This window comes from Pipistrellus kuhlii, unplaced genomic scaffold (assembly GCF_014108245.1).
Source record: "Pipistrellus kuhlii isolate mPipKuh1 unplaced genomic scaffold, mPipKuh1.p scaffold_m20_p_91, whole genome shotgun sequence".
Lineage (NCBI taxonomy): Eukaryota > Metazoa > Chordata > Mammalia > Chiroptera > Vespertilionidae > Pipistrellus > Pipistrellus kuhlii.
Window position 1 is genome coordinate 176566 of NW_023425597.1, and position 134114 is coordinate 310679.

The window sequence follows — 134114 nt, forward strand, 5'->3', positions numbered from 1 at the left end:
CCAGTAACAACCTCCTTCAAAGACTTGAAAACTTAGGTCTAGCCTGGCCGGCGTGGCTCAGGGGTTGAGCGTCAGCCATGAACCAGGAGGTCAGGGTTGGATTCCCAGTAAGGGCACATGCCTGGGTTGTGGGCTCAATCCCCAGTGTGGGGTGTGCAGGAGGCAGTGGATTGACGATTCTCTCATCATTGATGTTTCTATCTCTTCCTCTCCCTTCCTTTCTGATATCTCCTTTCCTTTCTGCATTTTAAAAAAGAAAGGGGAGAAACCAAGATGGCGGCATAGGTAAACACCTGAACTTGCCGCCTCACACAACCACTTAAAAACTACAACTAAAAGACAAACGGACATCATCCAGAGCCACGGGAAGGCTGGCTGAGTGGAAATTCTACAGCTAGAAGGGAAGAGAAAAGCACACAGAGACTCAGGAGGTGCAGAAGTGCACAGGTATGGAGACACATGAGGAAAGATCTGGCAACTGAGTACATGGCTGGCTTTTTCAATCAGGAGGGAGACACAAGCTCCGGACTGCTCTGAACTCCAGTTCTGGGTGAGACTCTGGGGACTCAGACTCATGTGGGGAGAAACTGGACTATCTGGCAGAGGGCTAAACTCGAGGGCGGCTTTCTCTCAGAGGATACTGAGACCCAGGGGCTTCTTAGGGCAAGGCTGAGGATCACCCATAGCTGTTTGCTCTGCCCTGTTGATTCCCTGAGACCCTGCCCCACCCAATTTACAACCCCACCCCATCTGTGTGCAGAGGCTTTTGCATATGAGTGGCCTGGCCCTTTGCAATCTAAAATTACCTAACAAACTGCAGCTGAGTCAGAGAGCCCCAGAACTTCCAAAAGAAGGCTCAAGGCCCCATAACATCTTGCATTGCTTCACAGCTGGGCCTCATCTGGGCACCTCCAAACCCCAAACAAAGAAGAGGAATCTGCAGATCTCTTCATAGCTCCTGCTGAGTGGCCTTAGGCAGAGGCTAAATTAGCACCTCATTGGAGATCCAAGAGCCAGTGTACCCAGTGGTCAGAGAGAGAGACCATCAGATTACAACTCCTCAGATCCATAAGGAACACACTCAGGGGGGCAGACTCAGTGAGCACCAAAGCCCCACTTAAGCAAGACCTGCCCCATAAGGGTGTCTCCAGCACAGAAGTTGTCCCATTGTAGACACAACTGATCCTCACAGCCTGGAGGTCAACTCCTCCCAGTGATACCAACAACAATCAAGACCTAACTACAACAAGACTGTGCACACAGCCCACAAAGGGGTGCACCAAGAGTGTCCACCTCAGGTAGTTGGGAAGGCTCAGCTACTGGGCCCTATAGGACACCTAGCACACAAAGTTACTTTATCAACTCAGGGGAGCAACAAAAATGCAGAGACAAAGAAACAGGTCACAAATGAAAGAAATGGAGGAAAGCAAACTACTGGATATAGAGTTCAAAACCACAGTTATAAGATTTTTCAAGAATTTTCTAGAAATCATTGATAAATTTAGTGAGACCCTCGAGGATATGAAAAAGGACTAACTAGAAATTAAGCATACACTGACTGGAATAAAGAATAATATACAGAGGGATCTGTAGAATCCCAAGAATCAAGTCAAAGATTTGAAATATAAAGAAGCAAAATACACTCAACCAGAAAAGAAAAAAGAATAAAAAAATATGAAGATAGTGTAAGGAGCCTCTGGAACAACTTCAAGCATACCAACATCTGAATTATGGGGGTGCCAGAAAAAGAGAGAGAGCAGGATATTGAAAACTGATTTGAAGAATAGGTTAGGCATCAATCAGGCTGGCAGGAGAGTGGTTATCAGGTTGACAGGCAGAAACAGAGGCAATCACGAAGGCAGGCAGGCTAGCAGTTGGGAGCCAGCACTCCTGGATTGTGAGAGGGATCTGGCCAAAATGGGCAGTTGGGCATCCCTCTAGGGGTCCCAGATTGAGAGGGTGCAGGCTGGGCTGAGGGACACCCCTCCCCCATGCACCAGGCCTCTAGTATAAAATAAAAAAGAACCACAACCCATAAGAAGATGGACAACCCAGTGGAAAGGGAAGAGGAGGGAAGCCAGGCGCCAGCAGATATGGCCGTGTTGTCTTCATCGTCCTTAGGAACGTCCCGATGGCAGGTGGGAGCTGCCCGGCACACCCAGCAGGACGCTGTGTGCAAACACTGGGAAACCAAGTGGTGGGGAGGGAGCTATGGGAGTGAGCGGCCGGCTGAACGGCAAATTGGCACGCTGGTCCCGAGCTGCCCTAGGCCAGCGGCACCTCTTCGAGGGACAGACCCACAGTGAGGGTCCCCAGTCACAGATCAGGTGTGAGAAGGTGCACGCAGCAACACTGACAATAGCCCCCGACACAGCAGTGAGATGAATTGTACATCAGATTCACACCCTGGAGGTGACCGACTTTGAGAAGACACAAACCCCCAGCATGCACAGCGGAGCGGGGGCTGTGGCTGCTGGCCCTTCTCTCCCCTCTGTCCCCTTGTCGCTCAGGGAGGAGAGAAGGGGTCCTAGCTGGCGGGCAGTCTCTTCTCTGCCCTGGGCCCCTGCCCTGGGCCTGGGTGTCACCCGGAGGCCCCGAGACCCCCTGCAGCCCGGGAGGAGAGTGCTGGCCAGGCCCTCAGCTCTGGCTCTGAGCCTGTGGCTTCCTGAGGCCCGGGGAGAGGAGAGGAGGGGTCTGTGAGTGCAAGGGCTGGGCTGCGGGTGGCCTGGGCGGGGGCTGCTCTGGGTGCTGGGTGTGAAGTCGTTGTGATCGGTCCTCCCTGCAGGTGGGTGGGGGAAGGGCTAAGAAGCTGAGTCATGCCTGCTGGGCTGCCCTGCCCTCCAATTGGGCCTGAGTCACCCCACTTGCAGGCCCTCGGAGCCAGGAGGAAGTGGGGGTACAGCTCCCTGGGGCCCCAGCCACAGGCCCAGGGCATTAGTTCTGCGGGGGAGGAGGCCATTGAGGGAATTAGCGTTGGGTCAGCTGCCTTGGGCGGGGCCTGAGTTGGTGGGGGAGGCTGGGCTGAGAGTGGCTGGCACAGTTAGGGCAGGGGGAGGGTGACGGGCACGGGGGTGGGGCAGGGGGGAATGCCAGGCTCAGCTGGTCCAGGAGGGGCATTCTGGGTGCCCTGGGGGACAGGGACCTGGTGTGGCCTCGTGCCCTTCCGTTCTCCCCACGAGAGTTAGGCAACCTTCCCGCTGTCATTCAGGGCTTCCCATCCAGTCACGGCCCCTGTGCCTCAGCCCAGCCTGCACGCAGGGAGGCACAGTGTCCAGGGCCCGCAAGGGCTGGAGCCCAGTCCGTTGTCCTCTCCCCTGGGCCTTGGCTTCTCCCCTGAGCCCCAGCTGCCACCGTCCCCAGTTCTGTGCCTCGTGTGGGGCTGACTCCAGACCGGCAGGGCCTGGGGCAGGCCCGGCACTCTTGGGGCATCGGGAGGAGCCAGGTGCTGCAGGGACACTTGCTTTCTTCAGTCTGGTGGGTGGACCTGCTGACCTGTTAAGCCAGCACCCCCCCCCCCCCACACACACACACTGGTGGATGGCACTGAGATGGAGACAGAGCTCAGAGGCTTAGAGAACACAACCGTAGCTCGGGGCTTCAGTCTAGATGCGGATGAAGAGGAGACCAGGGTCCTCATGACTCTGGAGTAGGCACCCCAGGGCCAAGGATTGAGCTCAGTGCCATGGCCTTCCCCTTGGGAGGTGGTTTGGGAGTCTGGCAACCACATGGGGACCTTGGGGAACCCCAGGAATGCCTGGAGCAGACATGCACTTGGCCAGGCTGTGGGGGGCCCGGGAGGGCCTAGCTGCCTCTACCCCATTCACTGGGGAGACAAACCGGGCATGCAGGGAACCCCTCTTAGGGGTCCCACAAACCCTGACCAATTCAGGCAGGTTCAGGAAAGACTTCCTGTGAGAGGTGCTCTGGGGGGTTGCTCTGAAGCGTGGGGGGTGTTGGGGCCCAGGGGCATATGGATGTGGTGGTGGGTTTGAGGCTCATTGTGGTGAACTGCACAGAGCTCTGGGGGTGCAGCCAGGTCTCGCCCTTGGGGTCTGTGTCCCTGCGTTCTCTGCCACTTGGTGACAGACTCGGGGTGCGAGGACCGAGGCTGCCCTGCGCCGAATGGCAGAGAACAGAGATGCCAGGGGCGAGGGCAGGGGAGGGGAGGGTGGGGAGTCACGTGGTGGTAACCTGGCCGGTCGTGGTGCCCAGCTATTGGGTCAAACGTCGTTCTGGGCGTCTCGGTGAAGGTGACCTTCTCCTGTGATTGACATTCCAGACAGCAGGCTTGGACTGGAGCAGATGGCCATCCGTCACGTGATGGGCTCAGCCAGTCAGCTGCAGCCTTGAGAAAAGCCGAGGTCCATGAGGGCGAAAGAATTCCACTTCCAGGTGCCTTCTGGCTGGAGCTGCTACCTCAGCTTCTTGGGGGTCCAGCCTGCAGGACTCATGGTCACTGGAGCCAACCCTTCAAATAATCCCTCTAGATCACATGTGTCAAACACAAGGCCCTCGGGCCAAATCCGTCCCGCCAGGCCTTGCAATGTGGCCAGCACCTCGCTGTCATCACTGCACTCCGCTGCGTTTCCATCACAATGACAGTTTATGACTGTTCAGTAAACCATTCGGCCCACGATTTAGGCTGGATTTTAGATTTTTGCCCCTTCTCTGATTGAGCTCGACACCCCTACTCTAGATAGATGGATGATGGGTGGGTGGGCGGATAGAAGGGTGGGTGAATAGGTGGATGGAAGGATGAAAGGAAAAATGGGTGGATAGAAAATGTATAGATGGTGGGTGGGTGGGTAGGTGGGTGGGTGGAGAGATGGTGGAAGAATGAATAGGAGATGTATAAATGGATGATGGATAAATGGATGGATGATGGATGTGTGGGTGGATGATGGATGTAAAGAGGGATGGATAATGGATAGATGGATGGGTGGATGGAGGCAGGGAGGGAGGGAGTGGTTGGATGGATGATGGATGGATGGGTGGTTGGATGGGTAGATGGATGGATGGGTGGATGGGTGGATGGATAGATGGATGGATGGACAGACAGACAGATAAGCTCACCATCTCTGGACAACCCTGACCAATAGGCAGGCTCAGGAAAGGCTTCCTGAGAGGTGCTCTGGGGGGTTGTGAGCCGGGCAGACAGGGGTGTTGGTGACTGCTGGGGGTATGCAGGGAGGCGGGCTGGGTGAAGGCCTCTGGGGGTGGAGGGGCTGAGTTTGGAGTGCAGGCCCAGTGAGGGCTGAGTTACCACAGGGATGTGGATGGAAGGGAGGACAGAGGCCCAGATCCAAGCGTTCCCTCTCCTGCAGTGACACCTGGGAGGGGAGGGACCTGAGCCGGGATTATGACCTGAAGAATGGGACACGGCAGTGACAACATACTGGGAAGTGGTGGGCACGGGGAGGTGAGGAGAGGAGTGAGTCACTGAGAAAACAGCAGTGCCTGCCAGTGCCGGTGGCTGCGTGACAAAGGACCACAGGTGGAGCGGCTTAAAACAACACAGTCATCCTCTCGTGGCCTGGAGGCCGGGCATGGAGATCGGCCTCCCAGGCTGAGACCCAGGTGCTGCTGGCTGGTTTTTCTGGGGCTCCAGAGCAGACCCCCTCCCCGCCCTTCTCAGCTCTGGGGGATGCTGCATCCTGGGTGCATGGCCCTGCCCGTGCCTTCCCGACTCCCCTCCCCATCCCCCCCCCCCGCCTCTTTCCCGGAGTCCCCTGTGAGTCAATCGAGCCCCCCAGGTCACCCCGGGTCCACAGCCTGACCTGCAAAGCCCCCTTTGCCCTGTGAGGTCACATGGGCACAGGCTCGGGGGTCAGAATATGGGTGCCCTTTGTGGACACAGAGAACATGGGGATGAGGACAGGTCTTCGGTTGGGGGCCCAGAGCATGGGCGGTGCCAGTGGCTGGACTTCGGAGAGAGGTGTCCCCAAGGACGTGGTGCATCTGGGCAAAGTCAGGCCACGGCCCAGGGAGGGTGAGGGATGGAATCAGCTGGCCAGGGCCTGGCCTGGCACCTGTACAACCACCGGGGCAGGCGTCAGGAGCCCAGCCTTTGTCTGAGGGGCCTGTGACGGGGCTGGGGCTGGGACGGGCACCGGGGGCCGTGATGGGGTCCCTGGCAGACACGGGGGGGCTGAGTGGAGGGGCTGAGGTAAGATGGGTGGGGGCTGGACTTGGGGAGCTCGCAGGGCTGTGGGAGGGAGGTAGTGGGGCTGGTTGAGTGAGCTGGGCCCTGGGGAGTGGTGGGGGAGTGAGTTGCAGGGCTGCCTGGCCGTAGGGCCGAATTGCTCTGCCGTCACGCCCGGGCTGGCTGTGGCCGGTTCTGCGAGGAGCAGGCTCGGTGAGAGCGGGAATTGAGCAATGCTGGCCTTGCCCAAGTGCTCGCGTCCCACAGAACAAAGGCGCGGCTGGTGCCTCTGCAGCTGGAGGCCCGGGAGAGGAGGCGCAGCCCCTGCCTCTGCACTCACCTCACCGCTCTGCACACACGGCCACGGTGACCTTGCTCCACACCACACGCCAGGCCGGCCAGGCCGCCTCGCCTCCGTGTCCCGCCTCGACCCAGAGCGGTCTCTGCAGAGCCATGGGGCAGGCAGGGGTGCCCACATCGCTGGTGCCGGAGGGCAGGGCCCTGCGACCCTGTCCCAGCCTCTCGGAGGGGGTGCAGAGGTGGGCCGGGCAAGCCCAGGGGAGGCCTCCACTCCCGGGAGAACCTGCTCTGCCTCGGCTCCCGGAACTGACCTTATCAGCCTCCCTGCAGCTCTCCACCCTCTGCCCACGGCCACGGCCACCGGGCCTGTTCCTGGGGCGGGCCCAGGGCTGGCGGTCAGTGCCCGGCGCTCTCCGGGGTGCCAGCTCCCCAGGGCATCCAGCCCCTCCCGGGCAGCTGGATAAACGGGCTGGGGGCTGTGACGCCCCCTCTTTGGAGCAGTGACCAGGGGGGCAGGAGGAGGGGGGCTGTTAAGACCGGCCTTCCCCATGGGGAGGTGGGGGTGACCTCCCCTCAGCAGTCCACTTAGTGACTCAGTCTGTAGGCCCCTCTTTTGGCCAGTAAACCTTCACTTATAAAACATATATATGTTTTTATTGATTTCAGAGAGGAAGGGAGAGGGAGAGAGATAGAAACATCAGTGAAGAGAACCATCTATCGGCTGCCTCCTGCACGCCCCACACTGTGGATCGAGCCTTCAACCGGGCATGTGCCTTGACCAGGAATCAAACCATGACCTCCTGGTTCATAGGTCAACACTTAACCCCTGAGCCACGCTGGCCTGGCTGAATTCTCTCATTCATTTTTTGTAGGATCTGCAATGATCACTCCAATCTCATCCCTGATGTCAATGATTTGTATCTTCTCGCATTTCTTTCTGAATAAATCTGACGAGATAGTTTCATTGGTTTTCTGTCTTCCATGCCATAGGTTTCTACTCCTACATCTTCTCCCTCCCTCCTTCCTTCCCTCCCTCCCCTCCCTCCCTCTTCCCTCCTTCCCTCCCCTCCCTTTTCTCCCTCCCTCCCTCCTTCCCTCCTTCTTCCCCCTCTTCCCTCCCTCTTCTCTCCCTCCCTCCCTTCTTCCCTCCCTCCCCTCCCTCCCTTCCCTACCTCCTCCCTCCCCTCCCTTTCTCTCTACCTCCTTCCCTTCTTCCTCCTTCCTTCCCTCCCTCCCGCCTCTCCCTGTAGATTTGATTTGTGTTTCTCTTTTCTGATTTCCTAGGGTGGCAGCAGAAGCATTGACTTGAGAACTTTCTCCTGCTCAAATGTCAGTACCAGTGCAGCGTCCATCTCCCCCAGGTCTGGGGGGGTCCTGCCAGGTAAGGAACTCCAAACCTGCAGGGAGTTTCTGTGTGTTCATGAGAGTCAAACTGACGACAGTTGTCGGGGAGTGAAATCTCTGGGGGCTGAGAAAATGCTCCGGAAAAGTTGCAATTAGAATAAAAGCCGGAGGCGTGAGGAGGTCATGTGAAATCCGTGGTGGTGGGTTAAGGGGGCGGGAGAGAGCAAGGTGGGGGAAACTCTGGGATTGGATCAAGAGTAAACCTGAGCGCCTGGCCGATTTGGCTCAGAGGATAGAGTGTCGGCCTGTGGACTGAAGGATCCTGGGTTCGATTCTGGTCAAGGGCACATACTATGTGTACCGGTTAATAATTTGGATCTATTTTCAATGGATGGAGTTACACATATGTTGATATGTGTGTGTGTGTGTGTGTGTGTGTGTGTGTGTGCTATTTGATATGTATGCTATTTTGTTGTATTGACAACAAGCTTCAAAATTTCATATGTCAAATTTTAGGAAGGTGTTAACATCATAGATATTTTTACGCTTAAAAATGTTGAATTTCATTTAAAAAAGCATTTGTGGGAAGTTTTAATTCATTCTTTTATTTTGATGAAAAGTGCTGCTGAAAGTTATTGAATACTTCATGAAGCTTATGGTAAATATGCTCCATCTCCAGATACTTGTGAACGCTGGTTTAAACGCTTTAAAAGTGATTATTTTGATGTGAAAGACAAAGAACGTCCAGGTCAACCGAAAAGTTTGAAGATCAACAATGACAAGCATTATTGGATAAAGATGCGTGTCATACTCAAAAACAACTTGCAGAAAGATTAAACATTGCTCGGCAACAATTTCCAATTGTTTACAAGCAATGGGGAAGATTTTAAAGGAAGGAAAATGGGTGCCACATCAACTGAACGAAAGACAAATGGAAAACTGAAAAGTCATTAGTAAAATGTTGCTTCTAAGGCACGAAAGAAAGTCTTTTTTGCATCGAATTGTGACTGGCAATGAAAAGTGGATTTATTCTGAGAATCCCAAATGCACAAAATCTTGGGTTGATCCAGGTCAACCATCAACATCGACTGTAGGGCCAAGTCGCTTCGGAAAGAAGACAATGCTCTGCGTTTGGCAGGATCAGGAAGATGTAGTTTTATGAGCTTCTAAAACCAGGTGAAACCATTAATACTGATCGCTACTGACAACAAATAATCAATTTAAGCCATGTTTTGTTTATAAAAACACCAGAATGGGCCAGAAGACACGGCAAAGTAATTTTGCTTCATGATGATGCACCATCACATACTTCAATGCCATTTAAAAACATATTAAAAGTGTCTGGGAAATATAAACCCACCCGCTGTGTTCACCACCCCCTGCTCCTTCAGATGACCACTTGTTCCGATCCACTTTCTGAGCAGCACTTCAACACGGATGAAGAAGTGGGAAATTGGGTCTCTGAACAGTCTGCCTCATAACAAGAAAAGGTCTGTTGGGACGGTACCCACAAATTACCTGAAAGATGGGGGGAAATGTGTAGCTAGCGACGGACATCACTTTGAACAAAGCACTTTGGATGTTTCTCTTGATATTATCGTGTTTTCTTTGATTACAAAATGCACATTGTTAACTGGTAAAGGTCCAATCTGAATTATTAACCAGGACACCTAGTTCCTTGGTTACAGGCTCCTCCCCAGCCAGGGCCCTGGTCTGGTCTCCTGCGGGAGGCAACCAACTGATGTGTTTCTCTCACATCGATGCTTCTGTCTTTTCCACTCTCTTCCTCTCTCTTTAAGAGTCAAAGGAAAAGCCTCCTTGGGTGAGGAGTAACAACAGAAGGGCCAAACCTGGGAGGCACTTCTTCTCCGCGGTGGGCGCTCACTAATGTTTCCTGCATGTGGAGAAGGTGCTCAGGGAGCTAGGGAACAAGGAGGCGAAACCGCACAGCAGAGCTAGAAACATCCATGAGAGAGTACATCGGTCAGCTGCCTCCTGCACACCTCCCACTGGGGATGTGCCCGCAACCAAGGTACATGCCCTTGACCGGAATCGAACCTGGGACCCTTCAGTCTGCAGGCCACAACTCTATCCACTGAGCCACACCGGCCAGGGCCAGAGGTTGGCTCTTGTTGAGGAGACTGCAACCTCGAGTGCAAGACTTCCTCCCATGGGGTCATTAGTTCACACCTGCCTGTGTGGTTCCTTCTAGGCTCTGAATGGCAGCCCCCCATGCGGGCCTCCGGAGCCTGTGGGGGGTCAAGAGTGGCCCCTTTGGCATCCCCAGTTCCTGGTTGAGGCTCAAATGCCGGGAGCGGGGTGCTGCCCCTCCCCTGCACCCAGGCGGCTCCTTAGGGTGATGCTGTGGATGGAGAGTGTGTCCCAGCCTCCTGGGATTGGGGGGGGGGGGGTTCCCTAGCCCTGTGGGTGCGATCCTCTTCACTTCTGGCTCCAGGGTCCCTCCCTGGCTCCTCTGTCTCCGTGACCAAGCACCTCTTTCTTCAGTCTTTTTTAAAAAAATAAATTTTTATTGATGTCAGAGAGGAAGGGAAAGAGAAACATCAGTGACGAGAGAGAATCATGGACCGGCTGCCTCCTGCACACGCTGCACTGTGGATGGAGCCCGCCACCTGGGCCTGTGCCATGACCGGGATCGAACCCTGACCTTCTGGTTCACATGCCGGCCGGGCTGCATGCCTCTGGAGAGCCTTGTTAACAGAAGCAGCGTCTGGAGCCGATCTCTCCCTCCGGCGAGGCCAGGCCCTCCTGGGGACTCTGCCCAGGTTCCCACCCACTGGGTTGAGCACCAAGTGTGCCCGGTGCTGGGAGCTCTGAGGGCACTCCCTCAGCTCTGCCGGGCGGTCTTTCCCCATTGCAGGGCGGTTTCCCCGTGCATTCACCCATCCCAGCAGCTAGAAACTTGCGAGGGACCCTCCTGGTGCCTGGGGCTTTCCCAGCGGCTCTGCCCACCCTGGGTCCCACCATGTGACCTCCAGCGTGTGACCTCCACCATGTGACCTCCAGATTGTGACCTCCAGCGTGTGACCTCCAGTGTGTGACCTCCCTGGGGTCCCAGGTTGGCTTAGCTCAGCCGACTGTCAGGCGCCGCCTGCATCTGGAAACCCTCTCCAGGCAGATGGTGCACTCCCACCCTCTCATCACCCTCCCTCTCCCCGGACCCCTACCCGGCTGCCGCTGTCCACAGAACGTGTTTTATTTCCCACATGTTCCCGTTGTTTTCGGGGTAGAGGGAGGTCTGGTCCCAGCCCCTGGGGGTCAGGAAGCAGCCGTCTCCCAGATGTTCCTCTTCCTGCTCTCACTTCCTCAGGAGGTTTTGAAGTTTTGGCCACAACTCTTCTGAGAACAAAGACCCGGCATCTGCCGCTCTGCCTCCGGGCCTCGGAGATTTACGGGCAGCGAGCACGGGAGACAGGCTCTCACGGAGGAGGCGGCCGCGGCCCCGCAGGTGGACGGCACGTGTCGGAGCGGGAGGCACGCATCCCAGCGGGGCCTGGGCCCACCACCACCTCAGTGCATCCTGCGTGCCCCCTGCCCCCCAGGACCCCCTCAGCCTAAGGGAGGAGGCGTGCGGCAGCCATGGGCCTGGGTGAGTCCATCCCCTGGATGGAGCAGTGGCTCCCAGCAGCGGCCCTAGGAGAGGAGAGCGTGTGTCTGTGACATCACGCAGCACAGGCCAGACTTCCTGGGGGGCCATGACCCCAAATCGGCCTGAGAGGCCCATGGTAAGACCCTCTCCCCTCTCCCTGGACCCGGGCGGGGGGGGCGGGGGGCTCAGGGGATGGACAGCTCCTCATGGGAGCCAGCAGACTCTGGACGCATTTGCAGGGTTTATTTCGGTGTGTGTGTGTGCTTAATACATTTGTATTCACTTCAGAGAGGAAGGGAGAGAGAAACAGCCATGATGAGAGAGAATCATGGACAGGCTGCCTCCTGCATGCCTCCCACGGGATCGAGCCTGCAACTCGGGCCTGTGCCCTTGACCAGGAATCGAACTGTGGTCTTCTGGTTCATAGGTCGATGCTCAGCCACTGAGTCACACCAGCCAGCACATGGTGTTTCTAGTGAGAGCCTACCACACGTCCGCTAGCAAATTCGGTGTGGCTGAGAGGGGAGGGAGGGCCAGCGCTGCCCCTGGCAGAGGGGGCCATCGGCAGGCAGAGGGGCCCCTGTGAGGACAGAGCCGGCCGGTGGGCCGTCAGGATGTGGGAGCCCCTGTCTGCGGCATTCACAGCCACGGGAATAAACGGGTTCTCGGGGGCAGACTGGAAGAGCAAGGGGGCTGAGGGCAGGTGGTGTTCACCCCAGGGGGGGGGGGGAAAGGGGAGGAAGAAAATGGCAAATGAATTCACAGTTACCTCGTACCCCACGCGAAATCCCTCCGACAGACCCACGGTTTAACAACAGGAGGTGGGATTTGGAAGAATCGGCTCATGGTGGGGGTCAGGGCAGCGGACGGCTGAGAGGGAGGCTCTGAGCCAGAGGCCCGGCTCCCATGTGCCCATGGTTGCCTGTTGGGATAAGTACAGTCTGACCTGACCCGCCCTGTGGCGAAGCACCCCAAAGTTACCCAGCATCCTTTGGTGTGGTCGGCGCCTCTCACTCTCTTCTCACCAAGAGACCAGGGCAGCCGGCTGGCATGGCTCAGAGGCTGAGCATCCACCTAGGAACCAGGAGGTCACGGTTTGATTCTCGGTCAGGGCATGTGTCTGGGTTGCAGGCTTGATCCCCAGTGTGGGGTGTACAGGAGACAGAGCCATGATTCTCTCTCATCACTGATGTTTCTATCTCTCTCTCTCCCCCTCTCCCTTCTCCTCTGAAGTCAGTAAAAACTTAATTAAATAAATTAAATAAATTTAAAAAAAAGGAAGAAAGGAAGAAAGAAAAAGACGGAGGACAAAAAATGAAGGTCCCTCGTCTGGACGCGAGGAGTCCAGGAGGGCTTCCTGGTAGAGGTGATGTTCAGGCCGGCCCTTCTCTGCAGATGTCTGCTGTCCATCACCAGCTCCAGGGAGCAGCCAGCCAGGACTCTGCAGCTAACTGTGTGGAAATGGACTCGCCAGCGCCCTGCCTGACCCCTGCTGGGTGGGGCATCCCCACGAGGACCCCGCCCTGCTCTCCCCAGCTCGGCCCGGTGGCGGCCGAGGACCGGCTGAGTCACACCGGATGCTGGACGCTGAAATGCCTCCAGCCCCGGTCACTGCCGCACAGGAGTGAAAAGGCCCACACGCGGGGCTATATTTAGATAAATGCCTGAACTCACCAGCTCCTGATGAGCTGTATACGCGTGTGAGAGTCAGCATTTCCCCTTGTTCCGGATAATTCTTAGAAATAAATGCTGAGGAAAGGCCAGATTTGGGAAATTGTCGATTTGTAAGCCCTGGTGAACTGGGCTCCAGGACCGTGGTCTGGAGGGGGGAAGAGGGAGCGGTGGGGGGTGATTCTGTCTCGCAAGGTCAGACGGCAACATCTGGAGACATTTCTCTTTTTTTTAAGTTTCTTGATTTCAGAGAGGAAGAGACACGGAAACATTCATGATGAGAGAGAGTCGTGGATGGCGGCCTCCTGCATGCCCCCTACTGGGGTTCGAGCCTGCAACTCCGGCATATGCCTTGATCGGGAATCCAACCGTTGATGCTCAACCACTGAGCCACGCTGGCTGTGATGGGTGCTCCCCGCACTGGTACCTGGGGGCGGGGCTGCAGACAGATGCCCTACTAGGCCCAGGACGATCCCTGCCGGCAGGATGGGCTGTGGGGACGACCTAAGGTGACCCCGGGGCTCCCTCCCACACTCACCCATTTCTGGCACCCTCTCCATCCAGGGTGTGAGCCCCGCTCCTCACCCAGAGCCTGGGAGCTCCCTGTGCCAAGGGAACATCTTAGAAGAAGCAGGAGCCGCTCCCCCTGCTGGCTGCTGTGTGCCCTGCGGGTGGGGAGCCCCATGACAGGGACCATGGCCTGGAGGAGGGAAGGACCCCTCTCTGCAGCCAGGAGGAAGGAGTCCCACCCACAGCTCCCGTGAACTCGAAAGGCCCTGTCCCCAGTCCGGCTCAGCTGGACGCTCCGGGGACCTGGCCCCAGCCTGCAGGGCCCGCGGGCTGTTCCTGGACTGCCCACCCCGGGCCCAGAGGGTGATAGACGTGTGCTGCTTTACTCCACTAATCTGCCAGTTTGCCACACATAAAAGAAAACATACCCAGGCCCCAGGTGCCAGGTGTGCCTGGGAGAGAGCCAGAGGGCGGATGGTCTGGGCCTTGCAGGCTGTGCGGTCTCTGCCATGGCTCCTTGGCCCAGTGGGGCCCTGGTTTCTGTTCGTGGAACAGACGAGCCACAGGACACGTCAGGCCGCGGTGCCGAAGGACAGGGTCCGGGCAGGTCACTGCACCTTCCAGGCCGTGGGATTCAGTGTCTGTGGCTGCGGCACAGAGGCCATCTGCGCCCCCCACAGGGCCCTGCCGTCGGCCTCAGGGACACCCTCTCACCTCAGACGCTCACACCGAATCCCACCGAGGTCCTCCTCGGTGAGGAAGGAAGCTGCTTCCCAAGCCTCCCCACCCCGACTGTTACTTTATTTTTAAAAAATACATTTTTGGTGATTTCAGAGAGGAAGGGAGAGGGAGAGACCTCGGTGATGGTTCGCGCACAGTGAAAGGAAATTAATTAGAAGAAATATTTCCAAGGCCTCCTTGTCCAGTCCCAATCGGCTGGACCGCGGCAGCAAGCTAATCTATTGGTCAGAGCGTCTGCCCCCTGGTGGTCAGTATGCATCACAGTGACTGGTGGAACAGTTGAACGAATGGTCAGACAATTAGCAAATTAGGCTTTTGTTGTATAGGATTGATTTCTAAGAGGAAGGGAGAGGGAGAGACAGAGACCTCAATGATGACAGAAAATCATGGGTCAGCTGCCTCCTGCACGCCCCACACTGGGGATCGAGCCCATAACCTGGGCCTGTGCCTTGACCAGGAATCCAACCTCCTGGTTTGTAAGCTGATGCTCAACCGTGAGCCAACCTGCTCGGTGCTGCCTGGCTGCAGGGTAAGGGCACCCCAGTGTCTCCATGCACCAGCCGAGACCCACAGAAATGCCGTTGTTCCCTGCTGCCTGGAGCTCACATGTGCCACCCCACCTGCCACCTCTCTCTCCATCTCTCTTTCTCTCTCTCTCAGCCCCATCCCTGCTTTCCCAGGGCCATGGGGAGCTCCTGGCCTTGGACCCCCGTCCCCGCCTGTTCTGGGGCTGGGCACTGGGAGTGTCCTTGGGATTCTCTGTCTCACAGGGTGACCACTAGGCCTCCCTCAGGGCCTTTGATGCCCAGCAGCCAGGACTCCAGGGGGCCCTCTGGGGTGGGGTTGGGGCACATGTGAGGTCAGGAAGCTGTAGCTTTTCCCCGAGGACCCGCCCTGCCTCCTGGACAACTGAAGGTCTGAAGGGCTGAGGGGCTGAGGGGCCAGGGAGGTTACTGTGTGACCAGGAGCCAGGAGGGGCCCTCCATCCAGATAGGGGGTCAGTGTGGCGACTCCACTGAGGGGGCTTCGGTTGGTCGGAAAGGTCTGGAATCTGAGCTCAGGAGGAGGCGGCCAGGTCAGGGGCTGCGGAGGGGTCCCGGGGGTGTGTGTGTACAAAGGGGGGTACCCAGTGCCTGCCAGGGCCCCCGGGCTGGGCTGCAGGAGGCTGGGCAGGCGGGTGGAGCCGGGCAGGCTGGCAGGGAGGCACCGGGGTTGTGGGAGCAGGTCGAAGCCTCCAGCAGCAGCCGGAGGAGGCGGACAGCAGGGGGAGCTTGGAACCTGGCTGATGTGTCCTCCTCCCGCTCGGTCACCTGGCCACCTGAGCCGGGGCCCTGCCAAGCTAGCCTCCGAGGCCAAGGCATGCTGATGGGCTGGTCCCGGGTCCCAGGCCCCCGGCTGCCCTGGGCTGGCCACCGGGAGGTGAGAAAGGCCCAACAGAGGGACCATGGCGGGAACCGGGTCCCGGGCTCCCCCGCGCTCAGACCATCAACAGTACAGAGTGAGGGGCCCAGCCAGGGTCTGGGGAGACCAGGACATGGAGCCCTGAGCCTGATGGGAAGAGCTGCAGGCCTGGCAGAGGCACTCTCTCCGGAGCTTTGGGGACTCGGGGGGGATTGGGGTGGCCCTGGCTCATCCCTAGTTCTCTGTGGTGAGCTCCTCGGCGCTTGCTCGGGCCACACGTGTGGGGTCCTGTCCAATCCCTGTAGGCTCAGGGCACCCTCCCCCCATCCCTCCTTGATAGCAGGCCGCCTGCTACAAGGCTGGTCCTGGAAGTGGCCTCCAGACCCCCTCCAGGGCCTGTCCACACCCCAGCCCACGGTCCAGCCTGGTGCTGGGCCCAGGCTGTGTCCTCAGGCCAGGTCCAGCGCAGCCCACCCAGCCCACGGAGGGCAGGAGTGCCTCGGCAGCCCCACGGCCCTCACGCCGGCTTGCAGGGGCTCCTGTGTGTCCTGCACCGCCCTGGGGCCAGGAAGGGGCTGGCAGCGGGGTGCAGGGACAGGCTGGTGGCCAGGCCCCGAGCTCTACGTGTGGAGGAAGCCCAGGACCCCGAACGTGGGCAGTCCCGGGGCCAGTGAGAGCAAGCGGGGGGCAGGGATCCTCTCCCCTGTGGGGGACAGCGCCTCCAGAGAAAACACCCCAGTCCCTCCTCTCCCGAGAATCCTAGAGAGTGGGCCCTTGTCCTGGCTCACAGGGCAGCGCTGGGAGCTGGGACAACGGGTTCCCTGTCCCCCGGGCGGGGAGGGGCACAGGGGCACCCCACCACATCCTGGCAGAGGCGGGAGGCAGAGCTTGGCCACCCTGAAGAGGGCCCCACCGGGCAGCATGCTGGGGCCGGGGCCGGGACCTTCTCCCCGGGACCAGCTTTGGGCTGAGGTGGGGAGGGGGCAGCAGGGAGTGGGGTCCGTCTGTGGTCCCCAAAGTAGAAAACTCACCTCCCACCTCTGCCCCTTCCCCCCGCCTGGGCCCCAGGCCTGCCCAAGCTGAGGGGGAGCTGAGGGGGATGAGGCTTGCGGTCGGGAGGCCAGGGCTGGCGGAGGGGCCGCCTGGGCGGTGGAGGGTCTGGAATGTGCACGCAGCCCCTCCCGCCCGCAGCCAGCCCGTCCAGGACACGCTCCATGTAGGGAAGGCTTTGATCGCGCGTCCCACCCGGAGGGTCCCCCTCTCCCCTCTCCCCGCCACGTCCCCCCGCCCAGCCCCCTCGCGCTGCTATGCCAGCAAACGGGTTTGCGTTGGCGCCCGGCCAAACCCTGGAATGTGCCTGCCGGCTGCAGCGGCTGTTTCTGGAACAGGGACGACAAAGCGCGGCCTGTCTCGGGGTGGGGCGGACGGGCCGCGGCCTGCCCGGAGTCACGCAGGAGCCGGCGGGGGAGGGGTGACTGGGCTCTCACAGGCCGGGCCGGGGGGGGGGGGGCAGGCGCCGAGGGGACCCGCTGCACAGAGCACCCCAACACCTAGACTTCTGTGTGGTTCAGGCCCTGGGGAACGGTGCCACGTCCCGACCCCAGGCGTTTCGGGCAGCGTCTGCACGTGGGGTCACAGGCGTGTGGCCTGAACGTGGGCCCCGGGCACCAGGGTCAGCTCTTCAGTCACCCGTGGGGTCACGAGGCCCGGCACGCAGGGGCAAAGACCAGGTGGGGAGGTGAGCCCACCTGGCACGGCCATGATGGGCAGAGGCCCGGCTCACATGGGCGGGGGCACCCGTGAGAGGGCCCTGGGCACCCAAAGATGCAGTGGGACTCGGAATCGGCCCGGGGGCCTGAGAGGGGGCGTGGGCTGGTGTGAGAGGCAGGCGCGGGGGTGACGTGGCCCGGGACACTGAGGGGAGCGTGGCCCAGAGCAGCACAGGCGAGCAGAGCAATAGGGACGGGCAGGGCATCGAAGCTCAGGCCGTCAGAGGCCCTGGGAACGGGGAAGCTGTGTGTCTGTCAGGCTGGTGTTCAGAGGAGTGTGGTATGGGCTGCCCAGATACTCAGAAAGCTGTGGGTCAGGGTTCTGAGGCCCGGCGCCAAGGGTTCTGAGTCTGGAGCCGGGGTGAGGAGGCCAGCTGCCTTGGACCCAGAGGACAGAGCCGGGCGGGCCAGACCTGCTCTGGACCCAGGACTTCGGGGTGTCAGGAACCTGCCCCATCCGCTCAGGGGAGCCAGGCTACCCAACCCTCTCGGGATTCAGAAAGTGACTTCCAGGGGTGCCATGCGGGGTGATCATGTGCCCAGGCGTCCCGGGCCCTCAGTGTGGGGCCGTATTGCCTGTACTAATGGGGTCCCCAGTTTTGCAGTCTAACAGAACACCCATCATCCTGGCTACAGAAAGGCCCAGAGGACCGGGTGGCATAGAGGTTATCCCAGTTCTGCAGGGAATGGGGTTCAGGACCCAGAACCCCAAGAAAAGTCTGTGAGTGCTCAATGCCACAGGAGCATCTGGCTGTGGACCCCAACTCAGCGGAGTGGGGTGCGGTACTCTGACACTCGGACAAGGGGTTCAGAACTCCACACACACACACTAGTGGGTTTCAGGACCCCAGGTACTCCATGGAGTACAGGACCCCACAGTCTGACTAACGGGGTCCAGGCCAAGGCACGTCTGGGTGGGGAGGCCCCTCTGCAGACACCTGGGTGGCGGGCGGGCAGGCGCCCAGCACGAGGAGAACAGCACACAGAGCCGGAGACAGGGATGAATGGACCCACACAGGCAGAGAGGGGTGGAGGGGGGCGTCCAGACCGCAGCTGAGGCCACCGGCGGGCCTGGCACGGGGCGAGCGGACGTGTCGGCTGGGCCTCTGGCAGTTTGGGGCCAGCACGTGGGCCAGGCTGTCCGGGCCCCGGTGCCCACCCCGGGGGTTCACAGGAGTGGGGGAGCCGCTCTGACACGGATGCCCTGGATGAGTTGGACCCACCCAGAGCTACAGAGGGGCTCATAGGGTGAGCCCCAGTGACAGGGAGGGAGGGGTGCAGGCCCTGGGAGGGACCCCAGTCCCCAGGCCACTGAGAACCTCACGTCTTTGGCACGGGGGTTGGAGCTCCAGCATTTGGGAGGTGTTACATACTGCAGTGCAATCAGAGATGGGGTATGTCCCCTCCATTTCCAGGTGAATTGGTTATAATTCACCCTGAAACTCCAAAGAACGAGACTCATTCCCCAGAAACCCAGACTCACTGACAAAAGAGCACAGACTGGAAAGATAGTGGGGTGCAGGCCCTTAGAGGCTCAGAGAGTGGGGTACAGACTCCCAGAGGTTCAGATGGTGGGATGTAGGTTCCCCAGAGGCTCAGAGAGTGGGGTACAGACTCCCAGAGGTTCAGATGGTGGGATGTAGGTTCCCCAGAGGCTCAGAGAGTGGGGTACAGACTCCCAGAGGTTCAGATGGTGAGATGTAGGTTCCCTAGAGGCTCAGATGGTGGGATGTAGGTTCCCTAGAGGCTCAGATAGTGGGGTACAGACTCCCAGATGCTCAGATAGTGGGGTATAGGCCCCCCAGAGGCTCAGATAGGGGGTGCAGGCTCCCAGATGAAGAGGCTCAGACATTGAGGGAGACACAGGCTGGTCCTGGCAGAAGGCACAGGGCTCCTCCGCCCCAGGACGTAGCGAGCGGAGCCCGGTCCCTGCCGTCCTGGGTGCCGGTGGCCGGGCCCCTGCACGTCTCACGGTTCCTGCCAGCAGCTCCCCCTCCCCGAGCCAGCATCTGCCCTGAATTCCAACCTCAAACATCCCAGACCACCCCGGAGGCAGCCGGTCCAGAGCCCCCCTCCAGGTCCCCGCGAGGCGCTGCCAAGCCGCCAGCCCGGGGCACTGGCCCGGGGCTGCCGGCTCTGTTTGGTTTTCCCTTCCTGCCCCGGAGCCTCAGCCGCAGTCGCGCCACAGGGCGCCCCTTCCTGGGGAGGGGACCGCGCAGCGGCTGGCTCACGCGGGGCACACGTATGCGGCCGCATTCGAGGGCCTGCGTCCGGGGACTGGCACGGCGCCCGCCCACACGCCTCCCCCCGGAGCGGGGTGCCGGCTCCCGGCATGCCCCACTGCCCCACAGGCCTCCTGAGGGCCCGGAGCCCAGCCAACGCCCGGCCCCTCTGCCGTCAGGCGCCTCGTCCAAACCGCACCGCTGGGCGGGACTTGGAGGGCGGCCGGCCGCCCGGGGACGCCCACGCGCCACGTGCCGCGTGCCCCGAGCCGCCGTGACTGGCATGGCACCGGCACGCAATGCCACCTGCGGTGCCACAGAGCAGCCTCAGAGCCTGCCCAGCCCTGCCGGCGGCCTGCCGTGCCCGGGCCCTGGGGCACATTCGCGAGCCCTCATCTGGCCACTGGCCCCAAGTGGCTTCTGGGAGACGACCGGCCGGGAGGGTGCCCGGTGCTGGCCCTGGGGAGGGCCGCACCCAGAATCGCTGGACCAGGGAACTGGCCAGAGCCCGAGGCGGAACTGGGCCCAGGGACGTGCTGCTGGGAGCGGGGACGCCCCATGGGCTCAGGAGAACCCGGGGAACCTGGCAGCCCAGCCAGGGCGGAGGCCTCCAGAGTCTTCTCTGCTCCAGGAACCTGGGCACCCAGAGGCCCTGGGCACAGGGGAGGGTGCCGCCCTCAGCCCTGCCCGCTCACCGGGCGGCCTCCGCAAGCAGTGCCGTAGCTCACCTGCTGGCACCAGGTTCTGTGCCCGGTTCTAGTGGCACCAGAACGCCACTGTCCTTCCAACACGGGCGTCCTCATGACCAGGGACCCCTCACCACCCCTCTAGCAGGTCCTAAGGGAGGACTGGAGGTGCCCCTGGAGGGGGTGGGCCCAGGCGCCTGGTCCTGGGCTCGAGCGGTGCCCTCCTCCCAAGGGCGTTCCGGCTCCCGAGGGCCAGCAGCTCCGGTCTGAGGTGGGGCTCCCCAAGGCCCGGCCTCCAGGCCCTCTCACCCACCGAGACGCTTGTCGCTGAGGCAGAGAGCCAGGGCTCCAGCCGAGCCTCTGAGCCCCGCCCGCGAGTGCCCGGAGGCCGGAGGCCAGGCGGGCCGCAGAGTCAGCTTGAGGTGAGAGCACCCGACCCCGGGGGGCTGCCACTCTGACCTTTGGGGGAACCTCGCTCTTCCCAGGGAAGGCCTGTGGGAGCACGCTCCCATCAGGCAGAGTCCCCCCGGCTGGACAGTGACCAGGCTGAGGGGGAGTCCCCGGGGGCACCCACAGCCCCGTGCCGGGGGCCTGGGAGAGGACACGAGTGGAGTGCAGCACCCACGTCAGGCAGGCCCATGTGTGGGGGCCACTAGAGAGGGTTCCTGCGGGAGGGGGAGCTCAGGCAGCTGAGGGCCCGGGTGGCCTGGGGGGGAGTGTGGCAAGGGGCAGCAGGAGCGGACACACTGTGGGGTCCGGGAGGGGGTGGGTAGAAGGAAGATCAGGACGCTGTCTGCAGGGGCTTCAGGGAGCCTCCAGGGCGGCAGGAAAGGCTTTCCCGGCCCGGCCGGCCACAGGGAGCAGCGAGCAAGGTCTTCTGGCAGGGACGCCGCGAGGCGGCCCAGCATGAGGGCTGGGGGAGGGTGAGCCCGCAGACCCACCGCGCCCGGCCTGTGGGGGTCACGCTTCCCCCCAGAGGAGCCCCAGGACCAGAGGCAGGACCTTGGCCGCTAACCTGGCCCAAGGAGCAGACGGCGCCACCTGGTGGCCGTGGGCCGGCCTGAACCTTTACCACCAGGCGGACCCTGCGGTCCTGAGGGACCATAAGGCTCCCCAGGCCTCCGGGTGCCTCTGGGCTGGTGACCAGGGTCCTGAGGCCCCATGACCCCCTCGGGCCAGCTCCCAGGCTTCTCCTGTGGCCCCCAGGGGTGGCCTTCAGCAGGAGTCAGATCAGGAATCCTGGCCAGCAGCACAAACTCTGTGACTGTGCCCGTCCGGCCCTGCAGTGCCCTGCCCCTGCCCTAACCCCAGTGAGGATGCCCTCAAGACAGGGCAGGGGAAAGGCATGCACACACACACACACATGTGCATGCAGGCCTCGCAAACGCACATGCATGCATGTATGCACACACAGCGTGCTGACCACTGATGCCGAAGTCTCCACCTTAAGAACCCGGCAGGCAGCTAGCTGTCTCCATTCCAGAATACATGTGGCCATACACCATGGGCAGAGGCGCCAGAGGGAGCCGGCGCCTCTGCCTGTGGTGTCCACCTGTGGCTCCAGGGACCCCAAAGGACCCGGCAGGCTCTCGGGCCAGCCCCGGGCCCAAAGGGGCCATGGGCACTCGCCTTGGGGGGCCCGTATGGAAAACGTGCAGCCTCTTGCTCAGAAGGTGGTTGGAACCTCAAGGCTGCAAAGGCGGGAGTCGCACTGAGTGCCCTCCACGCCCCCTCTCTGTGCTGTGACCACGGGGACCAGCCCCGGGGGTGACCGAGCCCTGCCCCGGAGGCAGGACACAGCACTGGGCACCTCCCCTCTCGGCGTTGAGGGGCTTGGTGTCTCTGGGAGTGGGGCTGCCCCTGCCCAGCCCGTCGTGGGGGGACTAGGCATGGGTGAGCGTAAGTGGTGTCCTCTCAGGACCACCTGGGCTCCTGTCTGTCCCTCAGCAAGCTCGGTGCCGGGCCGGGTGGGGCGGCAGCAGGAGGGGATCTGGCCCACAGGCCTGGTTACTTCTGGAGGGGGTGGCAAGAGGGGTGCCAGGCTCTTGTGGGTATAAAGGGAGCCCCAGGTTGGAGGAAGGTGCCTCTTGGAGGCCAGGGCTCCCCAGAGGAGAGGAGCCAGGAGGGGCTGGGCCGAGCGTTGCTGTGGGCCTAGGTCAAGGTGCACCCGCTGTGGCAAAGGGCCCCAGCTGGAATCCGGCTGGGAGGGGCCGGCCCGGCCAGGTGTGCTGCCTCCCCAGGCCCCAGGCAGGTGGCGGAGCCGGCCCGCCCTCCTCCCCACCCCTTGCCTAAGGGTGGCAGATAGGCAGGCCCGGGCGGGAGGGCGGGCTGCTGAGTCAGTTTGCAAGGAATGTTCGGGCACTCCCGGACACACCCCGAGCCTGCCGGCCCCGCCGCGCCCTCCCAGGTGCCTTGGCCCTGCGCCCGCAGTGCCAGGAACGCACCTTCAGCCCGAGCTTGCTCAGACCGGCTCCCGCCGGCTGCAACCCCGCTCCTCAGCCCCCTGCTCCCCCCATGACCTCATTGAGCCCTGACCCTATGGAGCTCCCTTCGCTGTGCTCTCAAGGGCCCAGGGCTGGCCCACATGTGTGAACAGCTCCTCCTGTGTGACATGCAGACGGGAGGATAAGGGGTCCCCCAGGCAACCACAGCTGGGATCAAAGGGTTCCTGCAGGAGGAGGCCCTGCGATGAGAGGGTCTGCAGGGAGGCCCAGGGGGGCCCAGCCTACGTGGCCAGGTCTGGGGGCCGGGGAGGTGGCCAGGGACCAGGCCTGTGGCAGCTAAGCTGGCGCTTTGGCCAAAGCCCAGGACCTCCCCCGGTTGGCTCCACTCATAACCATGCCCCTGGCCACCCCGGGCTGCTTCCCTGCCCAGCACACCCAGACTGGCTGCTGCTGGAAGACAGGGCGGTGGGCAGAGGCCTGAAGGCCACCCCCACAGGTGACCCGGCCGCCCTGGCCATCTCCTCCAGGCCAGCAGGGATGGGCGATGGGGCATCCCGCAGGCCCCCACAGTGCCCCGGCCCCCACGGGCACCTCGGCTGCACCCGGGCTCATTCCAGACCTCGTTGCCAGGAGTCCCTGTGCGTTGTGGGGCCCAGGAGGGTCCTGGGGCCGGCCGGGCTGGGTGGGGGCAGTGCTGCCCACAGGGGCATTTCGGGCCCATCTCTGCGCCCACCCCAGGGCCCCGATGGGCACAGGTGGCCGTCGCTGTCGCCGCCGCCATCCTCGCTGCTTCCTGCCTCCTGTGCGTCGTCTGCTGCTGCCGTCGCCGAGCCCGCAGGAGGAAGCCCCGAGACAAAGAGGCCGTGGGCCTGGGCAGTGTCCCGGGCACCACCACCACCCACCTGGTGAAGGCGGGCACCGGCGCTCCCGTGCCCGGCACCTGGCCAGCTCAGTCCCAGATCTCAGCTCAACGTCTAGGTCAGGGGCTCAGGGGCTCAGGAGGAGCTCAGGCCCCCAGCGGCAGGTGTGCCCAGCAGAGGAGGCCAGAGGGCCTTCCTGGAGGGGGGAGGCAGGGAGGGGGGGAGGCAGGAACAAAGAGAGGTGGGAGTGCCAGCCCCAGCTGGGCCTGCACCAGGGCGGCCACAGCACGTTCTGAGGAGGCAGGGGTGCCAGGGACCGGCTGGGGCAGGGCCACCGTGCTGGCTGGTCAGCTGAGCTGTGGGTGGACCCTCTGGTGGCCTGGTCCAGGGTGGGCGGTCAGGGTTCTGAAGAGGGTTCGGTCCCAGCAGCTCCGGCCACCATCCCTGCCCACTCCAGGTGCAGCCGGAGGTGGACGACGTGGGGTCCGGCCCGGGGGGAGCCCCGCAGTGGGGGCGCCTGCAGCTCTCCCTGGAGTATGACTCTGGGAGCCAGGAGGTGAGGGCCCCGGAGGCTCTGCGGGCTAGGAGGGGGGCCGGGTGCGGGGCTGACCCCGGGCCCCCGGCTGAGTCACCCTTGGCTCCCAGATCTGGGTGGGCCTCAAGCAGGCGGCGGACCTGAGGGCCGGGAGCCCGGGGGGCAGGCGGACCCCTACGCCTGCGTCAGCCTGTCCCCCCAGCCCGGGCACAGACACGCGACCCGGGTGCACCGCGGCACACTCTGCCCGGTGTTTGAGGAGACCTGCCGCTTCCGCGTGAGCCTGGCTGCCGGCGAGGGGGCGGGCGGGCGGGGCCGGGCGGGCGCGGGCGCGACTCACACCCCGCCTGCAGGTGCCGCTGGCGGAGCTGCCCCGGACCACCCTGCGGGTGCAGGTGCTGGACTTCCGGCGCGCCTCCGGGCACCAGCCGCTAGGCGAGCTCCGCCTGCCGCTGGGCACCCTGGACCTGCAGCACGTCCTGGAAGTCTGGCGCACACTGGGGCCCCCGGGCACTGTCGAGGTAAGGGTGCTGACCCCCTGCTTTGGCCCGGGCCTGCCTGGGGTGCCAGCAGCCGAGAGACCCAGGCCCCTGTCGCGCCCGCAGGCTGAGCGGACGGGGGAGCTGTGCTGCTTGCTGCAGTACGCGCCCGGCTGGGGCCGGCTGACAGTGGTCGTGCTGGAGGCCCGGGGCCTGAGCCTGGGGCTGGCAGGTGAGAGCCCCCTCCGCATCCCCTGGGGGGGGCACAGGGCTCGGAGGTCAGGCCCGCGCCCCCCGCGCCCCCCTCCGCCCGCCCAGAGCCGTACGTGAAGGTCCAGCTCCTGCTGAACCGGAGGAAGTGGAAGACGAGAAGGACGTCCGTCTGGAAGGGCACGGCCGCCCCCTACTTCAACGAGGCCTTCACCTTTCTCGTGCCGCTGAGCCAGATCCAGGTGGGCTGCCTGGAGGAGGGGGCCCGTCCTCCCGGGGGCCATGCTGACCGCCTGTCTCCTCTGCTCAGAGCGTGGACCTGGTGCTGGCCGTCTGGGCCCAGGGCTCGCGGCTCTGGGCTGAGCCGGTGGGCAAGGTGGCGCTGGGAGCCCGGGCCTCGGGCCAGCCGCTGCAGCACCGGGCCGACATACTGGCCCACGCCCGGCGGCCCGGCGCCCGGTGGCACCGCCTGCGGCCCGCCGGGGAGGTGGACCAGGCCCTGGGCCTGAGGCCCCGCCGGCGCCTGCCCCTGCCCGGCTCCTGACAGCACCCTGAGCCTCCATGTCCCGCCCTGAGCTGTGGGCCCGTCCCGGCCACGGGGGGGCTGCAATAAACGTCGCTTCCACCACCTCCTGTGTCTTCCTGTGCCCGGGGCAACGTGGGGGGCACCTCCGAGGGCGAGAAGGAGAAGGCCCCCTCCAGACTCACCCAGCCCTGCGGCCTCCGGGGGCGATGAGGGGCCCCTCTACCCCAACGAGCACAACACCGGAGCGGGGAGCCCTCCTGCCTGGGGTTCAGCGTGAGGGACAGTGTGTGTGAGGCAGGAGGGCTGGAGGGGGCCACGGGGTGTGGTGGGCAGGAGGGGGCCTTTGAGGGCGCTGCGGGAAGGAAGGGACCCACCCCCGGGGCCCGGCCGGCTCCTCTCGCCCCTGAACCTCGGGGCGGCGGCTGCAGGGCTGCCCCAGGCGCGCGAGCAGCAGGGGGCAGTAGAAGCCTTCGGAAGCCTCGCAGGGTCTCTGGGGGCCCAGCCTGGCGGGAAAGAATGCAGCTCTAATCCCCCACATCTGGGACTTCGGCTCTGCCTGACCCTCCCCACGCCCCGAGCGGGGCCGCTCCCCCGGCTCAGAGGCAGCCAAGTCCGGGGCCTCCGGATGCCTGAGCTGGGTGGGGGCTGCCTGGGCCCCAGCCCGGAGGGGAGAGCGTTCCAGGCGGGGGCCCCCCGCCCCTCTGGCAGGGAGTGTTCGAGCTGTGGGAGCACAGCCCTGGGTGGGGCGCCCCTGCTTGGCTGCACGTCCAGGGCGACCCCGTGCCTGCTGCGGGCGGGAAGCCGGGTTCACGTCCCCGCCCGAGACCCCAGGAGCTGCTGCAGGCCCAGAGGCCCGTTTGGGGTCCGGGCCCGGCTTCGGAGCTGGGCTGGGGGAAGGGGGGCCTGGCCAGCGTGTGGCAGCCATGCCCTGGGCTGGAAGGGGAGCAGTGAGCTGCTGAGGAGGTGGCGGTGGGGGGGAGGGGACAGGGGACACTGTGCTGTGGACCCCCACGTAGGACGGGGGCCTGAGTCCCAGAGCCCCTCGGCTGACCCTGAGCCGTGATTCCCCCCTCCCCCCAGGCCTCACGCAGCTGCCCGCATGCTCCTTGCAAGAACAGGAGCTTCTCGGACTCGTCACTGATCCCTAAATAGAGCAACCCAACCTCGGCACCCCCCCCCAAGACTTCTTGGACTGGAGGGCAGCATGTGGCTGAGCCGGCCAGGCGGCCGGGCCGGTGGGGAGGGCCCTGCGCCCCCATTGGTCTGAGGAGGGCTCCATGTCCTTTCTGAGCGGGGGCCCAGCCTGGGGAGGACATTTATACCCCTCCCGTGCCCACCCGCCAGGCGACACCGCCAGCCGACCTGCTCCCCGCTCGCGCAGCCGAACGCTAGGTGAGGCCACGGGCGGCTCGGCCCGGCGGGCACAGGCACCCACACAGCCCGGCCGGCCTTCGGGATGCCCCTGGGTGGGGGGCCGGCCACCAGGGACCCCGCCGGCAGCCCTCTGCGGGGGGCTTGCTCGGGTCTGGGGGTGCGATGGAGACGCAGGGGGAGGTGGGCCTGGGCGGGAGGGGCAGGGGGCCTGGACAGGCCTCGAGGACTAGGCCTCGGTGTCAGGACGCGGTGGGAAGGGGTCTCTGTGCGTCAGGGGACCCCAGGCTGAACGGGGGAGCAGCCTCCCGCAGGCAGGCACTTGGGCCCAACGCCGAAGGAGCGGAGCTAAAATTAGCAGGAGCACCTGCCCGGTGCCCGCCCCGCCCCGCCCGCGGGGACAGCTGCCCGCCCGCCTGCCCGCCAGGGACTTTCTGGGACACTTTCTCCTCGCTCTGCTCCCAGGGAATTCCAAGATGATCTCTCCCCCCTGCCCCCCACCCCCAGGAGGCTGGAGTTGGGGGCGGGGCAGCAGGGGGCCCGGTGAAGGTGAGGTGCTGTCCCCCACAGTCCGAGGCCCTGACACCCCATCTTTCTCTCCCACAGGCTCTAAGCCCAGGACTTCAAGATGGGGGAGTAAGTGAAGTCCCCGACCCCAATGCCCCTGCCGCTCCCTCCTTCCACCCCCAGGCGGGGCCTCTGCCCGCCCGGCCATGCTGTTTTGTCCCCTGCCCCCCTACCCCCACCCCATCACAGACCCTAACCTCTCTCTTCTCTCCCCCCTCCCCACCCCCCCTCCACCCTCCTGGGACAGTGACGAGGTGAGTATCTCTTGAGGGTGAAATGCAGAGGGAATGGGAGCCCCCCCGCCCCCCCCGCCCCAACTGAGATAGGTCAGAGGTCAGAATTTCAAGGTCCAGGAAGAAGGCCCCCACCCGCACCCCCGTCCCCGCAGACAGCGACACACACAGGAAGTGGCAGCTGTTGCCTCACGGGAAGGGGAAATGGGCCTGCGGCCTGGTCACCCTGGAAATGGCTGCTTTTCTCGAATCACGACACCCCACGCTCGGCCCTGCAGGCCCCACCCCGAGGCCCAGCCTGGTCTCCACACCCCGACGGGCCACCCCCAGGCCCAGCTGTCCCCCGAGCAGGACCCCGGCCGGGTGGAGCGTGGGGAGGGATGAGGGTGGATGTGGAGAGCCCGGCCCTGACTCTGCTCCCTCTCCCCCGCCTTGCAGAAGCGAAACCGGGCCATGACGGCCCGCAGACAACACCTCAAGGTAGGTGCCCCCCCCCCGGGGAGGCCGCAGGGGGGTCCGCACCAGCCGGGCAGCCCCTCACTGCCCCCCCGCCCCTCCCCAGAGCGTGATGCTCCAGATCGCGGCCACGGAGCTGGAGAAGGAGGAGAGCCGCAAGGAGTCGGAGAAGCAGAACTACCTGTCGGAGCACTGCCCCCCGCTGCACCTCCCCGGCTCCACTGCCGAGCTGCAGGTACCCCAGCCCGCCCACCTCGGTTTCCCCAGGGTCCCACGTGGGGACGGCCACTCACTGCCCCCGCCGCCCGCAGGAGCTCTGCAAGCAGCTGCACGCCAAGGTGGACGCGGCCGAGGAGGAGAAGTACGACATGGAGGTGAAGGTGCAGAAGAGCAGCAAGGAGGTGAGCAGGCCGGGGCGCAGGCGCGGGCGCGGGCGCGGGGAGAGGGGCGAGGGCGAGGGCGAGGGGCACGGAGCGATGGGTGGCAGGCACAGCGCGGCCTGGCCCTGCGGCTCCCGCCCAGCCCCCCGCTCCCCCCGCAGCTGGAGGACATGAACCAGAAGCTGTTCGACCTCCGCGGCAAGTTCAAGCGGCCGCCGCTGAGGAGGGTGCGCATGTCGGCCGACGCCATGCTGAAGGCGCTGCTGGGCTCGAAGCACAAGGTGTGCATGGACCTGAGGGCCAACCTGAAGCAGGTCAAGAAGGAGGACACCGAGAAGGTAGGCGCCCCCGTCCCCCGTCCCCCGCCCCGTCCCTGCCCCGAGCCCCTTCCCTGCGGGGGAACGAGGCTGAGCCTCCTCCGCCCACCCCCAGGAGCGGGACCTGCGGGATGTGGGCGACTGGAGGAAGAACATCGAGGAGAAGTCCGGCATGGAGGGCCGCAAGAAGATGTTCGAGTCAGAGTCCTAGGCCGCCCCCGGACCCCCCACCCCCGGCCTCGCGCTGGCGGGCACCCCGGCTCCGGGCAGGGTGGCAGGGGGTGGGCCCCGGGAGCCGCCTGGAGTGCGGGCTCACCGCAGCTGTCAATAAAGGTCTCCAACCCTGTGACTGGTCTCTGCGGCCTCGTTGAGACCTCATCGCCCACCGGCCGCCCATGCCTCTGGGTGCTGCACCCCGGGAAGGCCCACTGGCTGGCCGGGAGCCAGTGCCCTCGACCAGGTGCTAGGGGAACGGGGGCGAGGGCACGAGGGAGCCATGCAGGGGCCTCAGGAATGTCGGGAAGGCCCTGAGAGCTGACTCCGTTGGCTGGCTGCACCCAGGGCTGGGGCTGTTGTGCTCACAGCCAGTCCCCAGGGCTCCCGCTGGCTCTGGGCGACTTGGTGGCTGATATGTCCCAGCCCTTGGTGGCTGATACGTCTGAGCAGTTCTCACAGGAGACCCTCGGCCAGTGTGCACGGCCATCACAGGGGTTCAGCTGCCCAGAGACCGTCTGAATCCGTCACCCCAAGTCTAGGCCGGGCCCTGTGGGCCACTCCCCATTCCTCCTGAGACCCCACAGCCTCCCCCGGGGGATGCCGTGCTGCAGCCCTGGGTCCGACGGCCCCCCAGATGGTTTATGCCAGGGGGTTCAGGCTCAGAGGGGCCGGGGTCCCAGCTCCCCACAAAGACAGGCCAAGCCAAGCCGGCCCCACGCGGGCCCAGCAGGCAGGCTGGGGCCCCTCTCTGCTCAGCCCCAGGTCCTGGCCCACCTCACACATCAAGGGGCCGTGTCCCTGAGGGCCGGATGAGGGCTGTCATGGCAAGGCCAAGGCTGTCAGCCTCCCGTGATGGATGGGGCGACAGCCCGCCCGCCAAGGTCCCTGCGCTCAGATCTCCGAGTGAGCCGGGGGGCCCCTCGGCCCATGATGGAGGGGCTGTCGGCAGCCCCTGCCCCCCGGAGGTCCTGGCGATTGATCTGCCGGGGCCGGAGATGGGGAGGGCGGCAGCCTTCAGCCTTGGCTGCCTCGTGGGATGGGGGCTGACGTCAGTGGCGCCCTGGCCTTCACCCGTCGTCCTCCCGCCTGCGCTGGGCGGCCTGGGCCCCGCCGTGTCCTCTGAGCGGCTCCCACGGGCCCTGCCACGGGTGACCTGCGGCTTCGGCCGGTTTATCATCCTGGGGCCCGCTGACTGGACAGCGACTCCAGCTACCGCAGGGGAAGGCCAGGCCTCGGCAGACAGCCCTCCCCCTCCCCAGGGCTGGGAAGCACGGTGACCGCAGCTTTCAGGCCTGGGAACCCAGGGAGATGCGTCCCCCAGGCCTCCGTCCCAGCACCATCTCCTCCTCAGAAAGGGCCTGGCTCCCAGACGGCTGGGAGCCGGACGGGGGCAGAAGTGCCCGGCCCGAGTGTCCTGGAGGCACCGAGTGGGCCACACGGCGAAAGTCAATCAAATAACTCGGATCCCACCGGCGGAGTCAGGGGCTGAGCATTGACTAGGAACTAGGAGGTCAGGGTTCGATTCCCAGGAGGTCAGGGCACAGGCCTGGGTTGAGGGCTCCCTCCCCAGTGCGGGGCGTGCAGGAGGCAGCCGATCGATGACTCTGTCATCATGGATGTTTCTCTCTCCCTCTCCCTTCCTCTCTGAAATCAATAAAAACATTTTTTTAAAAATAAATGAGAGCCGGTGACAAGGACATGGGGCAGGGCGTACAGAGCGGCTCCGTGGGAAAGGGGCACGGCGGGCACACCTGTGGCTCAGGTGCCAGAGACTCTCCTTTTAGCAAACACAACAGCCACCTGCCCGCCTGCTGCCTCGGCCCAGCACCAGCTCCGAGGGGGACCCCGGGCCAATGCCCTGGGGCCTCTCTGTCACCGGCTGCCCCGCTCCCTCCTGCCCGACCCCTCCAAGTCCCTCCCAGTGGACTCCTCAGGCCGCTGAGCCACAGGTCCTCTTCCTGGCTCAGGGGACGGGGGGCTGCCTGGTCTTGGGGGTAATGTCCCTGCCACGGCCCAGCTGCCGGGCTCAGCTGGATGGCACGCGGCCCCAGGCCCCCACTGAGGACTGCGGAGCCCCTAGTCTGGCCCCTCCCCAGAGAGGAGGGCAGAAAAGGGTGGAAACAGACTCGGCGGGTCCCCTCGATCCTGCTTGTGCCCCCAAGGGCCCCCCATGACCCAGAGTCTGGGGCACCATCTGTCCACGTGGTCCGTTCTGGGCTCCTGGGGCAGAGGCTGGGGCAGGGGAGTGGAGGGGACGGTGGAGGAGCCACAGGGAGCCATGAAGGGCTAAGGCAAGCAGAATGTGGGGCGCTGTGTGCAAGTCAGGGGTGCCAGCAGTAGCCTGGCATGGTGAGGAGGTGGGTCCAGCTCTGTGTGCACCCAGAAAATGTCTCTTTTAAAAATATATATATATATATATATATATATATATATATCCTATCTAATAAAAGAGTAATATGCAAATTGGCCATCACTCCAACACACAAGGTGGCTGCCCCCATGTGGTCAAAGATCTTGCCCCCATGTGAATATAAGATGGCTGCCACAAGATGGCCAGCAGGGGAGGGCAGTTAGGAGGGACCAGGCCTGCAAGAGAGGGCAGTTGGGGCAATCAAGCCTGCAGGGAAGGGCAGTTAGGGGCTACAAGGTCAGCAGAGGAGGGAAGTTGGGGGCGACCGGGCCTGCAGAAAAGGGTAGTTGGGGGTGACCCAGGCCTGCAGGAGAGAGCAGTTTGGGGGCCAGGCCTGCAGGGGATGGCAGTTAGGGGTGATCAGACCTGCAAGGGAGGGCAGTTAGGGGCAATCAGGCTGACAAGGGAGCAGTTTGGCATCAACCAGACTGGCAGGCAGAAGCGGTTAGGGGTAATCAGGAAGGCAGACAGGAGAGCAGTTGGGAGCCAGCAGTCCTAAATTGTGAGAGGGATGCCCGGTGGGATCGGGTCTAAATGGGGAGTTTAACATCCCTTCAGGGGTCCCAGATTGGAGAGGGTGCAGGCTGGGCTGAGGGACACCCTACCCACCCCATGCATGAATTTCGTGCACCAGGCCTCTAGTGTGTGTATATATACAGATGTCAGAGAGGGAGGGAGAGGGAGAGAGAGATAGAAACATCAGTGATGAGAGAGACATAGATCGGCTGCCTCCTGCACTCCCCACACTGGGGATTCAGCCCACAACCTGGGCTTGTGCCCTGACTGGGAATTGAACTGTGACCTCTTGGTTCCTAGGTCAACACTCAGCCCCTGAGCCGTGTGGCTGGGCCCATCCAGAAGATTTCACTGGGTGTTTAGGTGCTGAGTGTGGGGCGTGGACCAGAACTGCACCCGCCCTGGGGCTGGGACCAGGATGCACACAGGCCCTTCGGGGCCAGGGCTGCCCGGGAAGGGGGTTCTGGGAGGTGGGACTCCTTGGCAGGCCCTGGGACTCTGGAGCACGCCAGGGTGCCCCAGTCCCGCACCCTGTTTCCCCCCACCCCCCTGCCAGCTGCCTTCCTGGGCCTGTCCGCCAGGCCCCACGACTTGCTTCACTCTTCCTGGTGGCTGGTGGATCCCTCCTGTTGCAGCATCAGACTGAAAACAACACCCAACCCCAGCCAAACCTCAACCTGCAGGAAGGGGGAAGTGAAACCCGGGGCGGGGTTGGGGGGGGGGGGGGTCAGCCGCCGCCCCAGGAAGCGCCCAGAGCAGCGTACATAGCGGTCCCTGAGCACCAGCCATGGCGGAGGCGGCTGGCCAGCCCGGCTCCGAGGAGCAGGAGGAGCTGCTGGTGGAGGAAGAAGGCGCTGGGTAAGGGCATTGGGAGGTGTTTACATGGGGGTAACGCTCGATCCCGAGGCCAACGGCCCTTGGGGCATGGTCCTGGGACCCGCCTGGGCGGCTGGGCCTCCCGGGAGAGGCCGAGAGCGGGGCCGGGCCCAGGAGGGCTGGACGCTCACCCAGGCACAGGGACACAGACTGAGGCCGGGGCCCGCAGAGTTGGTGCTGGAGGGGGGAGGGGGGTGGCTGGGCCTGGTATGGCGGAGAGGGGCTGCTCACTGGGGACCCACCAAGCCCACGTGGGGCTCAGCGAGAGCCTCCTGGGGTGATGGAGGCCAGGGAGGCCGCAGTCCCCAGTGGATGCGGCAGGACTGTGGGTTGGGGTGCAGGGTGAGGGCATGGGCAGAGGCTGTGTGTGGGGTGCTGGCAGAAGGGCCATCTGTGCCATGGCTGCCCGCCACCCAGAGCTGGGCCAAGAATGTTCGCGGCCCCCCGGGAAGCACCTGTGGGGGTGGGAGGCACGGTCCAGGGCCTGTTGGGGTGGGGGGTGGGGGTAAGCACTTCAGTAGATCCATGCCTTGGGGTCCCATGGCCCTGGGTGAATGTCCCAGAAGAGATGGGAGTGGGTGAGCTTGGGGACAGCGGGGCGTCCAGGGGCAGGGGGGTGTCTGGTGGAGATGCAGAGGCCTGTGGGGGTGGAGACCAGCCCAGGAGGAGGCCAGTAGGGTGCTGCCCAGCCGAGCAGGAGGGAAGGAGCAGGGCCCCAGCTCAGAGGGATGCCCAGGCCTGCAGGAGGGAGGAGAGGGCAGCAGGGCAGGGCCCGGAACCTCAGAACGGGATCACTGACCACCATCCCCCTAGCCCCCCAACACACACACACACACACGCACACTCTCTCTCCCTGTCTCTCTCTCTCTCTCTCTCTCTCTCCTCTGCTGGAGGCAGCAGGACCTGATACTGTGCGGGCACCTTTGCTAATACCGTGTGCATGAGTGTATGAGTGTGCACACGTGCAGGTGTGTGTGCAGGTACCAGTGTGTGTGTGAGAGAGGGGCTGGTCTGTCGGGAGGTCCAGCCCCGGGTGAGGCGGGTGGGAGGCTGAGCAGCGGCCCCATGGGGTCTGGCTCAGGGCACACGTGCTCAGCGCCGGCCGGCGAACAGGGACAGCTGTGTCCTGCTCAGATCCGGCTCCTCACGTCAGCGCCATGCGAACCCTGGCCTCCTTGTGCTCCTTGGGCACCTCATGCCCATAGAAGGGCACGCCGGCGCGGCCTGGCTGGTCACTCCTGCCTCCTTCCTTAGCCCCTCCTTGGCCCCTCCTCTCAGCTGTCACTCAGGCTGCGGGAGGGTGGAGGGAAGGCCCAGGCAGCCTTGGCCCAGGCAGCAGCAGGGGGGCTGTGGCTGAGCCGGGGCGTCCCGGTGCCTGTCCTGGGGGCTTAGGCTGCACAGGTGAAATATTGGGCTGGAGAGCTGGCCCTCAGACCCTCGCCCCGAGCGGGTGGAACCACAGACACCTCCCTCCTCCCTCCCCAGCCCCGTGTGGTGCGTGTGCAGCCCTGACCTTTCAGAGTGAAACTGAGACTCAGGGTGTGTCGGGTTCTCCTTTCACAAGGTGACTTAGGACCTGGGGGTTTTTCTACGGGGGGTCCCCAAGCCCAGGAGAGGGTGTGCGGCCTGGGAAGCCCCTCTGGAGCCCCCACGGGCTGGGTCTGCTGGGATCTCCCTAACTTCCACACGCTGCCCACAAGACCTGCTGGGGCTCAGGGTGTCGCCCTGCACGCCCGTCCCACACAGACTATGCCCCCCCCAAGACTGCCTCAGGCGGGGCGTCCTCCCTCAGACTGCCCGGGGGGGGGGACCCCCATGCTGTCTTGGCCCTGGTGGCCTCTCACCCCCTTGCCATCCCAGCAGGGCCAGACACCACCTGATATAGGGCACACGGCGCGGAGCAGCGGGCAGTGCCGAGGCCACTGGGCAGGAGGGAGGGGCTGGGCAGTCACCCTGGCAGGGGATACTGGGCTGGAAGAATTGAGGGCCTGGGTCCAGGGGCTCGTCCCCAGACTGAGCTGGATCAGGCCTGGGGACCCCCCCCCCCCCGGTGGGCCGCCTCGCTCCTCCCCGGTCAGGCAGGAGGTGCAGCCCAGCGGGGCTCCGGGTGCCTCTCTCCCATGAGGCTGTGAGGTCCTGGCTCCCCCGCCCTCCATCTGGACCCTCCACATTCCCCCCGGGGTGGGCGAGGGAGGGGTGGCTCAACCCCGCCCCTGCCGATTCAGCAAGCTGATTCCTTCCCTGCACCCCACCTTTTCGTGGGGCCCATCTGCCTCCTTGTTCCACAGCCCTGGCCCGAGGCAGTGCCCGGAGGCTCTGGGGACCAGGCCGGGCAGACTTCTCCCGGCCCGGGGGGCACGAGGGCTGGCACAGTGCTGTCTTGTCCTCCGTGCTCGCCACCTGCCTCTGCCTGGTTTCCCTCCGAGGGAGCCAGAGCAATGAGCCAGTGGGTGGCAGTGGGAGAGGCCCTTAGGAGTCCCCGCCAGCAGGGTGGGGGGTCGAGCCCAGGGGCCCTGCTTTCTGGGCCCTGAGTGCCAAGTGCCCACGGGAGAAGGATGGGCAGAGTGCTGGGGGCAGGACTGGCTCACCGGCTGACCGCAGAGCCCCACACAGAGGCCTCTGTTTCCCCATCCGCACGGTGGGGTCCTGGCTGATGGGCCGGGAGTCCAGGCACATCTGGACTGCCCAGCACACAGGTGGGCCCACTGGCCTCGGGGCCACACAGCTGTCTGGGCAGCTGGGCAGCCTCGGACTCGGGACAGGCCCTGCCTTGCCCTGGCGTGGAGAGAGCCCCGGACTCCGCTGCCCTGTGGCCTCTTTGGGAAGCCTGCACCCTGTGTGGGCCCCCGGTCGGGATGCTGGGGACCCGGCAAGGCCTCGGGGGGACCCTGGAGTGGCTGGGCTGCCTCCTGCAGGTGTTGGGTAGCCCCACACAGCGCCACTGTGGCTCTGCACCTGCAGGTGCCCACGGGGGTGAGGGCAGCGCTTCGAGATGCACACGGACTAGGGCACAGGGTGCGGGCCCCCAGGGACCTGCCCAGAAAGCAGAAATGACACGGGCCTGGTCAGAACACAACTGACCCTCTCCAAGCCGCGCCCCTCCCTGTCCCCGCCCCGCCCACTGCATCAGGGGTGCTCTGCCCAGGGCTTCTGAAGGCATCCTCAAGGTCAGGTGCCACCCACCTGGTGGGGCCCAGCGGACAGAGCCTCATCCTGTGAACTGAAGGGTCCAGGTTTGATTCTGGTCAAGGGCATGTACCTTAGTTGCAGGTCCCCCCAGTTCTGGCAGGGGCACAGGCAGGAGGCAACCCATGGATGTGTCTCTCTCACATTGATGTTTCTCTCTGTCTCTCCCTCTCCTTTCCACTCTCTCTAAAAACCGATGGGGAAATATCCTTGGGTGAGGATTAACCAAAAAGAAAAGAAAGGAAATGGGGCTTGGGATAGAGGGATCTAGCCAGTTTATTCAGAAGAATCCAGAAAGAAGCCTTCAGCCTCTCCCAGTCCCAGCCCCAACCCGAACCCCAGCACCTCACCACCTCACCACCTCCACCACCTGCCTCTGCCCTCGCCCTCTGCTGGCCTGAGGCACACAGGAGACCGACTGTCTCCCCTGGAAGTCAGAGCATCTCTCTGCCCGGGTCCCCCAGGACCAGGGAGGCCACCAGCCCTGACCCTCTCCCCTCACCTGCCAAGGGCTCTCACTGCTGTGGTACCTTGCACTGCGTTACCGCTCTGTGAGTGAGCACATGTTTGTGAGAGGGTATGGCTGTGTGTGGCGATGAGACTGTCTAAATGAGAGGACACATCTTACTTCTCCAATCCCTGCTGAGGTTCTATCGTGGCACTTGGTCTGCTGGGCCTTAAGGGTCTGCTCTCTTATCATCTGGGGCCACAAGCTTATGAACCATGGCTCAGCCACAAAAGAAAGGAAAAAGGAAAATAAGAGACTCAGTGATGGATACAAGTATGAGTAGGTGGATGGGTGGATGAATGGATAGATGGGTATAAAAGGGGATGAATGATGAATGAGTGATTGATGGATAAGTGGATGGGTGGACACAGAATAAATGGAGGGATAGGAGAGCATATCTATGTATGTTTGGATGAATGAACGGATGGGTAGATGAATGGATACATCAATGGGTGAATGGCCAGTTGACTATATGGAAAAACAGATGATAAATTGATGGCAGAAAGTAGTGATAAAATACAATATATACGATTGGCTTATGAAAGGAATTAAAATGGATGTATAGTATGTGACTTTGAGTAGGTTACTTAACTCTCTGCACCTCAGTTTTCTCATTAAAATAATATACTGCCTACCCCATTGGGGTTTTATGAAGGCTATGTAATAAAGAAAAGCACTTAAAAAGTGTCTGGCACATATTCATCATAAATTTTAGCTAGTGGTGGTGGTGATGATGGTGGTAGTGGTGATGGTAGTGGTGGTGATGATGGTGATGGTGGTAGTGGTGGTGGTTGTAGTTTTAGTAGAAGTAGCAGTATTAGGCATATGGATAGATGTTTGGCCATATGAATGGATAAATGGAATGTTGGATGTATATATAAATAGACATAGACATGGATAGATGGATAAGTGGATAGATGGAAGGATAGATAGATAAGTACAGGCATAATATTTAACCATATATATGACACAAATGTTAGCCTATGAAATGGGAACTGTTTTGGACCTGTGCATATCAAGCTAATAATTAGCCCTGGATGTATGAATGAGCAGATATACCAAGAGATGGATGAATGGATGAATGAATTAGTAAATGGACAAATGAACTGGAAATAAATGGGAGATAAATGGAGGCTAGATAAGTGGGATAGATGGAGGATAAACAGATGAAATGTGAACAGATAAATAACTGGACAGATGAATAGAAGGTTATTGGGTGAGTTAGACATATAGATGGATATGAATGATAAATGGACTTTTAGATGGAGAGGTGGGCAAATACAGAAAGAGGGACAAATGGGGAGATAGTGAGTGAATGCACATATGGCTGATGCTGGGTAAACTATTGAAGAGAGAGGGTAATGGCCAGACACAGCTGAGTCAGGACTTCTGCACTCACCGTTCTCTCTTTTGCCCACCAACGGCAAAGTCTCTTTTCAAACAAGAAAAGGCCACTTCCTTCCCTGGAGGCTGTCTTTGACTCTCACATATAATACACCAGCCCCTTCCAGATCTCCTTGTCCTCAGACCCTGAACCACATTTTCTATGGCATTTACCATCATCTGATCGACTCCTGTAAATACCTACTTTTTTTGTTCCCACAAAAAATGCCAGCCTTGTGAGAGAACGGGGACTTAGTTAATGCTGAATTCCCAGCACCTGAACATGAACAGAGTTTAGTAGGTTTATTGAAAGATATATGGATAGATGGGCAGTAATATGGAGATAGATGGGTGAGATATGGATTAGTAGATGGATGGATAAAAACAATAGTAACATTTATTCAAGGTTTACTGTGTTTCAGCAACTGCTTTAAGTATTAGCTCTTTTGGGTGGCTTAATGGGTAAGATGATGGGCATATATGTATAAGAAGGACATACTTATATGTATTTATGCACAGTTGAGTGTATGACTTGCTAGCTGGAAAGAGGGGTGGACATATGGGTGGCTGAACAGACAGATATATGAATGGATGTAGGAATGGGATGGGTAAATACCAAAATATTTGGAGAGTTGAATAAAAGTAAGGATAGAAGAATACATGAAGAGACAGGAGGTATTTGAAGAGATAGAAAGATGTATTTAATAAAAAACAGATAATTCACTGGTTGGGTAGCTGGGCAAGTAGATACACAAAATGATGGATGAACATATAAATAAAATTGTCATAGATTGAGTGGTTATTATATTCCAAATAGACAGATGGCTAGCTGAATGCTTCTTCTAAGTGTTTTCTATGTATTAAGACATTTAGAGAGATGGTCGGATGTATGTATGAATGCATGTATGTGTATATGTATGTGTATATGAATGAATGGATAGTTGGATAGATAGATACTTGCTCAATAAAGACTTGTAAAGGGAGATGGATGAACATAGGTACATATGTATTGGTTGACACATGAATGAATAAATTGATGAAATGATATATTGTTTTTATATGAATAATTGTGTGTCTAGATAAAGTAGGAAATTGATGGATTGATAAATGATATATGAAAAGACAGATAGCTATAGATAGATGATGGGTGAATGGATGGATGATAGATGGATAGATAGATAAATGAATGGATAGATGGATTAATAGGTGGATAAATGATTGTTGAAGGATAAATGATGGGTGGAGGATAGATGAGAGAATTAATGAATAGATGTATAAATGGATGGACAGATGATGACGGGAGGATAGACGGATGAATAAATGGATTGATAATGGATGGACAGGTAGGTAGGTGGATAGATAAATGGATACATGGATGATGGATGAGTGGATGAATGGGTGGACAGACAAATGGATAGATGATGGATGAAGAATGAATAAAGAATGGATGGGAGGATAAGTGAATGAATGAATAATAAAAGGGGGATGGATGGAGGGGCGATGGATGAGTGAATGCATGGGAGGATGAGTTGATGGATGAGTAGATAGATAGATGGATGAATGAATGGATGGATAAATAGGTGGAAGGATGGAAGATGGAGGGGAAGATAATAAAGGATGGAAGATGGAGGGGAAGATAATAAATAATAAATAGATAGAAGGGTAGATGGAAGTGTATGGATGATGGATGGATGCATGGATGGGTGAACATGGGTATGTATGTATTAATGGATGCTTGAATAGATTGATAGAAGGGTATATTGTGTTTATATGAATAATTGAATAGACATGGTAATGGTGGTGGTGTGGTGACTTTGAGCAATTGGTGGATTGATAAATGATATATGGAAAGACAGATAGCTATAGAGGATGGATAAATGGATGGAGGATAGATGATGGATAGAGGATGGATGGGAGAATAAAGGGATAATGAATGAAAGGAAGGGTGGATGGATGATGGATGAATGATAGCTAGAGGATGGATGGGAGGATGAGTGGATTGATGGATGGACAAATAGTGGAGTTGAGGTCAAATCCTTGACCTTATTGTCCCTGTTAGGACACTCCCTGGCCGTAGAATGACCAGTCATGGCCAGGTCAGGTACAGTTCTGTCCTCAAGAATCTCCCTCACCAATATGTCTGATAGCTCTGTGACTCCATCTTAACTTCTCAATGTCAGGGGTTTCCCATAATCCCAAGGCAGCCTGCTCCCCTGTGAGAATATTTTTCCTGCTAAGAACCAAAATATGCCTTTTGGCAAATTCCATTCCTGGCAGCGACTGTGATTCCAGAACCAAGAGCAAGAGGCAAGGGGGTGGTGGGCCGGTGGAGATGGACATGAAGCCGAGTCCCCACCCTGTGACCTGCTGGGTCCTGGCCCTGCGGCCTTCCTTCTCCTCGTGCGCCCAAGTCCCCAGGTCTGTGGGTCTCCACACTCCGGCGGCTGGATGCAGGGCCAGCCGTGGTCATACGGTCTCCACGGCACTCCCCACATGCTTAGCTCCTCCTGGGCTATGCGGGGTGAGGGAAGATGCTTGGGCTCCCCTCCAGGACGGCCACGAGACCCAGCCTGCGTGTGGGCGCGGGGAGAGCTGGGGTACTTCCCGGATCCCACGGAGTCCCCCCAGCAGCCGCCACCTGAGTCACTGAGGACGGAGCGATGGGCCCGTGTGGAATGTTTCCGGCTGCTGCCGCCACCTAGACACAACTGCCTTCATGCCATGACCCGTTCGCCTTTCTTCCCGCTCGCCAGGGTGGCCATTCCCTTGCCCTCTGCCTGCTCACATATCCCCTCGAGTGGCTTTGGGCCTGGAGGGGCAGGCCTTGGGCACAGGATGGCTCTCTGGGCCATGCCTTGGTGGCCAACAGTCCACAGACCCAGCCTGTGGTCTGGCTCTGCCGGGCCCCGGCTCTGAGGCTGTGGTATCCAGTCTGAGCCTCTGTTTCCCCATCTGAGCCCGGGCAGGCGCAGAGGTGGCCACCTCTGGGCCCTCGGGGGAGCCCCGCGGGGGTGGGAGGCTGCTCCCTTGGAGCCTCCCTTGCGTGGGTCCAGTCCCCGCCTCGTCCGGCCACTAGCCTCCAGTGAGTCACGGTGACTCAGCCCAACCAGACGAACCGTGGGCTGGGCTGCTTCTCCGGGGCCTTGGCCAAAGAGCCAGGGGCCACGGCCGGCTGGCCAGGGCACCGCGCTGACCTTGTGCCCAGTGGCCACTTCTCAGGAGCGTGGACACCTACCCAGAGAGGCTGGCTGGTGGTGGCCCCTAGGGGTCTCACCATGCTGACCGCCCAGGGCAGGCTGGGGGTGGGGGCCGGGGAGGGCAGAGCCGTCCCATTTGGGGAGCAGAGCGGATCCCTGGGGTGCCCGGCCTCCCCCTTGAGGTGATAAAAGGAGCTGAGGGCTGGGAATAAACAAAGGAAAATGGAGCACCCAGAGGGAGGGAGAGGAGGGAGGGAGAGGGAGGGAGGGAGGAAGGGAGGGGAGAGGAAGGGAGGGGGAGGGAGAGAGGGAGGGAGGGAGGGAGACAGAGATAGGGACAGAGAGACACCACAGGGGAAAGAGGAGACAGGGGCTGCGTTTGGGACCAGGGAGACGGGGATGAGAGGGAAGGTGCCGAGGGCCCAGCAGTGGGCAGGGCAGGGGCGGGCGAGGCAGGGGGAGGGCAGGCAGGCAGGGGAGCTGGACCCAAAAGACAGACGCAGGAGGGAGAGAGAGGAGGCCAGAGCCCGGGCGAGGCGAGGCGAGGCGAGGCGAGGCGGAAGGCCCGAAGGGATGGGGGGCAGATGTGAGACCAGGCACCCCTGGAGCTAGGAGAGCAGAGTGAGGCAGGGGGGCAAGATGGCCGAGGGGGATGGAGAGGAGGGGGCAGGAGGCGGCCCTGCCCATCCCAGGCTGCCAGGTCCCACTGACCGGGCTGTGGCTGGGTGGGCTCCTCTCTGACATTTACTGGTTTGGGGAGGAAGAGGCCTGGAGGTGGAGGAGACCGGGGGGGGGGGGGGAGGGGGGTTGGGGGGAACAAAAAGGAAGCAGCTGCTGGGCCAGAAGGAGGAGGGGGCCCAGAGACCCACAGATCCAGAGGGCCCAGGACGGACCAGCAGACAGAGAGAAGCCAGGGCAGGGCCACCAGGGCCAGAGAGACCAGGCCAGCAGGGGAGGGACGGCGGGCAATGGAGGGGCAGGGGCAGAGGGTGTGAAGGAGGAGGAGGCCAGGCAGGCAAGGAGGGGAGAAGGAGACGGGGACAGCAGGGTCCCCACTGCAGGGCGAGGGCAGGAGGGGACCAGGGCCATCGGGCCTTTGAAGGAGGCGCACAGCGTCCCCAGGGCGGGGGTCAGGCCAGGTCAGCGGCCGGGCGGCGGCACCAGCAGCATCAGCAGCCCGGCGGTGCTGAGGAGGAGCCCTAGCCAACAGGGCCTGGACACCCTCCTGAGGTAGGTGCCTCCGGCCAGACCTGCACGGAGGGCAGGGCAGGGTGTCGGGCCGGCCGGCACCGCCCACGGACGCTGGCACCCGGAGCCCGGGCTGAGGTGGCGGTGCCAGGCCGGCCCCGGGCAGGGCTCGGCCAGTCCTTCCCAGGATCAGGCCCAGCCAGCAGGAGCTGCCCTGGTGCTGGGAGCCAGCTCTGGGTGCCTGGCTGGCCGGCTCCGGGTGCCCTGCCGACTGGCTGTGGGCAGGTGTGTGCCCCCGCAGGGCTCCTCCTCTCCCACCTGCGCCCGGGGCCTCAGGAGGCACTGCTGTGGGCACCCGGCCCCGTGGGCACCTCTTGGCACAGCTCTGAGGCCTTGTCTGCAGCCCGCCAGCCTGGGCACCCCCAGGCACCCTCACTTTACAGACGATGGAACCAGGCCCCCCAGCCGTGCACCTTCAGCACCCAGCTCCGCTCGGGCAGCGCCCTGGCCTCGGGGAGTGCTCGGGCCTCGAACTCAGCACTTCCCCAGACTCCAATCCCGACTCCTGCCAGCTCAGGCCAGTGCCCTGTCCTCTTTGGGCCTCGGTTTCCTCCTCTGTAAGGTCATGGCGAGGGGCCACCTGCCTCGCTGTGCAGCGAGGAAGAGCGGAGGCCGAGGCCAGAGACTCAGCAAGGCTGGGCGGGAGGCAGGCTGGGAGCCCGACAGCCACCTCCTCTGAGCTGTCCACAATGCCCTTCCTCCTCCGGAACCCTTCCAGGCACTGAGGCCCAGCTGAGAGGCTGCCTCCTCCAGGTGGATGCCTGCAGGATTTCTCCAAGCTGGGAGGACTGTCCTCCTGTGCCAGGCCGTGAGCTGGCCCCCTGCCTTCTGTGCTGCGTGCAGCACGCTAGCGAGCTCCTGGACGGGCACCTCTGGACATCCCCAGGCCCCCGGAGCCCGGGCTCTGAGCGGAGGAGGAAGGGACAGGGCTGAGTGTGGGCTCAGCAGCCCGGCTCACCAGGCCCTTGCAGACACCAGGTGACGGCTCTCTCCGGCCCCAGCCCCATTGCGGCATGGTGCGGAGACGGTCACCCAGGCGGGCCGGGCCCGGGTCCGAGGGGCCCTGCAGCCCCCCTGTGCTTGTTCCTCTGGAATCCTGAGCCCTTCGCAGGGTCTGTCCGGTGGAACGTGTCACCCTGCAGCCTTCCCGGGAGCTCCGAGGCCCAGCACCCGGCTGCTGCCTGGGTGGGAAGCGGGGGGCACACTTCCGGCTCCCCTGAGGGCGTGGGCATGGGGCAGGAGGGCCTGCGGAGGCTGGCCAGTGGGTTGGGGCACAGGAAGTGTCCCTGGGAACTCCCTGGAAACTCCCCCTGTGGGATGTGGGGGGCAGGAGAGTCCCTTATAAAGCGAAACAGACCCACGCCTGCCCATGACTGCGAGCAGACCCGCCGAGCGGCCGGAGGTGCCCACGGGCAGGCGCGGAGCCCACGCCCTCCAGGTCCCCAGCCCGGTGGACCCCTCGGGGACGCGTGACACCGTGCCAGGCCGGGACCCTCCTCGCTCGCCCTCCCGGTGGGCAGCACTGCTGACAGGTGAGAGCCGGGACCTGGGGCTGCCCTCGCCTGGGACCGCTGTGAGAGTGGGGAGTGCCACCCGGCCCACGGCATCACCCCGTCTTTCCCTGCGGGCTGCCTGGGCTCCCAGAACCCATGCCTGAGTGCCGGGCAGGGAGGGGATGCCGGGGGACTCAGCCTCCCTCTGGGACAAGCCAGGCACGGCAGCCATTTCTCGTCTCGGTCTGGCTTGCTGCTGGTGCTGCGGCCGGTTCTATGGCCGCCCAGACTCCGGCCCTCGCCATCTGCCAGGCTGGACGCCTCCACTGCCCCCGCCCCAGGAGTGCCCACGCTGGGATCTCCCTCTGCCCTCTGCCCCCTGAGGGACTCAAGGCTCCCCTCAAGCTCCCCTGGCTCCCCGGGGGCCAGGTCGGTGCTGAGGACGCCGAGAGGGAGGCAGGGGACCCCAGCCGCTCATTTCCCGAAGTCGCCCTAGCTCTGGGCTTCCTGCCTCGTCTTGCAGTCCGGGGGGCCTGGCTGTGTTAGGTGGGGGCTGGGCTGGCACCGAGCAGGAGGCTGGCGTTCGGATGGCATCCGGGCTGCGGTCCCCGGGGAGGCTCTGCGGGTGGAGGGAGCCCTGGCAGGGGGTTCTCTGCCGCCCCCAGGGCCTCCGTTCCCCACCAGCACCCGCTCTCCTCCACCGGCCACCCCGCTGAGGCCCCCGGGGAGCCTGTGTGGCCAGCAGGGCAAGGATGGGCCGGCCACCCGCCGGGCTGGCCCGAAGGGGCTGGGGGAGCCAGGCCTCCAAACCACAGTGTCCAGAGAGGCCCACCCAAGGCCCGGGTCCGGGGGTGGGGTGGCCCCGCGTTGGCAGGGCCGGGCGTGGGGGGGAGGCACTGCCTCGGCACCGGGGTCCGTCAGCCCGCGTGGGTGCTGCCCGGGAGCGGGCGAGCCAGTGCAGGGGGCATGGGGACCGGGTGGCCCAGCCCCCTGGGCAGGGCGTCAGGGCAGGATCCCAGCGGCGGAGGCTCAGGCCCGGCTCCAGCTGCAGCCCGGGAACGGGAGCGGGGCAGAGCAGCGAGCAGCGGCCAGGGTGCTCCGGGCACCTGAAGCTGACCCAGCCCCGGCCAGAGCGCCCGGAGGGTGCCCAGGGCTCCTGGCCCCCAGGAATGGCTGGGGGGGGCCAGCCCCCCGGAGGCCCTTACCCCCATCAGAGCCGCTCCGCTGAGGTTGGTGCCGGGCTCGGCCCACACAGGTGTCGGGGAGGCGGGCACCCGGTGGCAGGTGGGAGACGGCTCAGGGGCGAGAGGCCCGCGGCAGGCCCGGGGGTTGGGGGGAAGAGGGTCGGGGCCCCGGCATTGAGTGGGGTCAGACTCCGGGGCACCCCAGAAGGTGAGAGGGTGGCTGGAGGGAGGGCTGCTGCCTATGGGTGCTGAGGTGAGGGGGGGCAGGGGCCTGTGCCTGCGGGCTCTGCCAGGACCTGTCCAGGTGGTGGGAGGGGGGAAGAGGACAGGACGGAGGCCACCATGATGGCAGAAAGAGGGGTCCAGGTGGGGACAGGGACAGACTGTACCGGCTGGAATGACAGGGCCAGGACCAACCAAGACTGGCCAAGACAGGGCAGGAGGAGGGAGAGGCCAAGAGAAAGCAACAAGGAGAAGGGATGGATGGGACAGGAGATAGGGTGTGAGGGGCCACGGGTGCCCCCGATGTTGGCCACCCCTCCAAGTTGTCCCGACACCGCCGAGGAAGACCAGAGGGGCAGGCGGGGAGGCGGTGACCCCCGGAGGTGGGCGGCACCCTCTAGTGCCTGCTCCTGGGCCTCGGGGCAGGGGGAAGCCCCCGGAGGTGGAGGCAGGTGGGTCGGAGAGAGGGCAGGGGGCACAGTGTGGAGTCTCTGAGCCCCAAGTGGGGACCGGCTGCCTCTGCCCACTGCCCCCCACCTGCTCCTGGGGCTGTGGGCTTGAACTTCCCAGGAGGTGCTGCCCTCTAACCCTCAGTTTCCTCGTGGGTAACGGGGTGCTGGTCTCCAGCTCCTGGCCGGGGCCTCGGGGCAGGGGGTCCAGGCGTGCCAGCCTGACCTCAGCAGTGGGACGAGGGCCGCTGCCCTTCACCCCACGTCCTGTCTGCTCCCAGGAAGTGGGGCCCCAGGAGTCGGGGTCTTGCCCTCCTCTCTGGCTGGGGCTGGCAGCTGGGTTCGGCAGGAGGACCCACAGATAGGAGGTGGCAGGATGGAGACCTAACAAGGGCCAACCTGGTGGCCAAGCCCCACCACCCATTAGCTGAGGCGCCGGGAGCTAGGATGGCTTCGGAGGGAGGTGGGGGCCGGCGGGTGCTCAGGGCTCGGGGAGCAGATGCCACCGTGTGGGGGCGTCCAGCAGGGGGTCTGGCTGCTTCGTGCACTTGGGGGTCGAGGGCTCCCGGGAGGGCAGAGGCGGGACAGACAGACGGGCGGTCCGGTGCCAGGCAGGCGGCCAGGTCTGGGCCACGTGTGTGGACCCTGGGGCAGGACCCACATGGGGAGCGTTTGGCAGTGACTGTGGGCAGAGCCGCGCGAGGGGCCGCAGGGGGTGCGGTGGGTCCGGGCACCGGGCAGGCTGAACGGGGAGAGGGATGGAGAAGCTCCAGCCGGTGCCAGCCACCAGTCGCGTGTCAGGGAACATGCCAAGGCCTGGCCTCGTGAGCGCCCGAGAGCCGTGCCAGGCAGTCCCAGCCGGCTCCGCAGCCTGGCTCTCCTGGAGGCTGGGCCGGACGTGGAGGTGCGGCTGGGGCTTCCCAGCCGCCGGGGGGCCGTGCGGTCAGCCCCCGGCCCGGTCCCGGGAGGTCGGCCGAGCCGCGCTGGGTGTGGGTGTCAGGGGGCAGGGTGACGTCTGGTGCGCAGGATGCTGGGCGCAGGGGCGGGCGGGGCACCGGGGAGGTCTCGGGCAGCGTGGCACTTGGCCCCAGCCCTGCAGTGCGTGGTCAGTGACACGGAGGGGACGGAGAGACCTGGGCGCAGCGGGGAGAGCTGGATGCCGGGCTGACCCCGCAAGGCCCTGCCAGATCCTACAGGCCAGAGGACCCGAGGTGGGGAGGCCCTGACCTCCGACCCCAAGCCGGGCCAGGTGGCTGGTCAGGGCGGATGGGGGCCGAGGTGTGGAAGAGGCTGACCACGGAGCACGTCCGGAGAGGTAGGACCCTGCCGGGGCGAGGAGACCGGTGCTGGGCTGCACCCTGGACTCTGCTCTGGGCAGAGGTGGGAGGTCCCTGGCCCGGCCTCCGAGGCCCCCTCTGAGGGGGAGCTTGGGGTGGAGGGCAGGGAGGGAGGCCCGAGGGTCCATGTCCAGTTTCCCCGGGGTCTTCACAGGTTCAGAGCTCCCCTCGGGGACACACGTTGTAAAGAAAGCCCTTCGAGTGGGCAAAGTGCCTCTGAGGACGGTGAGGGGGTCACAGGCCCCTAAGGCTGGACCTGCTCACGGCCACCTGGGGGGCGGCTGCTCCGGGGAGGGACCTTCCTTCCGGACTGTTTGGGTAGATGGGGGGGGGGGGTGTCCGCAGGCCAGTGGGAGCCCTTTGGACAGCGATTTGGAGGTGAGGGGGGTTGGGCAGGCTCAGGCAGTGGTCACCCCAACAGGATTTCAGAGCCTGGTCCCCAGGACCCACATGGGTCCCAAGCAGGCCGCCCGCCACGGGTATGGGGGAAGGTTTCGGCAGGAACCAAAGGCCAGGTGCATTGTGGGGGCTCAGGGGACTGTCTCCTGGGAGGGACTCAGCACCCCGGAGTCCGGGATGAGGTCTTGTTTGTCCCTGAGGGTAGCTCAGGGGCGGCGGACAGGATGTGGGGGAGCGGGATGCATAGAGCAGGTGCCCTCTGACACCGCTGCCTTCCCAGGGTCCCCCGTGGGAGGTGCAGGGGCTGCGGGTGCAGGTGCCTCCAGCCTGGGCTCTGGAAACGTGGGAAGAGGTCTGGGTGCGGGTTCCTGTCCGTCTCCAGGCTGCAGCCCCTCAGAATGCCTCCCAGACACCCGAACGCCCATCGGCTGCCCTTCCTGTCCACATTGGGTCCTTGCAGATGGGTCACAGGCCCAGGTCCTGCTCAGAGGACTCCCTCCGCCAACCGAGGCCCGGAGCAGGGCCTCTTCCGTGGCCCCGAAGCGACCCAAGGGCATGGGGTGAGGGGGTCAGCACCCCCCACCCCAGCTCTCCTGGCAGACGCTCACCTGCAGGGCCCGAGGAAATCCCACCTGCACCTGCTGCCCAGACAGAGGTCTGGAGGAGGGATTTGAGGACCTTAACGAGATTATGAGCAGGTGGTTCATCTCGGGTGTCATGGGGGGAGAGGGGAGCCTGGGCTGGGGCAGCAGCTCCCATGGAGAGGGGTCAGGCCAGGAGACAGGGGAGGGGGCCTTCCCAGACAGAATGGAGCCACCGTAGGCCGACGGGGTTAAGGCCCAGGTGAGGCGAAGGCCGGGGCATGACCAGAGGCTGAGGCCGAGGTCCCCCTCTGTGGTGCTCTCCGGGGGCTGGCCAGGAAAGACTTGCAGAAGGGGGCTCTGGGCAGGGCGACCCCCCAAACAAGAGGCTCCCACGGGCTGCCTGCTGGGAAGACGAGGGGGGGCGGTGCTGGGCGGAGGGGCCCCAGAGCCCCACAGAGACCTCCCGGGTTGATGTCCCTGTTGGTGGGAAGAGGCCCATAAACAGGTAGTTAAGCCCCCTCCGTAGGCGCTGGTCCAAGGTCACCCCGCCCGCCGCCCCTGGGGGCTGGGAAGGAGCTGAGGCTCCCCAACAACCAGAGGTGGGGTCCCCTTTGTCTGCAGCCTCTCTCCCACAAGCTTAGGGCTCCCTGAGGAGCCTGGGCTGGGGACTTGGACGGGCTCCAGCCGGGGCCCAGCTCTGAGAGCAGCCTGTGCAGGCCGGGCTGTGGGGTGCCATCATGTGGCTGTGGGGAAGCCTGCTCCGCAGACAGGGGTCCCCTCCAGAAGGCTTCTCAGAGCTGGCCCTCCAGGGCCAGGAGGGACGTGGTGTGGGGCATGACAGGCCTGCCCCTATGGATGGAGCTCCAGCCTCCTCCTGGCCCAGGGCGCCACCCCCCCCGGCCCCCTCTCCCCAGCAGCTGCCTTGGGGAAGCTGGAGTGGGCCTGTCAGGATGGTCACCTGGCTGAGGTCAAGGCCCCTCGTTACTGACCAGGAGCTAGAGGCCAGGCCTGGGGTCTGATCTGGGAAGAAGGGGTCAGGGACCCCATATCCCTGCCACGGCCCAGCTCCTGTCCACCCAAGAGGCCTCCCTGCACCCCTCCCTCCCGGGGTGACCGAGGGATGGCTGGCCTGGCGTGGCCCTGCAGTCCCCTGCGCTCAGCCCTCCCTCCACCCCACGCCCTCCTCACGTCCCCCTCCAATCACCATCCACCCAGGCCCCTCCCTTCTCAGAGCCTTCCATGACCCCGAGTGCTCAGCTCAGAGGATCTGCCTAGAATCTTCCCAAACCCTGAGCTGCCCTGGCCCCAGGATCCTGCCCTGCCCTGGGAGAGACTGCAATTGAGGTGGGGGTGGGGGGAGTCAGGAGGAGCTGGCAGCTCCAGGCCTCACAGGTGGGGACACTGAGGTAGGCCCAGGGGCGGTGGGACCATGGCTGTCCAGGGACCCACTGGGCGGCCTCAATCTGCCTGGAGGCGCGTGGGGGAGCAGAGAGCCCAGCGGGAGGAGCCGGCCTGCCGGGGCCCCAGGCCTTCCTGCTCCTGGGGCCTCACCCCCAGAGCTCTGCCCCCCTCCCCTGCAGTCCCTCCCTACGGACCCTCTCCAGGGGCCCCAGGCACCCCTGCTCTGCAAGCCCCAGCTCAACCCTGCACCTCCCCCCCCCCCCCGGCTCCCAGGGTGTGTGTATGTTGGAGGGGCAGGCATCTGGGCCTGTCCCTTCTCCTCTCATCGCTCTGGGCCTCCTTCCAGCACGCTCACCTGTGTGAGCATGCCACCTGCAGCCAGCTCCACCCGGGTGGGGCGGGGGGGCCGGGACCTCCGCCCGTCTCCCCAAGGCAGCCCCTCCTGCCTCAGCACCCGGACTCTGCGGAGTCTGGGGTCTCCTGTGCTTTAGTTCTCCCCACTCCCTGGCCACACACCCCTGCTCAGCTCTCAGACCCCCTTCCCTAGGTGGCGGGGGGTGGGGGGCACCCAGCAGGGTATCTGCCCGGCCCCCGAGACTGCCGTCACCCGACAGGGTCGCCGGGCCCAGCCCAGCCAGGAGGGAGAGGGCACCCTCAGCGAGGTGCTGCTGGGGAGGCAGCTGGAGCAGCGCCAGGGGAGCGGGGTGGGTCCCAGCAGCTGCCACGGTGCCCACGCCCCCTGCCTAGGGCACCTCGAGCTCCTGTGCCCCACCTGCCACCCACCTGCCCTGCCCCCTCACTGGCTCAGAGCTCTGCTCCCCCCACCACCACCACCACCACAGCCGCCCCTGCCATGATGAGGGACAGTCAGCCCCTGGGGAAGTGCCAGGCCCGCAGACCCCTCTCCAGCGGCCAGGGCCAGGACCTGCAGGGCACAACCGGAGAAGGGCACCGGGATGGCAGGGTGCAGTGCTGCCCTCCCCATGCTCCCTGAGAGGACCTGCCCTCCCCTCCGCTCCGCTCTGCGCGGTGGAGGTGGTTGCTGCCTCCACCCCAGAAGCCAGCCCTGAGAGGGCCTCTCAGAGGGTCATTTCCCTTCACTCCATCCCTTCCCTCGTGACCCGTCATGCAGTGTCCACTCCAGTCCCTGGCGTGGGAGACCCCAAGGGGGCAGCCCACCTCCTTGAGCCCCCCAGCACCCTCAGCCCATGGAGCCAGGGGCCTTATGGCCAGGAGGTCCCTGTGGGCCTGAAGAAGTTCCTATTTGGTGGGTCTAGACTGGCGTGCTCCCCCAGCCAAGCCCCAGCCTCTCCCAGGACTCAGCAGGCCTTGGCCTCAGAGAGGCAGGGGGCAGCCCACTGGCCGCCTGCAGGGGGCAGAGTCGAGACAGGACCAGGGCCTGAAGCCCCTTGTGGAACCAGCCCTGCGGGCAGGGGAGGAAGGAGAGAGGGAGGGGGCAGGACAGCTGGGAGGGCCAGGCCTGGCTCAGAACTGGCACTGTCAGCAGTTGGTGGGGACTGGGGGCTGTGGAGGAGGGAGGGGGCTGTGCTTTGAGTTGGGGCCCAGTAGGCAATGGACCCAGCCGGCAGCGCCAACCGCTGAACCGAGGGACCCCCCCTCCCTCCGACCCAGAGCCTCCAGCCCGAGGGCCTCAATCTGTGCAGGCGGGAGGGGCCGGCCCGCGGTGGAGCCTGCCTGGGAGGGAGGCCAAGCCCGCTCCCGCGCCCCCCGGGCTGAACCCTGGGCCTCCAGCGCGGAGCCAGCACAGACACAGGAAATCGCCTAATTGCATCTGCTCGGAACAGCAAATCCCTCGCAGCTGCAGCGGCTGAGCTGGGGCCACAGGCGGCCGGCTGTCGCCAGCGTCCTGACAGCTCCGCTGAGCGTGCCAAGGGGTCTGGGCCTCTGGCCGGGGGCGCCGTTCCCAGGCCAGGGCCCCCCACCCCACCCCAAGAGAGCCACCCCCACCTCAGTTCCCAGAACTGGGCCCAGCTGTGGATCAGCGAGGGGCTGAGGTCATGGGAGGGGCCAGGAGGGGCCGCATTACTCACATCCTGGGGCTGAGGAGAGGGGGAGGAGGCGGGCGGGGGAAGGGGCCCAGCAGGCTCCTCGTCCTTGGGCTGCTGGGTCAGGGGCTGGGGCTGGGGTGGCTTCTCCCAGCGTGGGGCTTCGGGAAGACACGGGGAGACCCTTACCCTGCCCCCTCATTCTGCCCCTCAGGAAGGCCCGGGGTCCCAGGGATGGCAGGAATGGGTGACCCCTGGAGGGGCCTCAGGGAGGATGTTCCCAGCAAATGAGGCTTGGCCTCTCCCAGGGCCGTTGTCAGGGCAACGGCAGGCAAACAGTAAACAGTGCTGGGACCTGCCACTCTGTGCTCACCTTGTTCCCACTTCTGATCTGCACATGCACGTGTGTGTGTGTGTGTGTGTGTGTGTGTGTGTACACAGCGAGGGGGCCTGGGCCCAATGGGGAGTGTGGCTCTGTGTCTACGTGAGCCTGTGTACAGGCCTCATGGAGAACATGTGTGTCTGTGTAGGGCTCATGGAAAACGTGTGAGTGTGTGTGTGTGTGGCTCATGGAGACCATGTGAGTGTGTGAGTATGTGTGTGTTTCATGGAGAATGTGTGAATGTGTGTGGGGCTCATGGAGAACATGTGTGTGTGAGTGTGTGTGGTTCATGGAGAATGTGTGAGTGTGTGGGGGGCTCATGGAGAATGTGTGAGTCTGTGTGGGGTTCATGGAGACCGTGTGGTCTGTGTGGGGCTCATGGAGAACATGTGTGTGTGAGTGTGTGTGGTTCATGGAGAACATGTGAGTGTGTGTGTGGTTCATGGAGAATGTGTGAGTCTGTGTGGAGTTCATGGAGACCGTGTGGTCTGTGTGGGGCTCATGGAGAACATGTGTGTGTGAGTGTGTGTGGTTCATGGAGAACATGTGAGTGTGTGTGTGGTTCATGGAGAATGTGTGTCTGTGTGGGGTTCATGGAGACCGTGTGAGTCTGTGTGGACTGTGTGTGGTTCATGGAGGATGTGTGAGTGTGTGTGTGTGGTTCATGGAGACCGTGTGAGTGTGGGGGGGGCTCATAGAGAACGTGTGAGTTTGTGCGTGGTTCATGGAGAACGTGTGAGTGTGTGTGTGGCTCATGGAGGATGTGTGAGTGTGTAGGGCTCATGGAGAACGTGTGTGTGTGTGGCTCAAGAACATGTGGGTCTGTGTGCGGTTCATGGAGACCGTGTGATCTGTGTGTGAGGCGGCCTGGCCATGTGTGTGCTAGGAGCTGAGCACAGGCCTGCTCAGGACACATGGCCAGAGGGGTGAGCCCAGACCTCGGACACGGTGTGGCCTCTGTGCCTTCAGAGCTGGGTGCACAGGTCTGGGGAGCAGGAGAAGGACCGATGAGAGGGCCTTGCACACCCCACCTGGGCCCCTGCACCCCCAAACAGCACACACTGGCCACAGCCCCGCAGCACAAATGCCTGTGGTGCAGCTTAGACCCAGAGAGGGGAGCAAAGGGGCCGTCTCACCCCTCCCAGTGTCCTCCTGGGGTGCCCCAGCCAGGGAAGCCCCCCACCACCATTCGGAGGGGCTGCTGGTTTGCACAGAGGAGAGGAACCCTGGACGCCAGCTCCCCAACAGCCCCAAGGGCGCCCCAGGCTCTGCTGTGCACACAGAAAGCCTGCAGCCCCCTCCCAGGCCTGAGCGGGGGACGGGAGGGGGGCTGGCGGGCCAGGTGCCATGTGATGGGGCCAGGTGTGGGGAATCAGGGGCTCCCTGAGGCCCTGGGCGGGAGTGTGGGAGGCGGGCGGATGGGGGTGTGGAGGCCAGAATCCCACGGCTGCAGGGGGAGTGGGCCCCAGAGCCGAGGCTGTGGAGGGCCTGGCTTTTGTCTCAGAGGCTCCAAGGAGACTTAGGAGAGATTAGATCACGCTGGCAGCGGAGGCCCAGGGGCGGAGGCCCCAGATAGCGAGCTGAGAGCTGCGGGGTCAGGCAGCGGACACGGGCAGGAGGGGCTGGGACCCCGGGCGTTGGGGGGGCAGTGCGCCCTGCAGAAGTGGGGACCCAGGGCCCCCTGGGCTGCAGGGGAACAGGGTGGGGGGGCAGGGCCCTGACAGCTGAACACAGGCTTGAGGTCTGCTGGGCCAGGGCAGAGGCGGTGGATGTTGCCCCGAGTGAGGGGCAGCTTTCTTGTGCCTGGCCGGCGGCAGGCCTCAGTTTCCCAGAACTGTGTGTGTGTGGTTCATGGAGAACTTGAAACTTTGAAACAACCCGGAGAGACTCAATGCCAAGGAGGGGCTCAGAGGGGTGGGGTGGTCTTGGTGAGCGGACCCTGCGGGGCCCTGTCTGTGGGGTCAGGCCCAGGCTGGAGACACCCCCTTCTCCGAACCTTGGGCCTTGGATGGGCCACTTTCTTCCCAGTCAGCATGCTCCTGGGGAGCAGGAAGGAGCCCCCTGCATGGTGCTCAATGGGACGAGGCGGCTGCCTAGTGGGTTCTGCCCTGCCCGGCCCGGCCCAGCATGGCAGTGCCCGGTTGGCGAGGCCTAACTAGCCCCTGGACCCAGGAAGGGCCATGGCAGGGCTGTGAGGTGGCCAGAGCCAGCTCTCCGGACCCCAGGACCCCTGTCTACATCCTCCCTCCCTGCCTGGGGTCACAGCCACACTGCCTGTAGCTGGTTCTGCTCAGGCCCGGGATCCAGGCTGGACCCCAGGCCCTGCCATCACCAAGGCCCACACAGATGCACCTCCCTCCAGTCGAGGGCACCTTCTCCACCAGCTTCTGTGGCCTCTGCCTTCAAGATGGGGAAACTGAGGCCTGGGGAGGGCCGGGGCCATCCTGTGTGGGGAGGAGGTGGGAGCCGTGGCCCGAGAGGTGACCGTCTCCCTGTGTCCGCAGGCTCGCCACGCAGTGGAGCCAGGAAGAAGAGGAGGAGGCTGCCCGGGAGCGGAGTCGGCGGGAGCGGGACCAGGATGGAGGCAGCCCAGCCCCAGAGCCCCCCGAGCAGGAGACACTGTAAGCTGCCCCGTGGCGGGCCCGGCCTGCACCCCAGGCAGAGGGACCACGGTGGTGGGGCTCTGCCCTGCGGTCCCTCGCGGTGAGACCGAGGGACCAGGCCCAGAGCAGCAGCAATGCTGTGGGGTGTTCGGGGCGAGGGGCTTTCCAGCCTCAGTGCCAGCAGAGCCTGCCGGACGCCTGACCAGAGTCACGCACAGCCCCCCTCCCGGGGCCCGGCTCTGGCCGGCTCCAGTGGTCCCAGCCCTGCTTGGACTGGTTCTGACCCCAGCTGCACGGCCTGGGGCCCCCAGCCCCCCGCCTATACTCCCCGCTGCTGATGACTCACACACACCGAGTCCAACTTGGCCGGCCCCGGGCCCAGGAGGCCTCCCCGGCTGGGCTGGGCTGGGCTGTTTTTCCAATATCGCCCCCTTTCCCAGGCCTGTTTTGTTCCATTTTCTCCGAGTCAGCAGCTCTGGGCGGGGTGGGGTCCTGCAGCGGTCACAGCCTCCGGGCCAGGTTCTAGCAGAGCTGCCAGAGGCTGGGGGCAGGGGAGCCGGCCTGCAAAGGGGGACGGGGTGCAGAGGCTCCCCCTGCACCTAGGGAAGGAGCCAGGCAGGGTCCTGGGGCACAGCTAGCAGGACAGAGGGACACTGGTTACCCACACGCAGAGACACGGGCTGAGGGGCACACAGCCCAGGTCTCAGGGAGCCCCAGACCAAAGCGGGGGACACAGCCCAGCCCTCAGGGAGCCCCAGACCAAAGGGGAGGACACAGCCCAGCCCTCAGGGAGCCCCAGACCAAAGCGGGGGACACAGCCCAGCCCTCAGGGACCCCCAGAACAAAGGGGGGGACACAGCCCAGCCCTCAGGGAGCCCCAGACCAAAGCGGGGGACACAGCCCAGCTCTCAGGGAGCCACAGACCAAAGTGGGGGACACAGCCCAGCCCTCAGAGAGCCCCAGAACAAAGGGGGGAACACAGCCCAGCTCTCAGGGAGCCCCAGACCAAAGTGGGGGACACAGCCCAGCCCTCAGAGAGCCCCAGAACAAAGGGAGGGACACAGCCCAGCTCTCAGGGAGCCCTAGACCAAAGGGAGGGGGACACAGCCCAGGTCTCAGCGACCCCCAGACCAAAGCGGGGGACACAGCCCAGCCCTCAGAGAGCCCCACACCAAAGGGGGGGACACAGCCAAGGTCTCAGGGAGCCACAGACCAAAGTGGGGAACACAGCCCAGCCCTCAGGGAGCCCCAGACCAAAGCGGGGGACACAGCCCAGCCCTCAGAGAGCCCCACACCAAAGGGGGGGACACAGCCAAGGTCTCAGGGAGCCACAGACCAAAGCGGGGGACACAGCCCAGGTCTCAGAGAGCCCCAGACCAAAGCGGGGGACACAGCCCAGGTCTCAGGGAGCCACAGACCAAAGCGAGGGACACAGCCCAGGTCTCAGGGAGCCCCAGACCAAAGCGAGGGACACAGCCCAGCCCTCAGAGAGCCCCAGACCAAAGCGGGGGACACAGCCCAGGTCTCCGGGAGCCCCAGACCAAAGCGGGGGACACAGCCCAGGTCTCCGGGAGCCCCAGACCAAAGGGAGGGGGACACAGCCCAGGTCTGAGGGACCCCCAGACCAAAGTGGGGGACACAGCCCAGGTCTCAGGGACCCCCAGACCAAAGCGGGGGACACAGCCCAGCCCTCAGAGAGCCCCACAACAAAGGGGGGAAACAAAATCCAGCTTTTAGGGAACTGTAAACTCATGGGGTAGAGACAGCCCTGACTTGGGTGACAGCCTCAATGGGGTGAGGTGCTCCAGACTGTGGGGGACACAGCCCAGCTCTCAGGGACACTGTGACATTGTGTGGACTGGCCCGGCCACGTGGAGTGCCTCCGTGGCACAGGGTCCGAGTGGGAGGGGTGCGGGTGGAGGTCGCCTGCCTGCACCTTGGCCCAGCTCGGCCTCTCTGCTCTCCCCCCGACCCCTCCCTGCAGGCTGAAGGCCTCGGAGGCCCCAGAACCGGAGGAGGACGAGGGGTTCGGCGACTGGGCCCAGAAGTCGGAGCTGCGGCAGCCCCTGCGGGGAGAGAGCCCGGAGGGAGAGCAGGAGGAGGCCAGGCAAGCAGGGGTTAACGCGGGGAGAGAGAGGCCCCTCAGCACATGCCTGAGCGGAGCCAGAGCCCTCTGCTCCCCTTCCCCGCCGCCCCCCGAAAAGGCCCCACAGCTGGGCGGGGGAGCGGGGAGCGGAGGAAGGGAAGGAGACGGCCGGGCGGCGGCGAGGGGCCGGGGAGCGGTGAGGAAATCTCATTCCTGGGCTCCCCAGGGCCCTGGGCCCGGGCCAGACCAGCTGCGGCCGCGGTGTTGCCACATCAGCACACATCTGCAGCCCACTTACGTAATGGAGCCCTGGCCCCGCCGCCCTTCCTCCCACGGGGCTGGCGGGCCTCCATTCCCACGGAGGGGAGCAGGTATTTCCAGATGTGCGGCCCCCGAGCAGGCCCGGGGGACACGCTTTCCAGATGTGCGGACGTGTCTGCTGGTTTGAACCGGATCGGGGGGGCGGGGGTGAGGGCCCAGGGCTGGGGGCTGTTCCCCAGCTTGCCCCCCTCCCCAGTCCAGGGTCTGAGCTGTTCTCTGAGCCGTGCAGGCTGTGCCCAAGGCGCCCCCCCATCTCTCTCCTCGTGTGCTCAGGGTCCCAGTTCTGCTCAGAAGCTCCAACCGGGGGACAGGGTCTCCCTTTGCCCCAGTGTCGCCCGAACCCCAGCTCTCCCCGGCCCTCCAGGCGGCCCCGAGCTGAGGCTGAGAACTCTTCGTGGCTCAGCCAGTATTTCCCAACCCTCCAAGCACTCTCCCTCACTTCAGGAGTTCCCGCCTCGCTGGGGGGCTCTGGTCCCGACTCAGCCCCCTACCCACCATCCCCTGCAGGCCCCCCAGTGCTCCCCATCTGCCCCTGTAAGTTGGGGCACACTCTGCATTTCTGAGCTGGGGCCGGGGTCTGCAGGACGGCCACAGCCAGCTCCTTCCCGCCCCGCCAGCAGCAGGCCAGCATTCTCAACAGCAGGGGGCACTTTGACTCTTTGGTAGAAACCGTAGAACCCGGGCTCTCCTCCCTGCACCCCCACCCCCGCGGCCGCCACGCTGCTGCTGAATGAGCCCTCTGTGTGCCTGCCGCCGGCTGGACCCCGGCCCACCCTGGGTAGTGGGTCTGGGTCTTGCTTGGCACCAACACCAAGGGGCCTGAAATCATGGAAAATTCGAGACTTTCCCACCTTCTTCTCCAGGTTCAGTCCCGCTCAAATGCAGAGCAACTGGCTGCCAGCAGGCTGCCCACCCCCCACACCTGCCCCCGCCCACCCCATGGCCAGCTCAGTCAGCCCCCTCCTCAGGATGCGTCCTAGCTGGGGCCTGCCCTTGCCTGTCCACCAGCTGTCCACTCCCCAGACCACCCCAGACCCACCTCACTCTGCAACAGCCTTCTCCCCAAGGCCCACGGCTGCACTCCGAGGAGGGCAGCTTCAGCTGCAGGGGACTGGCCAGCCTAGGCTTCAGGGTGGGCGAGGAGACGCAGGACACGAGGCAGGGTCTGTCCAGAGAGTCTGAGCCCAGGTGGGGCCTCAGCGTGGGGTGGCCCTCTGCGGGGCTGGGGCAGTCAGGGCTGTTTCTCAAGGGCCCAGGGAGAGGGGCTGCACACCCTTCACCACAGGGCCTGGGTCTCGGGCATCCTTGGCCGGACCAGGAAACTGAGCTTGGGAAGTGGGAAAGAAGCCATCAAATGGCCGCTGGCCAGCCTGCGTCCCTCTTCCTCCCACAGGCCCTGTGGACCCCAGGATGGTGATGAGCTGTGTCCTGCCAGGGTCTCCCTGGAGGAGCTGCATCTGCACCCCAACTCTGAGGCCCAGGAGGGGCCAGGGCCAGAGCAGGCAGAGCCCAAGGACCCAGAGGAGGCGGGCCGGGGCAGCCCGGGCCCAGCAGAGGAGGCCGAGGAGGTGATGGTGGTGTCCCTCGGGGTCGGGTTGCGTTCGTCTCTGCTGCCTGCTCACTCCGTGGCTGGTCCCACAAGCCCCCCCGTGTGCTCAGGGTGCCAGTTCTGCTAGAGAGCCGGCAGTGTGTAGCCCCCACATTCTCCACATTCTCAGGGGGCAGGGGAGCGGGGTTCGGTGACTCTGTGTGGTCAGTCCTGCTGCAGAAAATTCCACAACCAAAGCTTGTCAGGGCTGGGGAGGATCTGAGGCCCAGGCAGGGGAGGGAGCTGTCCTGGCAGGTTCCACGGGTGGTGGAGGGGTAGGGGGGTGCACAGGGGGTGTTCATCCAGGTCCCATAAGCTCAGGGGTTTTGTTTCCAGCACCAACAATGGCAGCGGCCCGGAGCGCCCAGCCCCTTGCTCCTGGAGGAGACCACCGAGCCGAGCTCGCCTCCCCTCAGCCCTAGCACCAAAGTAGGTCAAGCTTCAAGCGCTGCCTCTCCCTCCTCCCAGCCCCATCAGCCCCAACAGGGAGCACTCCTGCTCTTTCTCTGCTGTCCCCGGTCCCTGCCCCCCCCCCCCCCCCCACACACCACCACACCCAGCATCCCAGAAGCACCATCAGGCAGGGATAGAGGGTGGGCCTTGCTCGGCTCCCAAGGCTCATGTCTCTGTCGCCCTGCACAGCTCCTGGACAGAACCGAGTCCCTGAGCCGCTCCATCAAGAAGAGGTGTGTACCCCAACGGCTTCCCAGGCCGGGACTTGAGGTTCTCCAAGGGAGGTCGAGGGGGGTGGAGACCGGGGGCCTGAGAGAGCTCTCCTAGGGCTCAGGGTAGGGTGGCAAGCCTAGTGAGGTGACACCGGGTGTGATCCTTCTCCCACCCTCCAGCAACAGCGTGAAGAGGTCCCAGCCAGCCCTGCCCATCTCCAAGATTGATGACCGGCTGGAGCAGTACACCCAGGCCATCGAGGTAGGCCCAGCCCTCCTGCTCTGCTGGGTCTCCACTCTGTTCATCCACCTCATTCACCCAATACCCCTCAATCCAACCAACACCCCTCCACCCAACCAACACTCCTCCACCCAACCAACACTCCTCCACCCAACACTCCTCCACCCAACCAACCCCTCCATCCAACCAACCCCCCTCCATCCAACCAACACCCCTCCACCCAACCAACACCCCTCCACCCAACCAACACTCCTCCACCCAACACCACTCCATCCAACCAACCGCTCCATCCAACCAACACCCCTCCACCCAACCAACACTCCTCCACCCAACACCCCTCCATCCAACCAACGCCTCCATCCAACCAACACCTCCCCATCCAACCAACACCCTTCTATCCAACCAACACCTCCATCCAACCAACACCCCTCCATCCAACCAACACCTCCATCCAACCAACACCCCTCCACCCAACCAACACCCCTCCATCCAACCAACCTCTCCATCCAACCAAAACCCCTCCACCCAACCAACACCCCTCCACCCAACACCACTCCATCCAACCAACCGCTCCATCCAACCAACACCCCTCCACCCAACCAACACTCCTCCACCCAACACCCCTCCATCCAACCAACGCCTCCACCCAACCAACACCTCCCCATCCAACCAACACCCTTCTATCCAACCAACACCTCCATCCAACCAACACCCCTCCATCCAACCAACACCTCCATCCAACCAACACCCCTCCACCCAACCAACACCCCTCCACCCAACCAACACCCCTCCATCCAACCAACATCTCTCCACCCAACCAACACCCCTCTATCCTGCCAACACCCTTCCATTCCCCATGCCCTTCCAGCCCTATGCCATGAGCAGTGTGAGGACATCATCACCTGTGCTCTACAGAACAAGGGAGCTTCAAAGCACACTGCCTAGAGGAGCACACATCTTGTCAGAGCCCTGCTCCTGCCCTAGGTTGGGGACGTGCCGCTGGGGAAAAGCAGAGACACAGAGGGTGGCCCCTGCATGCTCCCCGGGCTCTCCGAGGGGTCCCACGTGGCTCTCCACTAACGTGGCATCGGACTCTGTCTCCTCTGCAGACTGCTGGCCGGAACGCCAAGCTAACTCGCCAGCCCTCCATCGAGCTGCCCAGCATGGCCGTGGCAAGCACGAAGAGTCTGTGGGAGACGGGAGAGGTGCAGGCTCAGTCTGCGGCCAAGAGCCCCTCCTGCAAGGTAGGAGCCCTCCCCTGCGAGGCCGTCCAGGCGGAGACCACCCAGGTCGGCCCTGAGCGTGGAAGGTGGCGGGGAGAAGATTGCTTGGCGGAGTGAAGGCAGAAGGTGCAGGCCGCCCTTCCCTGCCTCTGCCGGGCTCTCGGCCCTCCTGCAGGCAGCAAGCAGCAGGCCCGCCTGGCCAGTGGGGCCAGGCTGGAGAGAAGGGCCCAGGGCTTCGGCCCCAGTCTGCTGTCTGCAGTGGTGACGTGTCCTCCTTCCACCCCAGGACATCGTGGCTGGAGACATGAGCAAGAAAAGCCTCTGGGAGCACAAAGGAGGCTCCAAGACCTCATCGACCGTTAAGGTAGAGTCCGTAGGTCGTGGTGGCAGGGAAAGCAGGTCCGCAGGCGAGAGCCACGAGGGACCATCCTGAGTGCGTCCAGGAGGGCTTCCCAGAGGCAGCGGCCTCTCCCTTCGGCCCTCTCACCTTTGCTCTCGGATTCCTTCCCGACAGAGCACCCCCTCCGGGAAGAGGTACAAGTTTGTGGCCACCGGACACGGGAAGTACGAGAAGGTGCTGATGGATGAGGGCTCGGGGCCCTAAGCATTCCCTCTCGGTGAGTCTGGGCAGCGGCCTACCTATGCGTGACGTGGACGGTTCTGGGAACGTGGTGACGGAGGAGGGGCCTGCACAGCAGCAAAGGTGCCCATGAGGGCCAAATGCCCAGCCTCAGAACTGGCCAGAACCCAGGTTCCTGGAGGCCTTCTTCACACCCTGACATCAACTCCGTGGCCTCGGGCCACTCGGCCGTTCTCCGAGGGGGACTCCACTCGCCCTCTCAGGACGAGGCCCTCGGGTCCCAGCTCGGCTCCCTGGGTGGGTGAGGTGGCTGGGCCGCTGCCAGTTGCAAAAAACTGATGGGAGGACAAGACGAAGCCCGGCCAGTAGTGGCCGAGGGTCTGAGAGCAACCAGTACCCGGGTCCTGTCCTGTCCCAGCCACGGCCTCTCTGGCGTCCACCCCCCTTCCCATCGGCGGAGCAGTCAGAAAGATGACCCGCTGCCACGGAGTGACACACTTTTATTTGTGGCCTGGGTCCCAGGGTCCACACACAGCACCCATTGTGTTCTGGAGTGAGTGGGGCCTCGGCCCCTCCCCCCCTCCCCTACTGAGTCCTCTCCAGGGCCAGGGCCGGGGCCGGAGGCCTCCCCAGGCCCCTCTGTGTCCCTCTCCCACTCACTGCAGTGGGTCGCCCACCCTGTGGCCCTCCTCCCTCCCTGCCTCCCAGGAGGCCCGGGCAGGTACTGGGTGTGAGGTCAGCCTGCCCAAGTCCTGGCTCATGTGGACACAGGCCCTTCCTTCCTACCCTGAGCCCCTGTCCCTCCACACATGGAAACCACCTCTTCCCTACCCCCTGCTCCGGCCTCGTCCACTTCCCCCATCCTCGTCCCTGTCCCTCCTGACAGCCTCCCCGGGCTCCCGCAGCCCCCAGCCTTTCCCAGGTCCATGCGGCCTCTTCACCGGCTGTGGCCCCTCCTGTCCATCTGGTCCGAGGCTCAGGGGCCACCCGGCCGCCCTTCACCGCAGCCTCCAGCCGGCCGCCGTGCGGTTGAAGTTCTTGGGCGCGGGGCTCAGCTCCAGGACGGGGTGGATGGTGGCAGGGGGCCGCGTGGCCGCCTCCTGCAGCTTCCGGGCATTGAAGCGGGGTCGGCACAGAAAGGGCAGGCGGCCCCGGCTGGGCAGGGTGCACGCCCCACCCCCCGGTCCTGCCGGGCGGTGGTGGGACTCTGCCACCGATACGCGGTACAGGACCGCATCCCACAGCCTGGAGGCCCGGGAGGCAGGGGGCCGGGACACCGGGTTAAAGGTGGGCTGGGGCGCCAGGTCCACGGGAGGCAGGGGGGCCTGGTCGGCAGGAGGCTGGGGGGCCGGGTCAGCAGGAGGCCGGGGGGCCGGTTCGGCGGGGGCCATGTTCTCCTGCTCCTTCTGCTCAGCTCTCCGCTCCAGCCTCAGCAATGGGGCCTCTTCAACCTCCTCCATCAGCTGCTTCTTGAGGCGCATCCACCCACTGAGCCGGGGTTTGGGCGCCACTTTGGGGACAGGGCAGGGGTGGGGACCTGCGGGTGAGGTGGGGGGCCAGGCCCCCCGAGGGCTGGAGACCTGCCGGGCCTCAGGGGCGGGGCCAGCTGTAGGGGGCTCCTCGGCCTCGGGGGCCACAGGGACTGGCCGGGCAGGCGAGGGCCCCGGTGAACGGCAGGTGGGCGCGATGGGCACCACCACCCGGGCGTGGGCCTGTCTGGGCCCCACAGCCAGGAAGCCAGGCGGCGGCCTAGGCACAGGGGGCGCCTCCGGCCAGGGCTTGGCCTCCTGGGCCCCAGCGGGAAGAGGGCGGATGTGGGCGACGGGGACCAGGGCCTGGGCTCCAGGGGGACGAGGGGTTGTGCCTCGGTCCTGGCCACCAGACCCCCCATCCGGGGCCATTGGGGGCGGCTCAGGGGCCCCGGCACCTGGGGGTGGCACCAGCTGGATGTGCACCCGGCTGATGTGGGTGTCCCCCGGGGCGGGTGCTGAGACAGGGGCAAAGCCGCTGGGCCCCTGGGCTGGTGCCGGGGTCCTGAGCGGGAGCCCTGGGGCCTTGAGGGGAGAGGGTCGGCTCCCGTGCGGAGGGAAGCTGAGAGCCAGCGTGGACTTCTGCAGGGGGGACGGCACACGGTGGGTGACGGGGGCGTGGGGGGCGCGGGGCAGGGTGGCTGCCGTGTGCGGGGCCCGGGCGGGGTGTGGGGCTGTGACCTCCTGGTCGTGGCTGGCCTCGCTCACGGGGGACAGGGAGCTGCGGAAAGCCCCCGTGGGGGCTGAGGGCCCAGCCCCGGCCCCCCTTTTCCGGGCCGCCTTCCTCAGAAGCTTCTGCAGGACCAGGTTGTCCTTCCCGGGCTTGGGCAGCAGGGGCGGTGGGGGCGCCGGGGGCCCTGGGAGGCACAGGCCCACCACGTCAGGGGGCGTCGAGGCGGCAGAGATGAGCATGTCTGCACTCTGGGTGAAGAGGGACAGTGGTCAGCCAGCTCTCTTCCCCCCGGACCCTCTCTGGGGCAGGGGGGACTTGCCCCAGAGTCCGGAAGGACCCCTCCAGGTGGGCTCTCGGCACGCCCGCCTGCATCAGCAGCTCCATGGGCGGCGGTGCGGTCCCCGGGCGAGGAGCGAGCCCGCGGGGGGCCCCGTTCGGTGGGTGATGAGCGAGGGCTGGAGCGCAGCTGGGCCGGAGGCCCGCCGGCGGCTCCAGGCGGGGCACGTGCTGGGCCGGCGCCCACGGGCCAGGAAGCGCGCCCGCCCGCAGCGCGAGGGGCGCCTCGCCGTCGCCGGCCCGACCACAGGCGCGTCCGCTGCGAGCCAGCGGTGAGGGCGGCGGCCAGGGGCTCCGGGCGAGGGGCTCATCCTCCGAGGGCGAGGGGCCGGGCGGTGGGAGCCATTTTCGCTGAGCTGTGCGAAACGGGGCTTCCCACAGACCTCCGGGCGGGGTGGTCCCGGCCAAGCCGCCCGCCCGGTTTCTGGGCGCCATGTGCGAGCAAGGACATTGACAAATGGTGTCTGGGCCGAGCCAGAGGCCGCGGGCGGGGGAGGAGGGAGGCCGGGGGCCTCTGGCTCCACCAGGCAGGGATGGGGGGGCCGGGGAGGGGTCTGCCCAGGGGCTCCATCGGGGCTGCTGTCTGCCTCGGGGAGGCCGGGGCCCCAGCAGCCACAGGAACCCCAGTTCTGTGTCTGGGGGGCTGCCAGGCAGCAGTGATGGGCAGATTCTCTAGGCCTTGAGTCTGAGCAAGGCCAGGGCTCGGGAGCTCAGCCTCCGGGTAGCAGACCTCCACGGGGGAGGCAGGCCTGGGGCAGGGGCTGCTCCTGGTGGGAAGGGGGGATTGTGGGTAGGCCCGGGTGGCCACCAGCAGCGGCTGGAGGCTGGTTGGGGCAGGGTGCCCTCTTGGGACTGCAGCCTAACACCCCCTCACCTGTGTTTCAGCTGTCCTGAGCTGGGTGCAGGCCGGGGGCTCCCTCCACACTTCCCACCCATGCTCCCGGGGAGTCCGGCCAGATGCCCACCCAGCCCTGCCGAAGAAGCCGCTTCCCATTGCCTGCCTGGCTGCCCACGCCCCGCCAGCACCCGCCACTGCCACCGCCTCTGTCCCCGGACCTCCGGCCTCGCTCCCCTCCGCTCCCTGGCCCACCGGCTCTGCCTCTCACAGCCTGGGAGGATGGGATGCTCATGGTGCTTGGCTGAGGGGACCATCCCCAGAGGCCACACACCCACCAGGAAGGGGTGTCCTGTGCAGAGAGCACACCAGCCAGGGGCCATCCCGTCAGGAGCCATCGATGCCTGCGGGAAGCTCATCCCTGCCTCTGCTTGCGGCCCCTTCATTTGTGCAATAAAGCTCTTTCTGTCCCCACACGCTGGCCCCTCGCTGCTCACTAACTGGGGGGGGGGGGGGGAACACGGGAGCAGGGCTGGCCGCGGAGCAAGAGCCACCCCCAGCGTGATGGTGGGACCCAGGTCTCTGGCCTCTGCATTCAGACACCCAGTCCCGTCCTGTCGCTTCTGGGATTAGACTCTTGGATCTGAGGTGTGTGATGGCCTAAATCCTGCCACACTTAATGGGTGGGTGGCAGCTCCCCTCTTCCAGAGTGTCTGTGATGTCTCTCCCTTTCTTGACTGGCCTGAGAGAAACTTCATAGCACCCAAAACAGTGTGCCCCTCTGGTCTGTGCACCCCCTGAGGACAAGACCTGCCTTGGAGTCAAGCCCCATTCTAGCACCCAGGAGTTGCTCAGTGAAGGTTTGATGTATGGACAGATGTCTGAATGATGGATGATGGATGGATGAATGGATGAGTGGATGGATATATGGATGGACAGATGGATGATGGATGGATGCATGAAGAGATAGATGAATGGGCAGATGAATGGATGATGGATGGATGAATGGATGGACAGACAGCTGAGTGGATGGATGGATGGGTGGGTGAGTGGATGGATGGATGAGTGGGTGAGTGGATGGATATATGGATGGATAGATGGATAATGGATGGATGCATGAAGAGATGGATTAATGGGTAGGTGGATGATGGGCGGATGGATGGATGATGGATGGATGGGTCTGTAGAGGAAAGAGAGGTAGGTGGGCAGGAAATGGTTGTATGAAGAGTAAATGGGAGAAGGGTTGGAGAGGGGGTCAGACAAACACATGCTGCCCAGAACAGTGGGTGGCTGGCTAGGTGGGTGGATACATGGTTGGGAAGATGGATATAGATGGATGGATGATGAAAAAGAAGGGAGGGAGATAGACAGTGATCGTGGATGTATAAAAATAAGTGAGTGGATGGGTGGGTGGGTGAGTGGACACATGTGTGAAGTGGGAGACAGGGTGGGGTCCTCCCTGCTTCCCCTCCTCTCACGGGCTCTGCACTTGGCCTGACTTTGGGCCCTGTGTCCTCCGTGCCTGGGGAGCCCCTTGCAGAGCCGGCGGGACCTTGGCCTGGATGCTGGGTTCTAGTCTGGCTCTGCACAGAGCCTCCGTTGCTGAAGTCCTTGTGGTCAAAACCTGCCAGCCTCCCAAAAGACAGAGCAAACATATAGGCTCAGAAGTGTTAAACCCGAAAAACTCCTGGCACTTTTTCTCACTCTGGCCCACCTCTGAGGCCAGGGAGGCAACCAGCCACACTGCTCTGAACCTCTCAGCCCTGTCGGGGCTGTCCATACCTGGCCCAGTCTGAGCATCACAGATTCCCACTGCTGCACTGACTCAGGACCAGGGGATCAGAACATGTCAACCATTGAGGCTGAGGGGTTGAGAGGGATCACTGCCCAAGGGGTAGCTGGCTGTCCACTCACCCACCCACCCATCTATCTATCCATCCATCCATCTATCCATTCACCCATCTATCCAGCCACTCATCCATCCATCTATTCATCTATCTATTCATCCATCCATCCATCCATCCATCCATCCATCCACCTGTCCATCTACCCATCTATCCATTCATTCATCCATCCATCCATCCACTCACCCATCCACCCACCCACCCATCCACCTATCTGTCTGTGCACCCATCAACCTGTCTGTGTACCCATCCATCTATCGACCTATTCACCCACCCACCCACCTATTCGTCTATCCATCCATCCGTCCATCCGTCCGTCCATCCATCCATCCATCCATCCATTCATCCATCTACCCACCCACCCATCCATCCACCTATCCATCCATCTATCCATTCATCCATCCATCCACCTACCCATCCACCCATTCATCCATCCATCCATCCATCCATCCATCCATTCTTCCATCCATCCGCCCACCCATCTACCTATCTGTCTGTGCATCCATCCATCATCCATCTGGACTGAGGCCCTGCCATCTGTTCTCTTACCTGAGAGGCCTCCTCCCACCCCCCTGCTCTGGGCACCAGGGCCCACACATGGGAGGAAGAGAGCCTTTAAATTGCCCGGGCACCGGGCTTGTGGGGCGGCAGCTGCATGGGGATGGGAAAGTGCAATGTCAGCAGCTTGCACCTTGGCCTGGCAGAGCCAGAGCCCAAGGCCTGCCAGCTGCAGCCCAGCAGGCACCAGCAGTCACCCAGGTCAGCTTGGGGCTCTCAGGCCCTGTTCAAGCTTTTCAGGTTCCAATACCCCAACCATGCATCCTGGGGGCCAGGCCAAGATCTAGGAACCCCTGCCCTCCCCAAGGTCACTCCAAGAACAGCTGGCACCAAGACCCTTGGGGGCCGCCCTCCCCGGCTCTGCTCAGCCTGCCCACACTGTCCCGGGCGTTACCTGCAATCAGTCCTCACCCTCTTCCTGGAGTGAAGACCAGTCACCACCACAACCCGGGCCGGACCGTCCCTGCCCCTGCCTCCGTGCCCTTCCCACTCCCCCAGCTGCCAGGCCCGGGGACGAGTGTGGATTACCTGTGGAGGCCCTCGGTGTCCCGCAGCCCGGCCAGCAGTGCCCGCTGGTGTGTCCTGCCGTGCCGTGGGCCTGGCGCCTGAGGGGAGGTCACCGATGCCCAAAATAAAACCTGCCCCGTCCCTCTGACCTCAGCGCCCACACGCTGGCTCAGCCCGCTCACCGAGAGCACCTGCCAGGGGCCGCGCGGCTGAGTGGGCAGCCACCCTCCTCTGCTGGCCGAGTGGGGCCACTGCAGGTGCAGCCGGTGGGAGCCCCCTGGGCCCGGCACGGGGTGAGGGGCAGCGGGCAGCGGGCAGCTCCTTGGGTGCCTGGGGCTCCAGCATGGCCCACAGACAGCCAGCTGCCCCGGTGCTGTCGGTGCATGTCCCAGCCTCGGTGGGTGGGGAGGTCCTGGGGCTGCTGGCAGAGCGAGAGGAGCTGATCTGAGGAGGGGGCCACTCAGGGCTTCCAGAGCCCAAGGGGCAGAGAGTGGGTGCGAAGGGGCCCAGGGTCAGGGCTGCGTGTGGCCCAACAAGACCTTGCCCACTAAGGACCGGGACCGCTGCAGGGGACACCGTGGGGCCAGAGGAGCCCAGAGTTCTTCCCAGGAGGGTAGGGACAGCCCCCGCAGCTCTGGCCTCTGGGGGGCCCCACGGCAGGGCCCTTGGGGAGGTGGGCATGGAGGGTCTCCGTCTGCCTCCTCTGGCGAGGGACCACGGTATGTCCCTGCCTCCCTAGGTCCCCGACTTCATCGCCGACCTCCAGGGACTGCACGGGTGCAACCAAGACCTTCCGAGGGCCTCCGAGGTGGGCACCGAGGGGGGCAGGGCTGGGCACGCCAGCTTCCCAGCAGGCCCCCTGCCACCCTGGCCGCCGAGGTCCAGAGGGCAGCGGTCTCGTCTGTGTCTGCCTTGCCTGAGCCGGGGTCTGGAAGGTACCAGGCTGCTCTCCCCCCCTCCGGGCCTCGGTTTCCCTCATTGGAGGGGCCGGGCCGTGGGGACCATTGGAGGCCGAGTGAGCTGTGTGCTGGCTGGAGGGTGCCACCCAGGGATCCAGGGGCACGGCCGAGCCCCCTGTGGGCTGGGAGCTCCAGGCTGAGGGCAGAGGGGGCCCCTGACCTGCGGACTAGCAGTTGCTCATCCCTCTAGCCTGAGCACTCCCCACACCTCAGGGGCCTGTGCCCAGGACCAGGTCTGGCCTTGCTGTGACCTCCATTCGAGGGGGGCTGGTTGAGGATTCGGGGTCCTCCCCGCCACGGGGGTCTCCAAGCCCTGGCCGCTTCCTCAGAGGGGCAGGTTGGTGGGCCGGGGCGCTGTGCAATGTGCACCCCGCGGTCACCCGGAATGGAGGGGCGCCTGGGCCGGGGACCCCACACCAGGCCGGCCCAAGGAGAACCCTGTGTGTCCCCGAGGGCACTCAATCCCTTCCTTCATCCTCCTCGGCCGCTGAGAATGCGCCCGCTGTCCGGGCAGTAAAAATAGAAGCTGACAGACACCTCCTGGGCTCGGCGGGCGGCCCGCTCCTCAGCACACGCGCCCCCTTCCTCGCCTCCTTGGGCTCCTCCTGGGCTATTCCTATACTTGGTCAGGGACCCGGATGGGCACAGCCCCGGCCGCCCGGCCCCAGCCAATGGGCTGCTGGGAAAGATCGAGTGTCACTACAACATAAGGCTGTGGGGCCGAGAGGGCAGCACCCGAGCCGGTCCTGTCCACAGGGAGCTGCAGCCTTTTCTCCAGACTCAGCCAGGTGGGGACACGGGCGCGGCCGCGGCCGCCGGGCCTGAGGGCCGGGGCCTGGGCAGCTGCGCCCCAGGCACTGACTGGGGTCCCGGGACCGGGATGACAGGCTGCCCAGCTCTGGAGTCTCAAAGGGTGGAGGCCAGGGGAACCATGGGAAGCACACTGGGGTGCCCCCGAGGCAGCGGAGGCCCAAGTGGGGGACCTTCTGGGAGGTCCTGGTGGTGGGGGGTCCCAGGCTGGGGCTGAAGCGAGCTGAGGGTTCGGAGACAAAGCGGCTGGGAAGGCTGCCTCCTGAGGCTCTGGCTCCGGGTGGCCATGGCTCTATGGCCGCCATTTGCACAGACGACACCCAGGCGGGGGCTCACCCAGGCGGCCAGGATGGCCCCGGGCAGGGTGGCCAGGACCCCGGTGGCCAAGGACGGGAGCGGACAGGGCCGGGGGGAGGTCAGGGCCCACGGCAAGTGAGTGGCAGGGCCTCCTGTGTCCCCCTTCCCGCCCCCCTAGCTATGTCTTGTCACCCCGGAAGGAGGGAGGGTGTCTCCCAAGGAACGCTGACCTCAGAGGCTATTTCCACCCTCTGGGCCAGCTGGCTCCTCTCCACTGTGCTGTGCCGTCCCTGCCCCAGCACCCTCCTTGTGCCCCCCTCCGGATGCCCCTCAGGCTCCTCCAGAAGGACAGAGGGACTCAGGCGGTCTGTGGACCTACGGGGACACGGAGCAGGGCTGGCCTGGCAAAGGCCCGAGCAGGCAGCTGCCCCGCAGCCCCCCTCCCACCCACCATCTTGAGTTTCTGGGCAGAGGCGTCTTGGCTGACCCGGGTGCCTATTTCTAGACCCCTCAGCTGCCACCAGCTCCTTAAAAATAACCCGAGTCCGGGCTGGGGCTGTGCCCGCCACTCTGAAGGAGGCCGACAGGTGCTGGGTGCTGCCAGGGTGAGAGGTGGGCACAGCAGGGCTAGGCCCCGGCTCCCCGGGACCCTCCAGAGCGTGGCCCCAGGTCAAGGCTGGTGTGTGGGGGGAATGGAGGCTCAGGAGCTGTGATCCCCCTTCTTCCCCCAAACTGAGGACGTGGCTACAGGCTGTAACAGGGGGAGCCTTGGATTCCAGGAAGCGGGCTGGGGAGGGAAGGGCCCCTCTGCCTGGAGGGCTCTCGGAGCTGCTGCTTAATGATGCATGGAGCTGAAATTGCTCTGGGAAAAGCCGCATTCTTGACCGGGGCTCTGCAGAGCTGCTCCCACCTTAGCAATGCGACGTGCTCGCATTTTTCGATGATGAACGCCTGTTTTTCTTGCACAGAGCTCCCCCGGGGGGGCCATAACTATTGTCTTCAAGTGAGCTGTAATGGGCTGTCAGGCGCTGGGCTGTCTCAAACCCCAGGCCGGCAATCTCCTGCAGCTGCTCGAGCTGCGTTCCCAGGCCCCTGGCCGCCCCGGGCGTGAGCAGGGCCAGCTTTCCGGAAAACGGTCCTCAAGCACGCTGGCCCGGCGCCGGCCGCACCTGGACACGTGCAGCCCGGACCAGAGCGTCCCCGCAGACATTGACAAACTCAAGAGCACGCACGGGGCCTGGGAACGCGGGCGGGGGAGCTGGGGGGCGGGGGCCGCCCGCTCAGTCCTGCAGCCCACATGTGTGTGTGCGTGTGGGGTGGGGGGGACACACACGGGGAAACGGACCCCATCTGTTCCCGGAGCTCGGGGCCCGGGCGGCTGCCTGGTGGGAAGAGGGAGAGACAAAGGGACGGCTCGGCACCACCTTGGGAAGCGGGATCAGAGGGCTGTGGGGGAACCTGGGAGAACGTGGGTCCCTGCAGGAACCCATGGGTCCGAGAAGGGAGCGTGGGGCTCACACCAGGAACACGGGCTCTTGTGGGGGCGCTGGAGTGGGAAGACCAAGGAACCCTCACCTCACCCCAAAGACAAGACCCCCCAGCACAGCATGGACGGCAGGACCTGCTTGGGGTGGGGGCAGTAGGCCGCGCCAGCTTCCGGCGTTCCACATCCCTGGGGCCAGGGTCGGAGGACAGGGCGGTGGGCCTCGGCCTGGGCCTTGGCGGAGGCTAGAGGCCTGGTGGGGAGGGCCCTGATGTGGGAGGGGCCTGCACAAGGCCAGAGCAGTGGCCCTTGACCCTGCCCGCAGGTGTCCCCTCCCACTTAGCCCCTCCCCAGGGGAACCCCTAACCCCTCGGTGAGGACAGAGCAGCTCTAACGCGGGCCTTGGTCTCCCCGCAGAAACCCCCGCCACCATGTCGGACGAGGAAGTGTGAGTAACAGTCGGAGAGCCTCCTGCCCCCTGCAGGCCCTGGCTGTGTGTGTGAGACCCCCCCACTAGCCAAGCGAAAGCCCCTCACGCTCTGTCCCTCTCTCTCTCCACAGTGAACAGGTGGAGGGTAAGTGTCCGTGCTGCGTCCCCACTGCGCGGCCCCCAGGGACCTGGGTGACCCTGGGCATGGCTCTCCAGGGACCCCTGCCTGCAAGCCCTAGATTCCCCTTAACCCCGCCTGCACCCGAGGCCTCCTCCTCCTGAAAGCTGATGTCCTCGAGATGGGGGGCTCTTCCGGACCCAGCCTGCCCCTCGCCCAGCCTGCCCCTGCCCCGCCTGCACCCCAAGGCTGTCGGGCAGCCCGGTCCCAGGGCGCTCTGCAGGCCCCATCACTCTCCGCCATGCACCCCGAGTGGGACAGAGGTGCTCAGGCCACTGTCACCCACAGAGCTGCCTCTTCCTCTGGGCCCGGCCAGCCCAGGGCCGCCCCACTAACAGGCTCTGTCCTTTCTTCTCCCCATGCAGAGCAGTACGAGGAGGAAGGTGAGTGTGCGGCCCCAGGAGGGGGGCCCCTAACCCTGACCTTCCTCCCCCGCGCCCTCCGCTCGGCCTGAGGACCCACGGGCCCCTCGGAGCCCGACCACTAGCCACCCTCCTTCCTCGCCATTAATTCCCGTTTGCAGTCACAGCCGCCTTCCCGTCTCGTTAACCGATTAATAGGTGCACACGCATTAATCATTCATCAGTCCTTCACCCTCGTCACACCCGCCCGGCGTGAGCCGTTGGCTGGGACACGGCCATTAGCATCCTCACCTTCGTTAACATTCAGGGTCCGGGTGCAGGCCCGCCCCCCCCCCCCCAGTCCCCAGCTCGCTCTGGCTCAGCACCCTCCGCCCCCGCCCCACCCCCGAGGTGGGTAACCTTCGGGGCACCCCCGGAGCCCCCTCCCTCGCCCGCCCGCCCGCCCTGCCTCCGTGGGAACCTCGGGGCTGCCGGTCGCACCTGGGAACCGTGCGGGGAGGCGGTTCTCAGGCTCCTCGGAGCGGAGCGGAGCTGAGGCCCGCGGGGCCCTGGGAACGCGCCCCTGCATGCACCCTCCCCAGCCGGCCTCCCGGGAGGCCCTCAGCACGCTCCGAGCCGAAAATATCTGAAAGCACTCGGCCCCCCGAACAAGGGGGAAACAGCTCTCTTTCTGCTGAAAGTGGAGGCTTTCGGAGCAGGGCCGTGGGCCTGGGGAGCTGGTCCTTCACGGGGTCCCCTTGGGGCACCCCCGAGGCCGCCCACCAGGCAGCGTTCTCTTGTACCGCGTGGGTCTCGTCCCCGTCCTCACCTCTGGGGGTGGGCGGCAGCGGACGTGGGGTCCCCCAGAGCCCGGAGGAGGTGGCCCTGCAGAGGCAGAGAGGCCAGCCTCTGAGCTGCTGCCCGTGCGGCCTCCTTTCCCCCAGCCCCGTTGGCACTAACGACTGTCCTTTGCCCCCTCCCCCTCTCCCCTGTGCCCTCTGCGCCCTCGGCTCCGGCTGCTCTGCTCAGAGGCCCAGGAGGAAGGTGAGTAGGCGGGTGCGGGCTTCACGGCGGCCCCCCCGGAGGGCTGCAGCGTGCTCCCGCCTGACCCTCTCCTCTCTCCTCTGCCCGCCCCCCTCAGCCGCAGAAGTCCAGGAGGAAGGTATGGCAAACAGGACTTCTGGTCCCCATGGGGGCCCGGGCCTGGCTGGAGCCCACGTAAGAGTGGGGGGCGAGGGCCCAGACACACCAGCCAGCCAAGGGGCCCCCATGTGGCCCCCACATAACACACTAACCGCTCCCCACGCTTGACCAGATTGGGGGGACCCTGAGGACTGGGCACGCCCCTGGGTGGGTCATGAGGGGGCGGAGGGCGCTGCTGGACCAGATGGACCAGATGTGAGACGAGGCCTGGCCGGTGGGTGACCCCTTATCTGGATCAGGGCCCCCAACCAGCTCTGGGTGAGCAGGGGGCCCGTGCATGGGCCCCTGGCCCCTCACACCCTGCCCAGGAGGCCCTTTCGTCCCGGCTCCTGGTGCCACCCCATGGCAGCCCAGAGCGTGGCCTCCGGGCCCGGCATGGCCATCCTCCCAGGGGCGTGAGGACTGGCCAGAGCCTCAGCGCCATCCCCAGGCCCGAGCGTGGAAGTCAGAACAGAAGCGAGGGCAGGGCCCGAAGACTCCCATAGAGTCTGGGTTTCCCCGTGTGCGAGGCAGGGGTAGCATTGGGGAGCCCGCACCCGGGTCAGCACTGACCATGTCCCGCTCGCCTCCTGCATGCTCCCCCTCGGCCGGCCGCCACTGACCCTCTCTCTCGTGTGGTGATCGGCTGTGTCCATTAACCTCGGATCCTCCCTCCTCTGACCTCTGACCTCTGACCTCTGACCCGCGGTCTTGCCTCTTGTTCCGCGCCCTCCTTAGCCCCTGAAGCTCATGAACCAGGTATGTGCCGTGACTTCAGTCCCGTGTGGGTGCGTGTGCACACGTGGCCGTGTGAGGGTGGAGCAGGAGCCTGGCTCCAAAGGAACAAGAGGCCGCGTAACCTACTCACAGCGTGGTTCTGACCCGGCCCCTGCCGTCCCTGCCCCACCTGCCTCCGCCCCCAGTCACCGCCATCCTCTCCCCTCTCTCCCCACATGTGCTGTGTCCGTCCATCCGTCCGTCCGCCCGCAGAGGAGGTCCAGGAAGGTAAGCTGACCCCGCCCCAGGCTGAGCCGCTCCCCGCTGTCTGCTGGCTCCTACGCATCCTGAGCCGCTCCTGAGCTGGGGGATCATGAGGGACAGCCGGCTAGGGGCACCCCAGGCCGGACCCCACCACGCCCGGGGGTCCGCTGGCTGCGGCCGAGGGCAGAGGAGGAGCTGGGGTCGGAGCGGGTTTCTCAGCCGGGCGGCCAGGCCAGCTGCAGACCCGGGCAGTGGCAGCCAGCCGGGACCTCCCCGGGCCCTGGGTGCCGAGGGTCCAAGGAAGCAGCTCCTACACGAGGGCAGCCCGGTCGGCCGGCAGCTCCGGCCTGCAGGCCCCGCAGCAGAGGGAAGAGAGAGAAGGCCCTCCCGTCAGGGGCAGCTCCCTGGGGAGGCAGCCCCCGCCCTGGGCACATAGTGGGTGCTCCAGCCTGGTGGGCTTCGCCCGAGCACCAGCAGGCCTCACTAACCTGATGGCTCTGGACCCACCGGGTTTCAAAACCCAGCAGCCGGGCCCCAGAACAGCCCCCCAGAACCAAGGGCACCGTGTGCGGAGGTGTTCAGTGTCCCACCCAGGGTGGCCCCTCACCTCAGGCCCCAGTGCAGGGGGGTGTCTCCCAGGCCCCCCGGCCCCCAGCATGCCCCCCCCAGCCCAGCCGCCTCTGGCTAATGAGGCCCAGGCGCTGCCCGGCCTGCCTCCCCGTCCCTGCCTCCCCGTCCCTGCCCGTCCGGCTCCCCAGCGCTCGCAGCGCCCGGCTCCTCTCTCGCATGTGCGCTTTGCCCGAAGACGCCGCGGAGGAGGCGCGGGAGGACGAGGAAGGTAAGGGCCTCGGGCTGTGATGGCGCCGGACAGGGAGGACGTGCTTGCCGCTGCCCGCCCGCGCTCCGTCCGCCCGGCTCCGTCCCTCTCCCTCCAAGCACAGGCCAGGCTGCTCGGCACGGCCTTCGTCCCAGGCCGGGGGGCGGGGAGGGGTCGTGGGAACCGGCCAGCAGGCAGGAGCCTGGGCAAGGGGTGCTCGCCCCTCGTCCCTCTTCCTCTGTCAAACCTCCTTGTGCTCATCCAGCTCTCTGTCCCCTCTTGCCCCTCTGGTTTTCCCTCCCCCCCATTCCCTCTGCCCCCCAAGTGCTCGTTGCTTCTGCTTCCTCCTCCCTGCCACCCCTTCTCCCTCTTTGTGTCCTGGTCCCCCGACCTCTCCTCCTCAGGACCCACAGGGACGTCCTCAGGCCAGAGTGGGGGCGAGCCCTGTTCCCCGGGGGGCTGGTGGAGTGGGCGTGGGCTCAGCTACAGAGCAGCAGCCAGTGGGGGGGGGCAGGGGCCTGCAGGCAGGTGGGGACCCCAGCCTCACGTGGTCTCTCTCCCCCTCCACTCTCCCCACGCTGCTGGTGCGGTGGTGACCAGAGGAGAAGCCAAGACCCAAGTGAGTGTGGGCCCAGGCCAAGCTGGAGCTGGAGTGGGGGGTCACAGGTTGGGGTGTGAGGCTGGAGCCGGGGTGGGAGTTACAGGCTGAGGTGGGAGGCTGGAGCCGGGGTGGTGGTTACAGGCTGGGGTGTGAGGCTGGAGCCGGGGTGGGGGTCACAGGCTGGCGTGTGAGGCTGGAGCCGGGGTGGGGGTCACAGGCTGGGGTGTGAGGCTGGAGCCAGGATGGGGGTCACAGGCTGGGGTGTGAGGCTGGAGCCGGGGTGGGGGTCACAGGCTGGGGTGTGAGGCTGGAGCCGGGGTGGGGGGGTCGTGGGCTGGGGTGTGAGGCTGGAGCCGGGATGGGGGTCACAGGCTGGGGTGTGAGGCTGGAGCCAGGGTGGGGGCAGCTGAGTGTGCAGGTTGGTTGGGGAGCAGGTCACCCAGGAAAACAGCACCCCCAGGGCTGGGGTCCGGGTGCCCCTGGAGTAGGGGTGTCGAACTCAATCAGAGAAGGGGCCAAAATCTAAAATCCAGCCTAAATCGTGGGCCGAATGGTTTACTGAACAGTCATAAACTGTCATTGTGATGGAAACGCAGCGGAGTGCAGTGATGACAGCGCGGTGCGGGCCACATTGCAAGGCCTGGCGGGACGGATTTGGCCCGCGGGCCTTGTGTTTGACACATGTGCCCTGGAGGAAGACGCTGCCTTTGGCTCTGTGGGGGAAGCATTGACGCCCGAACCCCAAGAGAAAGTGGCCTCTCTGTTGCTCCTGGACCTGGGGCGGAACCTTCTAGCTGCCCCGAGTCTCAGGCATTCGGAGGAGGGGTTGATTTGGGGCAGCCGGTGTCTCCTCCATAGCCCAGGACCAGACTCTACCTGGGCCCTGGGTGCTCTGTCCCCATGGACAGACAGACTCGAGCCCCGTGGGGTCGGCTCTGACCTGGACACTCCGTGCAGGCCAGGAGGGCTTACTGCAGGGGGCCCAGCCGGAGGAAGGAAGGGGGACCAGAAATCGGGGAGAAACAGCCTCGAGAGGGGGGCCCATGGCCCTCCAGGTCCCCCCCCCCCGGGCCTCCCTCACAACCCCCCTGTGTGGTGGGGCCCTGCAGGGCCTGAGACAGGATAGAGGCACCAGAGTGGGGTGCATGGGAGGAGGGTCTCATCCCTGAACTTCCACGGGGGCCCAGGACCCGGGCTCCGTGACCTCCCGCTGCCCCCGGGCCTCCGAGCCCCCGGCCTGGAGCCGGGGCCTCAGCTGGGAGGGTCCTTCCCGCCTTTATCGCATTTGTGAGATTTCAGGGATGTTTTTTTAATCCGGTGTTCTGACTTCTCCGCCGATAAGCACGTCAGCCGCAGCCCGTGCCTGTGTGCTCTGCAGGCTGGAATGCGGGGCCCCGCACACGCCCGCCCGCGAGGGGCCGCGGGGGCGCCGGGCGCCGCCGCGCCAGCACTTTCCCGTCCCCGCCACGTTATTTGTCAGCGGTTCTGAGCCACGCTGCCGGATCACAAGATATTTTCTAGTTTCAAAAAAATGTTTGTGTTTTCATTATGAAAATAAAACACCTCATTAAAGGAAATTTGGAAAATACATAAAAGCCCACTGAAGAAGGAGGGGGCGGGGGGAAGCCATCTATAACTCCCACCCAGCCAGCCAGACTGCGGGCAAGGGGAGGAAAATAAAAAAGGCTTATTTCTCCCTCGCCTTTCCATGCATCGGGCTTCGGAAAAAAAGATTTAAACCCAGGACTGTTTTTCAAAACCCCAGGCCCTGTCTATAGAAAGCCCTGAGCCCTGCCTTTTTCCCCCTAAAAAATGTAGCACCATTCATAAGTATTTTTCCATGTTTTTACACCGTCTCCTTAAATATTTTCAATGGCCACATAATATTCCGTCCATCGGACAAACCATAATTTTCCTAACCGTCCCCCCGGCGGCCGTGCCGCTGCGCCGTGTTTTACCGTCATAAATAATGCGGGCGGAAAGCGTTTTCTGTCTCTCCTGGCTATTTCCCTAGGCCCCGTTCCCAGAACTGGAATTAATGGGTCAAAGAGTAGGAGCTCTTAAGGCTTTTGACGTCCCCGCCAAACAGCTTTCCGCGCGGGGCTTGCCAGCGCGGTCTCCGGTGGGCGGCGTGGACGTGAGCGGGCCTGCGCCCCTCGCCGCCGGGCCCCGGGGACCGCTGATGGATGAGAGGGGCCTCTCAGGGCTGTTTTCCCAGCATTCCTCTGATTGCAGCAGGCACAGCGCCCCCCTGTTCGCTACACTGGACCCTCTTTCTTCCCTGGGAGGGCCGTGGCTTATGGCCTCTGCCCATTTATCTCGGGCGGGCAGCCGCTCTGTTTTCTTAATCATCCGTTTGCATAAGGATATAAGTCTTCTCTGTGTTTGCCGAAAATGTTTTTCTAGCCTGGGCTGGGTTTTCTCTCCCCCCGTCTCTCCCATGGCCGCCTTTCTTCACATAACATAAGTTTCTCATTTGCGTGGAGTCATCTGGCTACCTTTCCCCCTCAGCGGGACCTTCTGAGCTCAGAAAACCCTCTCCCGGTCCAGCAGTTTGATCGATATTCAGTTCCTCTTTCTTCAACGGCTTGTTTTAAAAAATTGCTGTTGTCGTTTTAACTCTTTGCTCCATCTGGAATGCATTGGGGCTGGGGGCGGGGAGGCGGAGGGCCTCCGGGTTGCGGGGCAGGCAGGCTGGCGGGCGGGGGGTGGTGGGGGCTCGCTTCAAACTGCTCTCTGCCCAGCCCCCCTTCCTCCTCCGGGCCCCCAGAAAGAAAGATGAAAGTGGGGACAAAGAAAGGCAGAGGGTCGAGAGGGCCGTCCCTGGGCACGGAGACACACAACCCCCACGGCGCCTGCAGTGACCACCCTGCCGCTGGCCTGACCTCCCGGCGTTAGTTGTTTGTTTGAGGAGGAAACCGAGGGTGTCCCCCCGGATGGACAGGGCTGGACAAGCCCTCGAGATGGACAGGACTGGGCCACCCAGAAGGACATAGAGATTGACGCCTTCTCTGGGGGGGGGGGGGGGGGGTTACCCATCCGTTAAGATGAAGGTGTTGAGCGCCATCCCGTAGACCAGAAGGTCACTGTTTGGATTCCCTGTCAGGGCAGGGGCCGGGTTGCAGGCCCGACCCGCAGTGGAGGACATGCAGGAGGCAGCCGATCGATGTTTCTCTCTCCTCAGTGTCTCTAGCTCTCTCCCTCTTTCTTCCCCTCTCTCTAAAATCAATAAAAGCATATTTTAAAAACTTAACAACAAATAAAAGACAGAGGTCATGCCATGTGCCCTCAGCCAGGGGCCAGGGTGAGAGGGTGGGAGGCCAGCCTGGGCCAGGCCAGCTCTCCTGGGGGGTCCCCGCTTGTCCCTTCTCACAAACCTCTCTCTTTCCCAGACTCACTGCTCCCAAGATCCCGGAAGGGGAGAAAGTGGACTTCGATGTAAGTCTGTGGGACCTGGATCAACGCGTCTTCGTCCCCAACCCCAGGCCACAGGCCTGACAAGGTCACCTCTCAGTCACACCGAGCCAGGGCTCCCTGACCCCAGGCAGTCCTGCTTTCATTCATGCCTGGACAAGAGGGAGCCTCTCCCTTCATGACATTTCTCTTCCCTTCTCTCCATCTGTCCTGCCCATCACCCATCCACTCAGCTAGTCACCAACCATGTTCTCACCTACCCATCCATCCACCGCCCATCCATCCACCACCCATTTACCCATCTATCCACCACCCTTCCACCCGTCTATTCACCATCTAACCGCCACCCATCCATCCACCATCCAATCACCATCTATCCACCATCTATCCACCCATTGACCCATCCATCCACCATCCACCATCCATCCACCATTCATCCACCATCCATATGTCCCTCCAACAAATTATCTTGTTCACCAGTTTCCTCTCTGCCTGGCTCCTACAGGACATGTCAGGATGGTGACAGGGCCTTGTCAGAGCTAGTCCATCCCAGGGTTCCTGATGATGTCACCGCTGTGCAGACTCGGGCTCATCCTCGGGTGGTGGTGGGGTTTCCTGTTCCTCCCCTGTGACTTGGGGCTCCCCCGTAGCATTCAGCTTTTGGGATCCTTCGTCGCTGGAGGGGTCGGGGCTGCTCTGCTGGAGCCCAGGGGGGCTGGGCGGGATGGGGGGGCAGGGAGGGAGGGGCTGACGGCCACGTCGCCCACAGGACATCCAGAAGAAGCGGCAGAACAAGGACCTCATGGAGCTGCAGGCCCTCATCGACAGCCACTTCGAGGCGCGCAAGAAGGAGGAGGAAGAGCTGATTGCGCTCAAGGAGAGAATCGTGCGTGGGCAGCGTGGGCAGCCCGGGGAAGGTGGGCGGCGGTCACTGGCTGAGGGGCCAGGTCGGCAGGCCAGGCAGGGCTGACCCACCCCTCCGGCCGCAGGAGAAGCGCCGTGCGGAGCGGGCCGAGCAGCAGAGGATCCGCGCCGAGAAGGAGCGGGAGCGCCAGAACAGGCTGGCGGTGAGGCCTGGGACCTTCCTGCCCCCCACCATGGGCCACGGGCCACGGGCCAAGGGCCACGGGCCACGGGCCACAGGCTCACCAGGGCCCCTGCTCTTCCTGCTGCTGAGGGTCCCCAGCCTCAGGGACCAGTGCCCTGCAGAGCCCTTGGGAGAGGGTGGACCCGGACCAGGACCGGAGCCTCTGAAGTCGTGGGACGGGGTCTCCGCAGGAGGAGAAGGCCCGCCGGGAGGAGGAGGACGCCAAGAGGAGGGCCGAGGACGACCTGAAGAAGAAGAAGGCCCTGTCCTCCATGGGCGCCAACTACAGCAGCTACCTGGCCAAGGTGAGCGTGGGCTCGGAGCCCGGCGTGCCGGCTCCCCGCACCTCCGGCCTCCGGACACGGGGCTGAGCCGAGCGGCGGCCCCTCCTGATCCGGCCCCTCGGCCGTGTCCCCCAGGCCGACCAGAAGAGGGGCAAGAAGCAGACCGCCCGGGAGATGAAGAAGAAGGTGCTGGCCGAGAGACGCAAGCCGCTCAACATCGACCACCTCAGCGAGGACAAGCTGAGGTGAGGGGCTGTGCCCGGGGCGGGGGGAGGAGGGCGGAGCCCGCTCTGAACCCACTGCCCTGGAGTCCCTCGGGGTCGCTGGGGCCGGCCTCGGCGTGGCCGGAGGGGGACGAGGTGGCCGGTGCCCCGCTGTCCGGGGCTCGGCCGGCCCAGCCCGACGCTGCCGCCTGCAGGGACAAGGCCAAGGAGCTGTGGGACACGCTGTACCAGCTGGAGACCGACAAGTACGACTTTGCCGAGAAGCTGAAGCGCCAGAAATACGATGTGAGTACGGCTACCGGGGCCATCCCGGTCTCTCCCGCCGGCCGAGCCCACGTCCCCCAGCCTGGCCCCGGCGGACCCTGCTCCTCCGGCCACCCTGAGCCCTGAGCTGCTCCGAGGGTGGCCCCAGGGAGCGGCGGGCAGAGGTGCAGGCCTGGCTTCTGAGCCCTCGGGGCTCTCACGGGTCCCGTGCCACGCGCCCAGCCCAGGGTGGCAAGAGGTGCCCTGGCTCCGGGGTGCCCTTCTCACAGGCCTTCTCTGCAAACCAAGTCCCAGGCTCTGCCTCCTCGGAGCCCCTGGTCCCCTCCTCAGCTCAGAGTAGACAGGGTGCTCTGCACCCCACCCTGCTGCCCGGGCCGGGGCAGGGCGGGGCTGTGACGGTGCCCCTGTGGAGGGCAGCCCCGTGGAGTCTCCTGAGAGGGGCTCGCGGACCCTGTGCCAACCCCGGCCCTGGCCCGCGTCCGCGTGCCCCTGGGAACGGTGCCGGTGCCGCTGACGAGCAGGCCGCTTGCAGACCCAGCCACGTCCAGCCTCACCGCCAGGCCTGGTGCCCTCCCCGCGCTCTCCCCGGGCCCCTGGGGAGGCCAGTCCAGGCTGCCACCTCCACCAGCCACTGCCTACAGGGTGTTGGGGGCCAGAACCCACCACTGGGCCAATCCTGCCTCCTTCTCCGGAGCCCTGTGCCCCGGGCAAGTCCCCGGTCCTTCTGAGACCCGGTTTCCTCGTCTCCAACAGCAGGAGGATCACCCCACCTTCCTGCACCCCCAACCCCTGCCCCGGAGCACACACTCCTGCACCCCCTCTCCACGCTCCCCACTGGGCTGCCTGCGGGAACGGGCTTCACGCCCCCAGAACCAGCCGGGCCCTCCCTCCTGAGGTGCTGGGCACTGCCTTTGAGGGTCCCAGGGCAGGAAGAGGCACGAGGGTCCTGGCCTGGGCCAGCCCAGGGCCTGGTGGGGCCTTGGCCTCGGCCGCCCACCAGCCCGTAACCGTCTTGGTCTTTCCAGATCATGACTGCCCGGGCCAGAGTGGAGATGCTGGCCAAGTTGTAAGTAGCCGGGCCCCCCGGGCCCAGGCTCGTGGTATGTGGTGCACGGTGAGCCTCTCGCATGGCAAACCCTGGGTCAGAGAGGATGGCGGCGGCAGCGGGCATGGAGGTGACGGAGGCCTCCCCGCTCCTGCCTCTGCGGCCTGCCTCCGGGCGAGCCTGCCCTCCTTGTGGGCAGACGGAGACGGGCCGTGCCCTGCCCCAGAGCGGTCAGAGGAGGGGGCCACCGGGCCGAGGAGCCACCAGAGGCAGGGGCTGCGTCGGCGAGCCTCCCTCCCGCCATGCCCGTGCCCGCATCCTGCCGAGGCAGGAAGGTAAGTGCCAGCTCCGGAGCTGCTGTGTGGCCCGGCCCGGCCTCAGTGCACCAGCGGCAGTAAGTCAGAGCCCAGGGCCATGGACGGCCGGCGTCCTCCAGCCACAGGCACAGTAAGGGAGCGTGTGTGCGGCCCGTGTGGGCACCGAGGCCAAGGCCTGCGTGCGGCAGCGTGTGGCCGTGCCCGCGTGCCCTGTCCGGACTCGCCGCGGTAAGTCGTCCGTGTTGTTCACAGATCACCAACCTCAGGAGCCGCATCGACCAGGCCCAGAAGCAGTGAGTAGCCTGCCCCACGCCTTGCTCTGCGCAGGCACACGGCCCAGGGGCCCGGCGCGTCCAGCCAGTCCCGGGGCCGCCGGCCTCCGGCAGAGCAGGGACAGGACTAACTGGCCGCTCACACTAACATGGGGGCCCACACCCTGAACCCCAGCCCCCTGTGCACACTGCCCAGCCAGGGAGGACAGCACGTGGGGGAGGCCAGCAGCGGGCACATGTGTCCCTTCCTGGCGACCTGGGGCAGGAAGGAGGAGGCCTGGGCCTCGTCACCAGACGCTCTGTGACCCCGGTTCCTCAGGACAGTGAGCCTGTCTGTACGATTGGCCCCCCAGGCCCACGGGCCCTGTGGCCACGGTGCCGGGAAGCCCCAGAGAGCCAGGCTGCTCTGGGCTCTGGGTCCTGAGTGGTCACCCTCCAGAGAGTGCAGGCAGTGTGGAGCTGGAGGGTTTAAGGGGTTTTCTGCCTCCTGGCTGCTCCCCGGATCAGGCCCCCTCCCCCCACCCCTCACCCCGGCTCTGTGGTGTGGGGCTGGGGCTGACGCAGGCCCCCGAGAGAGGGCTGCTCAGCAGGGTGTGCGTGTGCGCATGTGCATGTGTGTGCGTGTGCGTGTGCATGTGCATGGGTGTGTATGCGGGGACCTGCATGTGGGAGCTCCTCGGCTGCTCCCTGCAGGACGGGACGAGGGCACGGCCTCGGGAACCACACAGAGGTGTCCGATACGGCGCCCCCAGGCCCTGGTCCTCACCCCACCTTGCCCCGGGTGCGCTGGCATGCAGAGTGCCTCAGACAGAGGGGCAGGCCCTGGGGACCCCCCAGCGGTGGGGACCGCCTGACCCCAGGTCTGGCTCTAACCAGGGGTCAAGCAACCGAGACTCTGGAGCAAGGCAGAGGCCTCCCAGGTCCCGAGTCCAGAGCCCAGGCCTGTCTACCCGCTGCCCCAGGAGCCACCTGGCTGGTCTTTTCCTCTGCAGGGAGCTCTGGGGAGGGCTGGGGTCAGGGCATCATGAGAGCCGAGGTGGGGGGTCCCAGCGCTGTGCCAGCCCCTCTCCTAACACTCTAACTGCCTCTGCACGAAGCCGCCCAGCCCCGGCCCGGCCCAGCACAGGTGAGTCGCTGCTTGGATGGCGCCAGGAATGTGTGCCAGGGGCTTCAGGGGCCGAGCCAGGCCCCCCACCCTGGCAGCAGCCCGGTGGCAGAGCTGTGAGGACCAGGGGCTGCCTGGCGATGGGGAAGGGGTCGGCTGGGGTCCTAGACACCCCGACGCTCAAGACCAACTTGCTTCCCGTTTGCAGCAGCAAGAAGGCCGGGGCCACGGCCAAGGGCAAGGTCGGCGGGCGCTGGAAGTAGAGCAGCCGGAGAGGCCCCCCGAGGCAGAGACCACCCGCCAGGGCGGCCCCCGTGGTGGCGTCTGGTCCCCAGGCCTGGGGGCGGGGGGCTGGCTCCCGAGCATCCCCTGTGTCCCTGTCCTCGCGGCCCTCCTCCCCTGGGGTCTGTGAATAAAGCTGTCAGACTCCCCTCCACCACATGTGTGCTGGCTGGCTCTTGGGGGGACACGGGAGGTGCGGAGGGGCAGAAGCACAGAGAGCCCTCCCCTCAGGGCTCGGCCGAGGCCACGGGGCTGTGGCCACACTTTGCCAGGGCGCTGGGCTGGGGAGCCCCTGGCTCTGCAGCAGCTTCCATCCCCGGAACTCTTTGTCTCTGCTCCCGAAAGCCCCCACATGCTCAGTGGGTCTGTGGGGCCCACAGGAAGCTCCTGGCTCCCTGGGTCAGCCCTGAGGCTGGTTTGGGGAGCTCTAAGTCTGGTTTTGGGGGGGTCTGAGTCTGGTTTGAGCACTCTGGGTCTGGTTTGGGGAGCTCTGAGGTGGTTTGGGGGGCTCTGAGGTAGTTTGGGGAGCTCTGAGCTGGTTTGGGGAGCTGTGAGTCTGGTTTGAGGGCTCTGAGCTGGTTTAGGGCTGCTCTATACCGGTTTGGGGAGCAGTGAGTCTAGTTTGAGGGCTCTGAGGCCAGTTCGGGGGCTCTGAGGCCGGTTTAGGCCGCTCTATACCGGTTTGGGGCGGCTGCGTTGGCCGTTGGCGGGGTTGGGGAGGAGGGGCCCGGCACACAGTGGGAGGCTTTACAGAAACGCGGGGGCTGAGGGAGCGAGGGGCCGGGCGGGGGGCGCAGCAGGGGAAAGCAGCGGAAAGGCACGTTTCGGGGCGAGCGGCCGGCAGACAGACGGCTCTTTCTGTGTTATAAGAGAACACAGTGCGCCCTGTGTAATAAATCTGAAAATCCTGACCCAACGGAATTATGGAAAATATAAATCAGAGAAATTGGATCAAGACGCACAGCCCTTAACAGCCAGGTATTCACGGAGAGCTTCCCGCTCAGCACGGCCTCCGGGAAGGCCCCGAGGGGGGCGGGCAGGACCCCATCACCGAGCCCCGGAGGGCACCGCACACGTGTGAGCACCCCGACACACACACATACCCTCCCACACCGCCTCCTGTGTGCGGACACCTGTAACTCCTGCCCCACAGGCACACGCAGACCCCAGCCCTGGCCCGTGCCCCCTCCCCACCGGCTGGCTGCTCGCCGCAGGGCAGACGTGCTACGTGACCAGCCAGCCGGCTGCAGCGTGGCAGACACAGGCCCCGTGGTATGTGACAGGCCCGGCCACAAACACAGGCCCCGTGGTACGTGACAGGCCCGGCCGTGACTCCACCAGGCCCTGTGCCCCCCGCTTGTGTGACAAGGCAATTGAGCAGCGCGGGGCTGACAGCAGGCAGACGCGCCCCAGGCACGGCACCCGGGAGCAGGCGGCTGGCCGGGGCTCCTCGGGCTCAGGGTGCTGTGAGCTTCCCGGAGACGGCAGAACCGGGGGGACTGGACGGCTGGGGGCAGAGGGGGCTGCAAAGCCACCTGGGAGGCCGGGCCACGGGGCCTGGCGGCCATCACTGGCCTAGGGCCGCGCCGGGGAGCGTGTGCCACAGAGACAGGACAGGGAGGAAGCTGGAGCTCTCACAGGCGGGCCCCGGGCACGGGACCCGCTCCGCGGCCCGGGCAGAACTGGAGGGTCGCCGGGGGCGGATGTGCAGAGACGCAAAACCGCGGCGGGGCAGTTCCAGGGTCCGACGAAGAGCAGGAAGCGTTTTCGACCCGAAGGATCGGAAACGCCGGGGCTTCCGCCAGGCAGCTGGAGAGGGCCCGGTTTTAACAAGTTCAACGTCAACTGCAAAGTATCAAACCATGAGCCCAACACCTAACGTTAGAAAGGAGCAGCAGCGCTAATCAGTATGGCTCAGCGGACTGAAGGGTCCCGGCTTCGATTCCGGTCAAGGGCATGTACCTGGGTTGTGGGCACATCCCGAGTGTGTGTGTGTGTGTGTGTGTGTGTGTGTGTGTGTGCAGGAGGCAGCTGGTCAATGTGTTTCTCTCTCATCGATGTTTCTAACTCTCTATCTCCCTTCCTCTCTGTGAAAAATCAATAAAATACATTTTAAAAAATAAATCAGTAAAAAGGAACAGCAGGCAAATAATAAGGGAAATGGGGTAAAACCAAACAAAACCCCCAAAATTTGTGGACGAGACCCACCAAGTTAAAACGGGCTCTGCAGGAGCCAGCACTACAGTCCGGAACCAGAAGGGACAGCTGAGTGTTCGGACAAAGGCCCCCCCCGGGGGGCCCTGCAGGGGTGAGTGAGGAGTCGCAGGCGCCTCACAATGCGTGGTGACAGCCGCCTGGAAAAGGAGATAAAATGGCCGCCTTCCCCAGAAGCGGCCCCCGCCCTGGCTCCGAGGGACTGGGAGAGGCTCACACACTGATCTCATTTTAAAACCGCTGACCCAGCAGTTCAGCCTCTCCCCGCCTCAGAGCGCGGGAGCTTTTTTAAAAAATCACATCCTGACGGCTCTGTATAGGCAAGCGGGCCGCGTAGCCGTCCGTCCGTGGAAGACACCGGAGGCCAGGGGCTGGGGCTGGGGTGCCGGGTGCCAGGGGGCTGGGGGAGGGGGGCCGGGTAACGGGACAAAGCAGAACACAGCCAAGAACATTCCCAACCCAGCTCCCCAAGCCTGCGGGGCCCTCACGGGGGTTCACCCTCACAGATCCCCCTGAAAACCAGGGGTCAGGCAGGACAGTCCGCTCCCCGGTTCCCGCTTCACAGTCATGTCAGGGAGGAACCTCGAACCCCCCCGGCTGGGTCCTCGGGACGCTCCAACCATCGCAGGCACGCGACTGGCGGATCTGCAGAAGAGGCACAGACCGGTGCAGTCACACAGTGCCTTCAGGGCCCGTGGACAGGCAGGCACCACTGAGCAACACCCGTCATGGCGGAGGGCACCCCCTGACCCGCCACGGGCCCCTGAACATGAAGGGGTGTGTGTGGGGGGCAGTTCTGGGGCAGGACACAGGGTCCTCAGGTGTGTGTCCAGCCCTCCCTGAGCTCAGTGCCTGTGCCTTCAGGCAGCAGGCTGCCAGCCCCACCCCCTCCGGGGGGCAGGTTTCCCTCCCAGACATCAGTGCCGGCTCACCAAGGCCAATATCACTAGGGTCTCAGAGTCCTTTTTTGTTAATGTTTTTTTAAAAATACATTTTTATTGATGTCAGAGAGGAAGGGAGAGGGAGGGAGAAACAACTATGACAAGAGCGAATCATGGAGCGGCTGCCTCCTGCACGCCCCAAACTGGGGATCCAGGCCACAGCCTGGGCCTGTGCCCTGGCCGGGAATCGAACCCCGACCTCTTGGTTCCTAGGCCGATGCTCAAGCCCTGAGCCACGCCGGCTGGCCTGGCGAGATTCTCCCGGAGCCGCTGCTTCTTCAGATTTATCCACTTCAGACAGGAGTGACCCCCATGAGGCACGTTTCTGAACGGCCAACTCCACTCATCCTCACCGAGTCCCGGCCGGAGCTGTGGAACAAGAAAACACACACAAAACGTAACACAAAAGCCACCCATGGGCAGGAAAACACTCTTCTCTGCGACCTGAGCTGCTGGGCCCAGGGGCATGGGGGCATCCCATAGACTGGGGGAGGGGGGACCCGGGGGGTGTGCTGGCCGGGGGGCCGGGCGCCTGGAACAGAGATGGTGGAGGATACAAAAGTGAACCCTGGCTGTTTGAAGACCGACACGCCATCTCTCAGCCTGACAGCGAGCTATGTGCTGGATGTGAGGAGCACACGTCTCAGACAATGGGCCCCTCTGGCGGCTGGGGAGCAGGGGGCACCCACTGTGATCTTAGACCCAGGGCTGGGGGCTGGGGGCTGGGGGGCTGGGGCTGGGGGGCTGGGGGGCTGTGGGCTGGGGGCTGTGGGCTGGGGGGCTGGGGCTGGGGGGCTGTGGGCTGGGGGCTGGGGGCTGTGGGCTGGGGGGCTGGGGCTGGGGGGCTGGGGGCTGGGGGGCTGGAGGCTGTGGGCTGGGGGGCTGGGGCTGGGGGGCTGGGGGCTGGGGGCTGGGGGCTGGGGGGCTGGGGCTGGGGGGCTGGGGGACTGGGGGGCTGGGGGGCTGGGGGCTGGGGGGCTGGGGGGCTGGGGGGCTGGGGGGCTGGGGGGCTGGGGCTGGGGGTTGGGGGGCTGGGAGGCTGGGGGACTGGGGGTTGGGGGGCTGGGGGGCTGGGGCTGGGGGTTGGGGGGCTGGGAGGCTGGGGGGCTGTGGGCTGGGGGCTGTGGGCTGGGGGGCTGTGGCTGGGGGGCTGTGGGCTGGGGGCTGGGGGCTGTGGGCTAGGGCTGGGGACTGGGGCTGGGGGGCTGGGAGGCTGGGGGACTGGGGGTTGGGGAGCTGGGAGGCTGGGGGACTGGGGGCTGGGGGCTGGGGGCTGGAGGCTGGGGCTGGGGACTGCTGTGTCTCTTGCTATTTTTATTCCCCCTCCTGGAGCCGCTCTCGGCGTTCATGGCAGTAAACCATGGGAAAGGTCCTCTGCTGAGGGTCGACCCTGCTCTCTGAGCACAAAACCTGCAGAACCGACGGCAGGCGGCAGCCAGGCGCTTCCGCTACCTGCCCGTGTGGCCCGACGGGGCCGGCGCGCTAGGCTGAGACAGGAACCCGGCAAGGACGCCTGCTTTTGCCATCAGGGCCCCCTGCCGGGGCTGGAAACCAGAGACAATGCGGGCGACGTGGAGCGGAAACCGGGCGAATGGGCCTGGGAGGAGGGGGCCGCTGGAGCCGGCGGAAGGGCCGCAGAATGACGAGGGGCCCCAGGAAGGCCGCCAGACTCGGGCACATACTTCACGTCCCTATCGCACGGCCTCCCTGCCGGGCGCGCGAGATAAAGTGGGTGACACACTCTCCATTCCCAAACAAAGGCCAGGGCCGGGTGCAGGAAGAGGGGAGCGGCCCCCGGAGGCCGGCCTGGAGGAGGGACAGGACGCGCTAATGAGAAATGGATAAACAGCTGGGGGGCGCGGAGGGGACGCACACATCCTGCCCGGCAGGAAGTTTACACGAATCGCTCTTCCCAAGTCCAGTTTGGAGCTGCCAGGTCCCTGCACAGACCCTGATGGGATGTATCTGGGGCCATGCGGGGTGGGGGCTGACGGATGAGTGTCAAAGGCCTGGGAAGGGAGAGCGGACAGGAAGCGGGGAGCGCGGGCTCCGTGTGAGGGAGGAAGAGGGCACACAAAGGCGAGCGTCTGTGCCTCGGCCCGAGGTGCTGATGGCCTCACGTCCCCACTTTCCAGGGGGCCAACGGGGTGCAGAGTGGGTGCCATAGGGACACGTAGCCAACGGGGCGCAGAGTGGGTGCCACAGGGACACGGGAAAACGCAGACAATAGGGGTGCAGAGTGGTGATACTGGGCCACACAGCCAACGGGGGTGCAGCGTGGGTGCCACAGTGACACGTAGCCAACAGGGCGCAGAGTGGGGGACACAGGGACATGCAGTCAACGGGGGTGCAGAGTGGAGGACACAGGGACACGGGGCCTCGCAGCCACTGCCCCGTGGACGCTGCTACCGGCCGGGACTCACAGCCCAGCACCTCTGCTTTTGGCGGCTGCACAGCTTCTCCCCAGTGCTCACTGGGTGGTCACAGGGTGCGGGAAGCCGGGGTGTCTCCATCGAGGACGGGGTGGTGGTGGGTGGGTTACCAAAGGCGGCTGCGGCCATCACATGCGTGTGGAGGACAAAGGCAAAAGCGTGTCCCCCTCCGCAGCACACACCACCACGTGCTGGAGAGAATGAAGCCGGGGAAGAGGAGGCGGGGGCAACTGGCTCTCCGGCTCTCGGCCGTGGAAGAGCACAGGGAGCCCTGTAAATCTCTCCGCTTCCAACGTCCGGCTGCAGCACTTCAAACGGTGCTCATCGCCGCGAGACGAGGGGGTCACGGGCGCCTTCATCCTCCCGCCCGCCACACCCCACCGAGCAGCCGGCAAGTGGCCCCGGTGACACCACACAGGCCATTAGGCAGCGAGCAGCGGGGTCGTGGGGAGGCAGGGAGGGTCGGGGCGTGCCCCTCAGTGCCCAGCATGCTTCCCGGGGAGTGTCCAGGCCGCGGGGCGGGCAGGGGGAGCCCCCTGGACCCCCGGGCTGACGAGAGAGCACGGAGGTGCAGGGAGGCCAGACAAGGGGCGCCCGTGGGACGGAGGACGCAAGAGGAGAGCATGGTGGGGGCTCCCAGGGCAGCAGAGCCCGGCGGCCCAGCCCACTCTCGGAGACCAGCCACGGCGGAGAAGGGGCCAGCTGGTGCCGGGAACACACTTTACAGATGAAGACAGGCCAGGCAGGCCGGTGTGGCTCCGAGGCGGAGTATCAGCCTAGGAAACAGGAGGTCAGGGTTCGATTCCCAGTCAAGGGCACATGCCCGGGGTTGCAGGCTCCGTCCCGTTGTGGGGTGTGCAGGAGGCAGCCGATCCATGACTCTTTCTCATCATGGATGTTTCTTTCTCTCTCCCTCTCCTTCTCCCTTCCTCTCTGAAATCAGTACAGATACATTTATTTTAAAAAATCAAAAATAAACATGAAAACACACGTTGTCCCCTTCTAAATGTACGTGAAGCCGACAAAATGGAGGCCTGAGAGGAGAGAGGAACAAGGGCCCAGCTACAGGGGGAGACAGCCCCCCCTCAGTGGTTAATGGGACGTGCAGGCCGAAACCGAGGGGGACAGAGGGGCCTCCCGGCTGCCAGCCCGCCCGCCCGCCGAGGCATGGAATACTCGAGCGAGCACATTCCTTCCCGGTGCACACGGACGCTCACGGATGCAGACCGCGTTCTGGGCCATAAAACAAGACTTAATAAGTTGAGGAGGGTTCAAGTCCCACGGATTATGTTCCTGGACCATAAGGAATTGAATTATAAATCAATAACAGAAAGATCCTTGGAAAACGCTCAAGTATTTGGAATCGAAATAACACACTTCTAAATGATCCATGAGGGGAAGGAAAGCAAGAAGGGGCCTCACGGAGGGCTGGAGCCAGGAGTGCGGGCGGGGGAGCGCCACGGAGGCAGCGCCCGGGCCAAATCCGCCCGCCAGCACGGGGGAGGGGGGCGAGGGGCCCTCGTCCCCGATCCCAGCTCCCTCTCCTCCAGGAGTGTAGGGGAAAAGTTAAAGTCTGAGAAAGCACCAGAACGGCCATGAAGTGGGAAACACAGAAACAATAGAAAAGTTTTAAAAAATAAAGCTAGGACTGGCCAGCATAGCTCAGGGGGTGAGCACTGACCTGGAACCAGGAGGGCAGGGTTTGATTCCCAGGCCGGGCACAGGCCCGGGTTGTAGGCTTGATCCCCTGTGAGGGGCATGCAGGGGACAGCCGATCCATGACTCTCTCTCATCGTGGATGTTTCTATCTTTCTCTCCCTCTCCCTTCCTCTCTGAAATTAAAGAAAAGAAAAACATTTAAAAAATAAATGCATAAAAATAACACCCAAACTTGGTACTCTGGAAGTATGGACACACATGGACAAACCTCGAACCCATCTGGCCAGGAAAGGGGGCAGAGAGAGGGGACAGATGGCGCCGGTTTGGGGAGCGCGGGAGCCCTCGCCGCCAGTGGGGCAGGTCTAAGGAGCCACGAGGGCAGAGTGAGGACAGCTTTATGCCGGTCTGCAGGACGGGGCGGTGGAATGGCCACGCTTTGCGAAAAGCACCCCCGAAGGACGCTCACACGGAAAGCAAGGGGGAACCGGAGCAAACCCGTAGCTACCAGAGACTCGGACGCGCAGGGAGGACTTCCCACAGAAAAGCAGCAGCCCTGGCTGGTGGCTCAGCGGTTAGCACGTCTGCCCACGCACTGAGGGCTCTTGGGTTTGATTCCTGGTCAAGGGCACAGACCTGGGATTTGGGTTCGATCCCCAGACCCAGCCGAGGCATGTGCAGGAGGCAGCCAATCCATGTATCTCTCTTTGGGAGGATCTCTCTCTCTCTCTCTCTCTCTCTCTCTCTCTCTCTCTCTCTCCCTCCCTCCCTCCCTCCCTCCCTCCCTTCCAATGGAAAAAATATCCTCAGATGAGGACTGAAAAACAAAAGAAAGGTCCCCACAAAGAAACTCCAGGCCTAGACAGCTTCACAGGTGGATCCCCCCATCCCCAGGAGAGAGAGTGAGCCGGGGCGAGGGAGTCCACAGGGCTCCGCACTGGGGGTGCTGGCCCCCCGCAAAGAGACAAGAAAGAGGTAGTGAGAATCGGCGAGGACGCGGCTTTCGTGACCAACACCCCGGACCACACGCCCGGCGGGGCCTCTGGGAAGAGCCACCAGGACCAGAGTGTGCTTAGCGAGGCCCCAGGACACACACGGGGCTCCAATGTCTTTCTACAAAGTGGGCGTGAGCAATGGGACGGGGGCCTGCAAGAACGATCCCAAGAGCGTCAGCCTACAGACCAAGGGGTCCCGGGTTCGATTCCGGCCAAGGGCCCGTACCTTGGTTGCAGGCTCCTCTCTGGCCCAGGCCCTGGTCAGGGCTTATGTAGGAGGCAACTAATCCCTGTGTTTCTCTCACATCCATGTTTCTCTCAGTCTTCCCCTCTCTCTAAAGATCAACGGGGAAATATCCTCCAGTGAGGGTTAACAAAAAACAACGACACCACTTCCCAAGCGTGTCACCCAAAACAGGGATAAACCGGCAGGAGGGTGTGAAAGACTACACGTGGATACGTAGAAAGCATTGGGGAGAGCGATGGAGGGGCCACAGACGCGTGGGTTGGGAGAGTCGGGCAGGGCGGGCAGGGCGCCAGCGGTCCCTCCGCTTAGTCTCGAGGTTCAGCACAACCCCAGTCGGAGCCCCAGTGGCTTTCCAGTCGGAGCCCCACGGTTCCCACGAAAAGGTGGGGACCCAGCGCTGTCTGAGCAGCCCCAGAAAGAAGAAGGAAGTAGAGCTGGTGTTCTAAGAATCAGCACAGGACGAGAGCAACGAAAAAAATCACCGGTGTGAGAGTCAAGCTTCTCCCTCAGAGCAACAGGGTGCCAGGAAGGGCCTGGGAACAGGGTGCCAGGAAGGCCTCGCGTTCGGGGGGGCCATCCCTCATCCGGGGAACCACGCTGGGACGCTGGCATGGCCACGGGCAGGACTGGTAAGGGTCACGGTGTGGAATCAGACCTCGCCCTCCAGCCAGAGGTGAACTCAGAGCGGGTCACGGGCCCACACACGGGAGAACCACTGACACACGGGAGACCCCCTTTGAGAGCACGGACGGACGGGGCCCAGGTCCCCCAGACTCAAGGCCAAGACCGCAGCCCCCCAAAGAGCAAGCGGGTGCGTTATGAGGCCTCAGAAACGTTCAGCCTTCGCTCTTTATTTATTTATTTTTTAAAATAAATTTTTATTGTTCATATTATTACAAAACACCCTTTGCTCTTTAAAAGACGCTGTCAGGAGAAGGAAAATCTCAGACTCCAGGGCCCAAACCAGAAGACAGAAAGCACTCTCAAAAAAAAGAGGGGGAAATGAACAAGAAATGCACAGAAAGCCCAGACACTTCATAATGAGAAAACAAACAACCGGGTTTAAAAAAAATGGGCCGAAGATTAGAAGCGATACCTCATTAACAAGATAAATGAAGGGCGAGTGAGCATGTGAACCCTGAGGGTGGGAGCCCTGGGTCTTGGGGGGGGGGGGGGGGGGGAGCCGCACTAAAATCATAAAATCACAGGATGCCCGGCTCTCAGGACTGCGGCGCCCGCAGGCCCACCCAGCACCCGTGTCCCCACCTCTCGAGCAGCAATGTGAAAGGAACCAGTTGGCAGTGTCTCCTTCTCTTAAAAACAGTTAAACATAAACCCCCCGTGTGATCGGAGCCCTGTTCCTTCGAAGCATTTACCCACGAGAAAAGGAAGTGTTTGTCCTTGTAAAGACTTTCACATGAATGTAAATACCGCTTTGTTTTTTCATCGCCCAAAAGCTGGAAACGGCCCAGATGTCCATCAACGGGGAATGGATAAACAGGCTGTGGTGTGTCCCACCGTGGCGGCCGGAGGAATGCGGGGCGGGCGCACACGAGGCACGAATGCGTCCCACAATAGCTATGCTGGGGAAGGGAGCCAGCCAGGGCGTTCTATACTGTACTTCCATTTATGGAAGACCATACCGTGCAGGCCGACCAGGTCACGGCGCCCGCGGGGAGCGGGGGAGGCGGGAGGGAGAGGGGCCCTCGGAGGCCCCGGGCGCCTCGGGGGTGAGGGACGTGGGACCATCAGGCTGTGGGGGAGAGGGGGGCCGGCCGGGGCCGCACGTCCATGGGGCGACACGGAGCTGGTGTGAACAGTTAAGAGCCAGAGGGCCAACGGAGCAAAAGTTTTGACCGACCAAGGATCATGGGAGGAACACGGGAATACACTTGGAAATCCAGAAGAAACTGAAAAACCCAAATAGGTTTGCCAAAGCGGCTGCCACCAAGGGCCCGGGCAGCATCGGGAACCAGACACTCACCGTGGGTCCTGAAGGCTGGGCCCCCTGAGGCCTCCCGCCTGGGCGTGTGGGTGCTGTGCTGGTCCCATCCTGTGTCCTCACCTCCTCTTCCCAGAAGGACCCCAGACCTGTGAGATCAGGCCCACCGCGTGTCCGCTTAGCCATGCTTTACAGGTCCCAGCTCCACACACAGGCCCACTCCGAGGTCCCGGGGTGAGGGCTTCGGCAGTGGAGGGGGGACACCATTCAGCTCGTAGCATCGCCTCACTAGAGCGGGAAAGGAACCGGATATATGAACAGATAAGTCACAGATTCAGGAACACAAAGAAGGGCCAACACCGGTGAGCACAGACGCATGGTGCCAGGGTTACCTCCGGGTCCCTGTGTGCCAGGCCCTCCGAGGCCAGACGTGCATCCTCAGCCGGGCCCCGAAAGCTGGATGGTCGCAGGGCCTTGATCTGAGCAGGGACGGCACTCACTCCTTCCGTCAGCATGGCCGCCATGTGGACCCATTGTCCCTGCAGGTGACCTCGGCTCCGGGGGCGTGGCCCACTTGGAATCCCAAAGCCACTCTGATGGGGGGCTGGGGAGGGGCACCCCGCCACCCTGGCCAGGGCTGCCCGGCCTTTGCCAGCCACCCACAGGATCCCCTGACCCTAACCTTGCCCCAGAGGGAAGCAGAGGCGTAGAGACAAGACTGCCACCCACAGCCCTGACCGGTGTGGCTCACTGGATAGAGCGTCGGCCTACGACTGAAAGGTCCCGGGTTCGATTCCAGTCAAGGGCATGTACCTTCCTTGGTTTCGGGCACAAGCCCAGTGGGGGGTGTGCAGGAGGCAGCAGATGGATGATTCTCTCTAATCGATGTTTCTAACTCTCTATCCCTCTCCCTTCCTTTCTGTGAAGAATCAATAAAATATATATTTTTAAAAAATAAAAAAAGACTGCCACCACGGTAAGGGGTTTCAGGACCCAGGTCCTGCTGGCTGGTTTCCTGCCGGAGCCCCTGGGGCCAGAAACCCAGGGAGCCCCCCTCAGGAGGGCAGGTATGGGTGGTTGTGAGCGCCACATGTAGCCAGAGCCCTGCTTTCGCTGGCACCTCTCTCCTGGGGGAGCTGGCGAGGCCGGGGCGGCCCGGGGACGTGGGGGGAGGAGGAGGTGAGGGCAGTTAAACTGAGGGACCCTCTCTGTGCCAGAAACCCAGTCCGGGGGGAGGGCTCCGCCGACAGCTCATCAGGGAGGCAAGGGCTGAGTGCTGAGGGGTCCGCAGCACAGCAGAGCCCCCAGCCGGCACCGCAGCCCCCACTGCCCTCCCAGCCACCCACCACGCGGAGCACAATTTCCGGCCACATCTCCGCACGTAACATCTCACCTTCCAGCGGGAGCAGGCCTCAGCCACACTTCATAAACGGAGCGCCCTCCCCCTCCCCTTCCCCCTGGCTGGTCCCTTTTTCTTTTTCTTTCTGGTTTTGTTTTGTTAATCCTCACCCGAGGATATTTTTCCATTGATTTTCAGAGAGAGGGGAAGGGGGGAAGGGGAGAGAGAGCGACACACAGGCCGGGAACCAAACCTGTACGGAGGCCTGTGCCCTCCACCTGGAAATGAACCTGGGCCCTCTGGTCCGCAGCCGGCTTGGGTCACAGAACAGTCCCCTCCAGGAGGGAGAGGGTCCGCCCTGCCCTGCTCGCACCCCAGGCAGGCTGGGGCCCGCTGTCACCGCCGACCCTGCCCCGGGCCCCGGGCCCCGGGCCCCGTCCTTGCCTGCGCCTTCATCCTGGGTCACCCCACTCAGGCCGCTCCCATCAGCAAACACACCCAGGAGGGGGCCTGCAGCCCCCTCCCCAGGCCGGGCCTCCCGGGGGCTCCCCCAGCAGCAGCTGCCAGGCCCAGCCGCCTGCCCCCCTCTCTGGGGTGGCATGCCCACCTTGGCGGGCTGGGCACTCCCTGCCATGGCCCCCTGCCCTGCAGAGTCTGTAAGGCGCTTTGGGGTGCAGAGAGGACCAGGCCACCGGGGACAGGAGAGGGTGGCTGCGGGGTGCAGAGAGGACCAGCCCCCCCCCCCTCCCCAGGGCGCTGGCTGGGGGGACCCCTGGCTCTCTGGGTGCGGCTCAGGTGCGGGGAGCTCCGGACCCGTGCCGGCCGCGCGGGGCGGGGCGCGCCCTCCGGACACCAGGGGGCGCTGCGCGGAGGCCACGGGGCCACGCGCAGGAGCCTCTCTGCCCGCAGACCGGAAGTCGGCGATGGCGCGGAACGTGCTGTGAGTGGGGCGGCCCGCGGGGGGGCGGGGGGACGTGGGGGTCACGGCCAAGGGGCGCGGGCCCGGCCGCGGCGGGGCCTGGCGGTCTGCGGAGTGTGTCCGAGTGCGCCCGGCAGCCGCACCCCCCTCACGGCCCCGGTGCGGGCCCTGCTCTGCCCCGGCCCGGCCGGCCCAGCCCCCCCAGTGCACCAGCCCCCCCAGTGCACCAGCCCCCCCAGTGCTCCAGCCCCCCCAGTGCTCCAGCCCCCCCCCGAGCGCTCCAGCCCCCCCAGTGCTCCAGCCCCCCGAGTGCTCCAGCCCCCCCAGTGCTCCAGCCCCCCGAGTGCTCCAGCCCCCCGAGTGCACCAGCCCCCCGAGTGCTCCAGGGCCTGCGCGTGAACAAGTGCAGGCGCGATAAGGGGTGCGGGGCGATCCCCGCTGCGCCCCCGCTCTGCGCCCAGCAGCCCCCGTGGCGGCCGGGCCGGGGAGAGGCCGTGCGGGCGGGAAGGAGCCGGCCCGGCCGCTGGCGCACGTGCTGCCGGACCGGCCGGGGAGGCCCGGGGGGGAAGGGGGGAGCCAGGGGTGGGGGAGAGGGTGGGATGGGATGAGTCAGCCTCGGGGCCACAGGGCGGGAGGGCTGCTGGCGGGCAGCCAGCCCGTTGTATGCAGCCGAGCAGGGATGGGTCGAGGTGCTTGCGAAAACGGGGGAGCGGTCAGGGGGGCAGGGGTGGGCGAAGCCGCCCAGAGGCCAGGGTGGGCCCCACGGGGGAGCCGGGGCCCAGGGCCCTGCAGGAGGGTGGTCAGCAGCCCGAGCTGGGGGCAGGGGCCTCGGTAGGCTCTCTTTCCCACCTCCACCCTCACACGGGGCCTCTCTGCACCCCCAGTGAAGCGTGCCCCCACAGGCCCCAGCTAGGGCTGGGGTCCTGGAGAGATGGGGAGTCCAAACCAGTGTCCCCGCTCGCCTGCGTGGCCGGGGGTCCAGCCTCCGGCCCCTGCAGAGCTGCCATCAGGAGCCCAGGGTACAACAAGGCAGCCTCGTACCCAGACCTGCTGCTTCCCACCCCTGCGTGCCCAGCCCTGCACAGCCCGTGCAGCAGGAGGTGGAGGGCACCCAGCCATCCAGTTCAGGGGCCCCGGGGGAGCAGCCCCCAGTGCTCCTGCCTCAGCCCTCAGGACACCCCACAAGGCCCTCGGACCCCCCGGCCGCCTCACACTCCCAGACTCGAGGAGCAAGAGCCGGTGTGGGATTCAGCCCCACAGAGCCCCTTCCCGGTGCAGCCGATGGTCCCGGGGGTGTGTGTGGGGGGGGAGGACGTCAGGGAGACCCCCAGCTCCCACCTTCCACCAAGATCTGCCCCGGGGCTCCCCGCCCGCGCGTCTGGCCCGGAGCCTGGGCCCGTTTGGAGATGGCAGTGGGTCGGAGTCGCAGCCACCTGTGCCCACCTTGGGGGACTTTGGGGTTGGGGTGTGCGTGTGGGGAGCAGGATGGGGAGCTGCACACACCGTACCCTGAACCCTGCGTCTTCACTCTTTCTGAGGGGCTGGCGTTCTCCTCCCCACTGCGGGGCTGAGCCTCTGCCCCTGGGCTGACCCCGTCCACCTCCTCCCAGCCCAGCTCACGGGCCCGCCTGCCATGTGTGGGCCCCTCCGGGATGGCGGCCGCCGTGCGGGGCCCGGGCCTGGGGGAGCCTCACTCTGAATAAGCAAGCTGCCCGCCTGCCGTGCGGGGCCCGGGGCCAGTTCTCCGTGGTCACGGGCGCTTTCTGGCCTCCGAGTTCAGCAGCCCTGCTACCCCCGTTGGTGCGGGGGCTGGGGAACTGGCCCCACACTGGGCAGAGCCACGTGAGGCGCCGGGGCCGGGGCCGGGGCCTGCAGAGAGCCGTCGATCTGGTGGGCAGACGGGCGTGGGGCGTTCGGGCGCACGGTGGACCGGCCTCTCCCGCACAGGTACCCCCTGTACCAGGTGGGCGGCCCGCAGCTCCGCGTCTTCCGCACCAACTTCTTCATCCAGCTGGTGCGGCCCGGCACGGCCCAGCCCGAGGACACCGTGCAGTTCCGGATCCCCATGGAGTGAGTCCGCAGGGACAGGACCGTGGGAGGCCCGCAGGCAGCCCCCCGAGGCTCTGCAAGGACTGACGGGGTCCTGGCCGGCCCCCTGTGCCCTGGAGAGCCGGGGCGAGCCCGGGGCTTCTCTCCTGCCCCGCCCGCCCAGTCCTGTCACCGCTCTTCCCCAAGCAGCTCCTGTCCCCACAGCTGCAGGGTGTGCCTGTTCCGGGGGGGCGGGGGGGGACCCCAGGCTCGGCTTGAGCTCCCGTGGGAACCGGCAGGGGCAGGAGAGGCTGGGGCCCGGGTGTCAGATGCATTCGGGCGAAAAGGACAGTCCCTCTCTGCCAGTGCCGGGCGAGGTGGGGCAGCCGCTGCCGACGGGGCCACGTGGGACTGAGCAGGGGCCCGGGGCCTGGTCCCTCCGTCACCCCCACACTAACGTGGTGGTGGGAGTGAGGGGCGGGGGCCCGCTGCTGGCCGCGGGGTGGGGGGGGCAGCCCAGCCACAGCCGTGGCTTCTCCCTGACATGGCCGAGGAGGCCGTGCCTCGTCCTCCCTGCCAGCCCAGCTCACAAGTCCCGTCCTTCCTCCCAGGATGACCAGGGTGGACGTGAAGAACTACCTGGAGCGCATCTACAGTGTGCCCGTGGCCGCCGTGCGGACCAGGGTGCAGCATGGTGCGTGCCGGGGGGTGGGGTGGGGGGGAGTCACACCGCCTGACCTTCCCCCACTGACCCACCACACCCTCGCCGCCACTCCTCGGCACGGTGCCGGCTGGCTCCCGGGGTCACACTCCTCACAGGCAGAGCTGGTTCTGGGCCCCACAGGCTCCTCTGAGCACTACTTCACCCCCCTCCTCGCCTTCCCGGCTCCTTCCTGGCCCCCTTCCTCCCCGGGGACCCACAGGCCTTCAGTCTGAGGAGCCGGCGGGAGCCTAGTGCTGAGCGTTTCAGCCATGTCGGGGTTTCAGCAGAGAGGGCTCTGCTCGTGCCCCGAGCAGACTCGCAGGCCCCCTCAGGTGTGCCATGCCAGCTCGCGTGGCCCCGTCTCTGTAAAGAGGGCGCCTGGAGCGGGGCAGTCACGCTTCTCCCCCCGACAGGTTCCAACAGGAAGCGGGACCACAGGAACGTCAGGGTGAAGAAGCCGGACTACAAGGTGGCCTACGTGCAGCTGGTGAGCGTGCTGGCGGCGGCGGGGCACAGGGAGGGTGGGCGCCGGAGAACCTGCGTCTGCCTGACCGGCAGTGACCTCTCGGGGGCGGGGGCCACGTTGTTTGTGCAGCAGCCGCTGCCTGGGGCCCAGGAAGGCCTTGAGGGGCAGGATCTCAAGGTCCACTGCCCTCCGCTCTAATCCACAGCGGGCCGCGGAGCCGGGTTCAAAGCACAGCTAAGCCGGTGGGAGGGGCCGGCGGGCACTCTGGAGCGTCTCAGGGCCACCCCTGTCGAGCCTTTGAACTCTGAGCACGCTGCAGGCAGAGCAGGCCCACCCAGGCCCGGGGATTTGGACTCTGACAGAAACCAGATCACGCCGAGCCTCAGAGCCCGGAGGCCTGTGCTGGGGCCGCTCCCATGCCCAGAGGCCCCCCACCCCCTCCGTGTACACTGGGTTGTGGGCGCCTGCACGGTCCCCAGGTTCCCCCCGTGGGTCCTGCCTGGCCAGGGCGGTCTGACCCCCAAGCCTTACTGACGGAGCCCAGGGCTGTGGACACTGGCTCACTCCCACTTTCCCAGGGCGGCCCAGGCTGGCCGCCTGCTCAGGGGTGCTTGTCCCTGACCCCCAAGGCCACGAGGCCCCGGGCAGGGTCTCCACGTCGCCGGGCGGGCACCTCCCAGGTCAGCCCTGCTCTCCGGGTCCGAGCGCTGCCCCTCTGCTTGGTCCTGGGGGCCGGGGGCTCCTGCCGCGCTCTCTGTGTCTGAGCCGCGCGGGGCCGCGGCGCCGGCCGCTAGATGGCAGTAGCGCAGTGGCGAAGCCCGGCCGGCCGCAGCCCAGCGGCTCCGGGAGGCCCTGGGTGAGGGGATCCCGTCCGCGTGGCAGCTTTTCTGAAAAACAGTCACAGCTGTTGTACTGAGCGGGGCCCCCGTAATTATTTGCCCTAATATTTGCCGTCCATAAAACCAGCCCGCGTGGGGCGGGGGGCGCCCGGCCTCATAAAGACGCCTGTGTCCTCTGTGTCCGGGCGGCCATCCGTCACTCACGGCGGCGGGTGGACGGCCATATGTCCACATTGGCCACGAGGCCCCTCTCGGGGAGCTGTGGTTACAAGTGGCTTTGGAGCCATCCGAGCCCCGAGTTCTTGACCGGGCCCCCAGCCGCACCCGCACCCGCACCCGCACCCCCACTCCCACTCATGAAAACCGAACTGAGCACTTCGGTTGGGGTCTGCAGCGGCTTCTCTGACACCTTTGTGAGCCCCAGGCAGCACCCAGGCCACCCCACTGGTACCCAGGGCCCCGCCGGGCCAGCCCCGCTGCTCCGAGTTACGTCTGTGAGCCCCCTGCCCACCCCAAGGGCCCCAGGAGCTTCCCGCAGCCTGCAGCACGGCGAGGGGGGCTGTGCCCCCCCGAAAGGGTCCCTCCCCTGTCCAGTCCCCCGAGGTGGGGGCCCTGGCCGCAGTGGCCTGTCCCTCCGGGCCCCCTCGGGGCTTCTAAACACAGAGCAGTTACAGAGTACACTGAGGGTCAGTCAGAAAGACAAATCCAATCACACAGGTTTATTTTGAGTCCGCGGCTGCGGGAAAGCTGGTCCCACCGGGTGGGAGACCCACATGCCTTCCTTCTCTGACAACCTGATAAACATCTCCCTGGCCCCAAGTCCGGCTCCAGCGAGGGCCCCCGGAGGCCACACAGCAAACAGGCTGACCGCCGGGGGCTGTGTTGACACAGCACCAGGAATGCAGGGGCTGCAGGCTCGCAGGGTGGAGTGGTGGAGTGCAGACAATGGCCGGCTCTGGAGCCGGAGCCGCCAGGGCTGGGTCCCTCACGGCATGCCCCCCGCTTTCCTGTCCTTTTCTACAGCCCGGCGCCCTCGCCTCCGCAGGCTGGAGGGCTGGTGGGGGAGGACCAGGTGAATTCTCTGCTGCGAGGGGCTGCTGTCCGCGCCCACAGGCCACATTCCTTTCCCTGGGCCCCTGTGCTCTCCCGAGCTGCTGCAAGCGGCCATTTTGTGTTTATGTTTAAAATGCCATTTTGGGTTTCTCCACCTCAGAAAACCAGCAGAATCACCTCGATGTATTAAATATGCCACCACCACCCCACCCCCGGCTCCGAGCAGTCAGCCCTCCATGTAAACTATTGCCCTTTGGTATTTTTTTTTTTTAAGGGGAAAAAAGAAAGGTTTTGAAACGTGTAAGATAATTCTCCCGCGGGCTGGCTACGCCTCGCCGGAATGTATGAACCTCACGTTCTCGGGGGGGGGGCACACGGGCCGGGTCAGCCTGTCCCTGGCTGCCCACCCGCAATCCAGATTTCTCTGCAAAACAAGGGTCTGCGAGAACCAAGCACGCTTCCCTGATTCACGAGTGGAACTCCCGCCTCGGGGCCCCCTCGCCTCCCGCATTCCCTGCCGCCTGGGGTGGTGGGAGGGGCCTGGGGGCGTGCGTGAGGGGAGAGCTGGGCCGAAGCCAGGCCCTGCTCCCCTGTGGCTCGCACTGGGGCGAGGGGCTCTGCCCGAGGGGTGCCCTCCGCTTTGGAGGGAAGAGGTTTGGGCGACACCGCACACAGTGGGGCCGTGTCCCCGAGCCTCCCTCCGGCCGTTCCCCCGGCGGCCGCAGGCACCTCGCAGACGGAGCCCGGGCAGAGTCAGAACCTCATGGGGCCCCCGGCCCAGGTGACCGGGAGGGGAGGTGGCGAGGTCCCGTCCGCGCGGCCGGGGGCCCTCGCGCCGTGCACGCGCCGGCCGCTGCAGCCTCTGTCCCGCCTGCAGGCTCATGGACAGACCTTCACGTTCCCGGACCTCTTCCCTGAGAAGCAGCCGGGCCCCAAGGACTCCGAGGAGGACAGCCTCGAGGCGCTGATGGAGGAGCAGCGGCAGCGCCAGCGCCAGGACCCCCGGCGGGGCGGCGTGCCCCAGTGGTTCGGCCTGTGACCCCTGTGGCCCAGGGCGGCCGCCTGAGTAAATAAAGTTCCTGTGTGCACCTCAACCGGCTCTCCCTCCGTCCCCTGAACTCCCGCTGGTCCGCACCCCAACCCCGGCTCTCCCTCCGCCCCCCGGGCTCCTGCCAGTCTGCACCCCAATCCCGACCCGGCTCTCCCTCTGTCCCCCAGCCTCCGGCTGGTCTGGCACCGGCTCTCCCTCTGTCCCCCAGCCTCCTGCCGGTCCGCACCCCGATCCCGACCCGGCTCTCCCTCTGTCCCCCGGCCTCCCGCTGGTCCGCACCCCAATCCCGACCCGGCTTTCCCTCTGTCCCCCGGCCTCCCGCTGGTCCGCACCCCGATCCCCACCCGGCTCTCCCTCTGTCCCCCGGCCTCCTGCCGGTCCGCACCCCGATCCCGACCCGGCTCTCCCTCTGTCCCCCAGCCTCCTGCCGGTCCGCACCCCGATCCCGACCCGGCTCTCCCTCTGTCCCCCGGCCTCCGGCTGGTCCGCACCCCAATTCCGACCCGGTTCTTCCTTGTCCCCCGGCCTCCGGCTGGTCTGGCACCGGCTCTCCCTCTGTCCCCCGGCCTCCTGCCGGTCCGCACCCCGATCCCCACCCGGCTCTCCCTCTGTCCCCCAGCCTCCCACTGGTCCGCACCCTAACCCGGCTCTCCCTCTGTCCCCCGGCCTCCTGCCGGTCCGCACCCCGATCCCGACCCGGTTCTCCCTGTCCCCCGGCCTCCGGCTGGTCTGGCACCGGCTCTCCCTCTGTCCCCCAGCCTCCTGCCGGTCCGCACCCCAACCCGGCTCTCCCTCTGTCCCCCAGCCTCCTGCCGGTCCGCACCCCAACCCGGCTCTCCCTCTGTCCCCCAGCCTCCCACTGGTCCGCACCCCGACCCGGCTCTCCCTCTGTCCCCCAGCCTCCCACTGGTCCGCACCCCAACCCGGCTCTCCCTCTGTCCCCCAGCCTCCAGCCGATCCAGCACCCCACTCCCAGCTCCCCCTCCATACCCCGGCCTCCCGCTGGTCCACACCCCAACCTGGCTCACCCCTTGTCCCCCGACCTCCCGCTTGCCCCTACCTTGTTCCCGGCTCTCCCTCTGTCCCCTGGCCTCCCGATGGTCCACACCCCGACCCAGCTCTCCCTCCATCCCCTGGCCTCCTGATAGTCCGGCACCCTGTTCCCGGCTCTCCCTCCGTCCCCCGGCCTCCCGCCGGTCCAGCTTCCTGTTCCCGGCTCTCCCTCCGTCCCCTGGCCTCCCGCCGGTCCAGCACCCTGTTCCCGGCTCTCCCTCCGTCCCCTGACCTCCCGCCGGTCCGACACCCTGTTCCCGGCTCTCCCTCTGTCCCCCGGCCTCCCGCCCGTCCGGTACCCTGTTCCCGGCTCTCCCTCTGTCCCCCGGCCTCCCGCCCGTCCGGCACCCTGTTCCCGGCTCTCCCTCCGTCCCCTGACCTCCCGCTGGTCCGACACCCTGTTCCCGGCTCTCCCTCCGTCCCCCGGCCTCCCGCCGTCCGGCACCCTGTTCCCGGCTCTCCCTCTGTCCCCCGGCCTCCCGCCGTCCGGCACCGGCTCTCCCTCTGTCCCCCGGCCTCCCGCCGTCCGGCACCCTGTTCCCGGCTCTCCCTCTGTCTCCCGGCCTCCCGCCGTCCGGCACCGGCTCTCCCTCTGTCCCCCGGCCTCCCACCGTCCGGCACCGGCTCTCCCTCTGTCCCCCGGCCTCCCGCCATCCGGCACCCTGTTCCCGGCTCTCCCTCTGTCCCCCGGCCTCCCGCCGTCCGGCACCCTGTTCCCGGCTCTCCCTCTGTCTCCCGGCCTCCCGCCGTCCGGCACCGGCTCTCCCTCTGTCCCCCGGCCTCCCGCCGTCCGGCACCGGCTCTCCCTCTGTCCCCCGGCCTCCCGCCGTCCGGCACCCGCTCCCAGCCGTGCGCAAGGCAGTCCACAGTTACAGTCACACATCTAGTTAACCCCACGGTGCAGAGCCCCATGCAGTGTGGGGAAGGGGTGCCCTGGAAGAGCCTCCACACTGAGGAGCTGGTGGGTGTTTGGAGGGGTTTCCTGCTGCAGGGGCAGGGGCCGGGCGCTGTCTGAGCTGGGGCCCCAGTTCCGCAGGGTGGGCGGGTTCGAGTGGGCAGGGGCTGCGAGGGACCAGGTGTGTGGGGGACACCATGCAGAGCAGGGCCTGGTGCTGGCACGGGGGGAGGACAACCTGGGCGTGGGGAGGGTGCCCACAGCCCGTGAGGGTGAGGGTCCAGGCCACCAGGGACTGGGCTCCTGGCCCCACGGGCAGCAGGGCGCCTGGGAGCCAGGACGCCATTGCGTCTGCGGCAGGGTTGGTGCTGAGGGGTCGGCCTGAGCTGGGCTGCAAGAGCGTGGACCACACTGCACCCTGCCCCTGCGGGGGCTGCAGGGGGGACGGTGGGGAGCTCGCGTGGCCACCCCTCCACCAGGGGGGCACTGCTCTCCCCCATCCCCGCCGTCGGCTCAGGGTGAAGGTCCGGGCAAGCCCACCCTTCAATGTTGATTTAAAGTGACGGGAGGGTCCGGAAGTGAGCCGGAGACCAGGCAACGGTCTGGTCCTCAGAGACCTCAGAGAAATAACTCATGGGGCCCTGCCGCCCCCAGGACCCCGGCCCGGGGCTGGGCGGGGAACCGGTTCCTCACCGCTGCCTTCCAGCCAGCCGCCCCCACAGGCGCCTCCCAGGGCAGCCTTGGCCCGCAGGCCCTCCCTGCTGGGGGAGGGGGCTGCAGGGCCTGGGAGCCGCTCCCTGGGAAAGAGGAGGCCCCCAGCCCAGGCTCCTCTGGCGCCCGCCCGCCCGCCAGGCCTGTGGGAATGTGGGGAGGGAAGGGTCTTGGCAGCAGCGAGGCAGGGAATGCGGGGGTGGAGTTGCTCGCAGGAATCCAGGAAAGGGGCCTCCATCTGGGGGCCTGCTGGGCCGCACCCCAGGCAGGGGGCTGGGGAGGGGGGCCGGGCCTTGCGAAGCGCCTCTGCCTGGAGAGCCTGAGCCCCTGCTACTCAGTGACTCATTTTCCCTTTTTCTTTCGTAGCTGCCCCCCCGTGCACCTCCCACACACATGGGGACCAGAGGAGGGCCTCCCCACAAGACCCCCACGTGGCCCACAGGGCTGTCAGCTCCTGCAGAGGCCCAGACCCAGGGGACCAGGCTCCCCTCTGTGGGTGCCTCGGGCTGGGGCTGGGTGGGCAGCTCCTGGGGGGGAGGAAATGGCTGAGGCAGAGCAGAGCTCGCAGCCCTGCCCAGGCTCCCGTGATGTCCAAGCAGAGCCCGCAGCCCTGCCCAGGCCCCCGTGATGTCCAAGCAGAGCCCGCAGCCCTGCCCAGGCCCCCGTGATGTCCAAGCAGAGCCCGCAGCCCGCAGCCCTGCCCAGGCCCTCGTGATGTCCAAGCAGAGCCTGCAGCCCTGCCCAGGCCCCCGTGCTGTCCAAGCAGAGCCCGCAGCCCGCAGCACTGCCCAGGCCCCGGTGATGTCTGTTGTCAGCCGGTGGATGGTGCTTGCTTTGTGGGAGGGAGGGAGACCCGGCTGCAGGGATAGGGGGCTGTGGGGACTGGGACCAGCGCCTCCCGCCCTGGGGGTGCCCTGGGCCCACTCCTCATGCCTCACTCCTCAGTTGTTGATGACTGAGCTGCCCCAGGCCCGGCTCTGGGGCCACAGACACATCTAGACCCACTGTCCCAAGCAGGCCCAGCCTCCCGGCCCCTGGAGGGGAGCCTCTGGCCAGTGTCCCCTCAGCCTCTGGCTTCCTCTCGGGGCAGCACCATCCTCCCTGGCCCCCTCTCGTCACCCCACTCAGCTGAGCCCCTAAGTGACTCCCTCAGGGGTTGTCCCCCACCCCCTGCGGCCTGGCCAGCCCCTCTGCCGAGAAGGAGCCTCAAGTTCCATGAGGATGTCCACCACAACCCACTGCCTTCCTCCCTTAGGCCCAGCCTCGAGCAGGGACCCAGGACTGGGACCACACCCACTCAGGTCCTACACCAGCAGACGCTGGGGAAATCGGGCCCCTCGGAGTGAGCGTGTCTGGTTGGGTACCCTCCCACCTCCCGCCGTCCAGCGATTGTCCTGAGTGAATGGAGGATGGGTGGCGGCCAGGGCAGCTCCCAGCAGAGGGGGGTTGGGAATGGGGTCGGCCTGGGCAGGAGGTCTGGACAGGCAGCAAGGTGCTGGGTGGTGCCGGCACATCTGCCCCCCTCACGCCATCGCCCTCGCGGGCTGGGGCCCGGCGCCTGCCCAGCTGGTGCGAGGCCGTGTCAGCCGTCACACCCATCAAGGGGCAGGAAGGGCAGCTGTGGGCATTCGCGTTTCTCTTTAAAAATATGTATTTATTGATCTCAGAGAGGAACGGAGAGGAAGAAAGAGAGAAGCATCCATGATGAGAATCACCCACCGGCTGCCTCCTGCACGCCCCACACTGCCCTGACCGGACATCGAACCCCGGCCTCCTGGTTTGTAGGCCAGTGCTCAGCCCCTGAGCCACGCCGGCCGGGCTGTTTGCGTCTGTTTTCAGCAGCTTTATTGAGACACGGCCACCAGAGCCTGCAGGCCCCGCGCCTCGAAGGGGCGGCCTTCCATCGATGCCGAGCCCGGTGCCCAATCTCTGGATCCAGTTAGAACATCCTCACCCTGCCCGCTGCCCAGCCCACCCCGCCCGCTGCGACCCGCTGCCACCGCGTGGGTTCGGAGGTTCTGAGACACGGATCACACGTGTGGCCGTGGGTGACCTACCGGCGTCTCTCAGCATCTCTCCCTCCAGGCATCAGCTTTGGGGCTGAGCGATCGTCCGTGTGGGTGAAGGTCCCCCTGGGGCTGGGGCAGCTGGCCCTCTGTGGAAGGGTCTCTCCAACCCCCCAGTCCCCGAAGGCCACGGGGAGGGGTCCGTCCTCGGACAGTGCCCGCTCCCTCGGGGTTCTGCCCGGTAGAGCCCATACCCACGGCGGGTCCCTGAGCGCCCCCGGGGTTGGGATTTGGGGGAGGTCCGGGGCCTCCCCTGTGCGGCTGCCCTGCGTTCCCCCCACTTCCCCGTGCCCTCTAAGTGCTGCACCCCAGGCCTGCTCCCCTCAGAGGACACTCGGCTCGCACCCTCAGAAACCTCCAGTGCCCAGGCGGGTAGCCGGGCTCATGTGTGTGTGTGTGTGTGTGTGTGTGCATGTGCGCATGCGTGCGTGTGCGTGTGCGTGTGCGTGTGCATGTGCGCGCTCGTGTGTGTGTGTGTGTGTGTGTGCATGTGCGCGTGCGTGCGTGTGCACGTGTGTGTGTGTGTGTGTGTGTGTGTGTGTGCGCACGCGCACGTGCTGGGTCCCCCATGTCAGGGCCCTTGGGCTGAACCCCACATGGCAGAGGGTAGAGGTGTCTTTGCAACCAACTCGAAGTCCCTTTGGAGCATAGAACGTTTCTCTGAGCCGTGCCGGGACCCCCTCTGTGGGGGGGGGTGACCCACTGCGGAGACACCCTTCCATTCCTGCCAGCTGAGCACTCTGCTCCCACCCCCGGGCAAAGGGGGCGAGAGCCTGGTCTGCACCCCGGGAACCTCTCACGTTTGCACCCAGCTCGGCCGTAGGTGCTGCACCCACAGGCCTCAGCACGATGCCTTCGGGGACAGGAGGGCCCCGGCCTTGGCGGCAGCCGCCCAGCCCTCCCCCCGGGGCCCAGCCACGACCTGCTCAGCATCTGCGTTCACTCCGCCCGGCTGAGATCACCCGCAGCCCGAGCCCCCCAAATCACTTCATTATTTCTCTGTAAATAGGGCTTTTCCAGTCAAAATAATCAGCATTTTTGTACTGCTCCCACATCTGGCTTTGATTGGCCCCAGCCTCCTGGGGTGGATGCTGCAGGCCTGACGTTATGGTGAGGGGAGAGGGGCGCCTGCCTGCCTTCCCGCACAGGCGGTGGGGGCGGCGGTGGGGGGCCGGGGGGCCCCTCTCCCCTCACAGCTGCGCTCCGGCCGCCCGCTCTGCAGGCCCTGCTCTGCCTCTGCAGAGTTGGGGGCTGGGGGCCCCTTCCACAGAGCTCTCAGGAATGCAGTCCATTCTGTGCCCTGAAGGCACGTAGAGTCGGTTGCAAAGATGGGACAGACCCCCTCATCCTCAGCTATGGGGGGTCGGCCCCAGGCCCCCACATGTGGCAAACACCCCAGCCACTTACCCCAGGACGGAGCGGGCAGCTCCCTCTCACCCCGGGAGCTTGGCCAGCCCTTCTCATCCAGAGCCGTGCACGAGGAGGGCCCCTAAGCCCCCCACCCTTCTGCATGGTGTCTGTGTCCCCTGCAGGGAGCAGGACCTGGAGGTCAGAGGTCAGGGAGGCTGGAGGCGGCTGGTCTGTCGGTTCCAACAGGAACTCACAACCTCCTTCCCTTCCACATGGCCTTGTGGATGTTGGTGCAACTCCGTGGGCCCCCGAGAGGCTCCCTGAGGCAGCCCCCTGCTCCGCTGAGCTTGGGGCCCCCAGGGGACAGCGTGGGGGAGGAGCACAGACCCCCTTCTCTGATCCCCTTCGCCAGCTGCCGGTCCCTTCTGCCCTGCAGGCCTGACCCCTTGTCCCCATGCCCTGGCCATCCTTGCCCCATCCCTCCTCCAGCCCCATGACAATCTCCATGCTGCCAGATTAGGGGGGGTGGCGGGTGAGGAGGAGCGCCCTGAGCTGCCGCCTGGCACCGGAGTGAATGCCCGGGTGCTCTCCTAGGCAGTCTCTGGGTGGCAGGCCTGGGCAGGTGTCCGGAGCTGCCCACTGCCCGCCTGGTGGGGAAGCTTGAAGAGACTCCTGCTGGGCCGGCCAGCATGGCTCAGTGGTTTAGTGTCGGCCTATGAACCAGGAGGTCACGGTTCGATTCCCAGTCAGGGCACAGGCCCAGGTTGCGGGCTTGGCCCCCAGTGTGGGGCGTGCAGAAGGCAGCCGATGGGCGATTCTCTCTCCTCATGGATGTTTCTCTCTCTCTCCCTCTCCCTTCCCCTCTGAAGTCAATACAAATACAATTTTAAATATTTAAAACAAACAAAAAGAGACTCTGGACAGTGTGAAGGCCACTGAGAGGGTCTGGGCCTCCAGGGCTTCTGGGAGAAGCTTTCGGAGGGGGGCCAGCACCCGTGGGGACCCCAGGTCCCCTCACCTCACAGCTGCTGGGGAGGTGCCTCCCAGAAGCCTCTGCGGCAGGCCCAGGGCTGGGTGAAGCACCCCTTCCACAGGACAAAGTGGGGCCTCGGACTGCTGCTTCACGGGGTGCTGGGAGCCCGACGCCCAAGCAGCCGGGTGCTCCCCACCAGCTCTCCTGGGCCTCAGGCAGCCGGGCCACCAGGAACTTAAAAACCCCCGTCAGCCCCGCACGGTGTGGCCTCTGGTTTGTAGCCCTCATAACCCAGGCCTGCTGCCGGGCGGGGGCAGCGGAGGCCTTGTGGCCGCTGGTGCGTGTGCACCTGTGTGTGCCTATGTCTGTGTGCGTGTGCACCTGTGTGTGCCTATGTCTGTGTGCACACGACTCTGTGCACATGTGTGTGCATGCCTGGGGGGGGGGGGAAGGGTACCTCCAAAGAGCAGGGCTCCTGCGGCTCAAAGCCCACACTGAGCCCCAACGCCGTCCCCTCCACCCACACCCCACATTGTGCGTGTCACCAAGCTGTGGCCGGACACCCTGGCGAGACAGAGGCCTTCCCACTGGGCAACCCTGAGGGGCGCTGTGCGACTGAGGAGGGAGGTCTGGCTGCCTGGGGCAGGCCAGGGGAGGCCCCCACCTGCACATCCTGAGCTGGCCCCAGGAACAGAGCGGAGGGGCGGGGAGGGCCTCCTTTCCTCCTGCTACTGCTAACCCCAACACCGGGCATGGGGGAGGCGGGTGACCCCGACACTGGAGCAGAGAGCCCTGGGGACAGCGGTGTGACAGCCTGGCCTGGCCGCGTCCTGCCCAGAACACGACCTGGACTGTCCTCTTGGGCCCCCAGGACCGGCTGGGCTGCCGCTCAGGGTGGTGTTGGGATCGTGCTCCCTGGTGGGCCGGGGGCCGGGGTGGGGTGTGGGCTCTGCAGGGATGGTGATTAGAGGCTGGATCAGATCAAAGAGCCCTGAAACAGGTCATTAGGGAGGCCGGGCCGGGGCCGCAGACGGGCACGGGGGCTGGGGGGGACGCTGGCCCCACCCCGGGACCCCCGTGCCTCGGTCACAAGCCGCCTCGGGGCCGGCCTGGGTGGGCGCGGCTGCCGTGAGGTCCCTGCCACGGTGGCGTCCAAGGCCGGGCTGTGGTTTCCAGGGGGCCGGCGGGGCCTGGGGGTGAGGCCCTGTCTCGGGGTTAGGGTGACGGAGGCCGTGCCGGAGCCGAGGCGTCTGCTGCCGGCCTTGCCGCTGCGATGCTGCGGCTGCAGCCTTGACTGTGTCTGTCTGACACGCGGGCACAACAATAAATAAAACGTAGGCACAACAGAGCCAGGCGGGGACGCGGCAGGCGGGGGAGGGAGAGAGGGCGCCCCCGCTCCCCACGGGCCGATGTCGGGGCCACCCGATGCGTCCCAGCGCCGTGCCAGGCCTGGGGGCTCCTGTCCCGGCCCTTCCCTGAGGCTGCCCGTCACCACGCCCCGCCCGGGGTGGCCTGGCACGCCCTGCTGGGTGTGGGCGCGCAGCCCGGCCGGACCAGCTTCCCCGCCCGGCCGCGGGGTGGCAGTGTGCACGGCGAGACAGCCAGATGCCGTCCGCCCGCGTGTGCCTGTCCGGGCTCGGCGGGGGGTGCCTGGTTGGACCCCCGATCAGGCCAGGTCCCCGGAAGTGCCGGGGAGGGGACCCTCCCTCCGTCTCGTCCCCAGACCCCGAGGGGAAGCAATGAGGTCAGGAGGTGACCGAAGCTCTCGTCCCCCCTGACTCAGCTTGTGGCCTGGCTCCTCCGGGGCCCCTGCTCCCCAGTGTCAGCTCAGCTCAGACCCCCCCTAAAGAGCACCCCGCGTTCTGCAGGTGGCCCCGGAGAGCTGTGTGCAGGCAGGAGTGGCCGGGGGAGGGGGGCACTCTGGCCCCTGCTAGGGGAGGTGTGGCCCAGTGTGTGGGGACCCCAGCACCCCCAGGGGAGGTCTCCTCGGGCCCTGGGACCACCTGTCCCTGTGCCCCTGGGAGGAGGGGTGCCCGTTGGAGAGGCGCCTCCTAAAATAGCTCCCGAGGAGGCCCCGGAGGGTGAGAAGCAGCTGGGGTGCCGTCCTGGCCTGCCCTCACCCCCAGGGCCTCCGGCCAGGCCAGTCCCCCCGCCTCACCCGGCCACACCTGCGCCAGCCCCTCGGCCGGTACAAAACGGGAAAACTATGTTCCCAGCCTCTGAGGGGGCCTGGCGGGCCAGGGGGCGACAGCTGCCGGGAGGGTGATGTGGGTGCCAGGAATGCCCTCCATCTGAGGCGATCGGGTTCCCGCCAGGATGCCGAACCTGTGCCAGCCCTCTGCTCCCCTGGAGCCGAAATAGCCGGGCGGGACACAGCTGTCCCTGCCCGTCAGGCCGCCGGCCGGAGCCCTTACTGAACTGCCCTGACCTCCCGGGTCAGGGGGCGACAGGGCCCGGCAGCCCCCACGAGAGGGTCACTCGGAGGCCTTCCGGCCGCCCAGCCTCGGCTCCACACGCCTGCCCACTCCCCCCGGGGCTCCTCCCTGCCCGAGCCCCCTCCGCAGACCGGGGTCCAGGCGTGTGTCCGGGCCGCGGGCTCGGGCCGTGGGACAGTGAGGGGACTGAGACCAGTTGGTTTCGGAGACCACGGGGAAAGCGGGGGGACTTGGGGAGCCCTGTGCCCACGAAACCGGGCCCCGGGAGCCCCAGCACAGGACCCCAGGATGGCTCCGGCCGGCCAGGGAGGCCCGCGGGCGGGCGGGAGGGGGCAGGCGCCGGCCAGGCGCGCTCAGCCTGACGTGCGGGACACATGCCTGCCTGCAGGGTCATGGAACATTCCTGCTGGGGCCGGGGGATAGGGGCCGGGGCCGGGGGCCAAGGCTGGGGCCGGGAGGGAGCCAGGGGCTGTCGGGGAGGGGGCAGAGCACACTGAGTCACCTGGAAGGTATGGCTCACCCCGGGCACCCTGGTTGTCACCATGGCAACGGGGAGGGACCAGCAAACAGCCCCGAGGGGGCCTCCTGTTGGGAGAAGCTCACCTTTGGCCTGGCTCCAGCCCAGCTCCATACAAGGATATGGTGTGGGGCAGGGGCAGGGGCAAGGGCCCCAGGGCTGGTCAACAGAAGGGCGTGGCTGCTGGCAAACTGGGTTCGGGGCTCCGGGCCCACTCTCGGGGACCCCATCTCCATCCATTTAAACAGGGGCTCCGTGGCCCTGCCACAGCCCCTCCCTTCCTCGGGGTGTCCGAGCCCCAGCCCATTCGGAGCAGGGCTGGCGGGTCACCAGGCCAAAGGCAGGTGGTGGCCGCCGGACGGGGGCAGTCTGCTCACGCGGTCGGCCAGTGCTCCCCGGCGCCCCCCTCCCAGAACCCTGTCCCGGGCATCGGGGTTGGGCCCCACAGGGCTGACCCCACATCGCCTTCCTGAGGGGCTGAGCAGGGACCCCGGGCAGGGACAGACTGGCTGGGGGTCGGCCCGTTCCCCTAAGGCTAGGCCCAGGCATGCTGCAGGGAGCACTCTGGGGGCGGGGAGACCCCTGGAGAAGGTCTGTCTGTGTCACCGAGGGGAAACCGAGGCCTTTTGTTCACTCTCCACACCCTACGGGGCGCTACTCCACCAGCAGCCTCGTCCCCGGGCCTGATGCCAGTGTGGACCCCGGGCCAGGGCCTGGGGCGGGGGTCGTGAGCCCCGAGATTACAGGGACCTAGCCGTGCACGGGGCACACCCCCCAGGAGGGCGCCCTGGCCAGGAGGGCAGCGGGTGCTGCTCGGCAAGGGCCGGGCTGGGGGGGCCACGTCCCTCCTCTGCTCAGCTGTTGATAACCTGACCCTCTCGCTGGCCTGCAGCCGCGAGGCCTAAATTAGGGTCTGAGCAGAGCCCTCAGCCTCGTGGGGACTCTGAACCTCACTGGGCAGCAGGAATGTCCGTCCAGCCCCAGGGACGGCCATGCCGGGGACAGGCCTCGGCTTGCAGGCTGTGGACGTGCCTCCCCCTCCCTCCGCCCCAACCACGGCCCCCTCCGCAGCCCCAGCCCCAGCCCCGCGGGGCCCTCTCTCAGGCGCCCCGTCCAGCCCAGGCCCCCGCCCGCCTTCCGGCTTCACGTAGGCAGGCGGGCGGGCGGGCGGGCGAGGGGGTGGGCCGCCCCTCCTCCAGCAGCGTCTTATCTCTGGGAAAGAGATTACGGGCCTGACATGGAATTCTGAGCTGAAGTCCCAGCACGCACGTTGAAAGGAATTCTTTTCCAGCAAACACCTGGCGGGGAGGGGCGGGAGGGGGTTAGGCCTGTTCACAGGAGACTTTGAACTTGGGTGCCGGAGGGACCCCTCCCCACTCCCCTTCCCCCTCTGAGTGAGTTATTGATTCCGGCCATGTGAGCCTCCTCCGGGCCCCTCTCCAGTCCTGCCCCTCTCCAGGCCCTCGGCTCCCGGTGGGGGGTGGGGGTGGGGCTGGGGGTGGGGTGAGCGCTCATGCCTGGTCCGGTCCTTTGTCTCCTGGGCCGGCTTGGCTCCCAGAAGCCCCCGCGGTCTTAACACTCGGCCCCAGGAGAGGTGGGCCTGCAGGAGACCCCCACCCCTCGCCCCCGCGGCCGGCTCCCTGCCCCCCAGGTGGTCCCGGGGTGGGCGGGTGCTGTGCCCGCTGTGGGGAGCTCTAGTCGTGGGGCCTGGCGGTGGGCCTCTGGGTAATTGAGGGGGCGACGGGGGGAGGGGAGACTTGGAAAATGCAGTCCTGAGCCTGTCTGCCAGGCCGTTTTGATTCGGGGATTTTCAAGCATCGGGGCCACCAGGGGTCATCCCGCTGACCCCTGCCTGCCTCATTATGTCACAGCCAGATTGCTGTGACACCTGATGGAAGCCAGACAGCCCCTGAGCGGGCCGGCCGGAGGTGGGGGTGCCGCGGGCCGGGTGGGGGGCGGAGGGCGGGGGGAGGGTGGGCTGGGGGGGCAGTGCTGCCGGCTCGGCTCACTCTCCCACCCGAACACCATGCCGGGCTGGCCCTCCCCTCGGCGGCCGGCTGCCCCGCACCCACTGGGCCCTCACACCAGGTCCCCCAGACTCTGAGCCCAGGTCGAGCAGGCAACACGCTCTCTCAGCCATGCCCACAGGCCCCCCACCTCCCTCGCCTCCCCAACACTGTGTGTGAGAAGCAGGCTCCAGCAAGGCCCAGGCTCCACAACCCCCTCAGCCGGCCGTGCCTCTGCAGCCCCTCCCCATGCCCCCCTCTCTGGACCAGGCCCTCGTCTCCCCCAGATGAGGACGCTCCCAACAGGCCCCCGCCCACCTACCCACCCTTTGGGGCTTCCTTGGCAGCCCAGAGCCTCGGCTCGGCCCTTCTCGTTCCATCCCCCTTCCTCAGACCCCTCCCCCTGTGACCTCCAGGGGCCTCGTGGGCCCGGCACATGGGCACCCCCATCCTGGGTCTCCCCTTCCCCACACCAGTCTCCCAACCACCCAGCCTGCCTCTGGCTCCCTCCCGGTCTGGCCCCAGGGCCTGCTGGTCGGCCGGCCTGGCCCTGGGGCTGGGCCTTCCTCTTCCTCACCTCACTCCCTGGCATTGCAACCCCAGAGAGTGACCGGCTGCAGCCACGGAGGGCCATGGGGGGCTGTGGGGGCACGCCCAGGTTCTCCCTGCTGCCCACCCACCCTCCCTCCCTCCTGGGCAGCCCCTCAGACACCCCTCCCTGTGCATTGGGCCCCCGAGTGCTGACTTCCTCCAGCAGAGAGAGGGGGTGCAGAGTAGGCAGGGGGTGGGGGTGAAGGGTTCATGGCTGTGTTGCTTTGAGAGAGAGACGGACAGCCCAGGAGGTGAGGGGAAGAGCAGGGAGGGGACCGACACCAGGGCGTGGGTGAGGGGCAGAGGGCTCATCCTTCCCGTGAGCCCAGCCTGAGTGTCCCGGTGAGCCCGTCCCGGGCACAGAGCCGGCACATTTGGTGGCTCCGGCACCCGGGAAAGGGGAGCTGGGTCAGCAGCGCCCAAGGCCAGGCGCGAGCCGAGCCTGGCCCGTGGGCTCCGCGGGTCAGCACTTTCTGCAGACTCCGCAGCGCTGGCTGGGGCACATGGCCCGGCTCCACGGGGCAGTCTGGTCCCCGCCATGCTGCCTCCCGCCCGAGGCTCCTTCCCTGTCCTCCCCCGTCCCGCCACCTCGGACGCTCCCGGTGCCCACACGGAGCAGGGCACCCAGGGCGCCCTCTCCTCCCTCCTGCAGCCGGCCGTGCCCGCGGCGGGAGCGGAGGGCATCCCAGACCCACCGCAGCCCCTGGGCAGCCCGCTCCAGGCTGGCCTGGCCCCCGTGGCCGGTGGTTGCGTTCTCACTGGACACCCAGTCTGTCCACATTTCCATGGGCCCATGGGAGGCCTGGGGGGGGGGGGTCCAGGTGGTCTGAGGACCACAGTGGGGACCCCGTGGTCACATGGTAAGGCCCCGCAGCACCCAGCACCAGGGCCAACTGCAAGCCAAGGCCGGCCACCACCTGCCGCCCCGGCACTAGCAAGGAAGCCCGGCCGGATGTGGCCCTGCTTGGCCACAGAGGCACGGCCCCCCTGGATGCTCCCCTCCCCAGGGCCACCCCCAGGCCCGATGCGCCAGCCGCCCCGGCCTGTGTTCCTCTGGCCCCGTGGAGACTGGACTGGGAAGGAGGCTGAGATTCTGGGAGGAGGAGCACGGGGAGGGCGCAGGTGAGCGGTTTGGGAGGGCAGACGCCTCAGGGTGGCCAGGCGCCGGGGAGAGAACGAGGCGGGGGGACAGGCTGGGGCCTTGGACGGGAGCGGGCACAGGGTCTGGAGCCTTCCCCGCAGGAGGGTAGGGTTAGGGTTAAGGGGTGGGAGTGGGGGCCAAGGAAGGGAGGAGGGAGCCATGGGAGCCGGGTGGGGGCTGGACAGAGGGGTGCAGTGTCCACTGGCCATGCAACAGAGCCTTCCTTCCCTGCCGAGAGGGTCGGGGCCATTTATGGGCCCCCAGGCTGCGCTGGATTGGCTGGGGGACAGACTCAGCAGACACACGTCTGCACTTCCAGGTCTGGGGTGGGAGGGCTGGTGAGAAGGGATACGGAGGGGCTGGGTGCAGGGCCCTGTTTTCCCCTTGGTGGCCTCTCCCCAGGCTGGGGTGTCTTCAGGCAGCGTGGGGAGCAGGGAGGGGGAGGGCTTCTCAGAAACAGCCGAGAGACCCCCTTGCTGGGCTGAGGGCAGGGCCCTGGGGGCTGGGGTCCATGCTCTCCCCATGGCCCACGTGAGGGGTCCCTCACCCCCTAGGGCCATGGCATCGCGGTTCTCCATCAGAAGTGATACTCCATCAGAAGCCATACGGAAGGACCTTCTGGAACCCAGGGCTGTTCACTCATCCCTCTTCCACTCCCGGGACCATCAGCTGACGGGGTGACATCTGGCGCTCCCCTCGGGGTGAGGCGGTCCCGACCCCGTCCGGCCCAGCATGAACCCCTCTGCTGTCCTCCCGTCTGCTGGGTGGCCGCCCAGCACCCCTCTCTGGCGTCCTGGGGCCGGGGGACGCCCCAAAGATGCAGAGCATCATTGTGAGTCCGAAGCTCCCAGCCCAGTGGGATGGGCCGGGTTCGAGGAACAAGCAGGGAGCAGGCTGGGCAGCAGCAGCTCCTTGTCCAGTGGGAGCCCAACCCCCAGAGGGGCATCCGGCGGGCCAGGGCCTCCGGGGAAGCCAGGGGGAGGGGACACCTGGACCGGTGGGACGGAGAGCAGGTCCTGGCCGGGTCCGGGAGGGCTCCTCCTGGTCCCTGCGGCCTCCGGGAAATGGCCGTGAGGGTGGCGGCGCCTCCTCCGGCTGGTGTCCAGCCTGAGGGGCCCCTCATGGCCGCGGCGGCCCTCACTTGGCACTCCTGTGCCCACGCCACCCAGGGCTCTTCAAGGAGGACTTGCTGGGGCATCAGAACCGACCTGTCCAGAGCCGTCAGCGGAGGTGCGATGGCGGCCGTGTGGTCAGCGAGGGTGGTCTCCAGGCACCGGGGGGCCGGAGGAGGGGTCCCCCGCCCGGCCTGAGCCCCTCCTTGCCTCCCGGCCACAGCCACACGCCGGTCCCCATCCCGGGTCCGGCCTCGGCTGTCTCCCCGCCGGCCGGCTGGGAAGAGGCCAGGGTGCAGGGCGCAGGCCAGGGCGCCCGGGGATTGGTCGCCGCCTGGGTGCCCGCGCGCCCTTGGGCAGCCTTCCCCTCGGACAGGCGGGCGGTCCAGGCGGGGAAGCCCTGAGCCAAAGGGATTAGGGAGAGAGGACAGAACCGGCCGGTCCCGGCGCCACTGCTCTGTGCCATGTTCGGTGATGCTCGCTGCTCTGTGCTGTGTTCGGTGATGCTCACTGCTCTGTGCCATGTTCGGTGATGCTCACTGCTCTGTGCCATGTTCGGTGATGCTCACTGCTCTGTGCCGTGTTCGGTGATGCTCGCTGCTCTGTGCCGTGTTCGGTGATGCTCGCTGCTCTGTGCTATGTTCGGTGATTTTCGCTCGGGGGTCACGGCGCGGGGGTAAAGGTGCCAGTCACCCCGCCCACCGCCCCGCCCTCCCCAGTGGCCATTTTGCACATTCCTGTGGTCAGCACGGAGGGCGCCCTGAGCCTGGCCTGGGCCCTGAGTGAAGGGGTGAGCACGTGGGTGGAGGTGGGTGCAGGACCCTCTGGGAGGTGCCGACCAGCTCCGGTGGCCCCCTGCCCCCCGCACCCCAGCCCTGAGGTCCCCCCTCCAGGCCTCTGCGCCCATGGGCCAGGGCTGTGGGCTGGGGCGAACCTGGGTCCCTCTCCACACAGGGCCCAGGGGCCCCCAGGACGCCGAGGCTGAGGCTGACCTGTCCCTCGAGGGGGCCCTGGGCCTAGGTCTGCCGGACCGGAATCCTGAGCGCCCTCCTGGCCCCGTCACCTCTGGACGCCTCCGGGCGGGGAAGCTGGGGAGCCAGAGGGTCCTTCCCGGGGCGCAGGGCTTGTGAGGAAGACCCCAAACCCCCACCTGTCAGAACCAGGGCGTCGCTGAGGCCTTGACTGCACCCCCAGCGCACCCCCCGGAAGGACAGAGGGACCCCAGGAGCCAGGGCAGGGCCAGGGTCTGACTGCAGGCCTCATCCTCCGGGGCCTCCTCCTGCTGGGCCCTGGGTGGCCCCGTCCAGTCCCCTCTGTGGAGCCCCCGAGTGCAGGCTGGGAGGGCGGGGGCTGGGTGGGCAGTTCCTCCCCCCTCCCTCCCCCACGCTCTCAGACCCGACCACTTAGGAATAATGAGGTCCAGGTGGCCCCTCGCGAGCACAGACCCTCCCTGGCTGCAGAGCCCGCCCCCCGCCCCCGCTCCCCGCCCGGCAGCCGCTAATGACAAACAGAGGCTGGAAGGCGAAGCCCCCATAGCTGTCAAGGCCACGGGGCCACCCCCCCGCCGGCAGGTGGGCAGCAGGGCCGGGGCCTGGCGCAGTGATGGGCACACAGTCTCCACCACATCCCAGTCTGCCTGCCCTGTGCCCGGCGGCCGCGTGCTTTCCACGGACCTTAACGGGATCCGTGGACACTGGTGCCCGGCGGCTGCTGGGTGACCTGGAGCTGCTCCCCGTCCCCCTGCCCTCAGGGGCTCAGGCCAAGGAGGACAGGCGGGTCCCAGGAGCTTCCGTTCAGAAGGGCGAGGGTTGGTGCCACGTGATGGCATGATGGCGTGGGGGGCAGGAGGCCACCACAGTGTGGACAAGCCAGCCGCTCTCGGCCTTCCCGGGCAGACGCCATGATGGCGAGTCTGCCCCATGTGCTACCTCTGCCCCACGTCCCCCAGGCCGAGACCCAGCTCAGGGAGGTGGCAGCCACGGGCCTGGCTCCGGGGACCCCACCCCGGCCTCACTCAGGTCGCTGACCTGCCTGGCCCCCCACCAGGAGGCCATCCCTCGCCTGCCTCCTGCCGCCAGCCCTCACCGTCCAGCACGGCCCCGGGCTCCCCAGCCCTGTCCCTGTGCCGGGTGGTGGAGCCCTGACCAGGCAGACGTGGCTGCCCGTGGTTGCCCGTGACCTCCCGTGGCCGCCCGTGGGCGCGAGGGGCACCTGCGAGGTGGAGACACATGGAGCAGGAGGGCGCCAGGCTCCCAGCTGTGGGCACAAGCCCGGGAGACACGGAAGGCAGCCCGATAAGGAGTGGGGACCCGGGGTGGACGATGGAAGACGGGCTGAGTGTAGACGCCGGTGAGTGTAGACACTGGCCATTCAGAAAGCTCACCGCATGGGGCACAGCGATGGGCTGGGACCCTGGGACTGAGCACTCACGTGGCCGGGCCCAGGGCGTGGTGGGGCACTGGCCTGGTTTCTGGGTCCTGTGGCCTCGGGGTCCCGTTCCCCCAAGCAGGAGAGAGAACACTCCGGTTTATATTGGGAAGAGGGAAGAGGGGGAAGGAAAGGGAAATGGCTGCTGAGGCGCCATTTTGAGCGTTCGGGCTGCATGGAGGAGGGAGTGGGTCTGGGCTGCCAGCCTGGGGGAGGCCCCAGAGCCGGGTCCACAGAGGGTCCACAGAGGGTCCCGGCCAATCGGGGAGCCCTGAGTGTGGGTGCAGCCCCCCTCCGGCTGCCATCCAGAACAGGCCGGCTGTGCAATGTGGACGAGCCACGTTCGCGTGGAGGCAGGGACCAGGGTCTGTCACCCGCCAGGAAACGCCCTTCATCGGCCAGGCGGGGTGGCTCCTCGGTCCCTGCGTCCCTGGGCGACCCGGACCCGGGCACACCTGGCCGGGCTGCCCCCTGGGCCCCTGCGAGGACCGGGCTGTGGACAGCCTGCTGCCGCCCGTGGGCTGGGCCCTGTCCTCTGTGCCGGAGCTCCAAGGGCTGCCTGGCCCGGCAGATGGATCTCCTGGCATGGCCCATGGCCAGAGGGCCACAGGGGTTCCCGTGGGAACCCCAGCTGCCTCCCTGCAGAGCCACTCGGAGGCCAGAAGCCCCGAGAGGGAGCGGCCGGGCCGTGGGCAGCGGGCCGTGGGGAGCGTTCTCTCACCGCTTTCCCATGACGCCCCCCTAATCCGGGCTCTTCTCCTTGGCACCCCCACACCTCACAGCTGCAAGGACCCGCCAGCTGCTCTGCCCGGCCCGGCCCAGGCCGGAGCCCTTCCCAGGGTGGGGACGGGCCGCAGGGGGCGAGGAATTCGAGGAAGCAGCGGGGCCTGAGAATTTGGAAAATGTCTGACGCTCGGAGCCCTGAGAAGAAGTGGGGGTTCGGGCTAAAAGAGGGAGCTGGGCACACGGCCCTGGGTGGCCGGGCTGGAGAACCGGGGAGCAGCTGTCCCCGTCGGTCAGCCTCCCCTTTCTCCCAGCGGTTCGGCGAAGACCTTTGACCCTGGGCTGGTGGGGGTGCTGCTCTGGGCCCTGACGGGCGCCCACAGCCTGCACGGGGACCAGAGGCAGAATGTGGGGTTCAGGATGTGATGAGCGGGTGGGGAGCCACAGGCTGGGGCCCCCGCCCCCCTCCCTGCCGCCTCTGGCATGGGCTCCGTCCCCGCTCTGGCCCTCGGCCTTCTGGGGCCCGGGCACCGCGCGGGGGAGGGGCTGAGCGTGCTGCCTGGTGGGTCTGGTGCTGGGAACCCTCCGGAGCCCCAGCTGTCCGGCCCCAGGCTAAGCCCTCGGTGATTGATGGAGTGGTTACTCACACCAGGGAAAAGGCCGGATCAGGCAGCAGCTGCAGGAGGGCAAGGGGCCCTGGTGCCTCCCCCCTCCTCCCCTCGCCACCCCTCCCCCGCCTGCACGGCTTCCCATGGGCTCCTTCCGGCCCAGCTCCCCGCTCCCCTCTCTGGGGCTCCAGGCCTTCCCCAGGAAGGCGCCCCCTCCCCCCGACGCAGACGGAGCCGGGCTCCAGGGCTCTGGGGACTCTGGGTAAACCGAGTCACCCGGCCCAGCCAGGCGGGGCCTCCCCCTGGAGAGCCACCCGACCCCGTGGCTCCTGGGGCGGGGGGGGGCTCCTCTTGTCCAGGGGAAGCCCTCCGGGGAGCCACCCCCCGGGGGGAGGGGGGTGGGGGCTGCGTGTCCAGTGGGCGGGCAGGGCCAGGGCCCCCTGGGCCCCCGGGAACGCTGGGTCATAAAGGGGACAGATGGCGGGCTGGAGTTTGACCCGGAAAAGCAGGGGCTGGTGGGGACGTGCCCGAGGGGGCAGGCGGAGGGTGGGGGCGCTGGCCTATCTCTCGACCCTTGGCTCCGTGTTTGCTCAGCCAACTTTGCAGACGAGACGCTGTGTGCAGAGGCCCCGATAACCCCGGGTCACCGGCTCTGGCGCCCCTGCCCCTCCTCCGGCCCCGCTCTTTGCCCCTCTCCCCCCGCCCCCCCCCCCCGCCCAGCTCCCCTGCCCCCCCGGGCTGCCCACCCTCTCCCGGAACCTTCCACAGCCTGGTGGGAGGCCCCATCACGTACACCAGGGCGAAGGTGGGGCCCAACACTGGGCTCCCTCCCCCTCCGCCCCGGCCTGTCTCCCACCCAGCAGGACCCCAGAGGCTGAGTGCCCGGGGGACAGAAGCCCCTGGCCCTCTGTCTGTCCGTCCGTGCATCTGTCTGCAGAGTCCCAGGTGCCCCAGGCGTGAAGGCCGGGCAGCCGGGAGGCCGGTGCCTCACTGGCTGGTCACCCGAGGGCAGTGGCCTGGCAAACACGGGGGCTGCACACTGAGGGCCCCTCGCCCAGGCCTGGCCCTTCGCCTCCTCTCTTTGGGCTCCAAGTGGGTTTCTCTCGAGGGGCTTGTCCGTGCTGATCCTCGAGGCCAGGAGCTGTGGAGGGCAGTGGGGGGCAGTGGGGGGGAGTTAGGGGCCATGGGGGTAGTTAGGGGCAGTGGGGGGCAGTGGGAGGCAGTGGGGGTAGTTAGGGGCAGTGGGGGTTGTGGGGGGCAGCTGCAGGGCTGCAGGCGGCGAGGGCTCTCAGGCTGCCTCCCCACCCGCCAGCCCCCCAGCCCTCCTGAGCTTGGCGGGCGGGGTCCTTGTCGAAATGCAAGCCACATGCCGCTGGCCATTTACACTTAATTCCGCACCAGGGCTTCCTGGGCCTTTGATGTCCAGGCTCGGCCTGTAGTGCTTTGTGGGCTGCGAACAGGAAGTGGGGGGCTGGGGCGGCATGCTCTGCCTCCACTGTGGAGGGAGGGCTGTCAGGGACCCCCGGCGTGGCCTCGCCAGAGGTGGAGGCCATTGCCAGGGGCAGGAGTCAGGAGGGATTCCACCCTCTGACGGTGGGCACCCCGTCAGGACGAGCCGGAGGGGGCTGGCCGCCCGGGGGTGTCAGGCAGAGAGTCCCCGGCTGGCACAGGGCAGGGGTCCCCGAGCCAGCTGCCCCCCACGATCCTCTCCCAGGGGACCCACGGACCCAGCCGAGGCCCGAGGGCCCGCGGGCAAGAGGCACGGGGCCCTGGCCGTGGGTGGGGCGGGCCGGGGGCTGCCAGCCGCTCACCAAGAGCAGACCCTCCCCCGGAGCGGGCTGGGCCGGCTGTGGGCCAGCGAGGGGGCCAGCGGGCGCCCCGGGGTGCAGCGCGTGCTGCTGGGAGCCGATGGCCCAGAGCCCCAGGCCCCCGGCGGTGGGGCCCGGCCAAGATAAGCTGTCCCTGCAGGGGCCGGGGAGGGTGTCAGCGCCCCACTGGGGACACAGCGGGACTGGGAGCAGAGCCCAGAGCCGGGTTCCACGCTCGGACCACGTACGGCCCGAGTCCCCCAGGGGGCCCTGCCGGCTCCGACCCCAATCAGGGCCGTGCAGGGTCCGGGGAGTGGACAGCTGCTTGCCTCCCCGCATTCCAGATGCAAGGTCAAGCTTCGGGGAAGCTGTTTTTCTTAAAAATGTCACTCGAAAATAAACACTTCTGCTGGCGCTGCTCTGACGGCCTGGATCCCCAGAGCGAGAGGGGCGGCGTGGGGTCCCCGGCCTGGCTGCCGGCACGCCTGGGGGCTCCATGCCCCGGTCAGGGGGTCCCGAGGCCGGGCCCCCGGGGCGCCCAGAGCTGGGGACGCAGCCGTGGTCTCCCCAGCGGCCACTTCCCCCTCAGGCGGCTGCTCCAGGCCGGGCCAGCGGGGTCCCCACTCCACACAGCACGGGGCGGCCAGGGGGACCCCGGCCCGCCCTCCCCTCCAGTGTCCTACACAGGCCCCCACCCTGCCCGCCACGCCTGCTAAAGAGACCCGGCCTTGGGACTGAAGGCCGGGAGCTCCCAGCTCAGCGGGCCCTTCGAAGGCACATGGCACTTCCTCCCTCAGCAGAGCCCAGGGGTCCCCTGAGCCCAGGTCTTGGGGGGCCAGGATGGGGAGAGGAGCTCTCTCACACTGGCCGGCGGCCCCCCACCCACAGGCACCCGGAATCCTGAAAGCAGCCTGAGCCGGGACCCCAGCCAGCCTGAGGGCCCCGAGAAGGTTCTGGAAACAGGATGGAGGAGGGTACGTCCCCCAGGAGCTGCTGGGGCGCATCCCCCCTCTGCCCCGGGCCTTACCCTCGTCCCACGGAGGGAGCCCGGCTCCACCCCGGGCTGGGGGGTGAGCGAGGGGGCGGGGGGGGGGGGTTACAGGCGCCTGCCTCCTGCGCCAGCTTACACCTCAGAAGCCTTTGACCTTCCAGAAAGTTCCACTGTGTCGGGCAATCTCTCTGAAGAGCGTCCCCTGTGGGCGGTTCGCCCTGGGGGCCCTGTCCCTGTCCCCCAAGCCAACGCGGAGCCGGGGGTGTGAGGACCGCGTGGTCTGCGTGGCCGCCTGGACCCGCCCTCCGGGCCCTCCGCCGCTCAGTGCCTCGGTCTCCCCTCTGCAGCATGCCGTCGCTGCTCACGCCAGGTGCTGCCGGAGCCACGGGCTCGGGGGGCCAGGCCGTGGTCCGCACTCCCACGCCCCTGCTCCAGCCGCTGCCCGAGTCCCCCCTCCCCGCAAAGGAAACTGTTCTGGTGCAGGGAACCCCCAGGTCAGAGTGCACCACCTTCTTCTTCTTCTTCTTCTTCTTCTTCTTCTTCTTCTTCTTCTTCTTCTTCTTCTTCTTCTTTAATATATATTTTATTGATATTTTACCGAGGGGGAGGGAGAAAGATAGAGAGTAAGAAACATCGATGAGAGAGAAACATCGACCAGCTGCCTCCCACACACACACTGGGGATGTGCCCACATCCAAGATACATGCCCTTGACCGGAATTGAACCCGGGGCCCTTGAGTCCTCAGGCTGACACTCTATCCACTGAGCCAAACCCGTTAGGGCTGCACCCGCTTCTTGGCTGCTGGAGGCCAGAGAGCCCCATGTGGGGGGTCTCCCGGCTTCTGGGGAGCTCCCCGAGGCCGCCGGGAGTGGACAGGGCTGGACCAGGAGGGACCGAGGACTCAGATGAGGCCAGCGGCCACTCCTGTAGGCTCCTCCCTCTGGACAGCGGTCAGCTCCGGGGTTACAGTAAAAACCGGGGCATGGGTGTGTGGTGAACGAAGGAAAAGGACGAAACAGATGGACGGACAGACAGTGCTGGCCGGAGAGCCGTCCCCTCCGGGCAAAGCCCGTCCTCCCGGCTCCCAAGACTCGGGGGGCAGGGAGGGTGGGGCACCCCCTTCGGGACCACCTGGGCCTCCGCAGTTGCCCAGCTCCCCATGCTTGGCCTGGCCTCGGGGGGCAGAACTCACAGGACTTTTTAAAAAGGGACCCCCAGACCTGGCTGGTGTGGCTCAGTGGATAGAGCATGATGGATGGCAGGAGCAGAGGGTCCCGGTTCAATTCCAGTCAAAGGCAAGTACCTCGGTCCCAGGCTCCTCCCCGCTGGGCCCTGGTCGGGGTGTGTGCAGGAGGCAACCCATCCATGTGTTTCTCTCACATCAGTGTTTCTCTTTCTCTCTTTCTTCTATTCTCCCTAAATGATCAATGAAGTCCTAGCCAGTGTGGCTCAGTGGATAGAGCGTCAGCCCACAGACTGAAGAGTTGATTGCGGACTCAGCCCCAGGTGTGGGGCCTGCAGGAGGCAGCTGATCAGTGATTCCCTCTCATCTTTGATGTTTCTATCTCCCTCTCCCTTCCTCTCTCAGAAGTCAATAAAAATATTTTAAAAAGAAAGAAGCGAAAGGTCAGTGGGAAAATGTCCTGGGGTGAGGATTCACACACAAAAGAAGGGCCCAGGCCCTCTGCAGGGACCTGTGCTGCTGGCCCAGGCCGGCAGCCTGCCTCCTGCTCACCCCACGACGGCTGGCCGGCTGCATCGAGGGGCACCCTGTTTCTGGACACCCTGTGAGCACCCAGAGCTGACTGAGGTGCACACCCCTGTGGCCCCAGTAGGTCCAGGCCAGAGAAGGGGTCCCCACCACTCAGGGGCCTTGGGGATGGGGACCGGGAACGGAGGGGTGCGGGAGGGGAGCGGCAGGGGCCTCCGCCGGGGGCAGGCAGGTCTGCAGTGCATTCCTGGGTGACGGCTCTGTGATGGATGGCAGGGAGCGGAGGTGCCCTGACCCACGGGGCCCCCGGTGCTGGGCAGCTCAGCCCACCGCCAGCCTCCCCTCCCGGGCCCCCGGCCCCCGGCTCCCTGACAGGGCCCGCCGGCCTGGGCCCCACACCCAGCTGGGAACGGGGCGTCTGGTGGCTCTGGGCACCCCTGTGCTGCCCACAGGCCCGGGGGGCGGGTGGGTCTGTTACCGCTCGGGCCTCCTGGTTGCTCAGAGGCTCCCAGGCCCCCGGAGCCCCCTCCCCCCGCGGCGTCTGAAATTCCATCTCAGGTTCCACTTCCTCGGCCGCCCCCTCCTCCCCGGCCCCGAGCCCCCCGCTCCCTGCTCCCACCGCGTTTACGTGACATGTTGGCGTGTCAGCCCTTAATCCTATTGTCCCGCCCGCCCCTTGTCTGGGTCACGGTCTCCGGCGGGCAGGGCCGTGCCACCCAGGTCTCGGGGGCCGTGGAGCGCGGCCTTGATTAGGTTGTTGCCGAGGAACGGGGTCCCCCACGTGGGAGGCCGGCACCCCGGGGCCCTGCCAGCCACCTTCGGGGGGACCCTGGGACCCCAAGGGCCACTGTGTCACGGGCAGGGGTGGGGGGCGGCCAGCCTCCTCTGGCCACCACCCCGTGGCGGGGGCCTTGTTGTGCAATGGTCCCCGGCTCCGTGCAGACGGGAGCCGGGAGGGAGGGCGGCCCAGCTGTGACCCGGGCCCCCGGCCCCCCTGGCTCCGCTCCCACTGGGAAAACAGCCGCTTTATCTCAGCGCCTCCCGGACTGCAAACAGCCACGTGTCCCCCGGGGCCCCTCTTGGCACACATGCCCTCTGCCCCGAGTCCCGGGGTGAGGTCCTTCACCCTCCAAAGGGGCCGGGGGCGAGGGGAGGGGGCCACCCAGGGGCTGGGAGGGGCGGGGATGGTGGGGGTGAGGGGGTGAGGGGATGAGGGGCCGAGGCCTGTGTGTGGACTTGGCCCTGGCGGGGCCCTGGGGAAGGGGGCCCAGCACAAAGGCAGGGGCTGCAGGCAGAACGAGAGAGAAGCTCAGCTTGGGGTGGGGACAGCCCGCAGGACCCCCCTGAGGGCCTGGGGGGCTCCGTCCCCTCCGCCAGCACCCCCTTCTTAGTGACAGAGCTGACCACGGAAAAGGGGGCGAAGGGCCGTACAAGCCCCTGCTTCCCCCCAGCACCCCGGCCACAGCCACGGACACCCCTCGGGCCTGCCTGCACCAGCCCACAGGGACGGGGTGTCTTGGGACATCCTGGGGGTCCCGAGCCCCTCGAAGCTGTGTCCCCGGAGGGGCGGCCTCCCCCCAGCGCCTGGTCCTCAGGCCCAGGCTTCCTCTGGAGCCTGATGCATCCCAGCTGGGCCCCAGGCGGCGCTGGGAAGGGGCCCCCTCGGGGGAGCAGGTGCCTCACAGCATTCCCGGGCCGTGTGGTCTCACTCAGCTCAAGGGGGAGGGGCGTGTGGGACCCCGGGCTGCCCTGGAGGCCAGTGGGAAGCACAGCCCCCCCGGGGGCTGCAGAGCCGGGCAGAGCGGGTGCCCTCTGCGGAGAGACCCCCTCCCCAGGCCCCATCCCTGCAGGGGCTCCGGAAGCCAGGGTCTTGCCACATCCTGCCTGCCCCCCGGCCCTTCCCTGGAGGCAGGGAGGCCTGGCCAGTGACCTGCGGCCCCGGATGGTCGCCGGAGCGTAGGGGCCTGAAAGGAGGGTGGGGGGAGCCTTCTGGCTTTGCCAAGGTCTGCAGAGGGCTGACCCCTGTGTGGAGGGGCCCCCGGAGCCCCTCCACCCTCTGGGCCTGACCCCAGAGGCCACTGTGCCCCACAAAGCCCTCAGGCCCCTTCCAGAGAGAGGAGGCGGTGGAGCCGGGCCTGGGCCCCCGCTCCCAGTGGGGGTGCAGGCGCCGTGGTGTGGCCTCCGCCCCCAGACCCAGAACAGTGGGCCAGTGTGTGGGGTGTGGGGTGGGGCGGAGGCCGAGGCCGGTCCGCTCCATAAACCCTGGCCGGGAAGCTGTGCCTGCTGGGGTGTTGACACAGGGTGATATCACCGCCAGCCAATGGGGGCTCTGCACACACAGGGTGTGATTGAAGGCCACCTGAATAAACCCTGGCCCCCCACCCCGCCCCACGTCCTGCCGCTCCCCCACCCCCTGTCTGCACGTGAGGGCAGGGGGCAGGGCAGGGAGGAGGCCCCCGAGCCTGTCCCCCAGCACCCTTCACCCGGTGCCTCCCTCTGCCACGCACCCCCTACAGCCACAGCCCCCCAAGGCCCGCACGCCTGCTCTCCCCTGCCGGTCCTGGCTCCCCTGCCTGCGCCCCCCGATCCCGCCCGGCGGCCCCGCCAGGCGGCTCTGCGCCCCGAGTCGGGCCTCAGTTCCAGGAATCCCACCCGACCCCCCTCTTCCTTCTGCTCCCTGCTCGGGCCCCAGCCCAGGGAACGGTCTTCCCGCCATCCGCCCTCCTCCCTCCTCCCACCCACCCTCGGGGCTGCATACCAGACCCACAGGCTCCAAGCTGCTGCGGCATGTCACCCCCACCCTCCTGAACCCTGGGGGGCCCGAGCAGGGGGAGCCTGGGCCCGCTTCTCCCTTCCCTGCCACACACACCACCACCCCTCCCCCGGCCTGGCTCCAGCCCCACTCCCACCGCCCGGACTCCAGGCATGTGCTCCTGCAGGGCCTGGGAGCCTGCAGCCGAGCCTCCGGACCCCGCGGCCTGCAAGGCGCCCCCTGCCCCCCAGGTCTGCACGGCGCCCCCTGCCCCCCCAGGTCTGCACAGCGTCCCCTGCCCCCCAGGTCTGCACGGCGCCCCCAGACCCTGAGGTCTGCTCAGTGCCCCCAGACATGCGGCCTGCACAGCGCCCCCAGACCCCGAGGTCTGCTCAGTGCCCCCGGACCTGCGGCCTGCACGGAGCCCCCTGACCCCAGGTCTGCAAGGTGCCCCCTGCCCCTCAGCCTGCACGGTGCCCCCAGACATGCGGCCTGCACAGCGCCCCCTGACCCCAGGTCTGCACGGAGCCCCCTGACCCCAGGTCTGCACGGAGCCCCCTGACCCCAGGTCTGCACGGCGCCTCCTGCCCCTCAGCCTGCTTGGTGCCCCCGGACCTGCGGCCTGCACAGCGCCCCCTGCCCCCAGGTCTGCACGGGGCCCCCTGACCCTGAGGTCTGCTCGGTGCTCCCTGCCCCCGGGAGGAAGGCACGGGGTGGGGCCGGCGTGGGGAGCAGGCGGAGGCGCCGGGCAGAAGCGGGGGCGAGGGCCCCTCGCCTGGCGCCCACTCTGTTTGCTGGTCCAGCCCAGGCCCTGGCTGCTCCGCGGCCCCCCGGCTCCCGCCCGTGTCCGGCCAGGTGTCCGGTGATGGCGGACAAGGGCGCAGTGTGTGCGGCCCGCACGGTGCTGACAGCGAACAGAGCGGCCTCAGTGTCGCTTCCAGGAAACGCCGGGCGGGGGGCGCGCGGCCCCTTCCCAGCAGGCCGGCCGCAGGTGGGCCTCCAGGAAGGGCCGGCCCCCACCTGGACGGGGGCCAGGCCGGGCCCCAGGTGCGGCCGAGGGGAGAGGTCCAGGGCAGGGGGAGTGGGGCGGCGGGGAGAGCAGGCAGGCAGGAGGGACGGGCAGCCTGGGCCTGGCTGGCGTGGTCAGCAAGGCCAAGAGAACGCCAGAGCCTGCCGCCCTCCTTCTAGAACCTTCCATCCCCATTGGGGACTCTGTCTCTCCGACACATGCGTGGACCCTGCCAACGGGTCAGGGGAGAGAGGGAGGGGACTGGCCTGAACCGGATTGGGGCTCGAACCCGTGGCTGGGGCTCTGGCCTCGTGTGGCTGAGGCGCCCGGCCTGGGCCTCTGCCTCCCCTCAGGACTCAGACCCCCTGCAGCTCCAGGGAGGGACGCCTGGTGCCGGACAGGCCTCGCCAGGCCTATGGGCAGGATTGCATTTCCTTCCCATTGTTAGGTGTCCACTGTCCCCGTTCAGCCGGGCAGCAGGGTCCCGTCCACCAGCCCCCGTACCCCCTCCCCAGTCGGAGGGCAAGCTCTGGGCCATTAGATCCGGGCCCAGATGTGGACACACAAAGGCATGAGGCCCACAGGCCAGGCTGACGCCCACCCTCCCGGGACTCTGGACCACGGGCTGGGCCACACAGTCAGCACGGGCTCCACGAGCAGACAGGACCCACGTCCGTGCCTGCCGTCCACGTGACGGACAGCGGGTTAAAGAGCTGCTCAGAGACCCCACACGTGGCCACAGCCACATGCTGTGTATACCCCCTAGGGCAGGAGGACATGAGGCTGTGCACAGGCCACGGGGACACACAGAACAGACACACACAAGGACACACATGTGACTACACAGGGCCTCACGAACACACACGGACACACACGGACACACATGACATGCATAAGCACATGTGAACACAGGGATACATAAGGACACACATTAGGCTATGGAACACAGGGACACAAAGACATATACAGACACAGACATGTAAACACAGATGGATACACAGCCACACCCAGACACACATAGACACGTGTGGCCACACAGGAGTACACGAGGACACACACATGAATGCATGTGGGTACACAGACACACAAAGGGACATGTGCAGACACACACACACGAATCTACAGGATTACAGAGACACACGTGGGCACACAGAGAGACATGTGAACACATAGGAATACACAGGCACACGTGGACACACATGGAAACAAGCAGGTGCACATGTGAACGAACAGGGTTGCACAGACACCTGGGTGCACAGGGCAGACACACACGTGTACACACTCTTGGACACACAGGGCACACACACAGAGGCACATGTGAGCACGCAGATATGACTGCACATGGACACAGGGACACAGGGACACACGGGCGTCAATCCTGTGTCTGGAAACAGGGTGGCCTGGCCCCTCGGCCTCCCCCTCGCGCGGCCTGGGGGACCCAGTGAGCACCTGGGCTTTGTGCAGGGTCCCGGGGGGGGGGGGGGGGCATGGCGCCTGGCACTGCCCCCTCACCACCTTCCCAGGGCCTCTCAGACTCCTGCCCTCCGGCCCCAGCCCCTGCCCCCACCTTCCAGGCCCCAACCACCCCTGCCCCCTCCGCTGGTCCCTGCCCCTCCCCCGGCCCCCACCGCCCCAGCCTTCACCGCCCCAGCCCCCACCCCTGGCTCCTGCCCCCTCCCCTGGCCCCAGCCCCCACCGCCCCAGCCCCCTTCCCTGCCCCCTCCGCCCCAGCCCCCTCCGCCCCAGCCCCCACCGCCCCAGCCCCCTCCGCCCCAGCCCCCACCGCCCCAGCCCCCTCCGCCCCAGCCCCCACCGCCCCAGCCCCCACCGCCCCAGCCCCCTCCGCCCCTGCCCCCACACCGCCGGCCGGCGGGCTGGGAGTGAAATTCAAGCCCCTGTTTGCTCGGTGACACTTCACTCAGCGCGGGGCGCTTTGAACGTGCGGGGGTGGGGGGCAGGAGCCCGCCTAACAGCCTCTCTAAGCCCCTTTCTCAAAAGCAGGAAACCGGGCTGGGCCGAAGGTAAACACATTCCAGCCGGGCCCCCTCCTCCTCCAGGCTCCGAGGCTCCACGGGGGAGGGGAGCAGGGCTGCTCCGGCCGCGGGGCAGGGCTCAGCCTGCAGCAGCTCAGCTCGGCGTGGCCTGTGCCCCCCCTCAGCCCCAGGGTTCCCCAGGCGCCCCGTCCCCCCAGGTCCCACCGCCTGAACCCCCAGAAGCAGAGGCCAGCATGGCCGCCCAGGGTGCGTCCAGTAGGGGAGGTGGGGGGACACTGGGGACCTCGGCACCCCCTCTAGCCATATCCCAGAGGCCTTTGCACCTTTCGCAGAGGCCTTTGTGCCGGACTTTATGAGTACAGGCAGACACAGGGACACACGGACACGCTGGGGGAAGCCCAGAGTGTGACCGCGATGTGGCGTGTGTGTGTCCGTGACGTGGTGTGTGTCTGTGACATGGCCCTGCCAACTCCATGACCCCGAGGGCCAGCACCCTTCCCAGGGCCCCGATCCCCAGTGTTCCTGTCTCCCCTCGCTCCGTCCCAACCCCAGGGGGCTGCCCTTGAGGTGCCCAGGCTGCCCCCACCGCCGCCGGCAGCCCGCTGTGCCACGGCCCTGTGCAGGCCTGACGCTGGCAGCGAGTGGATGGGGTCCTCGCCCACAAAGCCCGTCGGGGTGGGGGCTGGCCCCACGACAGCCTCTGGGGACGGGGGACCAGGGCCTCGGCCGGGCCTCTCTGAGTGGCCTTTGCCCTGTGCACGGGGGTGGGAGCAGGATGGCCCAGCCTGGGTGGCCGGGGTGGGGTGGGTTTCCCAGGCCCCTGCATCCTGGGCGGAAGGGCCGGGGAAGGGGTTCCCAGGCCTTCCTATCAGCCTTTATCTGAGCGGAGGCATTTCCTGGCACCGGAGGGGCCTGGGACCCCAGGCTCATTCCCAACAGCTGCTTCCTCCTGTTCCCGCGCTGCCCCCGCGGGGCCCCAGCCCGGAGGCCCGGCTGGGAGCAGAGAGCCCGCCGGCCCGGCCAGAGGCCCCAGCCGGGCCCAGGGCGGGGGCTGCGTCACCCCCATCCCAGGGCCTCAGTGTGAGACCCTCAGCTTCCTCACCCCCTGGTACCCCTCACTGCCCTGTCCCATCCCCCCTCTTCCCCTCCTCCCCTCTCTTCACTCGCCACCCCTCTGCTGGCCTCCCTCCCCCGCCTGTTCCCTCTCCCGCCTGCTCGCTGCCTCCCCTCCCAGGCCTCTCGCCTCCGCGGGCCTGCCTCCTCCCCCTCCCTCCCCTGCCCCCTCTCTGCTTGGCTGGCTGTCCCCTGGCTGCGGAGCCAGCAGCTCCCCCAGCCCGGGCCTCAGGCTGCTGAGCAGAACCTCATGTCTGCTTTATGCCCCCAACCCCCAGCTCCCCACCGCAGAGCGAGGGGGAGGGACAGCTCTGTGTGCCTGTGAGCTCGAGCCCCCCACCCCACCCCCATCCCCACCGAGCCCACGGCCCTAAGAGGAGTCCACACACCAACCCCCAGCCCAGGCCATCAGGATCTGGGGGTGGGGGAGGGAGGCCTGGGGTGTCGCCCACCAGGCACTTGTATGGCTTCAAGAGACTGGGGGGCGGGGGGCGCTCTTATGACTGAGCACCCCCTTCTTCACTTGTATGGCTTCAAGAGACTCAGGGGGGGCGGGGGGCACTCTTATGACTGAGCACCCCCTTCTCTTCACTTGTATGGCTTCAAGAGACTCGGCGGGGGGCACTCTTATGACTGAGCACCCCCTTATTTTCACCAGCCCCAGCCCCACCCCTCCCTGCAGGGACCCCTGGTCCCTCAGCCTCGAGGAGTCCCACCCACCCCTCTGTGAGGGGTCCCAGCCACCCCTCTGTGCACCCCCCCACCTCTCATGTTTTCTCATGTTCTCGCATGTTTCCCCTGTGCCCCCACCCACACCCACGGCGCACGGCAGACGCGGAGACCAAATGCTGTAACGGATTTATTGATGAAGCCCGGCTTCTGGTGAAGCCGGTGAGGAGGGACACAGGCAAGAGGGGCTCCTGTGGGCGGAGCCTCCAGACTGGGCGAGGGGGGGCAGGGCCCCACGCACTCGGCCGCGCCCAGCGCCCCCAGTGACGGAGGGCGGGGGCTGGGGCGGCCCGGCCCGAGGGGGCCGGCACACTCGGCAGTGGTCACGCACACGCTCACGCACACGCTCACGCACACGCTCAGAGGCTCAGGCGGTCCCGGGACCCCAAACCAGTGCAAACGACTCATAGTGCAAATTAATCAGGGGTTTGGGGGACGCGGAGTCCCGGTGCTGGGCTGCTGAGCCAGGACAGAGAGAAAGAAAGAAGGAGAAAACAGAGACAGGAAAGTCGGAAGAAAGAAGAGAGGGGGGTGCTGGTGGCGGGCGGCTGGGGTGGTCTCCAGCCCGGGCTGGGGCGCGGCCGAGATGGTGGGATGGCCGTGGGGGCCGTGCTGCCGCGGGGGCTGCTCGCTTCCGGTGGTGCTGGTGTCGCCGATCTGAGTCCTTTGGCTTAACCTGCGGGCGGAGAAGAGAGAAGACGGGGCGTGAGGGTGGGGCCGGCGGGGCTGGGTGGGCGGAAGCTTCCGGAGAGGAGTGCCCGCGCTCACCTTCGGAGCTGGTTC

At 65.7% G+C, this 134114-nt stretch overlaps 7 protein-coding genes and 1 long non-coding RNA gene across 38 annotated transcripts in view; 5 read left to right on the forward strand and 3 right to left on the reverse strand.

The window, feature by feature from the left end:
- The first annotated feature begins 23112 nt into the window (after nt 1-23112).
- On the forward strand, nt 23113-25551 carry SYT8 (synaptotagmin 8). The gene is given in 9 exon segments (XM_045578251.1): nt 23113-23475; nt 23576-23742; nt 24155-24253; nt 24343-24378; nt 24381-24509; nt 24586-24753; nt 24838-24943; nt 25030-25163; nt 25232-25551. Coding segments are annotated over 9 exon segments (1167 nt in total). The 5' UTR covers nt 23113-23381; the 3' UTR covers nt 25466-25551.
- Nucleotides 25552-26628: 1077 nt separating this feature from the next.
- TNNI2 (troponin I2, fast skeletal type) lies at nt 26629-29120 on the forward strand. Its single transcript, XM_045578252.1, has 8 exons — nt 26629-26839; nt 27425-27454; nt 27633-27639; nt 28057-28098; nt 28181-28309; nt 28386-28475; nt 28616-28792; nt 28887-29120. The coding sequence occupies exons 2-8, from the start codon at nt 27447-27449 to the stop codon at nt 28980-28982; spliced, it is 549 nt and encodes a 182-aa protein (XP_045434208.1). The 5' UTR covers nt 26629-26839; nt 27425-27446; the 3' UTR covers nt 28983-29120.
- A 3523-nt stretch (nt 29121-32643) lies between these two features.
- Nucleotides 32644-64922, forward strand: LSP1 (lymphocyte specific protein 1). 3 transcript variants are annotated; one of them, XM_045578222.1, is made up of 11 exons: nt 32644-32771; nt 54273-54389; nt 56356-56478; nt 58172-58346; nt 58703-58795; nt 59009-59052; nt 59212-59293; nt 60382-60516; nt 60782-60859; nt 61010-61112; nt 64499-64922. In XM_045578222.1, exons 1-10 carry the CDS (start codon nt 32701-32703, stop codon nt 61097-61099), a joined length of 1008 nt encoding a protein of 335 aa, XP_045434178.1. In that variant the 5' UTR covers nt 32644-32700; the 3' UTR covers nt 61100-61112; nt 64499-64922. The 3 variants fall into 3 exon arrangements, with proteins under 3 accessions (XP_045434178.1, XP_036284681.1, XP_045434177.1); XM_045578221.1 differs by lacking the exon at nt 32644-32771 and adding an exon at nt 41531-42293; XM_036428788.2 differs by lacking the exon at nt 54273-54389 and having other exon boundaries at nt 32686-32747.
- TNNT3 (troponin T3, fast skeletal type) lies at nt 61008-84280 on the forward strand. Of its 29 annotated transcripts, XR_006740954.1 has the most exons (20): nt 61010-61112; nt 71384-71414; nt 71528-71541; nt 71940-71957; nt 72945-72959; nt 73057-73077; nt 73836-73856; nt 74088-74102; nt 74884-74916; nt 75496-75514; nt 78889-78934; nt 79680-79796; nt 79900-79977; nt 80189-80302; nt 80417-80526; nt 80700-80790; nt 81795-81835; nt 82384-82424; nt 83280-83529; nt 83717-83836. XR_006740954.1 is itself a non-coding variant. In XM_045578223.1 (19 exons), the coding sequence occupies exons 2-19, from the start codon at nt 71398-71400 to the stop codon at nt 84241-84243; spliced, it is 1338 nt and encodes a 445-aa protein (XP_045434179.1). In that variant the 5' UTR covers nt 61010-61112; nt 71384-71397; the 3' UTR covers nt 84244-84280. The 29 variants fall into 29 exon arrangements, 28 of the variants coding, with proteins under 28 accessions (XP_045434195.1, XP_045434179.1, XP_045434200.1 ...); XM_045578223.1 differs by lacking the exon at nt 83280-83529 and having other exon boundaries at nt 83717-84280; XM_045578244.1 differs by lacking the exon at nt 81795-81835.
- Nucleotides 61926-67511, reverse strand: PRR33 (proline rich 33). Its single transcript, XM_036428781.2, has 2 exons — nt 67439-67511; nt 61926-63525 (listed from the first exon to the last, which is right to left on the reverse strand). Exon 2 carries the CDS (start codon nt 63514-63516, stop codon nt 62074-62076), a length of 1443 nt encoding a protein of 480 aa, XP_036284674.1. The 5' UTR covers nt 63517-63525; nt 67439-67511; the 3' UTR covers nt 61926-62073.
- A 2707-nt stretch (nt 84281-86987) lies between the features above and the next one.
- Nucleotides 86988-95043, reverse strand: LOC123651942. Its single transcript, XR_006740955.1, has 3 exons — nt 94610-95043; nt 94260-94505; nt 86988-87314 (listed from the first exon to the last, which is right to left on the reverse strand). It is a non-coding gene; the product is annotated as an uncharacterized LOC123651942 (long non-coding RNA).
- Nucleotides 95044-96349: 1306 nt separating this feature from the next.
- MRPL23 (mitochondrial ribosomal protein L23) lies at nt 96350-102654 on the forward strand. The gene is made up of 5 exons (XM_036428831.2): nt 96350-96496; nt 98423-98545; nt 99115-99197; nt 99620-99693; nt 102442-102654. Exons 1-5 carry the CDS (start codon nt 96480-96482, stop codon nt 102601-102603), a joined length of 459 nt encoding a protein of 152 aa, XP_036284724.1. The 5' UTR covers nt 96350-96479; the 3' UTR covers nt 102604-102654.
- A 30794-nt stretch (nt 102655-133448) lies between these two features.
- Nucleotides 133449-134114, reverse strand: part of LOC123651943 (WAS/WASL-interacting protein family member 2-like) — a 4326-nt gene continuing 3660 nt past the window's right edge. Inside the window, 2 exon segments of the mRNA XM_045578253.1 lie at nt 133449-134007; nt 134100-134114. The exon segment at nt 134100-134114 is cut by the window's right edge and continues 112 nt beyond it. Of these exon segments, the coding sequence (XP_045434209.1) occupies nt 133748-134007; nt 134100-134114 (275 nt within the window). The 3' untranslated portion in view covers nt 133449-133747.

What these genes read in the sequence shown, in the direction of transcription:
- TNNI2 (XM_045578252.1), top strand. An exon ending in GCTCCACTGCCGAGCTGCAG is followed by an intron (nt 28,310 to 28,385) that starts GTACCCCAGCCC and finishes CGCCGCCCGCAG; the next exon opens with GAGCTCTGCAAGCAGCTGCA. An exon ending in TGCAGAAGAGCAGCAAGGAG is followed by an intron (nt 28,476 to 28,615) that starts GTGAGCAGGCCG and finishes CTCCCCCCGCAG; the next exon opens with CTGGAGGACATGAACCAGAA.
- LSP1 (XM_045578221.1), top strand. Translation starts at nt 41,716, where the DNA reads ATGGAGAGGAGGGGGCAGGAGGCGGCCCTGCCCATCCCAGGCTGCCAG. An exon ending in GGAGAGCAGGAGGAGGCCAG is followed by an intron (nt 56,479 to 58,171) that starts GCAAGCAGGGGT and finishes TTCCTCCCACAG; the next exon opens with GCCCTGTGGACCCCAGGATG. An exon ending in AGCCGCTCCATCAAGAAGAG is followed by an intron (nt 59,053 to 59,211) that starts GTGTGTACCCCA and finishes CCCACCCTCCAG; the next exon opens with CAACAGCGTGAAGAGGTCCC.
- PRR33 (XM_036428781.2), bottom strand. Translation starts at nt 63,516, where the DNA reads ATGCTCATCTCTGCCGCCTCGACGCCCCCTGACGTGGTGGGCCTGTGC.
- TNNT3 (XM_045578223.1), top strand. An exon ending in TTGCGCTCAAGGAGAGAATC is followed by an intron (nt 79,797 to 79,899) that starts GTGCGTGGGCAG and finishes CTCCGGCCGCAG; the next exon opens with GAGAAGCGCCGTGCGGAGCG. An exon ending in ATCGACCAGGCCCAGAAGCA is followed by an intron (nt 82,425 to 83,716) that starts GTGAGTAGCCTG and finishes TCCCGTTTGCAG; the next exon opens with CAGCAAGAAGGCCGGGGCCA.
- MRPL23 (XM_036428831.2), top strand. An exon ending in CAGTTCCGGATCCCCATGGA is followed by an intron (nt 98,546 to 99,114) that starts GTGAGTCCGCAG and finishes CCTTCCTCCCAG; the next exon opens with GATGACCAGGGTGGACGTGA. An exon ending in GCGGACCAGGGTGCAGCATG is followed by an intron (nt 99,198 to 99,619) that starts GTGCGTGCCGGG and finishes TCCCCCCGACAG; the next exon opens with GTTCCAACAGGAAGCGGGAC.